The 134,283-nt window shown below is 44.0% G+C and overlaps 4 protein-coding genes across 13 annotated transcripts; 3 read left to right on the top strand and 1 right to left on the bottom strand.

Annotated features, from left to right (window-relative positions):
- Positions 1 to 23,379: 23,379 nt before the first annotated feature.
- LOC308308895 (histidine ammonia-lyase-like) lies at positions 23,380 to 36,523 on the top strand (the record flags this gene model as incomplete). Its single annotated transcript, XM_080754351.1, has 19 exons — positions 23,380 to 23,623; positions 24,256 to 24,287; positions 24,915 to 24,989; positions 25,112 to 25,184; positions 25,417 to 25,483; positions 25,838 to 25,875; positions 26,023 to 26,148; positions 26,310 to 26,449; positions 27,749 to 27,796; positions 28,754 to 28,901; positions 29,571 to 29,666; positions 29,859 to 29,917; positions 31,317 to 31,397; positions 31,579 to 31,644; positions 32,362 to 32,527; positions 34,273 to 34,407; positions 35,636 to 35,744; positions 36,293 to 36,362; positions 36,455 to 36,523. The coding sequence occupies 19 exons, from the start codon at positions 23,380 to 23,382 to the stop codon at positions 36,521 to 36,523; spliced, it is 1,842 nt and encodes a 613-aa protein (XP_080610477.1).
- A 97-nt stretch (positions 36,524 to 36,620) lies between these two features.
- On the bottom strand, positions 36,621 to 43,163 carry nfyba (nuclear transcription factor Y, beta a). 4 transcript variants are annotated; one of them, XM_080754116.1, is made up of 7 exons: positions 43,083 to 43,163; positions 40,959 to 41,052; positions 39,952 to 40,082; positions 38,509 to 38,706; positions 37,805 to 37,883; positions 37,385 to 37,464; positions 36,621 to 37,217 (listed from the first exon to the last, which is right to left on the bottom strand). In XM_080754116.1, exons 2-7 carry the CDS (start codon positions 41,050 to 41,052, stop codon positions 37,182 to 37,184), a joined length of 618 nt encoding a protein of 205 aa, XP_080610242.1. In that variant the 5' UTR covers positions 43,083 to 43,163; the 3' UTR covers positions 36,621 to 37,181. The 4 variants fall into 4 exon arrangements, with proteins under 4 accessions (XP_080610242.1, XP_080610241.1, XP_080610240.1 ...); XM_080754115.1 differs by having other exon boundaries at positions 43,058 to 43,123; XM_080754114.1 differs by having other exon boundaries at positions 42,995 to 43,094.
- Positions 43,164 to 43,711: 548 nt separating this feature from the next.
- Positions 43,712 to 53,805, top strand: LOC308309096 (thioredoxin reductase 1, cytoplasmic-like). 7 transcript variants are annotated; one of them, XM_080754562.1, is made up of 14 exons: positions 43,712 to 43,781; positions 44,503 to 44,629; positions 45,037 to 45,106; positions 45,197 to 45,313; positions 46,434 to 46,576; positions 47,234 to 47,349; positions 47,833 to 48,058; positions 48,467 to 48,506; positions 48,796 to 49,087; positions 49,309 to 49,465; positions 50,118 to 50,225; positions 50,368 to 50,463; positions 51,553 to 51,687; positions 52,861 to 53,805. In XM_080754562.1, exons 2-14 carry the CDS (start codon positions 44,552 to 44,554, stop codon positions 52,924 to 52,926), a joined length of 1,644 nt encoding a protein of 547 aa, XP_080610688.1. In that variant the 5' UTR covers positions 43,712 to 43,781; positions 44,503 to 44,551; the 3' UTR covers positions 52,927 to 53,805. The 7 variants fall into 7 exon arrangements, 5 of the variants coding, with proteins under 5 accessions (XP_080610688.1, XP_080610692.1, XP_080610689.1 ...); XM_080754565.1 differs by lacking the exon at positions 43,712 to 43,781 and having other exon boundaries at positions 43,835 to 44,629; positions 48,796 to 48,884; positions 49,011 to 49,087; positions 49,318 to 49,465; XM_080754564.1 differs by lacking the exon at positions 43,712 to 43,781 and having other exon boundaries at positions 43,836 to 44,629; positions 48,796 to 48,884; positions 49,011 to 49,087.
- A 2,739-nt stretch (positions 53,806 to 56,544) lies between these two features.
- Positions 56,545 to 130,672, top strand: chst11 (carbohydrate (chondroitin 4) sulfotransferase 11; the record flags this gene model as incomplete). Its single annotated transcript, XM_080754568.1, has 4 exons — positions 56,545 to 56,662; positions 108,303 to 108,388; positions 127,925 to 128,154; positions 130,048 to 130,672. 4 exons carry the CDS (start codon positions 56,545 to 56,547, stop codon positions 130,670 to 130,672), a joined length of 1,059 nt encoding a protein of 352 aa, XP_080610694.1.
- Positions 130,673 to 134,283: the final 3,611 nt, after the last annotated feature.

Below are 134,283 nucleotides of genomic sequence, written 5' to 3'. Positions count from 1 at the left end.
CTCTAATGATTTAGCTAGGGCGCCCGAGTCGGCGACCTTCGGGGTCACCACAGCACCCACAAAACTCTGAAAAGTGATGACTCATCACTTTTCATCACTAAAGTCGATTGGGAACTTGATTTGGCCGCTGTGGCGACCCCGAATGTCGCAGACTCGGGCGCCCTAGCTGAATCATTAGAGCATGCCCTGAGCTACATCTGTGCAAAATGTTGCACTTTTAGACTGATTAGCACGAGAAAAAAAAAACCCTAAGGCCTCCGACTAACACGAATACTCACCCATACGTGTATTGTTTTCTGAGGCCATTTCTAGCCCACTGAATGTTTTTTGTGCAAAACAAATGCCTGCAATGGATTCAGCATCATGACAAACCCCTAGTTAGACCCTTCAGATCCTCCTTAAATACCCAGAAAGAAAAAAAAATCTGGGTATTTTCCTCCTGTATAGAAAGTCAATGGGAGCCCAACTTGATTTGGCCGCTGTGGCGACCCCGAAGGTCGCAGACTCGGGCGCCCTAGCTAAATCATTAGAGCAAGCCCTGGGCTACATCTGTGCAAAATTTCGCGCTTTAAGTCAAAATTGCACAAAATTAGCATTTGCTCCCCTTAAATCCCCACACTACTAGTGGTAGCCTGTTTCACATGTGTTGCCTCAAAGATGAATGAACAACGTTTGCCCGGAGTCTAGAGCAGGGGTCTTTAACGTTTGCTCTCAGCTGGATTGGACCCCTTCAGCTGAGAGAGGTTGGAGAGAGAGAGATGAAGCAGGGACCCCCACTTGGACCATACGTAAACTTGACCTTTGGCCGGTTCTTGGTCTGCTCTAAGTTTTCCCTGTACACCAAACCACTTTGCCAAAAATAGCTGATCTACAAGCTCACTGTCGTGTTACTTGGGAGCTTGTAAATCTGCTTGTAGATCTGTTAAATCCTTATCACACAAAGATTTGGTGGCCCCCCCCTGCAGTAACTCTGAGGACCCCCTAAGGGTCCCGGACCCCCTTTTGAAGGCCCTGGTCTAGAGCAGTGGTTCTCAACCTGTGGGTCGGGACCCCCAGGGGGGTCCCCACATTATTTTGGGGGTCCCCTGATGATCAACTTAATGTGAAACATTGTTTTCTCACTCAACAGTGAACAAACCAACATAAAGTTTAAGTGTATAGAGGGTATCTGCACATGTTTCAAGTGACAATTTAAGGACTTTTTAATACATCTAAAATGACAAATTATGCATTGGTCAAATTGTCAAATATTAGAGTCAGAAATTGTGAAAATAGCAGATCTACATGCTCACAACGCCTCGCAACGCCGTGTTATGCAAAATGTAATGCCTCAAATCTTAGTGCTTGTCAGGGTGGAGGGGTCCCCATTAAAATATGAGTAATCAAGTAGTCAAATGTCTTCATTTCCTACAGCTTTGGTTCCAGTATGCTCAGCTCTCACTGATGACCTCACAGGTATAGTGATGGCCACTGACTGACCTTTGGTGACCTTTTGCCACAAGGAAAATGAAGTGCCCATTGCAAAATTTGCCAGTCAGTGGCTATAGTTGTTTATACAACAAATGTCTCATACTGTATGCTCCACCTCATGTTTACATGTGTTCCAGGACTTATGTAAGATCTATATCGTCACTGACGGGAAGGAACCAGCTATCTCTGTCTGTCTGGCTGTACAGGAAGTGATGTCAGTGTGATGTCAGTGAGTCACAGTGATGTGGTACAGAATGACTCATGTATGGGCATAAAAAGGATGTCACGTGACATCACATCCTGTACTGTCACGACAAGCTGTACAGTCAGACAAGCTACGAGATTTCTCAGGGTATAAAAGTCCGGGAGGCTCTCACCATTCCGACATGTCGCCACTCCGAAATTGACTTCTTATTGTCTGGCGACACTCCCATGGGCCTAAGGTTTAGGGTTAGGGTTAGAGATAGGGTTAGTGTCGGAATGGAGACATGTCGGAAAGGAGACATGTCGGAGTGGAGAGATGCACTCTTCATAAGTCCATATATGGTCATTCCCAGAAAAAGAAAAAAAAGATTATGTCCATACATTCAGATTTCTGATGTCATAAATTCCAGGTCGAAAATGACAATGTTAGGGTACCATATATGGCCCATATATGGATATATGGCCCATATATGGAGATCCACAGGCATCAAACCAAGGCCCTAACTCACCAAGGCCCTGCTTGGCATTACTAATTAACGTACGTTTTTTTATGCCCATCTCCATGTATGGGCATAACATATATTGGTTAGATAATCACCTGCGAGCGCCGGCAGGTTAGATAATCACCCACATCACGGTTACTGAGATTGTTATGCCCATACATGGTTTTCTCCAACTAAAATAATACTTGTGTTTTAGATCCACATTTTGTGAAGAAAAGTAAACGTACCCGCTGTATTGTACTCCTGTTTGTGTAAAATAATGTGTTTTAGTTTTGTGCAGGCAATACTTTTTTTCTTTTTTTTTTTTTACTTTTTTGCAAAAGGTGTTAAGTTAACGTGTCACATTTTACACCTTCAGACTTAAATTAACACTAAAACGTAATTTTGAGACTAAACTCACCTCACTTTCACCCCTCTATTATGTTTTCGTCTTTTCATTTCTTTTGGTTTCGAATTGAAGGCTCGTTACAGTAAGTGGCGGTCCCACAGGAAGCAGCCAACTCCTGATTTGTCCTAATCAAATGTCACATTTCCACTTAAATCTTCTGCCACGAGGGATCTATAAAAGAACAGCCAACCTTTCCAGAATAAACTGTTCTAGATTCCTTCCTGCCACACTCAAATCCTCAGTGTTCATTTAACTCCGAGAGGGTGTGATGTAAACAAATGGGTTCATTTGGTTACATTTGTACACTCATAAATGAGGATTTTATTCCGTAGATGTTCCATTTATTGATATAGATTCTTGTTACATCTACTGAATGTTCAGTTCAGTTATTTCCCCCTTCGACTGTGAAATGCTTCACATAATTGCCACAAACGTGTTATACCACAAAAAGTCTTAAATAGTCATTTCAGATCATATACAATCTTCCCCTTTGTGGGACCATCTTGTCCACACCAGGCAGTTTCAACCCTTTTCATCAAGGTCCATTATGTATTGGGCAGAAGACTTTATTAGAAGTTTGCATAGGAAAAGGTACAGTTTCATGACGGTACAGTTCACTGGTACAAGGTCTACTAAAAGGAGATCCTAGATAAGGCTAAGCTTATTTCCACAGGAAACCATTAAAGTATCTCAGATGACAGGCAACGATCAAAATAAAAAAATCGCACCCGTGCGAAGTGAGCGGTGCAAACTAATTCCTGCGCAAATCAGTGTTGATAGGCATGCATGGCAATATTCTTTTTGTTGTGTATGATGTCAGTCTAGAGGTCTGCTCAGACTATATAAGTCTTTATCGTCATTTCTCATCACTTAATTGACCAAGCTACGGATTGTAACTTGTAAGAGTGTCATAGTGTAATGATAAGTGACCTTATTTACCTCCAGAGAGGCCTCCAGAGAGGCGAGAAGAGGCCAGAAGATGAATATTTTAGTTTTTCAAAGTCTGTTCATTTGTATTTTAAACTTGTATTAGCTGCCTATCATTTATAACCTGTAAGATTTTCCACAGTCTGTCTAAAAGTGTGGTTATTTTATCGCTTATAAGTGATATTCATCTAATATAATTTTGAAATTCAAGGTTAGCACCGCTCAATAATTTTTTATGACGTATTTTACGCGGCCTAAACGCGTTATGACGTATTTTACGCGGCCTAAACGCGTTATGACGTATTTTACGCGGCCTAAACGCGTTCTAAATCAGGGTGAACCAATCGGGTGCCTATGTGACTATGACATCATGGACAGATCAACAGAATCGAAGTGTTTCATTGGTCTAGCGGACTCATGTCATCATCATTTGTCATGGTTTTGGTAAAAAAGCGGTCTATAGGAGCGGTTAGCACCGCTCAAAAATAAAAGTTCCAGATTCTCTAATTGAATAGACTTCTTGTAAATGAAGTAATGCGGATGTTTAACATGCAATAATGAAACTCGTGAAGGCGTCAAATGAAACCAAATGTACCCTTGGTTTCATTTTACTGATCTTTAAGGGTCCTTTGGTTACCAACTCTCCATCATTTCGCTGGGGACCACCTGGAATCCCTCCAAGGACCACTGGTTGAAAACCACTGGTCTACCATTAGTGTAGGTTCCTTAGCTATTAGCCATGCAATGACTGTTTAATGCACTTTAGATGGGTACACAGTACACACAGAGCAAGCTGGTGAGCTGTTTGCCTTTTGGATTAAAGTCAGGCCGGCTGGGCAGTGCTGTGACCCTGCGGGAACCAGTGAGTTCACTCCCATTGCCATGACAACGCATATTCACAAACTTCCCTGGAATGGCTTTCAGGCTACTTTTTGATACAACGCTGTTGTTCACTTACATCAGTGGTCCTCAAACTTTGTCATGTCGAGGAGGACCCCCAAATTGACCAGTGGACCTCCATAAGAGAAGGTCTGTATGGCTCTAGCAGTGATTCCCAACCATTTTAATTTCAAGGACACCCAGTTTGACATGCATTAGGCTACGGACCCCATTTAATGGTATTTCTATCTCGTCCATTTGGTTCCATTTGTACACACTCAGAGTTACATACCATAAAGGTCCATTTGGTTCCTAACTATCATTTAGTTGGGGACCCCCTGGAACTCTCAAGGACCCCAACTTACATAGCTCCAAATGTGTATATTGACTGAGCTGAACTGGATCTGGTCCAAGATCTCTCCCCCCCAGTATGAAAAGCAACAGCAGACTCTGTGATTGTCTAACTGCCACTGTGCTCATGGGGACATGATGTAAGTGAGTGAGTCCCCAGTGGCTGTTGATGGGAAATATGGCAAAGAAAATAAGGGGCGATAATATCAGGGGTGTGGAGGTTTTCCTGGGCGTCGCCCTGTAGAGCTGGAACAGTTAGGGCTCATTAAATAAAGCGTTTTAGATGTTTAGCTTCAAAGGCATGCTGACGGTCCTCACTCTGTGCATCAGGGTTCATCTTCAGAAATTAAAGTGGTGATCCTGTGATTTGAAGAAGTTCATTGTGCATGTGTGAGTGCATGTATGTGAATGCTATAGAGTGTGAATGTGCGGGTGTGGGCCATAGAATCAAACTCTTGTGTGTGTGTGTGTGTGTGTGTGTGTGTGTGTGTGTGTGTGTGTGTGTGTGTGTGTGTGTGTGTGTGTGTGTGTGTGTGTGTGTGTGTGTGTGTGTGTGTGTGTGTGTGTGTGTGTGTGTGTGTGTGTGTGCGCGCGCGCGCGCGCGTGTGTGTGTGTGTGTGTACGTGCAACCGTGTGTGAGTGTTTACGTCAGTGGCAGTCTAAGGCTGGGCTGTCTGAGAGGCAGGGGCAAAAAAAAAAAAAACTGCTTGTGGTTGTGGCACCAGCATGAACAAAGTCCTTTTTGCTTTGATGTCTTATACTGTACCACGCGCTGTTTTAGTGTGTTACATTTCTGACTAATATAGTTTAAAATAAAAGGAAAACGTGTATTTATGGTTGAAACCGTTTCAAACCCTTGTTAAGATAAAATTGTTTGAGACACAGAAGAAGTTGCCAGCACTCAAGGAATCTCCTTTTCACATTTTCTGTATTATTTACTGTCTTCGTCAGCCAACAAAGACTAAGGTCAAAACGTGTACGTTTGCTCCTGTCCATTGAGGTAAATAAAACATGTGAAAAGGAGATTCCTTGAGTGCTGGCAACTTCTTCTGTGTCTCATGTTGTTTTGAGCCGTGCACCAAAAAGACTTTATCTTATTAGGAGTGTTGCGGGCTTTCTGCTCTGCTGCAGATATCTTTTTCTACAAAATGAAATAGTTTCAATATATAACTGGGATTTAAAGTATAACTAGGCCTACTACACAGAGAACTATTACATTTAATGATTTATTTCACACATGCACGCGAGTGTGCACGAGCGCGCGCGCGCGCACACACACACACACACACACACACACACACACACACACACACACACACACACACACACACACACACACACACACACACAATGATATCACAGATAATGAGCTGTATATTGAGTAGCTTATATATGGGGACAGCCAGGGTGGTGGAATCAGAGTAGAATTGTTGTGTGTTTGTAAATATCAGTGACCTCATCTGAGTCATACAGGATGTGGCTCTCAATGGATGGCAGCAGAACATCTGAGAGACTCTGCCTTCCACATCCTGGAGCTGCAGGGTCTTGATCAGCTTCTCTTTAAACAATACTGTACATTACGCGTGTTTCCTAAACCCAGGCTTGAGTTAAGACCCGCCTCGTGGAAACGCGAGAAGTTCCAGGAGTGGCTGAAATCCTTGACGGTCACATGGAGGGTGGATAAAGTCAGACCTAGTAAAGGCATGAAGACAATCTTAAAACTTGTACTGAGAAAAGCCTGCATTTGCACAATGCACAGCTATTAAAATAAACTGCTAAAAAAAGAAAAAAGAAAAAAAAGAAACTTACTTTGTACTGTTCTTAAAAAAGGGAAAGTTGCTCAACTAGTGGTCAGTAGCAGTAGAGCAAACCGCGGTCGCGTCTGCTTTTTTCGGCCGTTTTTCGCCGCGGACCGGGCATTCAGACCACCGCGTCCGCCTCGCCTCGCCGAGACCTATCCATAGATGTCTTTCGTGTCCCTCTACGAGCCTCGGTTGGGGAGTTACATGCTAGACTCCTAGCCCAGTGTAAACACTGCAGTGTACTTCCTGAAGAGCTCAGCAGTGTATGATCTGGGCTTTGATTGGCCGGTAGGGAGACACGTGTACAGAATGATGCATATGACGTAATTTTGCCGGGAAAAACAGCCCCGGTCACGGCCACCAGGGCTCAGTAGAACACATAAAGAAAAGGCTTTGGGAGCTGAAATTAACAGAGTGGGGGTTCTAAAATTTTAGCGATTTAATAGTTAGGACAATTTTAAGATATGTTTTATAAAAAAAGTTACATAGTATAACTTTAAGATTATTGAGAGGGGCGTTTCCGCGAGGCGGTTCTTAACTCAATCCTGGTGGGTTTAGGAAACACTCGTACATTACAGGGCCTGTAGTGTGTGAGGGCAGGGAATGTACTTTAATGCACTGGTTTTCAACCTGTGGGTCGGGAGTCCCCAAATTATTTTGGGGGGTCCCCGGATGATTAACTTAATGTGCAACATTGTTTTCTCACTCAACAGTAAACAAACCACTATAAAGTTTAAGTGTATAGAGGGTATCTGCACATTTCTAAAGTGACATTTTAAGGAGTTTTTTAATGGTCTCTAAAATGACAAATTAAACATTGGCCAAATTGTCAGACATTGGCAGACATTGTGAAAATAGCAGATCTACATGCTCACAACGCCTCGCGTTGCGAGGCGTTGTGAGCATGTAGATCTGCTATTTTCTCAATAAAACTGTGTTATACAAAATGTAATGCCTCAAGCTCGTCAGGGTGGAGGGGTCCCCAGTTAATTTTGGGGGTCGCGGCCTGAAAGGGTTGAGAACCACAGCTTTAATGTGGTGGTTTTCAACCTTTTCCATATGAAGGTCCATTATTTATTTGGCGTTTGAGCCACAGACCACTATTTGATGAGATTTAGCCTCTCAGACCCAAAACGTTTTTTTATAATAACTAATTGCGACCGTAGGTTGCAAGTTTACTATGAAAACTAGCACATCTTGTCTCCGCATCTGTCTGTCTGTGTCTGTCATGTATGTCACGCCTGACACTGATATCATGCTCTGATGTCACTGTGATGTCAGGGTACCACATCACGCTCTGGCTTGATGTCCCTTTTATGCCCATATATGGAGATCGCTGATGTCATCACGGTTCACACTTGCAAATTAATTAAGTCCTTGTACGTCTTATGCCCATCTATGGAGATCCCTGTCCCGATGTCATCAATATTAAGCGCATATCTCGGAATGCCCATATTTGGTAATGCCCATATATGGACATGTTCTGACATCACATTGTTGACTATCATGCAGGGGTCTCCATGGGTAACTGGTCCGATATACATCACTGGCCAGATGGCCAAGAATTGGCGCGAGGGCGAGGTCGCATGTCACCCTGAAGCGTCTTACTATTATTTAATAATATATGAATATTATTTCAGATTTTTCAGATTTTGTCCATAATTCCATGCTGGAAGGAGAGATAAGCAGGCAAACTTTGATCAAAATAACAATTCTTATACATTCTCTAATTGTGTGTTTACCAGCTCTTCTTCGGACCACCTGGAACCTCCTCATGGACCACTGGTGGTCCCCGGACCACTAGTTGAGAACCACATTGGTTTCTCAGGACCCCTCCAGACAGGACTGTTGGGGGGTAAGTAACAATTTAAGGACCTTTAAAGACATTTTTAGTACAAAATAAAATAAAAAATAAAAATAAATGAAATACAATTACTGCCATTACTGCATCAATGGTAATCAACAAAATATACTATAAAAACTGGCCAAACATTGGCCAAATTGTCAAATAAGAAGAAGAAAGAGGCAAACTGATCTACAAGCTCACAACGTCTCGCAGTATTTATCTGTGGAACTGAGTCAAACTAAATGTAGTGGCTCAACTCCTACAATTCCAAATGCGTGTCAGGGTAGGGGGTCCCCAGTTCAAATATTATGATTATTTTGGGGGGTGCCTGCTGGCCTACGGGTCTAGGCACATACCACATAGGCTATGATGCCTGCTGGTGTTGCTGGTTCAATTCCCGGTCCGGACAACCTTTGCCACTTGTCACTCACTATCCCCATCTGTCTCCCCATTTCCTGTCAGTCTACTATGCTATCAAATAAAGGCAGAAGAGCCAGAAAACAGAAGGGGGAAAAAAAGCTTTACTCAGCACTGAGGGTTCAAGTTAAACCCTACATAATCAGTTCACTGGAATCCCACAGGGGTTTGAACTTGGCCCCCTCTATTTTCCCATTACACTTAATCTTTTAGTCGAAAATTGCCAATATACAAGCTCACAACATGCCACTTTGCAACATGTGAGCTTGCAGGTCTGCAACTTGTTGGTCTATTAGGGATGCTAGAGTTTGTGGTTCAAGGTTCAAGGTTGTACTTTATTATTACATATTGTGTACAGGTACATAAGAGTAAAACCTATTTTTTTTTAAGCTTCCCTCTGACAATGGGTTAGTGCAATGCAACAGGTAATAACAACAAGAATAAAAATAATCCCATCTCTTCTGGTGATCTACACAGACACCAGGCCTTGTTATACGTTATACCAAGGCCAAGTTGCGTGGACGCGTGGCTGCCACCAATCACGCTAATTCCAGCATCTGGTCAGAGGAATGCTTTGTTGGTTTTAGGGCGTGCGTTGGTCTGATCCTGGAGCTCACCACACATTCTTCCCCTCCATTACCCCCATTTGACTGGATGAAGGACCAGACCAGGACATTGACTCCATGGCAGGGTGGGCTTTGGGAACACGGACAGACAGAGAGGCTGAGTGTACAGTATGTGACCAGTGTTGTTTTTGACAGCAAATTTAGATTTAGTTTCAGTCATAGTCTTTTGAATAAAATGTAATTTAGTTTTAGTCATAATTTAGTCACCTGAAAAGTTTTAGTTTTTGTCTAATTTTAGTCGACTGAATATCATAAGACTTTAGGCGACTAAATCTACAGTTGATTTAGTCGACTAAAATGTATTTTGGCAGGCCTTGATGGCATTGTAATGACTGATTTTACACTTGGTTGTGTGCTGAAAATAGCTTATATACAAGCTAGCTCACAACGCGTCGCAGAGCACGCAACACCTGAGAGCAACCAAACATAAAATTACTCTCTTCTCCACTAGTCCCTCCCTAACGTTTTAGTCTAGCTTTTATTTTGTTGATGAAATTGTCAATATATTTAGTCTTAGTTTTAGTCATCACAGCTTAATTTTTATTTAGTTTTCGTCAGTGAAAAAAACGCAGTCGACAAAGATTTTCGTCATAGTTTTAGTCGACGAAATCAACACTGTATGTGACCATATGGGCGTTGGCAAAAGTATACGGATAGAGTATACAGAAAGGAGGAGGGGGTGGAGGGAAGGAGGGGGACAGGAAAGTGTGTCACACAGATCGGTGCTTCCTTCCTAAGCTACCATATCAAACTGAACGTTGTTGCCTCTCTCGTCATTTCCTCTGTGTGCGTGCGTGCGTGCGTGCGTGCGTGATTGTGTCTGCACATGGGTGTATAGTGTGTGTGAGTACGTGCGCGCTCTCCCATTACATTTGCATTTACACTGGGAGGTGAGAGATCCGCTGGCATCGAGCCTCGCTCTCTCACACGTCTGCCGTTTGGAATTCCTCCCCCGTTAGCTCAGTCACTCCATCCATGCCGGGTGGCGTTCCGGGCGCGCGGGGCGGGGAGGGGGTCTTTCTCTCTTCTCTGCCCGGGGATCGGCGCTCGCTCCCTCCCCTCGCCTCATTAGCTGGCTACAATAAGGCGGGCATGCCTGGAATGTGGGGGTACATTCTTCCTCGCAACCGCCCACCCCCCACCCCGTACCCTCTCTCCCCATCCCCAGCCTCCTCCTCACACATGCTCTGTCAAGTGCCAGACCTGTACCGCATCTCCCCATCCCCTGCAAATCCTGCAGCGTAAAAGGTTCCTAAACAAGTACATGATTTAAGTGTCTTATCATCAAAGATCCACCTCTGTGTTCCACGCCACACACTGTGCCTTTTTTCCACATATTCATCCAGGATGTGGTAACAACTAGATACTGTATGGTTTCCATCATTCAGTGCATAGTTGTTTTTTTCTCCTCTGCAGATCTAATGGAAGTGATTTATTGCGACGACTTATGACTTTTAAGAGGGGAAAGAATCTCTCTAGGTACTGCCTGGCGAAAATGGATTTGGCTCCAGGTCGCTGCCATTATTCAAATCCCTCAGCCTGACGTTTGGGATTCGCTCATGTTTTCTTATCGTTTGAGAGGCCAGCCTAATGGAAATGCTGCTCATTCCTTCGCTTTTAGAGGGCAAACAGGAACAAGGGTGTTACGGGTGATTAATACTAGGTTGCGTGCTGGTGTCTTGCACCGACAATAGCCAAATCTAAAGGGTTGCAACGCTTGTACTGTAGATCTGCTATTTCTGGTGCGTGACACTGCTCGCCATCGTTTATGAATCAGGCACTTGTCTGTTGTAACTGTGTATAAAGTGATAGCAGGGTGGGTCTCCTAACACTGGAGCTCACCCTGCGTAGAACCATCTCACCTCCGCTGCCCTCATCCTTGACAGATCGGTGCAAAACAGGGCCGCCTACATTTTGGCTCAAAGTTTGTGGTACACCCAGGGTCCCATTGGCCAAGCTTTGCAGGACACGCTGTGATTGACCAGCGGGATGCTTGATGAAATTAACTCATAAATAGCACCGCTCACTTCACACTAGGTGTGATTTTTCTAAATAAGCATAAACACGTCAAATGTTGGCATAAATTGGGACACCCTGTTTCGTGTTTCCCCCAGTGTTGTTTTTGACAGCAAATTTTGATTTAGTTTTAGTCATAGTCTTTTGAATAAAATGTAATTTAGTTTTAGTCATAATTTAGTCACCTGAAAAGTTTTAGTTTTAGTCTAATTTTAGTCGACTAAATATCCTAAAATTTTAGTTGTCGGGCAGAAACTTTGTATCTCCAAGTTTCAAATGTGTACATTTGGGCTGGCGCACAAAAGTAGTGAAAACAGCAGATCTACAAGCATGTAGATCGTCTGTTTTCACTTGTTTAAATCATTTTTAAAAATGGTTTTGGACATACAAGGTTTCCACCCGACAATGACGAAATATAACTCATGTAATTGGCCCACTGGCTTGTCAGTTGTCATGATCTGAAATGGCAAATCTTTGAGTAGCAGCAGTGCTATAGAGAGAGATCTCTCTCTATAGCGTGCAATGAGGGCCTCTACAACTCTTTTTCCCGGGCTGAATCAGGGGCCCAGCATGTCCCTGACCTGAATGAATGAACGTCATGTTTGTGTCTTGTGTAGGCTATCCTTTTCCTCAAGTGTTGACCGAGTTGAAGGACCATACCGGTGGTCTGGCATGTTTATCCCATCGCCTCACGGTATGTGGTTGCCACCCCAAATGGTGACCTATAGAGCAGGGGTTTTCAAAGTGGGTGACGGGGTACCCTGGGGTGCCGCGACATCAGTCCAGGGGTGCCGCGAGATCATTTGATAATATTTGGAATTTATTTGGACACTTGAAAAAATATTTAGTATCATTTTAAACTTGAAGTACAAAGTTATTTTCAGTCAGTTCTAACCAAAATGGCTATTATCTCAACGCTTTCCTCGAAACATAATCACCAGTAAGACTCCCTAATCGGGAGATAAGCGACCGTTGGTCGCTTATCTCCATAAATAGAGCAAAAATGTGTTTTTCCAAAATCTTCCTGATGACATGAGTGTAGACATACTGTGTAGTGATTTTCGTGATTTTAGGGCAAAATCTGAATCGGCCTCATGGTGGCGCTAGAGGGCCATGTGAGAAATGAGGGGTGGGGTCTCCTCGCCGCCAAGGCGGACGAATAGGTACCGGCCCCGGCTCTCCCGGTCGCTCCTAGCCCGAGTTACGGCATTTTATGTGAGCTGCAGTGGCAGGGGGTCCTCCACTGGGGGCGCCACCACTTTTGCATCCGTTCTGGAGCACCAGGAGTGGGTGGTCCCCGGGAATGCCCCGTGAGCAGCCCCGTTGGGGTGGTCATTTGGTCATTTTTGCACATTTGGTAATTTTTTACACCTGGGGGTCCCCCAGGGACCTGGGGGTCCCCGAAACTCCGGGGGTCCTTGGAGGTTGTAGTTTGGCAGGCAAGGAGTGTGTGTGCAAAATCTGGCATGGATCGGGGCAACGGTTGCAGAGATATGAGCTGGGCAAAAGTGTGACGTGTGACGTGTGACAGAGGGAGTGACGGAGGGACAGCCGGTGGAGGTTTGGATAGTGTGCAAGTAACTGCGACCTACGGTCGCAACTAAAATATCGTCACTGTCGGGCAGAAACCTCTTATCTCCCAAGTTTCAAATGTGTACGTCTTTGGTAGAGCAAAGCCCTGCTTCATCATACAAGACTGTCGCACAAAACGAGTGAAAACAGCCGATCTACAAATGTGCTTGGAGATCTGCTGTTTTCACTAGTTTAGTACATTTTCTAGATGATAAATACAAAACAAACGGTTTTGGACATACAAGGTTTCCACCCGACAACGACGATATGCTACCAGTAAGACTCCCTAATCGGGAGATAAGCGACCGTTGGTCGCTTATCTCCATAAATAGGCCAAAAAGTAGTTTGTGCAAAATCGTCCTGATGGTGGCGCTAGATGGGACAGATGCGTTGTGATTACATGACTGTAGAGATACTGTGTACTGGTGTGCATGATTTTAGGGCAAAATCTGTAGGAGCAGGGTGACTGTAGAGATACTGTGTAGTGGTTTGTGTGATTTTAGGGCAAATTCTGTAGGAGCAGTGTCCAGACCCAGGTCTGTTTATTTAAGCATGGAGGCTCATCCTTCCTGGACTCCCTGGTGTGAAGGGGTGTGTGTGTGTGTGTGTGTGTGTGTGTGTGTGTGTGTGTGTGTGTGTGTGTGTGTGTGTGTGTGTGTGTGTGTGTGTGTGTGTGTGTGTGTGTGTGAGAGAGAGAGGACAGTGGCAACATTCCTTGCCACTTGGCAGGTCACACATTATGTTTGAGAGAGAGAGAGAGAGTGTGTGTGTGTGTGTGTGTGTGTGACACAGAGAGAGCAGCCCCGTTGGGGTGGTCATTTGGTCATTTTTGCACATTTGGTAATTTTTTACACCTGGGGGTCCCCCAGGGACCTGGGGGTCCCCGAAACTCCGGGGGTCCTTGGAGGTTGTAGTTTGGCAGGCAAGGAGTGTGTGTGCAAAATCTGGCATGGATCGGGGCAACGGTTGCAGAGATATGAGCAGGGCAAAAGTGTGACGTGTGACGTGTGACAGAGGGAGTGACGGAGGGAGTGACGGAGGGACAGCCGGTGGAGGTTTGGATAGTGTGCAAGTAACTGCGACCTACGGTCGCAATAAATATAAGGTGCTGGGAGTGAAAATTATAATGTAGGGGTGCCTCGGATTAAAAAAATATTTATGGGGTGCCCTGAGACAAAAAAGTTTGGGAACCCCTGCTATAGAGCGTTGCTCATGAGGTAGAGTGGCCGCTTGGAAATTGGAGGGTTCCCAGTTCAATCCCCGGCCCCTCATTGCTTTGTGTTGAAGTGTCCTTAAGAAACCGCTCCAGATGAGCAGGTGGTGAATTGCATTGTTGCTGCCGATGGGTGAATGTAATAATGCAATGCACGTTGGTGCTTCCATAGCATACTGTGGTTTCACAGGAGTTTTTGGAGTATACTATTACTGTGGTTCCCAACCTCTTTAGCTCAAGACCCAAAAGAGATATTAGATGCCGGGGACCCTAACTAGTGCAAATAGCAGATCTACAAGCTCACAACATGTGAGCTTGTGGATCAGCTATTTTTACTACTTCTTAACTTTTATTAAATGCATTTATGGAAGTTATTCGATTTTTTTCATTTTATTTATCAAATACATTTGAAACTTTTTGGAAACGTTTTGAATTGATATCTTTTTAAATGTAGGAAACGGTAAAAAGTCCATATTTACTCGCGACCCATAAAAATGGGTCCACAGCGAGCCAAAGATGGGTCCAGACCCACTGTTTGGAAAACAGTGCACTATTACAGTACATTGTGTGCAGTCTTCCATTGAGTTCCATTTTAGCTACATATTTAATTATTTCAAAAACCTTTTATGCTATTGAGTTTTTTGGCCCGTCATTCATTCACTATGATCAATTCAGCAAGATATTTAATTAGTAAAATCTGGGCAAAATGTTAACGTTCCTTAGAGAACTTATTAACCACACAATGACATTAAAGGAGTAGTTCACCCCCAAAATGACTTTTTTCTATTGATTACTCACGCCATGGAGACTTGAGCTCAATCATATTTTTAGGTTTTTTTTGTCGCAATTTACCCCCCATTGATTCCGGATCTCAATTTACCCCCATTGATTATGGATCCGGAATCAATGGGGGTAAATTTATAATCAATTTTTTGTCCAACGAATGCAACAAATACAAAAAGATATAAATGAATCCAAGTCTTCATGGCATGAGAAATCAATAGAAAAAAAGTTATTTTGGAGGTGAACTACTCCTTTAAACTCAATTAATCAGGCATGTTTGGCAGCGTTTGAAGAAAGGGTTAGGGTTTGAAGAAAACGTAAACAGAAATCATCTACACAATTGCCCACATTTCCGTATGATATTTACATATGATATATGGCTGAACAGTGACACGTATTGACACTGGTGTGGTCCTTTAAGATGTGTCTTATTTTGTCTGTTTTAACTTTTATCTTTAGGGATGAGAGGAATTTGACTGGGTGATGGTACTGCCCACAAAAAAACTGCATAGTGTAATGATAATCCTTCAATGTAATTTCACTGTGTGTGTGTGTGTGTGTGTGTGTGTGTGTGTGTGTGTGTGTGTGTGTGTGTGTGTGTGTGTGTGTGTGTGTGTGTGTGTGTGTGTGCGTGCGTGTGTGCGTGTGTGCGTGCGTGCGTGCGTGTGTGCGTGCGTGTGTGTGTGTGGGAGACTTGCCACAGGCAAAGTGATGGGACACAGAGCATTACACACCTTGTTATCATAAGCCCGGTACCAGCTGGAGCTGTATCTTCCAGAGTATGTGTGTGCGTGCATGCATGCATGCCGTGCGTATGTGAGAGAGATGGAGAGACAGAGACAGAGACAGGAGAGAGAGAGAGAGACAGAGAGTGGGTGTGGGATAAGGAAAAGGAGAGGGAGAGAGTTAGAGCAAGAGTGAGCAAGGGAGGGAGGGGTGATTTTGGTGTGAGCAAAATAAAGGTGTCTAGTAACACATCTCACAAAGACTGAAATTCAGTTTCCCTAGGAGAATCCTTGACAGCTGCTGAAAGTTGGGGTCCTATTAAATTAACTATACAGGATAAAGCACACCAAAATAAAAATGCTTTAAGTAGCATGTGAGGGGTCAAACTAGGGTTTTTTCATGATTCTGAATTCATTGCAAGCATTTGTTTTGCACGAAAAACACTCCTTGGGCTAAAAACGGCCCCACAAAACTATGGTTTAGTGATGAGTTATAATTTTTCACAGTTTTGTGGGAGCCGCCTTTACCCCAAGGAATGTTTTTTGTGCAAAACAAATGATTGCAATGGATTCAGAATCATTAAAAAAACCTAGTTTGACCCCTCACGTGCTACTGAAGGCATATTTATTTTGGTGTGTTTTTTCCTGTATAGTAAAGTTAATGGGACCCCAACTTTCAACAGCTGTAATGGATTCTCCTAGGGAAACTGAATTTCAGTCTTTGTGAGATGTGTTACTAGACACCTTTACAAACACATTGGTGAAGAAAGTTTTTGGCAAGGAATTTATTCCAGGACTTTTTAAGATATCCCCTGGTTAAATGGAGATTAAGTTGGCTTAAAAAACATAGAGGTGTGTGATCAATCAACAATCAATGAGAAAATGAGGAGACAAGACAATGTATTGGGTGGTGGTGGTGGTGGTGGTCAAGTTTATGTAACATGATATCATGGACAGAAGTACGGTTTAACACTCTGGGCAGTGGTAAAGTAGTTCTGCCAAGAAGAATGGTCAGACACTAGAGTTATACTGTGTGGCTTCAAGGCCTCTGGGACAAGCTGTACCATAACAATAGCTACTCAGTCCTAGTGAGACATCTAGACTACTACAAGCTATCCACTATCAATGATGTATCATAAGAGCTATATATTAATATAATCAATGAACACATGATCTACTCTATAACGTCACACATAATCAATCATGATGATAATCTCTAATCTACTACAGGTGCTTACCAAAACCTGAAAAAACAGGAGAGATCCGAGCACTTAAAGAAGGGCGAGGGCGTAAAACCTAAGGTACTTTAATCATGTTTACGAAAAGTCTTAAAAGCCAACATGTTTCGACCAACTGTTCTTCATCTGGGCAAGGATACCTTTTACTATGCTTTGACAGTGAGAAGCTTTGTAGCTGCACCCTCCTCTCTGTTCCCAGGGGCGTCACAAGGGGGGGGGGGGGGGGGGGGGGGAATGGGACTGAGTTACTAGGGCCCAAGGTGGAGGGGCCTGGAATTATTTTATATTTTAGCTATTGAAAAATAGCAGATATGCAAGCTCACAGCACGGCACCGAGTCCCTGGAAGGAAATATTTTGAGATGGGGGTCTGTGGCCAAATACATATCATTTTGGGGGTCCTTCACATGAAAAGGTTTGAGCACCACTGACATAGAAACATTGTTTTTTTTTTTTAAGAAAAAAATATTAAATATTCAAAGACACCATTTTTTTTCTTGATATACAAGCTCACAGCGCGGCACTCGCTTGTATATCTGCTATTTTTCAATAGTTAAAGTACCCAGGGCCCAGAATTTGGTGTGACACCCCTGGCGGTCATCACCCCCTATAGATAGGTTGAGCAGGACCAGGGGTCAAAGGTTAAATGTAAGGAGGGAGGTCATGTAGGATAACAGGGATAGAAGTGGAGCGGGTGCGTGTATGTGCATGTGCGTATGTGTGTGCGTGGGCGTGGGCGTGCGCATGCGTGTGTGTTCACTTCCACGGGACATTCTCCAGATGTGAGGCCTGAGAGGAAACTATCAGTCTGAAGAAGCTCAGAGGTATCTGTGACGGCAGAGGTGAAGCTGATGGATGGATAGGCCTCTATCTGTCTCTGATAGGAGACCCACCCCCCCCCCCCCCCCTAACTTATCTATAGGTGCTACTGTGTAGCTACAGCCACAATGTCAACAGGGGATCCATGGCAGATGCATGTGTCCAGTGTCCATCGCCATGTTCCCCCATGAGAGGAGCGCCGTTTCTGGGGCAGCAGCGGCTCAGGGAATCAGAAGGTTTCAAGACTGAACAATGAATCTCTAACTGCTCCCAGTCGCCTTGTTTCCCTCTTCCTTCTGTGAATGGCACTTTCATTTGATGCCTCATCATTCATTTAATAAACCCTATTCTAAATATAATAGGGCAGCAGTGGCTCCGGAGGTATAGGGGGGGCTTTCTGGGAATCTTACGGTTCCCAGTTGGATCCCCACCACCTCTTCCGTGACTGCATGTCGAAGTGTCCTTGATCATTAACCGCTCCCTATGAGCAGGTTCATGTCTTGCATGGTTTTCCTCTGCCGTCAGGGCGTGAATGTGTCTGTGAATGAATATAAAGCGCTTTGGAGAAAGGCGCTCCGTTTACTATGTCTCTCAAGCCCAGGCCTTGAGATTTCACCCACTGACGTCCCAGAGCGTCACCTGAACCTGGGCTTGCCATGTGACACGGTTGATGGACGGGTGGGCGGGTCAGTGGATGGATGAATGGATGAACTGATTGATTGATTGATTGATTGATTGAAGACTTTATTAGAAGTTTGCATAGGAAAAGGTATAGTTTCATGACGGTACAGTTCACTGGTACAAGGTCAACTAAAAGGAGATCCTAGAAAAGCACTTGGCTTATTTCCACAGGAAACCATTGAAATATCTCATATAACATTGAATGACAGATGGATAGAACACAGTACTATGCAGTAGATATAGTCAGGAAAAAGAAATACAAATAAAACAATAAAAATAAAAAAACAGTGCAAAAAAATATAAACAGTAGTTAAATACAAAGAAGGGTCAGGGCTAGCTTAGGTTTGTTTTTACCAGTTGCGAACGGCTGCCGCCTGTAAGTGTTTTCTCAGGGCGGTATTTTAAGGGATGCTAGGGATCCACACTCCTTTAAGGCCTTCGGTAAGGCGTTCCACATTTTGGTGGTATAGCAGATGAATTAATGAACGGATGGATGGCTGGATGATGGATGGAGGGGTAGATGGATGGATGGGTGGGTGGGTGGCTGGTTGAATGGGTGGTATTTATAGCATGTCTTTCTTAAATGTGATGAGCGGATGGGAGGACGAACGGACAGCCCTGCGAGGCGAAGCAGGAGTGTTGGAGGAAAAGGAAAAGGGAGGTGGTTGAGTTGTGTTTGCGCGCGCGTGAGTGTGTATACGTGTGCGAGTGTGGTTGTGTACATGTTTTAGGAATGACTCTCTAAGACATAATCGATGTAGCAGGGAGGTTATGTGAGTGAGTGCAAGTGAGTAAGAGTACATGCGTGCAGGGGTGTCGCACCAAATTCTGGACCCTGGGTTCAAGGATTCACTGCGGGCCCCCCATGAATGTTCTTCATAGGGGGAGGGGATTTAACCCATTGCTCGCAGCGCGGCACCAAGTGCCGCGATGCGAGCTTGTAGATCTGCTATTTTTGAAAAATCGTGAAAATTTGTAAGGTTTTTTGAAAAACCTATGTTTCTATGTCAGAGGTCCTCAAACATTTTCATTTGAATTACCCCCCAAAATGGTATTTATTTGGCCACGGACCCCCATCTCAAAATATTTTGTTCCAGGGACCCCCCCCCCCCCCCAGAAGCAAAATTTGAGTTACAAATGTCCGCTTAAAAAATACATTATATTCAAAGATTTGCACGCATTTTCACGACTTGAAAGTGAAATTGCAGATAATACAAGCTCACAGCGCGGCACTCTGTGCCAAGTGCCGCGCTGTGAGCTTGTATATCTGCTATTTTTCAATAGCTAAAGTATATAAAATAATTCCAGGCCCCTCCACCTTGGGCCCTCGTTAACTCAGTCCCACTCCCCCCCCCCCCTTGTGACGCCCCTGTGCGTGTGCACCCGTGGGTGTCTAAGCCATTGCAGACACAGCGCGGCGCGCTGTTTATTCACAGAGAGGGAGCGGCTCAGGAAACAGCCAGTGGGAGCTTCCCGGGGAAAAGGCGAGGGGGGCGATCCCCTTCGTTTCTATAGGAGGAAATGGGCCGCGTGGGCGTGTGCCTCACGGAGACCGCTTCCAGACTGGGGGCGCCCCCGAAGGTCTGCCCAGGGAGGGAGAGAGAGAGAGAGAGAGAGAGAGAGAGAGAGAGAGAGAGAGAGAGAGAGGGGGGGGAGGTGTCTCCCCTCTAAGATAATTTATATTGACATTCATCATGAGCTAGGAATGATTCAAGTATAGCTTCATCCTTTCAACTGACCACTCTCGAAAAGGCTTGGTGTGTCTCCAGGATGTCTTTTGTCTTGGCTCTGGCATCTTAAGCATAATTCATACTTTTTTTTTTTCTTTTTTTATTCTATAATTTTTATCCCATGATTTTGTAACCCATTTCTCACCCAGTGCAAATGACCTAACCTGTAATCCTGGTTTCTGCTCTCCCTCTGCCGCGCCTGGGGAGACAACGGACTGACCTCATGCTTCCTTCAGTGCATCAGTGCATGAGTAGTCCAAGTTGCTTCTTTTCACCTGACAGGGGGGGTCTTTCCCCGGTCTGGACGTAGCGCGTGGAAGGAACACGTTATTCCAACCAGTTCCTTTCCCCTCCATCAGGCGCCCCCGGCTGGCCAGGGGGAGGCTTTATAGAGACCAGGATTACTGCACGTTTTTGTGAGGGTATCTACCCTAGGGGACACGGGGAGAACATGCAAACTCCACACAGAAAGGCCCTTTCGCCAACCCCACCTAGGGTGTGGCCGCTGATGACCCGGAGGAGAGAGCACGCCCCCCAGCGCCCACAGCTTCCCCCAGAGGGAATCGAACCCTGGACCTTCTAGCTGTGAGGCGAATCGCTACCAACTGCGCCACCGTGCCCCCCTCTATAAATGTCTTCTAACAGTTTACTGGTGCTCCAACTTTTTCATGCCAAGGATCCCCAAAATGTATTTGGGTGCCGACCCCATCTCAAAATATGTTGTTCCAGGGGACCTCCAGAAGTATAAATTTGAGTTATACATTTTCAAAGATTGGCACACATTTTCACGATTAAAATATATAACAGATCGTGCCACGCTGTGAGCTTGTATATCTGCTATTTTTTGAATAGCCAACCCTAAAATCTAAAATGACACGGGTGCTTTCCCAGTTTTAATGTGTTGATGGCGGGATGCTATACATAATACATTGCAGAGTAGCCTAATATCTGTCACGCTGTCTATCGTTCTCTGTCACTCTATCTCAGATCCACTCCGCCTCTGTCTCTTTTAAAATACTGTACATTCTTTACAGTGACCCTTAGAATCATGACCCGGCAGCCAAATGTCTGTGAAACCATCTAGCTCACAAATTATAGGAAGACCTCTAGCACAAGGGTCTTCAACAGGGGGTCCGGGACCCCTAGGGAGTTACTACAGGGGGTCCTCCAAATCTTTGAGTGATAGAAACTTTTTTTCTTCTTTTTTTATATTAACCACTTGAACCCTAGTGTCCATATTCTGAGAACTTTTGCCAAAAATAGCTGATCTACAAGCTCACAACGCCTCGCAGCGCGAGGCGTTGAGAGCTTGTAGATCGGCTATTTTCGGCAGTGAAAGGGTGAAAGGTTCAAGTGACGGTTCAAGTGGTTAAATATCTGAAAATATCCAAAATACAGTACACTGATAATTGTGCTGAAACTATGGAATCTCTGAAAAGGTTGTGGGGGTCCCTGCTTCATCTTTCTCTCAACTAAGGGGTCCTTGGCCTGAAAACGTTGAAGACGATATAGTTTTACATGGTTCAGTAAGCAGCTGTTGGGGAACGTGTCTGTTCAATGTATGTTATCACCCACAGGCACCGTGATATTTATTATGTTTAATTTGGACGGCTCTAATGCAATGGAGGCCTCGCCAGCCCACCTGACCCATCTAGCTGTCTTGCGTTTGAATACACACTAATCAAAAACATTGTGCTGAATAAATTGCACTAATAGTGGCTCTTAATAAAAGGTTGTCAAAATACATTAGAGGTGCCTAAACAGAGCTGAAGATCACCTTAACCAAGGATGGTTAAGGTGACATTGGTTGCTTATCACCGGAATGCTGCCTCCCAGGCCGTTCCTCCAGTATCTCTCTCATCCCATAGAACTTCTGACTCCACCATGGCTGCGGGTTTCTTGTCTGGAATGTCTGTGGAATCCAGAGGTGAAGCTAGATAGACGGATAGGACTCTGTCTGTCTCTGGTAGGAGACAGATCTCCAGTCAGATCGTCCCAAATTGACTGTTGGCCGTTGGGCATCGTTACTGTAAAAATCACACCCGTGTGAACTGAGCGGTGGTTTACCCACCAACCGGTTTACCCCTCCCCCCTTCCCCCCTGTGTGTGTGTGTGTGTGTGTGTGTGCATGTGTGTGTGTGTGTGCCTGGCCTGGCCTGGCCTGAAAACAGCGCCCCTCCCTTAACATGTGTGGCCATAAAAGGTACTACACCACAGGCTTGAGGCTACATACAGACCCACCCACCCACCCACATACAAACAAACAAACATACCTACACACACGGCCACGCTATGGAGACGGTGTGACCACCGCTCAAAAAATCACACTTGTGTGAACTGAGCGGTGGTGTGTGTGTGTGTGTGTGTGTGTGTGTGTGTGTGTGTGTGTGTGTGTGTGTGTGTGTGTGTGTGTGTGTGTGTGCAACAGCGCCCCTCCCTTAACTCATTCTGTGCCAATGACTGCTTATGACGTTTTTTTTCCAATAGCCCTGTGTGCCAATGACGGCTTATGAAGGTTTTTGTGTTTTTTACATAGAAAAAAAAACAAAAACAAAAAAACATTTTTTTTTTTTTCTAAAGATGTCAAAATGACCTGAGATCAGAGAAATGCTTTTCTCTGTTTGTGTGTTCGCTCCCTCGTTTAGCTGATTGAGAAAATGTGTGTTCATGTGTGTCCATTCTAGTGGATGGACACTTTTTTTCATTCAAACAGCTCTATCTCTGGAACCATTTGTCCGATTGCCAAAATTCTTTTTGCCACTGAATCACAACAACTGTGTCTGTTTCTGTGGGGGAAAAAATTATTAAAAAAAAATCTTTTTTTTTCATTGCATAGTAAAGAAAAACATACAAAATCTCGGCACAGCTACCTTGGAGCCATTTTGGCATCTGGCACAGAATGTGGTCAGAAAAGGTTACTGCAGGAGTGCAGGCTACGGACACAGAGACAAACAGACAGACAGACAGACAAACAGACAGTGTGTGTGTGTGTGTGTGTGTGTGTGTGTGTGTGTGTGTGTGTGTGTGTGTGTGTGTTAATGAGTCAGACAGGGCTGTTAATGTTTATTATGCTGCCATGGTTTGGCAACACCTTCTTAAGATTGGTATGCAACTCACAGGCCACATAACCTCTATTTTATCACTATTTCTCCATCCCTTGTCGTCCACTGTCCGAGCCTCCGTCCTCAGTGATGCATCGTGTGTCGGTGTGCGTGCGTGGTGAGTGGCTGCGGGTGCCCTGCAGCAGCCCTGGGGCCTCCGTGCGGTGGCTGGGATCAGAGGCCCTGCGGCGCTACGGCCAGGCCATGAGGCTGGAGGAGGAGGAGGTGCACCAGGAGGTGGGGTTCACGGTGTGGAGGTGCCAGGGAGGAGAGCTCCTTCACCCCGAAGACCTCCTCAAGGACATCCTAGAGGACAATGACTTTGTGCAATTGGGTAAGGATTTCGTTGGCCAACGCAGCCATAGACTCTCACTTTTTTACTGAATGATTTCTCAGTAGGAATGTTCTTGTATTACTATATTATAATCAGAATACACACCTGGTAATATGCATCTGGGTGACTGATAATAAAGTCTAGAGTATCAATTAAGGCAGTGTTTCTCAAACTTTTACATTTCAATGTCTCCCATTCACTCTCTGACAGCATACAAATGTGACAGTGACAGTATACAAATTGTATACTGTTAGTTACAGACTTATGTGTAAATTTCGACCCCTCTAAAGGAACCCACAGAGTCCCTAGAATCCACTTTGAGAAACACTGCATTAAGGGAAACTGGTTATCTGTATGCATCTCATTTGTTGAGCTGCACACATTATTTTAACTCGGGGCTAAATGACACAGGGATTTTACAGTGCTGATGCATTTAATCCAATTGTTTTTCTTGAAGTGATGGAGACAGAGGACACATTTCCACCGGCCAAGGCTTTGTATCCTTCAACTAATGGAGAGTTGCATAGAATGTGTGATATATTTTAATATGTAAGTATATTTTGATGATCAAGTACAACTTTATTCAAGCAATGAGACTCTTCAGATGTCTTCCCTTAACTAATTGCCACCAGGACAGGCTCATATAAAGAACCCAAAGAGGTGGGTACTCCTATTTCAGTTGTACTTTAGTTTTTCCTAATAAAGTAAGAAAGTACATATTGTAGCCATTGTTACAATATGTCAGGGGTGGGCAACTTTGATGATGGCGAGGGACACTATATTTCCACCTTCACTCCAGAAGGCCACATTGCTGCATATTGCTACACCTACTTTGTCATTCTAGTATCTAATACAAAAGAAGCAAAAATAGAAGATCTACAAGCTCAAAACGCACTGTGACGCGTTTTGAGCTTGTAGATCTGCTATTTTTGCTTCTTTTGAATTGAATTCATGAATAATTTTTATATTTTTTATTGGAATCCTGAAACGTACAATTTTATTTCATTTCAAATGCATTTAGTTATACTATTACTAATGTTAACTTTATGAACCTAAATACAAATATGTTGGATATGAAGAAAAGAAAAAAGAAAAAAAAAATCATGTCATGTTTTCATGTTTGGAATTGGAACAGGTGAAATCAATAATATGTCAGTATTCTGATATTAACCTGCGGGCCGCATTAAGTGAAGGTGGGGGCCGCATGTGGCCCCCGGGCCGCCTGTTGCCCATGTATGCAATATGTGCTAGTAAGTAAGTGACAAAAACTCTGTTTCTTCTGTGATGTCAGTACCTTTATCTAGATGGGAACAGTCTGACCACTGCTCAGCTTGTCTTGTTGGGGAAAGGCATGTTCAAGGTTAAGGTAAGGAATAGGCCTACAGTAGCTACAAGTCAGTGTAGCTACTGTCAATCATTAAAAATAGGAGTGACAGTTAGTTGAAGCCACGATGGCTGCAGATGTCCTGACCTGTTTTGACCCCTCAGTTGACTGCCGAGGCTGAAGCTAGAGTTATTCGGGCAAGAAATGTAATTGAGACCATCATAAAAGAAAACAGAGGTATTTATGTGTGTGTGTGTGTGTGTGTGTGTGTGTGTGTGTGTGTGCACGCGCGCATGTGTGTGCTAAAACACTAAAGCACATAAAGTAAAATAATATTACTTTCATTAATCTTTATTATATCTTTATTGAATCAGAATTTTGGCTAATGGTTCATATTTGATCTAAAACAGCTACAAATGTGCATATCATTTTTAATGTAATTTTTCAACACTTTCCCCCCTCGCTGAAGTTGTTTATGGCGTCAACACTGGGTTCGGAAAGTTTGCCAACATACTCGTGCCGAAAGAAAAGCTCACGTAAGTCATGTGGTTGTAAATTAACTTTAGTCTATCACCATGTCGGTGAGAAGAAACCAGTCTGTCATCACCTGTATAAACAATGTCCAAGGTGTTGTGTTAACTTTGTCCCATCAGAGCACGTGTAGATCTGTAAATATATCTGGTCATGCCTTTATACCCCGTCAGTTGTCAAATATTACCTATGAAAGAGGCAAGAATTGTGAAAATAGATCTAACTAAATGTAATGCTTACAATTCCAAGTGCTTATCAGGGTGGGGTGTCTCTAAAATATGATTATTTTGGGGGTCACGGCCTGAAAGGTTTGGGAACCCTTGCAGTTGCCTACAGCTGTCTTCTCCTCTTGTCTGTAGGGAGCTGCAGGCAAATCTGATCAGGTCTCACAGCGCAGGTATATATGATGATTGTTGTTGCCATGTCAATATTTGATAACATTTAACAATTTCTACTAGAGGCTATCTACAACTGCTTCAATGGCCCATTCCATTGTGTGTGTGTGTGTGTGTGTAATGTGTATGTGTCTGCATTGTGTGTTTAGGAGTTGGCGCCCCCTTGAGTGCAAAGAGAACACGCATGCTGTTGGCCCTTAGAATCAATGTCCTGGCTAAAGGGCACAGTGGCGTCTCCATGGAAACCGTTGACGCCATGATGAAGGCTTTCAATGGTAACACATTTCTTTAGAATGAAAATAAATAGAAATAATTAAATAGAAAATAAATACAGTGTGTGTGTGTGTGTGTGTGTGTGTGTGTGTGTGTGTGTGTGTGTGTGTGTGTGTGTGTGTGTGTGTGTGTGTGTGTGTGTGTGTGTGTGTGTGCGTTCTAGCATCCTGTCTGTCCTGGGTGCCAGAGAAGGGCACAGTGGGGGCCAGTGGAGACTTGGCCCCGCTGGCCCATCTCACCCTGGGTCTGATGGGTGAGGGCAGGATGTGGTCGCCGCAGACAGGCTGGGCAGATGCCTCTGCAGTGAGTCCCCTTATCGCTATAGACCAGGGGTGGGCAACTTTGATGATGGCGAGGGCCACTATATTTCCACCTTCACTCCAGAGGGCCACATATTGCTACATCCTACTTTGTCATTCTAGTATCTAATACAAAAGAAGCAAAAATAGAAGATCTACAAGCTCAAAACGCGTCGCACTGCGACGCGTTTTGAGCTTGTAGATCTGCTATTTTTGCTTCTTTTGAATTGAAATCATGAATAATTTTTGATATTTTTTAATTGGAATCCTGAAATGTACAATTTTATTTCATTTCAAATGCATTTAGTTATACTCATGTTAACGTTATGAACCTAAATACAAATATGTTGGATATGAAAAACAAAAACAAAAAACGGTCATGTTTGCATGTTTGGAATTGGAACAGGTGAAATCAATAATATGTCAGTATTCTGATACTGCATTAACCTGCGGGCTGCATTAAGTGAAGGTGGGGGCCGCATGTGGCCCCCGGGCCGCCTGTTGCCCATGTATGCTATAGTATAGACACTGTTAAAGGAGTAGTTCACCCCCAAAATGACCTTTTTTTTCTATTGATTTATACTCACACCATGGAGACTTGAGTTCAATAATATTTCTTTTGTATTTGTCACATTCCTAAGACAAAAATATTATAGTAGATTTACCCCCATTGATTCTGAATGGGGACCCAAATGCATGGCCCTGAAAGAATTAATGGGTGTAAATTTACTTGACCCTTGACCCTAAATGTACCCCCATTGATTCTGACCCAAAAAGGGCCTTAATTGGGTCCCCATCCAAGGCCATGCATTTGGGTCCCCATCCAGAATCAATGGGGGTAAATTTACTATAATCATTTTTTTTTTGTCTTAGGAATGCGACGAATACTAAAGAAATATTATTGAACTCAAGTCTCCATGTCATGACTAATCAATAGAAAAAAATATCATTTTGGGGGTGAACTACTCCTTTAACTGCATCTCCACTGTCATTCCTGAACCTTGAAGTGGGAAAAGGTTTGTTTTGAGCTGGAGTTTTGTCCCCTCAGCCGTTGCGGCATTAAACAGTGGGGAGTGGGGAGGGACCTCCTGTATTGTCGTGTGATACAGTATGTGTTTTGTGCCATAATATGGTTATGTGTTGTTTGAAAAGACTGTGAAGACTGTGAAGACAAATATCCCTTTAGCTTTGGGGACAATTATACAAACGTATAAAATATGGATCAAGTGGTTAAACCCCACTTTGAGAACCACTGATCTAGGAATGGGTCATTGACTGATTGTGTCCAATGTGTGTTTTTCAGGTGCTGGAGGGCCATGGACTTACGCCTCTAGTGCTGAAGCCAAAGGAGGTACCAGGCCAGCCTCATGGGCCACCATGGTTTTGTTCTTCATTCTTTAAGCCAGTAGTTCTCAGACTGTTTCGTGCCAGGCACCCCCCAGAAGCAAAGATTTGAGTAAACTTTAAAAAAGATATATATTCAAAGATTTGCACACATTCTCAAGCCTCTCCAAAAATAGCAGATCTACATGCTCATGGCACGCTATGAGCTTGGATATCTGCTATTTTTGAATAGCCAAAGAAAATATGGTTAAAGTGGTTCAAATGATTATGACGCTGTATAAAGCCACCATTAAAAATCGACTATGACGGTTCCCTGTCACGCTATTTTATGATTTCCTTACCTTTAAAAGTGGTCACGGGGTGTCCATCGTGCACGATTGGCGTGCATGCGGCGTTGCGTGTCCTGTCCGATCAGAAAAAACTGCATGCTCATATTATGTCCAAGCGGCCCAGAGCTACAAGCTATCGATTAGCACAACGCGGTGCAGGAAAAGGAGAGAAATGGGCGCCGTTTTCCTGTGAAATTTAACATGGGGGGCAATGCAGATTCGTTTTTTCCATATCCATTTCCTGGTCAAAACAAGGTGCTCGACTTTTTGAGCAGATCAACACCAGCCTAATGTTGGATTAAATTAAATAAAACTAATATCTCGGGAATTCCAGGCGTTGCAGCGAAAGACTGCCACGGGAATATCGGGTTTGGGCAGCCAATTAAAACCACTGCTTTAAGCCTCCACATTAATGTTCAGCCCCCTGAGACAAAGCCGTAAAATATGGGATGGTTTAATTAGAATTAATACGAGTGGGTGAATCTTGTTTCCTTTCAGAGCTGTCCTTTACCTCTCTCTGTCCCATCCATGGTCAATGCTCAATCCTTGTCTTACCGGCAGCTACAATAGAAATGAATCTACATTACAATGTGCATTGAATTATCATCAGTAGAGTAATAATTATTATTGATTAGGGCGTTGCATTGATCAACGGCACTCAGATGATCACGTCTCTCGGAGCGGAGGCCTTGGAGAGAGCTGTGGGCGTGGCCAGACAAGCTGACATCATTGCTGCCTTGACTGTGGAGGCCCTCAAGGGCACAACTAAGGCGTTCCATAGTGGTACTGCATGCGCACGCACAGCGCACACACACACACACACACACACGCGTGCGTGCGCGCACACGCATGCACACACACCAGGGGCATAGTTCTGCCGATTTAAAATGACTCCAATACGGAACTAAAACTTCCTATGATTGGCTGCTAGTTGCGCCGTTTTCCCCCCCCGGCCGATCGCAAAAAGAATTGCCCTCCATTGGATCCCATTCATTTTCCCCTTTTGTTTTCTAACCTTAATTAACATTTTCATGAATACTGTATGGTTCCTATCGCTAGTTAAAAAATGCCTTTCAATCACCATCATATTAGTTTTGTCGAAATGTGGTCCAATGTATTTTAAAATAAATGATAAAGTTGCGGGGGGGCGTGGCCAACTAAACTGATACCAGCCGGCTGCGTTCTTCTTCGTGTGCTGTATTTCGGGAGGCTCCGACCACATTCTCCCATGTGTATCCCACGTGACCGTTGGCAGCCAATAGCATCTCTGATGCCTTTACAATTCTATGATGGCGACACCCATTCCAAGGGGTAGAAAGGGCCATTTGCGCTGCATAGAAACCAATGGCTTCGCTTCGTCCATATTTTTCTACAGTCTATGACACACACGCACAGTTTCTTCTGTACAAAGTAATGTTTGTTGTACTGTATTTTATTGTTCTGTCCTGCCAGCTATACATGCAGTGAGGCCACACCCAGGTCAGATGGAGGTAGCAAAGAGGATGTGTTCTCTCCTAGATTCTGAAGTTTTCCCCTCCCAAATCTCAGGTACACACACACACGCACGCGCACACACACACACACACACACACACACACACACACACACACACACACACACACACACACCTTTTATCCTATGGGGCATATACATCACGACCCGTTTAGGAATGACTTCATTCGCCGCTCTGCCATTTCCTGCCATTGATTTCCTCCTGCAATGTATTTCCTTTCCTCTCAGAGAGCCATAGATCATGCGAACGTGTCCAGGATGCATACACCCTGCGCTGTATCCCTCAGGTATGAGCGCCAGTGGCGTCAGTTCAGAAAAAGCTAAGGTATGGCAACATGACTGGTGTCTAAGACACCAGTCATGTTGCCATCATGTTGTCCCCCCCGTTTCTATGGTTTCTTGGGCTGGATATGGCAGCCTGGAACGGTTGTTCAAGTGCATTGCACCTGTGCAGCTGACCTGCAGAACCTGGGAATATACCATTTTGTCAAAATGGAGAGAATATGATTATAATACCTTGTCCACTCGCTCACTCAGATCCGCTGATAAACACCTCCTTGATGTCCCTTGGACAAATCTAGTAACCAAGGGAGACCGAGCCTTTGAGGCCATAGCCCCAAAGCTCTGGAACGCCCTCCCCCTGGACTTAAAAACGTCCCCCTCAGAGGCCTCCTTTAAGAGGCATCTAAAAACGCACATGTTCAGACAGGCCTTTGGTCACTTATAGGCATCCCTGTTTTTACTGTTCTTTTGTATTCCTTGTTACTGTGGGTGTTTTAATTTATTGGTGTCTTCTCTGCAACTGTAGTTTATTCTTATTTTTATTTTATTTTGTATCTCTGCAACTGTAGAGCTTACTTTTTTTTATTGATTATTGTGTATCTGTAAAGCACTCTGTGCATTCGTGCTGTGAAGATGTGCTATATAAATAAAGTTCATTCATTCATTCATTCATTAAAGTGACCATTTTGTAACATTTTGCATTTGTAGTTATTTTACCGTAATTAACAACATAATAACCAGCACAGATAGACAAAGACACATTCATGGATTTATATTTAAAAGTAACTTTTATTTTCCCCCCTGGACCCAGGGTATGGCAGCTGCATACCCCTGCCATACCCAATTGACGCCCCTGATGAGCACTTGAGTATGTGTATGCGTTTGTACTCTTGGCACAACTCAAGACCTTTGTTAACAGCCATAAGCTGACAAGCTGTGGATAGCATTTACGTACACTGCTGGTTTTCTCTGCTTTTAGTGATATGATCATGATACTATCTCTGGGACCACAATCTACATTGTAAAATCATATATATTTTTTTAATACATTATTTTAGTGTTTTTACATTTTACATTTAAGAGTGTACAAATGGAACCAAATTTGGTTAGTAACTACTGGACCCATAAGGGTCTGCGAACTAAAATGGACCATTCGGTTCCTGGATTTCAATCCTTTTCCTGGGGACCTCCTGGAATCACCTCAAGGACCCCTCGGGGTCCCCAGATCCCACAACCAGAGGTTTATCACAGCAACTATTAAGAATTGCTGTGGCCTACGTCTAGTGAATTCAAATGTTCAGCTTCTGTTAGTGAAATTAATGAAATGAGGTATGGAGGTTTCCACTGTGCAGCAGAATGTTGTCATCTTTGTATGAACTGTTAAAACGTTTCTCCCTGTCCAAGGTCCACGGAGTGGTGAAAGACACCATAGCCTTCGTCCAGAAGGTGATCTCCACAGAGATGAACAGTGCCACTGACAACCCAGTATCCATCTACTGTTTGTCTCCCTAAAGCTGAAATGGAATGTCAACAAAAATGTCTTGTCTGTGTAATAATATGGTACTGGTAATACAAATGTTCTCCCACAAGGGGGCAATGTTTAGCAAACCACACTCAAAATGACCCAAACTAAAGGTTCCATTATGAATCCTTAACTGGTCTCCAGCTGGTGTTTGCAGAAAGTGGAGAGACAATTTCTGGTGGGAATTTCCATGGCGAGTATCCAGCCAAGGTGATGACATGGAACAAATACTGACTTCTTTATCTCCAGTGGTTGGGTGTTTAGGCAGAGAGGCTAGCCTAAAGTTGGATATCACAATTGCTATTACTGGTATTTCTATTAATATTGTTGGAGCCATATATCCCATTTGTGACATGAATGTGCCTAAAATATACTTTCAAGCTACCATATGACATATTACATTACTAACCTTGACCATTATAAAAGCTCTGGGAAATAATTTCTTTAGTATTATTAAGAATGTTTGTTGAGTGTGGTACACTGGTACATGCCAGGGTCATGTGGGGTCATGTCATCCAGGGACGTGCAGAGAATGTTAGAGAGGCAGGGGCTGAAATGTCTAAAAGGGCCTTTTGGTGAAAATATTGAAAATAGCAGACCTTTAAGCTCACAACGCGTTGAGGTCGGCTATTTTCAGTACTTGATACCACACTAAACTAAGCATAAAAAAGGCAATACTGGAGATGTGACGTACGGCAGGAATTTCGCAGTGAGGGCAATTCTTTCAACATAAGATGAGGCATTCAAGTTCTGGAGAGTTTGGACAGGTATGGCATGGAAAGAGGGCATTTGCATTTCTTTCACCATAGTAAAAACTGCATTCATGGTCTGGAGAGGGCACATTCTTACAGACGTATAAAAGGGCAGGGGCTCAAGCCCGCTTAGATGTTTCTTTTTTTTTGTTGGTATTTGTGTCATTCCCTCCAGGTACTTGACTACCTGGCCATTGGAATCCATGAACTGTCAAGTATCAGCGAGAGGAGGATTGAGAGGCTGGTCAATCCATCCCTCAGTGAGCTCCCTGCCTTCCTGGTCGCAGACGGAGGTCTCAACTCAGGCTTCATGATCGCCCACTGCACTGCTGCTGCCCTAGGTACAGAGACAGTGGAAAGCAACTATAAATACATTTACTCAAGGACTGTAAATGGTAAATGGTGCATTTATATAGCGCTTTTATCCAAAGCGCTTTACAGAGATTGTGCATTACATTCACCCATTCACGCACACATTCATACACCGGTGGCGGAGGAAACCATGCAAGGCAACAACCTACTCACCGGGAGCAATTAGGGGTTCAGAGTCTTGCCCAAGGACCCTTCGACATTAACTCAGGGGGAGCCCGGATTCGAACTGGGAACACTTCGTGCTCTAATAACGGTTTCGCTACCCCTGAGCTATGCCGCCCCACTGTACCCAAGAGGTATTTTTTTACTTTACTGGAGTATTTCCAATACTTTTACTTCTACTCCACAGAGACAAATATTGTACTTTTTAACTCCACTACAATTATTTAAAAACCTTAGTTACTAGTTACTTTGTAGATTTTGATTATTATTTCAAAACATACATAACACAGTTCATTTCGTCCATAAATTAATATATAGACCGTCAATCTGAGAGTGAGCTTGTAGATCTGCCATTTTCAAAAGATTGTTATACATTTGAAACCTTGTGAAATGGGACATTCTGCATAATGACTACTTTCTACTTTTGGTATTTTAATTACATTTTGATACCAATAGTTTTACTCATGTGAATTTTGAATTGCAGACTTTTACTTAACAGTGTATTCTACTTATTACTGTACTGATACTTCTACTTTTTCCACCACTGGCACAGGCACTGGGTACAGAATGGGACTACAAATTGGGCATTTATACTAGCTAATTGCCCTTTTTATTTTAGTACAGATGAACCCAGTGGGTGCATTTGGCCAGGCCTGCCTCACTTGGCTCTGGTTCAGGGGCTACAGTAGGTGCAGTCTGGCTGTTGCTGTGCACAAAGAGCATCTGACTGAGAGAGATGACAACTTGTGTTCATCAACCTCAAAATAGATGCATAGACTGGGCCTCAAAAGCAAGGGCATAAACTCTTTTAAGACTAGTGAAATGGGGTCTTAACATTATTATTTTTTTTTTCAGCATGAAAAGGACCTGTCCTAGCATGAATCTACATATAAATCAATTTATACATGAATCTACATATAAATCAATTTATACACCATTGTGCGATGGAGCACAAACCAGACTGTAAGTCCTGCACCATTATCTGGTGTAGATAACTGGTTCTCAAACTTTTTCATGTCAAAGACCACCAAATCAATATGCATTTGACGGCGGACAACCATCTAAAAGTATTTTGTGCCGCGGACCCTCATATAGGATTTGTTTTTGGGAGCTTTTTGCCTTTATTAGATAGGACAGTAGACTGACAGGAAATGGGGGGAGAGATGGGGAGTGACATGCGGCAAAGGTTGTCTGGACCGGGAATCAAACCGGCGACGACGCGAGGCATCCATGCCTATGTGGCAATGCCTAAGTGGTATGCGCCTGGACCAGTAGGCGCCCCCCATATAAGATTTGTGATGTTGAAATGTTTGTTAAACTCAAACATTTTCAAGATCTTTTGAAAATAGCAAATCTATAAGCACACGCGTTGTGAGAACCACTGGTGTAGATATCCAACAGATTGCAAGAGTGCAAATGCAACCCCTGTGGTGCATTCAGGGGATCTTACCTGGGCCTTTCAGTCCTGTGATGTGAAGAGCCATTTCCATGCAGCACCTTCTAATTATCAATTATCATGTTCTGTAACAGAGGCCTTGTGTCTTCCCTGTAGTGTCTGAGAGCAAGACCCTATGCCACCCTTCCTCGGTTGATTCCCTATCTACCAGTGCAGCGACAGAAGACCATGTGTCTATGGGTGGCTGGGCTGCTAGGAAAGCTCTGAGAGTAGTAGAGCATGTAGAACAAGGTACTGTAATTGCTCTGTACTTGCATGTAAATGATGCATCTATCTATACATTCCAGAAACCTGTGTGTGTGTGTGTGTGTGTGTGTGTGTGTGTGTGTGTGTGTGTGTGTGTGTGTGTGTGTGTGTACCAGGCATAACTTGCCCAAGTTATGCCAATCGACTTGAAATGTCACGGCTGTCGTCAATGACCCAGGGGACGGTTTGTGCCGAGTGAGAATTTGGATGGACCAGTGGTTGTCCAGACTCCAGAACTAAAAATCCACAAATGTCTGTATCTTTGCATCTGGCATTTGTGCCACAGCCCACTGCACCAATATAAGTTGTAGCGGGCACAAAAGAAATGCATTCTTTGTCAAAACATTTCACAGAATGTCTGTACGGGTAGGGGGTTTGTCTTGTCTTCCATTTATGCCTGTGTAGTACTTGGAGACCAGTCTATGACGACATCCGGGGGGCGTCACAAGGGTTAGGAAAGTGGGACTGAGTTACCAGGGCCCAAGGTGGAGGGGCCCTAATAACTTTATCTATTGAAAAATAGCAGATATACAAGCTCACAGCGCGAGCTTGTAGATCTGCTATTTTTGAAAAGTTGTGAAAATGTGTGAAAATCGTTGAATATATGTATTTTTTAAGCGAACATTTCTAACTCAAATTTTGCTTCTGGGGGTCCCTGGAACTTAATATTTTGAGATCGGGGTCCGTGGCCAAATACATATCATCTTGGGGGTCCTTGCACACATTTTCATGATTTTTCAAAAATAGCAGATCTACAAGCTCACAGCAGGGCACTCGGTGCCGCGCTGAGCTTGTATATCTGCTATTTTTCTATAGTTAACATTCATGGGGGGCCCGCAGTGAATCCTTGTACCCAGGGCCCAGAATTTGGTGTGACGCCCCTGACGACATCATTATGGACATAATACATTTACAGATCTTATATATAGGTAGAATAGGGAAACAGACCGGAGATTTGTAGATTTATATTTCTTGAAAACCGCTGATCTGACCAACTCAGCACTGCAGTCCCTCGGCAATATGCCAAGTTTGAAGTCAATCAGTCGGACAGTTCTTGGGATATGCAGGGGTCACACAGAGATTTCATGCATTAGGTAATTACATGCCCAAAATAGGGATGTTGGCGTGAAAACGAATGAGTGAAACTTGGCTCTTGGCTTATTAAGATTGAAAGTGGTTATTGTGTGCAATGTCTCCGACATCTCATCTGCAGTGCTGGCTATTGAGTTACTTGCCTCCTGTCAGGCCTTGGAGTTCCTCCGTCCTCTGAGGACCACCGATCCTCTAGAGAAGGTCTACGACCTGCTGCGTTCCGTGGTCAGGTAAGAGCTGTGCATTGATGGAAAACAAACACTACACTCAATGGAATGTGCAGTAGGTGCAACAAAGCAGTGCCAGGAATTGATGGAATGACAGTGCAGATATCTTAGGACAACCACTGGAACTGGTTTATCTTGATTGGTGCTAGAGTGTTTGTTTACTGCGAGAGAGAGTTATGTTGCCTCTCAAAGATAAATTAACACTACAGGATTAACAGAATGTAGGTGGAACAAAGCAGTGTCAGAAATGTTCATGCTTGGTCAGGAAACTTTTTTTTTTTTACTATGGTCACAGTGCAATCTGAAGGGCTGTCCAAACTGTCTCCGACTTTCCAACGTGCAGCTTTCCAAACTCTAATTTGGGGTAATGCTTTTCAGAAGTTGCGAGTGATGTCTTTTTGTAGTCGAACCGGACCTTTCTTTGGTGGTCGGAGACCGTATGGACAGCCCTTAAAACTGACACTTGATTTGCATTTGCTTGCTAAGCATTTGATTTGTTTAGCAAGTTACTCACAGCTCTAAACAAGTTGTTGACCAACTTCTCTCACCAGCCCTTGGAATAAAGATCGATGCATGAGTCCTGAGATAGAGGCTGCTCACGCTCTCCTCCGAGAGCAAAAGGCAGGTTTCCCTGAAACATTTTAGTAAGGACATTTGGCCTACTCTCTGCTTCAGCAGGCATAATGACTTTGTCTGTCTACTCTCTACTTCAGGTGTGGGAGGCAGTTCAACCATACATGGATGAATACAGCAAAAAGATGTCAACCAAGTACTCCCAATAAAACTGAAACTAAACTCCAAGTTTACCAATCAATGTGTAGTAATTTAAGATTGCCAACTTTGCAAAATGTAAAACAATAAGGTGAAGGGTTTACACATCAATTTTTATTTTTATTCAAAGAATTGTACATACCAATAAAGCACATTATTTTCCTTTCCTTTTCAATTTACAAAAGAGATGCTTGATGTTGTACGACAGTAACAATGTTTCTCCCGATGGTTCCAAATTATGCTTCAAGTTACCACCCTTAATCATGTTCCCCACCCCTTCCCCTAAAAAAAACAGACAAAACCAAACCACATATTGAACAGATCAGAAAAAAACAACAGCAATGAAAACAAAATCTGACCACTAAGTTATGCAATAAGACTAGCCTTAAAATAAAGCCTACGTTTTCCCAGCTGGCTTTGATGTGTTTCTGAAACCATTTGGTACCTTCACAACTACAAACTACACTTTTCTAATGAACAGGTAGTGATTTCACTGTACACGAGGGCTTCTGTAAATCGCTACCTTCCCCACCCGATAACACCCTCCTTGTCCGTTTTGATGACCTACGCCCTGCGGCAGGGCTCAGACCTGGTGGTCTGGACCAGTGGGCTTGTGGTGATAGCGCCATGTGCAGCCGCTGTTGTTCTCGGGGCAAATGAAAGACCTTGTCATGAGAACTGAATCTGCTGAACTCCTGCAGGAATCTGTAGAAAACAAAAGAAAGGAAAATAAATCAGATGTACATTATGTACTGTATAACAAATACAACCATGTTTTCAACTCCATCTTGTTCAGTAAAATCATAATCAAAGGCTGCTGCTCTAATATGGATCAAAGTAGAGAAGTTGTGTCTTGTTCCTGTTGGCCTCACCGATTGATATGAAGTGGTGTAGACCATTACGTTCTGCTGCTGGCCATCTGCTGTAATGATTCCTGCTGGCAATGGATTTGCTAATGAGAGGAAAAGAAAGAGACATGTTAATCTGCAACATTTGGCTGACTCCGCAGATTGCAGAGAGATCAAGAAAAATAACGTGCATTGGGGCAGCATAGAAAATGTTCTTTTAGTCTGGGGAAAACATTGCCCTTGCTGAATTATATCTGCAGGCATTTTACGAAGTGAATGTATATTTCAGTGCCATGAAGAACTTATATTTCTGTGCCATGAAGAACTTATATTTCTTTCCTTTAAAGTATAGTTTAATAGACATAAGACATAAACCAAAACTGGTAAATTGCAGCAGAATATGTTGGTGTATTTCTATATCCAGATAGATTATTTTGTACTCACTGAAGCTGTCATCTGTGAGCTCCTCTCCGAGGCCTTCTCCCACCGACACACCAGGCATTCCCTTCTCCCCCTTCATGGCCTAGAAAACACCAGCAAATACATGTGTATACAGTACATTGTACAGTACATAAACATGGGAGAAGTTACATGGTTATGAGTACTTTAATTAGCCTGGTATTTAGAGATATATGGGCAGTCCTTAATACTGCTGTAATGCCCGAACTTTGTTGCATGCAGGTGTTGCGCACCAAAAAAAATAGACAAGTTCCCAATGTGTCACAGTGCTGAGTATAAGTCTATTGGATATATAAGGCTGATCAATGTATTAACACTGACCAGTTGTTTGCGTCTTGCATGTCTGGGCTATGACCATGCATCACCTAAAATGAACTCACCTCACCATAAAAATACCAATTTAAGTAATTGCTTATGACCCGCCTGGCTATTTTGAGGCAATTTTCCAAAGTTGCAGAAATACTTAGAACTCGACTATTTTGGTAGCATCACTATCAATTAACAAAACCACAATATTTTGGAACTGTGGCTCCAATTTAGACAAATTTCACTTAAGCACCATCACTCACTGAGGTCAAGTATAAAAAAAGAAGGAAACAAAAAAACAGGTCTTAGTCACATCCATTATGTGCCACAGCCCTGCAGTAACTATTTATAGTGCTGTGATGGACACTTGTTTTGCTGCTCACCTCTCTGAACTTCTGCAGGTAGAGTTTGAGCGGCTCCACGTACATGTCGAAGCCCAACGTGGACATGGCAAACAGGATGTCCTCGCCGTTGATGGTCTTTCTCTTCTCTTGGTGACAGCGCTCGCTCGCCTCCGACGTGATGAAGCTGATGAATTCGCTCACGCACTCCTGCACACACTCCTTGGCATCTTTTGCTATCTATATGAGACACACGTGCAAAACATGGGGTGAGATGCGGGTTGTCCAAGAAGCTAATGTACTCAGTTTATAAACTTATAGGCCCTATTTTTATACATAGTTGTACGGTGGAAAAAGTAGACAATCTACAAGCTCATCACATAGCTCATTGCAAGGCATTGTGAACTTGTAGATCAGCTATTTCTTTTAAATGTTCGCCTACATGCCCACCAAGTTTAAAGTGTTTATCATCAACCTCTCGTTCAATCTGAAGGTTTCACAGAAAGTTTGTCGATCTGAAGAAAGTTCAGATGAAAGGTATTTATTTATACTGCCTCAGTCAGAGGTTGAACTCTGAACTTCTGAGTTCTGAACCACAGAGCCTCGCCCACTCAGTAATCTGTATAGCTCAATTAATCTGACTAACACGAGGCTCTGCCTGTTGCTCAAGCCACTGAAGCCGTGTACACTCAGTGTTGGAACCGTGGTGTTTTAATACTGGGAACAGAGGGAGACATTTCTTCCCCCAGCCAGGTTGTGTTTTTTGTGAAATACCATTAGGGTTTTATGGAAGATGCTTCTGAACATATTGCTAATTTGACCCCTTCAAATGCTCTATCTCAAAATAATATCCAAACATATCTACAAGCTTGTAGATAGTCTATTTTAGCTGTGCAACATGCTTCCTTCTATGGAATCCAAATGACTGAAATCAGTCGTGGCGACTGAGAACTTGGGTATTATAGAGGCGTTTGCACCTCCAGGAGGTTGGCTCATGAACGAAGTTCCTTTCCTCAGCCAACCTCTTCAAAACTATGGCTACTTTCGCTGCTGGCAGAATTCTATACTTTGGGCAGAATGCGGAAACAAAACTAGCGTACACATATCGCTCCCTTTTTCTGGACACAAAACGATGGAGCATGCACAAAAACGAATTTCACAGACTGTTTTACACCTGTGATGTGACAATAAAGGAGATTCTGATTATACATCACCTTGAACCAATCACACAAACTTAGCACTGAATGATATCATGTTGTAGTTACTTGCCTACCCTGTCTGAACAAACATTGGATGTAGGTTGGAATTATGTAGTGGGCTTTAAGCTAAATTACACTCCATCACTGGCCAAAAAGAACAGATGATCTTCAGTCTACATCACGTAAACATCATTAGCTTGAAGATAAGTTCTTGTCCCGGAAAGCGACACCATTCTCCAACAGAATATAATCTAGGCATTACACACAATACACATACACAAAATACCTTTCCAGTCTGTGGTACAGCGTTCTTCATGATACGGGCCACATTGGCAATGGGAAGATAAATATCTTGCTCCCTGAAGTTCTCTTTGATTCCACTTTCATCGTGATCATTCAGGCTCTCATCTCCATCATCTGAGACAGACAGATACAGAGACACACACACACACACACACACACACACACACACACACACACACACACACACACACACACACACACACACACACACACACACACACATTAGCTAAAGACATAACTTAGAAAGGAGGAGGACAGAAGTGTGGGTTGTGGACAGTGATGTTAAGTAACTAAGTACTGTACTTAAAAAACTTTAATGTATGTTCTAGCATTGCAGATAAACTTAAAGATAGGATTTAGGCTTCATTCCACAGTGGTAGGAACTTTGCACCGGTATGCACTGCTTTTCATGGCATTGTCCTGGGAGAGTTGGGTTTGCTTCTTTTCAGATTTTTCGTTGTGTTACTTTAAAGTTGTGTGTGTATTGTACAGTATTACAAGCACCTTGTTTATTCATGAAGCATCTGCCTATTACTGCATAATTGTATTCTTTCTGTGATGAATAAAAACAATTGATAGAAGAAAAAGTACAATGTATTCTTACTTTTTCAGTATTTACAATTTTCAGTACTTTTACTTCTACTGCACTACATCTGAGGGAAATACTGTACTTTTAATCCACAATTGTATTACTTTAGTTACTTTGTAGATTTTGATTATCATTACAAACCACAGTAACTAATTCAGCCCTATATATGTTGTCCATTTAAAATTAGCAAAGCTCACAATGCGTCGACGCTTAGTGAGCTTTTTTCAAAAGATTAATACATTTAAAACAACGAGTACTTTTACAAAGTAGCCTATATTTTGATGCAGATACTTTTGTAAATTTTTCTACATTTCAGTATTGATACTTAAAACATGCGAGGCTGCGAGTACTTCTTCCTTCACTGGTTGTGTGTGAGTGTAACATTATCTTGGGAGACTCACCCTCTTGAGATTGGAGTACATAGTGAGCAGGGGCCATGTATTCTCCAGTGATGCCCAGCTGGGAGGCATCAGTTGTAGAGCTGTCCCCATCCATCTGAATTGATTGATTGAAGACTTTATTAGAAGTTTGCAGTAGATATTTTCAGAAATAAAAAACAAAATAACAGTGCAAAACATACAGTATTATACAGTAGATATTTACAATAGAAGGGTCAGGGGGAGGGTTTGTGCTGTGCTAGGTTTGTTTTTACCAGTTACGAGCGGCTGCCGCCTGTAAGTGGTCTTTCAGGGCGATATTAAAGGATGTTAGAGATTTACACTCCTTTAAGGCTTTCAGTAAAGGCCTCTCCATACTTCGACCGAAATGTTCGGTGAGTTGTGTTTTCCGACGTGCAAATTTCCGAACTCTCGTTCGGTCCAATGCTTTTCAGAAGTCCTGAGGGATATAATGTTATGGTAGAAAAGGACCTTTTGACCGAAAACGGCGGTTTCGGTCGAAGTATGGAGGGGCCTTAAGGCGTTCCACATTTTGGTGGTTGCGACCGAAGGTCGCAGTATACCATGAGAAATTCCGTAGCTTGTCTCTGTCTGTCTTTTCAGTCAGTCCTTCCGTCAGTCCGTACACATTTTTACAGTCTATTGGTTCCCTTGTCACTGTGACATCACTCTGACAACATGCTCTGATGTCACTGTGACCTCACGCTCTGGCTTGATGTCTCTTCTATGCCCATATATAGTTGACAATGTGATGTCAGAACATGCCCATATATGGGCATTCACAGATCACACTTGCAAATTAATTACATCCTTGTCCGTTTTATGCTCATATATGGAGAACCCTGTCCCAGTGTCATCAATATTAAGGTCATATCTGGGAATGCCCATATTTGGTAATGCCCATATATGGGCATGTTCTGCCAATGGGTAATTAATTATACATCACTGGCCAGATAGCCAAGAATTGGGCATGTCGCCCTGAGGCGTCTTACTAGTATAGCAGTAGAACGAGTTTAACCCTTTGTTTGAGGTGACGCTGGGTTGAAACTGAAAGTGACCTATGGCTATGGCGCGCCGCGCAATGATGATGTCTTATATATTAGTTTATGTCTTTGAATGTCTCGATGAATTGAATACATATGTCATACCACAGTGGGGGGAAAAGTCCCTAGGGCTTCCTTTAAGCATCATTTGTACTATTTGCAAAATGTGCTGTAAAAGCATTACTGTAATTAATATACAATGATTGATGCAACATTTAGCTCAGTCATTTCTCGAGCCATGTCGGTTAAAACAATGGAAATGTATACGTTTTAATTTAGAGCATTTTCTGTAGGCACAATGGCACATACAGGCCATTCAATGAAATATGCGCGACCTCAATGAACCGGTGAAGAATATTAATCATAAATGATTTGAAGCAGCCGCGTACAGTGGTCAACTGCTGCAATTAACCACATGCATGCTACGCTAACATTTATCTAAACACCGAGCTGCAGGACATACGCTTTCTCTGCGCCAGCCTTTCGCTTATTAATTAAACTTGAATAAAATAAAATAAAATGTTTTATGAAATTAAGGCTCGCACCGCACGGCCGCGGTGTAAACATTATAGCCGTTAGCAGAGTAGCTAAAGAAAGCTCGGTTTAACCTGGCTGCAGCTAACTAACTAGCATGCAGGCTAATATATATATTTTTTTATGTTGTGGCGCAGCAGCAACTTATAACGAACAGTTTAGTTTTACCTGTTGCAATTAAACCGTTTAGTGTGCATTGTGTGTCGCGTGAATAAACATATAAAGTCCGCTGCTGGTCGTCGTAGCCGCGCGTGCGAACAAAAGCCGTTATCGTCGGGCCTGCTGGTTCTTTTGTCGCTGCGAGAAGAAGAACAGAGGACATTGCGGGCCGCCGAAAAACCGCACATTTTCAATATTTTCTAATAGTTCGGCCCCGAGGGATACTTCCTCATCTGCACGCCCTCGTTCACTCACTCACACGGACAGACAACAAATAAAAAAAATCATAGACAAGAGACGCACATTTCCATTCGAGCTACTAACGAGGAATCGGTTAGCAATCATTGGCCGGAGCCAGGCACAGACCTGCAGTGAAGCCCTGGTTGGTTACCTTCTGTCTAACGGCTGTTTGGTTGGACGGAAAATGGCTGCGAAAGAACCAGTCCCAGGCTAGCGCTGCTCAGTGTGCTGGATGGATGGGAAAGTAACTGAGTGCATTTACTCTAGCGCTGCTGTACTTAAGTACCCCTTTGGAGGTATTTGTACTTTACTTTGAGTATTTATAATTTCCAGTACTTTTACTTCTACTCCACTTCTAACTTTTTTTACTCCACTACACTTAAACTTTTGTTTAGTTGCCTTTTGTAGATTTTGATTAATTATTACAAAACATACATTACCTATATATGAAAATGGTCAAGCAAATGGTCAAGAAAATGGTACAAGCTCACAATGCTTGTAGATCTATTTTCAAAATATGTTTATACGTTTTTTGGTGCTTTTTGATGCCAATACTTTTGTACTTTTACTCAAGTAAATTTTGAATTCTGACTTCTACTTGTAATAGAGTATTTTTACATTGCAGTATTGATACTTTTATTTTTATTTTTTTCACCACTGCGCTGCACTGCACCCTCAGGCCGCCAGGGGGCGGGCAGGGTACTCAACCAACTACACGCCCACCAGTGCCGTATTTCCCAAGTATCCAATCCCTGACTTCTGGGTCAGAGTGACAACTGGGTCCTTCTTTCGTGAAGTAAACACAGAACAAAAACACACTTTTATAACAACTATGCGACTAGACAGTAAGGTAGGTATATGTTAGTCAGGGAAGCATGTCCTACAAACTTGTTATTGGAAGTCGCAATTGTTTGATATATGTACGGCGCATTCTTGTTCGTTATCAGCTAAAAGTTTATTAATTACGTGGTGGCGTCAGCAGTAGAGGACTGCTTAAAGGTGCCGTGCAGAGATTAATACAACATTTATATTTATACGTGCTGTTATAATGTGCACGCACTGCGCAGTCAGTCAAAGACACAAAATAGCTACAAAGCTCATGCAAATAGTGCCTTTTCCACAAGGTGTCGCTGTGAAACCATGAGCTTCTTGATTGATCGAATACTTGTCTTTATTAGCAGCAACAGTAGGTATAAATACAATAATGCTAAAAGGATAACACAAAAAGTCATAAGGACTTGTAATTCAGATTTGAGACGTTTAAAGACATACAATAACGTACAAGAAATCATAAACACTAACTGGCATGACTTTAACAATTATTACTACATTTAAAATATCCCCTTTGATATTTTTTGCCTTTTGGAGAGGCAGTAGGCCTACTGTCTGTCAGGGGTTAATCTGTCAAGATAGTTGAATTGTAAACTCTCAATCGAATATTTACACACCAATCTAGACTAGCCCAGGGGTGGAGAGACAAGATACAGTAGGCCAAAGTCCATCTGGTGTTTGTGTGGTTATACGAGTCAGTATTTTGCAGTGGTGTGAAAACGTCTGTCTCTCCTATCAAGTGCGGACTAATAAGACAGGGCTGGTGACCTAGAAGAACCTCACTGACACATGGAGGACCAGACCAAGTTATACGACTACGATCTTCTGGTCATTGGTGGAGGGTCAGGTGGTCTGGCCGTGGCCAAGGTTCGCTCACATTTTTCTGAGTTATAGCATTACTTTGCAATTTAAATGGCAGTATCCCCCTGCTTATTGTTCTGTATCGTACTGTCTACATAACAATAACATATGATACAGAGAAACAAGCAGCTGGGTGACAAGGTTATTGTATTTATACATTCTCAGTTCCCCTCAGCTTGGAGTCAACTTAGAAGCAACTTTAAAGTGTGAGCATGGTGTTCCCCTATGCTGCTCACCCCTATTTCGTTGTGTACATCTGGTCATTGAACTCCGGCAGCAAAAGCAAAGCTCTGATAATTCTCATATAATGGCATCTCATGTGAAAATAAGACGGATTTGGGCAGTTACGATAATTAATCCAATCTAAATATAAAATGTTCATCCCTGTCTCTCTCAACATCTCACTTCCCTAGGAGGCAGCTGGGTTCCAAAAAAGGGTGTTGATCCTTGATATTGCAACGCCGTCCCCTAAATGCGCCAAGGGTGTGTATTTTTTCCATTTTTTTATGTTATGTTTTGTTCTCTCTTATTCCAATGTTCTCCTCAATTCCTTCCTTCTCGTCTCAACTCCAGATGCTGGAGGTTCCTGCGTGATTGAGGGCAGCATCAAGAAGCTGCTTCACCAGGCGTCTCTGCTCGGAAAAGCCGTTCAGGATTCTAAGAAATATGGCTGGAAGGTTGAAGAGAAGGGTGAGAGGAGACAGATAAACATTTCAGATTATACAAATTCATTTTTAAAAAGTATTTATGTCATATTGTTTATGTCCCAAAAACGTTTTTCAAAAGGTTTGAGGCTAAATTACCACTCCTGAATAGAGAGCCTCTCTCATTTTTGAATGGCTCTCAGAGCATTTCAGCTGCAGTACCACCTTTGGCCTGAACTGCGCCACCCCCACCAAAATCCTTTTGAAAAAAAAAATTATTTATAAATTTTTTTTTTGAAAAAAAAATATATATATATATATTTTTTTGTGATGACGTCACACTCGGCATATGACGTCACAATCGGCAGCAAATCTGAACAGCCTGTTTTGAGAACCCGTGGGATACTTTTAACCTTCGCCTTCTCAAAACCAGAGAAAGACACATCGGTCAGAAATGGGACTTTGTGAGGATAGAAGGTGCTAGTGGGACCCCAAAAAAAGCCTTTAAAGGAGTTGTTCAGACCAAAACACATATAGGGTTAAATCTGCCTTTTATCATACCCCTTCATACCTGCTTTAGTCGATTTTTTTCATAGCTGCCCCTGTTGCTAGTTTTCGGATGCCCCTGTTGCTAGATTTCGCGGGCCCTCTCATAACTAACAGAGTAGATAGACTTTATTCTAGTGCGGTTATTTCTTTAGCTTCAACGTTAGTATTTTTTTATTGGATTGTGTTTACACAACGTCCTGAGACCAACCAAACCGCTGTTTTGACCTCACAGGCACCCTACTTGTCAAACAGACAAGAAGATCCTCTGCTCCTCCCCTCCCTTTCTAGGCTCTCCTCTCCCTGCTCTGGTGCAGAGCAGAAGCCGTTTGACAAGTAAGGGTGCCTGTGATGTCAAAACAGCGGTTTGGTTGGTCTCAGGACGTTGTGTAAACACAATCGAATAAAAAAATACTAACTTTGAAGCTAAAGAAATAACCACACTAGAATAAAGACTATCTACTCTGTTAGTTATGAGAAGGCCCGCGAAATCTAGCAACAGGGGCAGCTATGAAAAAAATCAACTAAAGCAGGTATGAAGGGGTATGATAAAAGGCAGATTTAACCCTATATGTGTTTTGGTCTGAACGACTCATTTAAATACACATTTTTCATATCAGTGTCCCATGTCTGGAGCGAGTTGGTGGACAGGTTGCAGGAGCGTGTGAGGTCTCAAAGCTTGGAGCTCTGGAGGGAGTTGAGGGACGTCGGAGTGACCTACCTGAGTGCCCGTGGAGAGATAGTGGCTCCGCACACAGTAGAGGTAGCGCGGACACAACTTCAATACAGTGTTGTTTTTTACAGCAAATTTTGATTTAGTTTTAGTCATAGCCTTTTGAATACAATGTCATTTAGTTGTAGTCATAATTTAGTCACCTGAAAAGTTTTAGTTTTAGTCAAATTTTAGTCTATTTTTAGACTAAATATAAGATTTTAGTCGACTAAATCTACAGTTGATTTAGTCAACTGAAATGTATTTTGGCAGGCCTTGATGGCATCGTAATGACATTTTAACAAGATTTTACACTTGGTTGCGCGCAGAAAATAGATACAACGCGTCGCAGTGCAACGCGTTGTGAGCTTGTAGATCTGCTATTTTCAGCACGCAACACCGGAGAGCAACCAAACATAAAACACTCTTCTTCACTAGTTCCTCCCGAACATTTTAGTCTAGTTTTTATTTTGTCGACGAAATTGTCAACTTTAGTCTTAGTTTTAGTCATCACAGCTTAGTTTTTATTTAGTTTTAATTTAGTTTTGGTCAGTGAGAAAAACGCAGTCAACAAACATTTTTCATCATAGTTTTAGTCGACGAAATCAACACTGCTTCAATATTATATTCATTGGCTGGACGTGCCGTATCTGAGACAATTTGAGAAGGCCATGTTAGCGAGTGTCGATATTCTGTCTGTCCCATCAGGCAACAGACATCAATGGGAGGAAGAGCCGCCACACTGCAGGGACGCTGGTCATTGCCACGGGAGACAAACCTCAATATCTGGGCATACCTGGAGGCAAGGAACATTGTGTCACCAGGTTGTACAATTCTCCCACAATGCACACTTTTCAGAATTGTTGTACCTTGCCAATAACAGCTAGTAAACAGTAATAGGTTTGTCACACACACGCACGCACGCACGCACACACACACACACACACACAGAGAGAGAGACCCCTCTGTGGAACCCCATATGCCGATGCTGGCATCCTCATCTTCCATACACCTGTCATCCTTTCTTCCTCATTAAAGATAGTAAGAATAATGGACTCTCTCCCACTCTCCTTAAATGGCCAAATAAAAAATCTGCCAGAACAGAAGGAAACATATGGTTGCGCAGCTTTTCACCTATTAAATCTCAGCTGTTGCTTTTGTATAATATGGCCCGTGGTGCATGGCACATCCCTTTAAACCTTGGTCTGTCTGCATCGTGTAGTTTTCAATATTCTCAATGGCACTCATAAAGTCACCCTCAGCTCTTTGTCCCCTGTCTTCTCTCTCTCTCTCTCCCTCTGCCCCAGTGATGATTTATTGTCTCTACACCACTCACCGGCTAGAACCCTCGTAGTAGGTGGTACTGCAGAGGGTTTGGAGTGTGCTGGATTCCTGTCTGGCCTCGGTCTAGAGGTCACTGTTCTTCTTGACTCTGGTCCTCTCCCAGGGTTTGATCAGAAGATGGCCCAGAAGATAGAGAACCACATGTTTGTCCATGGGGTCAATTTCAAGTATCACTACTCTCTAAGCAAGGTATACTGAGACAGAGAATTCACATCTATTTGGGGTTTTGGAAGGGTTGGCTGTAATTACTAGGAGTTCATCAGTCAGCATCTAGAATATAGAGGAGCCTGTCTGCAGAGGTGTTATTTTGTCAACCAAGGACGTAAAATTGCCTGCTGTCCTTTGAAAGTACTATAATTTGTTTTCCATTTTGTGCTATCAATCATATGGTAAGAATAGGTGCCATTTCTGTTCAAATGACAAATGTCTCTCATTTCAGAACAAAACTCATTCATTTCATGGAGGGGGAGACTGAACATTTATCGAGATTTATCGTGTGTGTGTGTGTGTGTGTGTGTGTGTGTGTGTGTGTGTGTGTGTGTGTGTGTGTGTGTGTGTGTGTGTGTGTGTGTGTGTGTGTGTGTCTGTGTGTTTCAGGTGGAGCAACTTGAAGCTTGCAGCAAGAGCACAGATTTAGGTATACCATAATATTTGTGGTAATTTTAGCTTCGCATAGTGGTAAAGTAAAGGAGGTTTCAGCTAATATTAGGTCTATCACGAAAGCAAGTGTTCTTATTTCAGGAAGAAACATTTTAGTTTAGTTAACAATGTTATTTTATATATACACAGCAGTAAACCCAACGTTTTTAATTGAATCTGAATTGTCCATCCTCTAATCAAATCCATCAATATTGACTTTGATTTGAATGGAATTGTTTAGTTTCATTTAAGCCCCCCCACCGCCTGCACTGTTGTCAAACTTGCAGGTCTTTCTGACATGACACCAGCGCCTGGGAGACTGAGAGTGAGTCTGGTGTCTACAGAGGGCGAAACCAAACAGGAAGAATTTGATACAGTAGGTGGTTGTTATGAAATGAGACATCTCTCTGCCTGTCCCTCTGTCTCTCTGTTTGTCTGTCTAATTATCTTTCATGCACCAATCTTTCATGTTAATCTGCAGTTGTCTGTGTCTGTTATGCAGGTTTTGCTTGCTGTAGGGAGGGAGTCCTGCACCAGTGACCTTGGCCTTGAATGTGTCGGGGTGAAATGCAGCCAGGAGTATGTGCAGTATAGAGTACCATATTACCTTGTATTGATTTCAGGTGACAGTTTGTGTGATCGTTCTAGTGTCGTTAGACTATCTGTGTCATTTATGGGTATACTTTCCTCTTAGGCTGATTGTGCGCGCGCGTGTGTGTGCGTGTGTGTGTGTGTGTGTGTGTGTGAGTGTGTGTGTGCGTGTGCGTGCGTGCGTGCGTGCGTGTGTGCGTGTGTGTCAGCACTGGCAGGATCCTGGTGAATGAACGGGAGCAGACGAGTGTAGATCACGTGTGCGCTCTCGGCTCGGTGCAGCACGGTCGACCGTCCACCACGGGGCTCTCCATGCATGCCGGGAGACTGTTGGCTCGTAGACTCTATACAGGAGACACCACAGTGGTAGGCTACTTACACCGATTAGCAAGTGGTTGGCATAGCGAATATGACTATATACAGTCAAATCCATTTGGTTACAGTACACTCAGAGTTAATTTAACACGTTTATTTATGCTACGACTAAACCAAGAAGCCCCAAGAGGCAGAGGTTTGCAGTGATTTTAGAACAGCTAGGGGCGTTGTTACTTAGGCATGAGGCGTCCTTGCATTGCTTAATGCTTTTTTAAAACAAAGGGTTGCCATAATATATGACATGACAGTCATAGACATATCCCATATCCCAAATAAAAAAGTAATACCAATATCACTGCAAGAATAATTTCTATAAGAAGGTAGAACTCCGACTGCCTGTACAAACATGGAATGTTTACATTCTGACAGACTCAATCTAGCTGTTGCAAATGTGAAATTAATTATTAATTAGCAACTGCATGTCTTATTTCATGACACAGAAACTCTTTGTAAAACAAAATACACAACAAAATGTAACATTTTGAAACAATTTGTTTTGCTGCACTAATCTGATAATCACAGTAACAGGTGTATGTTTGCAATGGCTTAAAAAAAACACAACTGAGGCAATCATAATCAAGGACAGGAACTATCTGTTTTTTAAAGAGAGGTTTGATCTGTATCTGTTTGCTGTTGATGGCAGTGTGACTACAGTAACGTCCCCACCGTGCTCTTCACTCCATTGGAATACGCTGCTTGTGGTCTGTCGGAGGAGAGAGCCAACCTCACATTTGGGGAGGCCAACATAGAGGTATAGTATACTGTATATACTTTAAATAGACCTACAAATACATACACAGATACTAGCCGCAAGCCAGCAAGCGACTCACTGGACATGAAAGTGCTGTAGAAATTATTTTCTTACGAGAAATATCTAAAAACTGTCTTTGTAGGTATATCACAGTTACTACTGGCCATTGGAATGGACCCTCCCTGGCAGGAATAAAAACTCCTGCTATGTAAAAATTATCTGCCACATCCCTGACAATGTAAGTATGATGATTGTTTTTTTAACAATCCGCAATGTAACAATTGTGTAAATTACTGCTTCTCAACTTTGGGTCTGAAGGAGTTCCAGGAGGTCCATAAATAAGCAATTGCCAGACTACCAAGAATGACTTGCAAAGCGAGTATATTCTGTTGCGTTGATATACGTTGGGGTAATTCTTATGTGACATAAATACCCTTATTTGGACTGGTAATGTGATAATGTTTCTAAGCTAACGTGATAACGTGATGACATTCTGGCTCCTCATTGTCTGGCTGACACTGTTAGAAACATCATCACGTTATCACATTGATTTAGAAACGTCAACATGTTACTGACACAGAGGGGCTTGCCATTTTTGTGCATCCGCATTCTTTGCAAGTAAATCTTAGTTGTTTGTAATGGCATATGATTATATATTCTGTTTCACAAGACTTGTAATAACAGAATTGGCTGAAAATGCTCAAGCTAGTCTTAAGTTTTATTTTCAAGCCACACTGTTTCTGCTGGAGATAAAGTCCCCATTCTAGACTACAGCTTCGTCCGTCACTGATCACATTTCCACACAACAGCTCTAATGTATTATGACATACTTTAATGTTGAGAATGAGTGGTACTCCCCTTTAAGACCATGCGCCTTGGCTCAAGTTCAGCCGTAGGGGCCATAATATTATCTATTATATGTGGCGAACATTCAGTGAAATTAGGCAAACATTCAGCAGAAATTGCTGCAGATCTACTGAGTTTGTAAACGTCTATTTTTGGTGAAAGGTTTTGGTGTAGAAGTAAAAAAGAAAGTGACTAAGTTTAGTCCCCTGGCCCTGGGGGACCCGGTCAACAGAGTACATACTGAACCTTATACATCATGTGAATGTGAGTTTCTTAATTATTTTCAAATATGAAGGAACTCTGCTTTACCTCTGTGGCACCCCTTTATATTATGCAGTGTTTTGGGTTCAACTTCACATGTATGCAAATATCAGCACCTGATTGGTTCATCTGATTGGTCATATCAGTCCTTGGGGTTGTCAATAATCACTTTTTATCACTCCTAAAGTAACAATGTGTGCATGCCATGTCTTCTTGTCAGGAACGTGTGGTTGGTCTCCATGTAATGGGTCCCAGTGCTGGAGATATTGTCCAAGGTTTTGCTGCAGCTATGAAGTGTGGTCTTACCAAACAACAGTTGGACTCGACAGTGGGAATCCATCCTTTGTCAGCCCAGGTAGGTGTGCCAGTTTCCTCTCTGCCTCATGAAAACACCTGGTCTACAAAACAGTCTACCTACCTGTGACCTTTTCATTGTAGGTATTTATCTAACAAAATGTACCCTTATTTCTGAACATACTGTACATATCAATTGACACCTCCATCCCTCCATCCATCTTCAACCGCTTATCCGGAATCGGGTCGCGGGGGTAACAGTTCCAACTGAGACTTCCAGATTTCCTTATCCCGAGCAACTTCCTCCACTCCCTCAGGGAGTATACCGAGGCGTTCCCAAGCCAGTTTGGAGATATAATCCTTCCATCTGGTCTTTGGTCTGCCACGGGGTCTCCTCCCAGTGGGACGTGCATCGAGGACCTTCCTAGGAAGACGCTCAGGGGGCGTCCGTACTAGATGCCCGAACCACCTTAAGCTGACTCCTTTCCAAGTGTAGGAGCAGCGGTTCTACTCCAAGTCTCTCTCGGGTGATTGAACTTCTCACCCTATCTCTAAGGGAGATACCAGCCACCCGTCTGAGGAAACTCATTTTGTCCGCTTGCACCCTCCCTCAGTTATTCCTCTACATTGTGGTGCGTGCATCAAGCTAGGTTTTATTATTTTAAGTACAAAAGAAAGAAACGACGACCACCACAAAGATGTAATTTATAGCAGCAATCCCAATCCAGAAAGGCCAGCGTGTGCTGGTTGTTCTTTCTTTTGTATTGTATGTCAGGGGTACAGCATCCTAACACTTTGAGAGAATTGTGAAAGCGGGTTGAGCACACCTTGTGCTTTGGCTTTAAGGAGCTAAGCTCCAACATCTGGCTCGGGACGCTTAATGAAATTAACTCATAAATAGCACCTCTCACTTCACACTAGGTGTGCTTTTACTTCAACTCTCCTGTCCTAATAGGCCCTTCAAAGACGCTCACTTTCTGGGGTTAATGACAGCAGTGCTGTTCTAAAGACATTCTTACTCCTAATGCCGTGTCCCAATCTCAACAAAAGACACTGGTTCATATAGGTCATTTAATAATCTCTGTGACTGGGTTAATTTTCAGAACTTTATTCAGACTTTATTGAGAGTACAGAGAGTTTATGTGATTTTGTTCATTCTATAGTACTGAATAAACGTGAAAATGGCTTTGGTCTGTAAGTGTAATGGTTCTGGTGTTATATTTATATGGTCCAGGTGTTGACCACATTGACCGTGACACAGCGCACCTCTGAGGCGATGATGGTGAGGGGAAACTGCTGAGGTTAGCCTCCCTGCTATCTATCAGTCATTGTTGTGGAATGTGGAGGGCAGCAATGATTGAAGGACAGCAGTGATAAACTGAAGAGAGCTGGGCAGCAGGATGGCGACCAACCATTCAGTGACGTCTTTGCCTTAAGCCTGACTGACAGGTGGGCGGAGACTGATGCCCTGCTGCTGACACGGTTCCTGTTTGTGAAGCCCATCTCTGTTTGGGCTGCTATAACGCTTTGTTTTCTTTTTCTGCAAAACCTTTAAGGCGCTACTAAATGCGTTTTTACAGCTCTCTCAACTTAAATGAAGGAAGTTAGAATTTGCCAGAGGTGTTTCTATTAAAATGCTCTGTAAGCTTTAGCGTGTCTGAGCTTTAAAGGGCTGCTGAAGTGCGATAAGACTCTGGGATTTGATGCATTTACATGGAGGAACAGCTCAGTTTTACGTGCCATGTTCCCACTGCTGCAGTGCTTGCCTGAGGGACTTAAATGCCTTAATTTCATGTAATGAACAAGATGGAGATTAAAGAATTACCCAAATTAACTGAGTTTATCAGTTGGGCTCTTGCTTTAATTGACACACACTATACTTATTGAGACATTACATTAAAATGACCACCCCCCTACACACACACACACACGCACACTCAGCCTCTCTCTTCTGTTCCTTTTTTATATTCTCAATGTGGTTCAGCCCTACAGGGCAAAGTAAATGTCTTAAAAACCACAGCTGAATATTAATGCTGATCGTTAAGCAAAGAATCTCATACAGATGAGAAGAACAGAGACTGGAGGGAGCAGGCAGGTGTCCTTTATAAGCGTGATATTGACAGCTTTTGCTGCCATCTCAACACTGTTGTCTGCATTTAAATAAAAATGTAGTTCTGTATATATGTAATTTCAATTTGTGTGTGTGTGTGTGTGTGTGTGTGTGTGTGTGTGTGTGTGTGTGTGTGTGTGTGTGTGTGTGTGTGTGTGTGTGTGTGTGTGTGTGTGTGTGTGTGTGTGTGTGTGTGTGTGTGTGTGTGTGTGTGTGTGTGTGTGTGTGTGTGTGTTCATTCAGAGGCCCTACTTGATTCCCTGCTAATGCAGGTAGTGCTCTGTTCAAAGTGCTGTTGGCCTTTGAACAATTGGATGCAAATTCTGCAGATTACCCTTCAGGCCACCTTCTCCTCTTCTTGAGATGCAGGGTGGTGTAGCCTAAGTAAGACTGATATCCCAATTACAAAAAGTGCACAGGACCACGTTTTCTGGCATCAGACTGCAAATGGTATTAGTATTAGATCATAATTTGATCAAGATTTTGCTTTGTATTTGACTTTGTCTAAGCTAGGGCACCTGTGTGAACTTAAGATGCACGGTATACCGTATACTGTATGCATTTCCCTCAATAATGTGTGCTCTCATGATTGCCTTGGATGATATTCAAGCCAAGGCGCAAAGCCAGTCGATCTTATTACAATTTTCTGTTCCGCCACTAGGTGGTGCTATAGCTGTATATGTATTGGGTTCTCTTTACAGTCAATGCATGCAATGAATTGGTGTGTAGAGGAATTCTCAGTGAATTTATCATATTGACATGATAAAACGAATCTGAAGAAATTATTAATATGAATAAACCCACCTCATATTCACGTACACAGTTTTGAGGGCACAAAGGTCAAGTTCCAGGGCAGGAAGGCCATCAATTAAAAACATTTTAGTCCATTGAAAGAACTTGTTGAATTTAAGCGTTAGGGATGATCTAATCTGCGGTGAAATAGATCAATTATGGTATTGATCCATGATCACCCTGCACCAATCAAAGTCACTGGATTGGTTTAAAGATGGGGACTCGGGGGAGTTAAGATTTCAGAATCTCAACAAAAGACACTGGTATCTACATGACAATAAAGAGACACTGGTGTCTACATATTGACCAGAAAGAGACAGAGGAGAAAGTGGTACAGTCAGCTGGGGCATTAATGCCACTGTGGCCTCAGGTCATGCAATTCTTTGAGGCGCACAAGACCAAACTGAGGGGCAACGGCATCCATGGCCTCCATGAAATTCTTGCCCTGACACAGACGGAGTAGAATCTTCTTATTTGTTTGCCATTTTGTCGTGAACATCACTACATTAGTGTGGTGAAGTCGTACTTAACACTTAATTATTTTTAATAGCTTTTAACTCAAGCACAACTTTGACAGAGCAACTTGCACTTGCACAACGTAGTTGAGTAGGTCTATATACTTTGACTCAGGTACTGGGGGTTGGGTTGAATACTTTGTGTCCACCACATCACTGATACTTTGTAACATGTACGGCGGAGTATAACTCATGTGGGCGCGCTCATTCCTCGGCAAAGAGGGGTGCCCTAGCTCTGGTCCATAGCGTTAGAATGAGTTCTCCTTAAGGCTATGTCACCGATCAGTCCTTTCGCCGCTGGAAAGGCTGCGCACCCTCTCGTCTGTAGTAAAAAATAAAACATACAGTTTAGCTACTCATCAAAACAAAGACTGCTTTAGGTAGTTGAAACCCTACTGTCCTTAGTGGGAACACTCTGATCCCCCCACCTCACGTCTAAAATACACTATTTAGCCAGAAAATAAAATACTTCACCGGAAGGCTAAAATCTGGTCAATGGAATTCTCTATTGACAAGACCTGTAGAGGGCGGTGTGGAGGCAGCCAAAACGTACGGTGAAATATTTTCTTTTCTGGCCAACAAGTGTATTTTAGACGTGAGGTGGGGGGCTTCGAGTGCTGCCACTAAGGAAAGTAGGCTTTCAACATCTTAGAACTGTCTTTGTTTTGGTGAGTAGCGAAGTGTATTTTTATTTGTTTTACTACAGACGAGAGGCTGAGCAGCCTGGGCTACCACGGCTTTGAGCGCAAGGGCTCGTTGGTGACATAGGGTTAAAGGAAAACTCCTTCTAACGCTATGGACCATAGCTAGGGTGGCCGCAGGGGCGTCACAAGAGGAGGGGGGGGGGGGGAGAGTGGGGCTGAGTTACTAGGGCCCAAGGTGGAGGGGCCTGTCTTTAGCAGATTTACAAGCTTGTAGATCTGCTATTTTTGAAAAGTCGTGACAATGTGTGCAAATCTTTGAATAGGCTATATGTAGGCTACTTTTTAAAGCGAACATTTGTAACTCAAATTTTGCTTCTGGAGGGGGGCCCTCCCTGGAACTAAATATTTTGAGATGGGGTCCGTGGCCAAATACATCATTTTGGGGGTCCTTCACATGAAAATATTTGAGCACCACTTAGGTTTAAAAAAACAAACAAAAAAAACACGATTTTTCAAAAATAGCAGTTTTTCAATTTCAAAATGTGAGTGAATCCTAGTACCCACCCAGGGCCCAGAATTTGGTGCGACGAGCCGACGACACCCCTGGATGCATGGCCATGCTCCTCCTGCGGGCTGCGGGGCGGTACGGAATGGTACAGTCCGTTAGCGAACGCTTCAGCTCACTGACCAGCGGACAATCAGCAGCGAGGACTGGAGGATCCTGATCATCATCATCACCATCACCATTCACCACCAGTACCAGGATCACCACCACCACGGCACGGGGGGCTCACCACCAGAACAAACCCACCCCGCATTCATTCATTCCCAAAAGAACACCTTTTCTTCCGCCCGACATGAAACAGCCTCTACTGGAACTGATGAGGATGAGCAGAATATGCCGGATGGTTTTCGCCACTTGTTTGGGATCTTTTATTCTGGTCATCTTTTATTTCCAAAGTATGTTCCAACCAGGTAGGACCTCTTTTCTCTGTTATCTCGTTGGATTCGTGTGTGTGCTGCGTGCGTGCGTGATGCGTGTGTGTGTGTGTGTGTGTGTGTGTGTGTGTGTGTGTGTGTTTGACACCCTGCTGGGGCTGATTTGTTCCGCTGTACAATAATTAAACGGCGGAATAATTTATGACCGCGTAATTCAATCTAGTGTCGCGATAATAATGAACGTGTAATTCAATCCGGTGTTGCCAAAACGACGACTCAGCCATAATGATAATATCATAGGTCAAAAATAACACACACCAATAATGCTGGAGTGCAATCCCATGCAACAATCAATTAAAATGCAATTTGTCTTGGGTCTGATTGATCAACAACCCTCCTGGGGGAGACGTGCTTCATGCATGTGGGTGTGATTTATGATTTATTATGTGCCGGGCTGATTCCTCTGACAAGTGGCAGCAGAGCAGAGGAGGGAGCGGTTCTCTACTAGCTGCCTCTGTTCTGTCTGTGGATGCTTTTTGTCTTGTGGAATCCGTGCCAAGCTCCGTGCGCGACGCTCCTCTCCTCCGCTGTACAGCTGAGGCTCTCATGTGCGCGGAAGGAATCCCAAAAGCATCCTCTCGGCTCCTGCATACAAAATACCGACGCTTTCACATTATCGATTTACAACAGGTATACTGTCTGTTTAGGGCGAAACATCATGGCTGAGCTGCATATTCCAACAATGACTGGAAGAAGTGTTGGGATGCTGAGCTCTGCGCGCTCCTATTTGTTCAAATGAAATGATGGAAGGAAGGCTATAATGCTAAATGCTTAAATCAAAGATAGGCCTATAGCTACACATCCATAAATGAAAAACTGGGGATGTAAACTGGGGCTTATTTAGTGTAAAAAGAACTACAGGCCTAATGTTGACAGATGAGAGGAAGTAAGTCTGAGAAACAAAGCAAGTGGCCAACCCTGCTTGCAGCATAGGTTATGTGGGGTTGGTGCTGAAACAAAAGGAAGACAGTCTAACCCACTGAAACCACACCACACAGTAAAATCCTCAAACATGTGCATAAATGGAACCAAATGTACCCGAAAGGGTCCACTTGTTTTACACGTGTGCCCTCTCAGAGAGAGAGAAAGAGTCACAAATGTATAAATAAACTCAGGATTTTACTGCGTATGAAACTTGTTCACCAGACAAGACACTAACATTGAGCAAATCATCGCATTGCATCAGATTCTGAATGTGTCACGGAACAGACATTGCGTGTGTTTGTAGTGGTTATTGCAGCGTTACAGCTGGTGTGAGAGAAGATGACTAAAAAGGTGTGTGAATAGAGATGTTGATATTTCCTGCTGTACTTAAATTGTACAGTGTAGGCATATACTTTTGATTTAAGGTCATTATTAAGGGTGAATAAGACGCCACACTCAACAGTCATGGTGGTTATGAACAACAACAAACGCAAACAGGGTGTCTTTGCGTTTGTTGTTGATAATATGTAGGTCCTCTATCTTATCTGTCTCTGTTTTTGTTTACCATTTCCATATCTGCACTGGGATCTTTAATATCCTGCTCATTTTCCTCTCTATATCTCCCTCCCCTCTAAATAGTTATTTTTGGCGAGCAACACTGTCATACAACAAAGTATAATTTAGGCTTCAGTTTTGAGCTCTGTCTCTTTCTCTATACACTCTCTTTCACTTTCTCTGTTATACACTCTCTCGCGTTCTTTCTCCCAGTCAGCCGATTACTCTCTCCTTCCTGCGTCGCACACCCACACACCACTCCACCAGAGCCCTATTGTATTTTCATCAGATAAATGAGACCAGCCTTCGTTTCCTAGGTTCAGGCATGTTTCGCAGGCCTGGGAACCCTGTCTCGCCTCCCAGTGTAAACTCTCACCTCTCTTCCATGGCTAGTGGGGTCACGACCCCTTGTAAAACAGACAGTGGAGAAGGGGGGGACGGTGGCATCACACTGTGACCCAAGACACACACACACACACACACACACACACACACACACAGGCCCCTAGCAGTGTCGCCAGAAGTCGGAACGCATGGTAGTAAAGCCATCCTTCAAGTGAATGTCCATGATCAGTGGCGTCAGTTCAGCAAAAGCTAAGGTATGGCAACATGCCATACCTTAGCAACAGGCGCAATGAAAAGTAAATTTTATTATTTCCCCATGTAGCCAAGGTATGGCAGCTGCCATAGCTTGCCATACCCAATTGACGCCTCTGTCCATGATGTATCATCATGACAGATATCTAGCCTTCCTTCAAGTGAATGTCCATGATGTATCATGACAGATATCTAGCCATCCTTCAAGTGAATGTCCATGATGTATCATGACAGATATCTCTTTTTTGGCAGGGAACTGTTTTATATTCTTACTCGCCTATTTCCACCCACAAATACATGCATTTCTACACGCACATGCACATACAAACGTGAACTCCTGGTCCAACATCATCATCATCATCATTGGTGCCAATTGGGGGGTTGTCAGTGACGCCGTTATCTCCCTGCCAAATGGTGCCGTTTGTGTCGTTGGATCTGTGTTGCTGACAGCCGGACAGGGGAGCCATGCCCTTTTTACCGCAGTCTTGTCAGTTCCCATTGGGTTTCTGCCTGGGGTGGGTTGGTGGCCAATGGCCATGACCAATCCATTCAGCTTCATCAGTAAGAGCTGGCCTTGTCTTCAGGTCCATTTAGAGCGGTATTAGAGCTGGCCTTTTCTACAGGTCCTTTTAAGAGGGGTATTAGAGCTGGCCTTGTCTACGCGTCCATTTAAAGGGGCATTAGAGCTGTTTACTCTTTTGGAGTCCTATTGTTTGATTTGTGTGTGAGGTGCCCCTGAGATCGTTTGGAGTGTCATCCTTTCATTCTCTCTTTGTGTCTCTTTTCGGCCCCTCTGTCTGTCAGTCTGATAATCTCTGTTTATTTATCTCTGTTTATCTCAATCAGTCTCCCTGTGAGTGTGTTTGTGTTGTGTGTGTGTGTGTGTGTGTGTGTGTGTGTGTGTGTGTGTGTGTGTGTGTGTGTGTGTGTGTGTGTGTGTGTGTGTGTGTGTGTGTGTGTGTGTGTGTGTGTGTGCGCGCGCGCGTGCGTGCGTGTGAGAGAGAGGGGGGGAGAGATGGAGAGTGAGAGTGCAGTATAGTTTAGTGTTTCCCCTTTTATTCTTTGCACCTTGGCCTTAAAGTAATTTACTCACATTTTACATTTCCCACAATGCCCTTGACTCCGAAGTTGCCAACTGCAAATGGTGTCGGACCTTATTAACCACATTTTGAAACCTGAGGATTGTTTTGTTTTTTGTAAGATGGCGGGGTACAACCCGACCAAGGAACTCCAGCATATGGGGATGTACGGAAAACTCTTGCATGGAATCTCTTTGGGAACCTCTAAATTCCTCACCGCCTTTGGTCTGGGGCAGTAATGCCAGTAATGTGACAGACTAAAGGAAAGACTGCCGAGTCCTGAGGTCGATGATCTCATGCAGGATCATGGTAATCGGAGGATAAGTCTACCGACAGCTGCCATTCTGTAAAATTGACTATGTGATTTAAAATTAAGTAATGTTTTGGTGTTTCGTAGAAAATACTTTTAGGTGGTTTGTCCCATATGATTTCCCTGCGCCCCTCTGTTCCACTTTCTATTGGAGAACTGTCCTTTTATGTTACAGCGTTTTTCCACTGAAAGTCTGCCCGATGCAACGGTAGAGACGACCTTTAGAGATGAAACGAGATAGCTTCTTCATGTGTGTGTGTGTGTGTGTGTGTGTGTGTGTGTGTGTGTGTGTGTGTGTGTGTGTGTGTGTGTGTGTGTGTGTGTGTGTGTGTGTGTGTGTGTATGTGTCTGATTGTATACCCCCCCACCCCCCCACCCCTTTCCTGTTTCTATTCATTGTCTCAGCTTGCTCCTCTGCCCTTGTGTGTGTATTGTATGAGAGCGTATCCCGGACTTCCTGTTTGTGTGATCTTTAGCGGGACTGTTGTTTTCCTGCACAGCTTGACTCCTAAATCCTGGATCAAACATCCAGTGCATCGGCTGGCGGGGCCGGGGGGTGGAGGGGCAGAGACTGGAGGTGACCCCACTAGTTGATCTGTAGCGCGGCTTCAGTGAATCCGCATACAGCTTATCCTCTGGTCTTTTATCCATCCCGCCTTGGGTTAAGTAAACGCTCCACATTCCTGGAGCGGCTGTGAATGAGTCAGGGCACACCGAGTCAATCTGCTGCCCCACTGTCTGGACTTGAGGCCAGGCAGAATCCGGGGGTGGCCCACAAGGGCCCCTCATTTTCCTAAATTGGGTTGATTTCCATCTGCTGGCACGTCTGGATTTAATTAGAAAAGGACCCGGTTCCGCTACTGTGTTAGTTGGGCAAGCGGGCGCGCGCATTATGAACACACACACACACACACACACGCATGCACCCAGTCGCACTGTGCGCACATCATTAAGTCTTTAAGAATCAGAGACATTGCTTCAGTTCATGGACTGGTGGAGTTAAAAAGAAAGTGAGAAAGAGAGAGAGAGAGAAGCTGGTTGCTGGTACTGTAACTGTATGTGCTTCTCCATGATAATTCTTCTGGGGCTTGCTGCCTTTGGGGATTTACACACACATGATGTCACACATACACCTACTCACTCACTCACTGACTCAAGTCTTTCAGAATGCATACTGGGGGAATAGAGCATGGGAAAACCAGAGTCAGCGAGTCCCCCACACGCACACACTCATCACAAACAGTACAACAACTGTGTGTCTGATCCAGTGCTGTAAAGTAACTAAGTGCATTTACTCAAGTAATGTACTTAAGTACACTTTTGAGGTATTTGTACTTTCCTTGAGTATTTCCAATTACCAATACTTTTACTTCTACTCCACTACATCTCAGAGGCAAATATTGTACTTTTTACTCCACTACAGTTATTTTAAAACTTTAGTTACTAGTTACTTTCTAGATTTTTATTATCATTACAAAGCATACATTACCCACTCCATTCCTATATACATTTCAGCCAATTGAAAATAGCCGATCTACAAGCTCACAATGCGACGCATTGTGAGCTTGTAGATCTGCTATTTTCAAATATTTTTATACATTAGAAAACTTGTGAAATGAGACATTCTGCATACTGAGTACTTTCTACTTTTGTACTTGAATTACATTTTGATTCCAATACTTATGTACTTTTACTCAAGTACATTTTGATTACTGTACTTGTAACAGAGTATTTCTACATTGCGGTAATTGATACTTTTACTTAAGTAAAACATTTGAGTACTTTTTACACCACTGGTCTGATCACCATCTCCTTGTACAGTATTCCTCAATGCCCGTCTGCTGTTCTGTGTTACTGGGTCTGTCTATTCCTCTCACTGTGGTCAGATTTCTTGTCTGTCTGCTGCTGGCCCGTTAGTCATATGAATCTTGGGAAAACACTATGACTCATGCGATTACTGCAGAAAGGCTTTTGAACCTCAGGGCAGGATTTTCAGGTGTGTGTGTGCGTGTGTGAGTAGGGATGGGACGATATGAAAATTTCATATCACGATTATTGTGACCAAAGAAATCGCGATTTACCATATTATCGCGATAATCAAAATCCATTATCCTGGGGCGGAACATTTGCCAAAAAATAGCAGATCTACAAGATCAAAACGCGTTGCACCACGACGCGTTGTGAGCTTGTAGATCGGCTATTTCTTTGGCAAAGACATTTGATAGATAGTGAAAAAAAGGATATATCAAGTATGTATACCAGTAAGACTCCCTAATCGGGAGATCGCTTATCTCCACAAATATCACAACCTCCACCTCTCACGTCATACGGGTAGCCATAGTTACACCTGGAATGTTGAATCTCCATATATGGAGATAACCTACGCATCACACAAAGTCTGACCTCACCAGCCCATACTTGGGCATGGACGACTTATATCTCCATATACGGAGATGGCCATATATGGAGATACGATGACATCACAGAGTCCACAGCTGATGATGTGGCGTGATGTCATACAATACACAAACAAGCCCTATATAAAGGGGCAATTCTCACCAGGGAAGAGAGCATTGCCTGGAATGTTGAATCTCCATATATGGAGATAACCTACGCATCACACAAAGTCTGACCTCACCAGCCCATACTTGGGCATGGACGACTTATATCTCCATATACGGAGATGGCCATATATGGAGATACGATGACATCACAGAGTCCACAGCTGATGATGTGGCGTGATGTCATAAATAAACAAACAAGCCCTATATACTGAGCTGATGATGTGGCGTGATGTCATACAATAAACAAACAAGCCCTATATACTGATGCGGAGATATGAGCAGGGCAAAGGTGTGACGTGTGACGTGTGACCGACCGACCGACCGACCGACGGACGGACGGACGGCCGGTGGAGGTTTTCATAGTAAACTGCTCCCTGACGGTCGCAATTATACGTACATTTTACCAATTATAGAGGGTTTAAGTGGTAAAGGTGAATTGATCCCAGTGCATGACGGAGGACGATATCACGATAAATTAAATCTCCACGATACGATTATCGTGAGTGTTTTTTATCACGATAAACGATAACATCGCGTATCGTCCCATCCCCATGTGTGAGTATGTCTAAGTGAGTGTGATCGCTAGTTCGCTACCAGCCTATAATGTTAAGTGGCCCCGTTGATGCAGCCTTGAAAGAGCAGGCAGGAAATACGTTGCGCAGTCTGCACAGCACACATGTCGAGACAGACTCACAAAGATCACCCAGACACAAACACACATATACGCATGCACGCACGCACACATGCACATGTCCCCCCCCCCCCCCCCCCCCCCCCCCCCCCCCCCACACACACCTTTTGGGTGAAAGGTGAGTAAGGATGCACTCGTCTTTATTAAACAGATGAAGGGCTGACAGATGTTCAGGGGGGTCCCCCCTCCCCCCTCCCTCCAATAATTACCGCTCCCCGACTCCTTCCTCTGCATCGGAGGTGGCGACATTAATGATGGAAAATGTCAGTCTAAAGTGCCGTTTTCTGCTCGACATCTGCTTGCCTTGGATCGTAAAAAGGCAGTTTGATCTCACTGCTTGATCTTGCATTTGGACTGGATTTCCATTTATATCATCGACCCCCCCCCCCCCCCCCCCCCCGCAACATTTCACTCAAATTCTAATCCTTACTTGTGTTTCGGGCAAATCATTATCAATCTTTATGTCTTTATTTTTTATGGTGGTTACTGGCACTTTGTATATACGTCGCTGTGGATAAGAGCGTCTGCCAGATACCTAAATTGTGACTTCGTGACTACATGTTCACAAAGTTGCATGCCTGTCTGTGTGTGAGTGTGTTTCCGCGCGTGTGTGCGATTAAAAACCTTGTATGGTAATAAAATGAGACCATCTGCAAGATTTCCATTACTCACTGACTGTGACTGAAACATCTGCCGCATCTGTGGTTGTCTGTTGCATTTGTGTCTGTCTGTAGTGTACACTGTAGGTGTGAATGTCTGTCTGTAATACGTCAGTCTACTCTGTAATAAGTCAGCCTGTATAGTATTGTACAGTAAGTGAGAATATGTATAGAATATTTATGACACTGATTTACCATGACACTATGGCACATTAGGAGTCCACTCGTACTAGTTGTTTTCAAATGTTTTATTTGCACACACTCCTTGGATGGCAACTCACAACCTCCAGCCCTCATTTCTCACATGGCCCCCTTCTAGCGCCACCATGAGGCCGATTATTGCAAAACACATTTTTGGACCCTACTCCTACAGATTTTGGCATAAATTCACACAAAGCGGTACACAGTATCTCTAAAGTCATGTCATTAACATGGATCTGCCCCATTTTCCATATTCCCTCCTGATTGGCTACGATTGCCTTCTAAATACAATTTCTAAGATACAATTTCGGGAAAAGTGTTTTCTACCTCACCGTTGAGGCATTCTACCCCAGCCGGGGATACCCCGGTAGGACCTCATCTCGGAGCACAACAGTATGCAGCGCAGGGTGAGGTTCTATATGGGGCTAGTGCGTTTGTGCAGGGACGTGCTGGACCCCTGATTCAGCCCGGGAAAAAGAGTTGGAGAGGCCCTCATTGCGCGCTATAGAGAGAGATCTCTCTCTCTATCATGACAAGTGACAAGCCAGTGGGCCAATTACATGAGTTATATTTCGTCGTTGTCGGTTGGAAACCTTGTATGTCCAAAACCGTTTGTTTTGTAATTAACATTTAAAAACAATTATTAAACTAGTGAAAACAGCCGATCTACAAGTGTGCTTGTAGATCTGCTGTTCTCACTACTTTTGTGCGACGGCCTTTTATGATGAAGCAGGGCTTTGCTTTGCGAAAAAATTTACACATTTGAAACTTGGAGATACGAGGTTTCTGCCCGACAGTGACGATTTACTTTGTTAGCCGCCCAGCCCCCAAAATGGAACGAAGGCCGACATTTTATTTTAAATTTTTTCCTAATGGCCGGCCTGGAATGAACCGGCCGTTCGGGAGTTGTCCCGCTTTTCCCAATGGCCAGCACGTCCCTGCGTGTGTGTGATGAAGTAATGTAGATACTCCGAGTTGGTGACATGCTGATGCATGTATTCTAGATAGACTGAGCAGTTCCCGACATTGGTCATTAAGTGCTACTGCCATTGAATGTCTACAGACACTCGGCAGCCAGTAGAGATGGGAATGTAATCATGCCAGTGCGGCCGATAAATATTGATTTGGCTGTTATGTTTTAGCTCCAAGTACTAAGCTGACTACTAGAGGCACCGCATGTTAACCACATTTGGGCATTATTAACAGCTCGGCCCACAGAGGAGGGAGGAGGAGGGAGGTAGGGGCATTTTTGGGCGGTGACAGAATGGTGGTCCAGTGCAGCACTCCGGCTGACAAACACCAAACCACTCATAATATTTACCTCTGGAGAACAAGGGGCCCGGCGGGGTGTGTGTGTGTGTGTGTGTGTGTGTGTGTGTGTGTGTGTGTGTGTGTGTGTGTGTGTGTGTGTGTGTGTGTGTGTGTGTGTGTGTGTGTGTGTGTGTGTGTGTGTGTGTGTGTGTGTGTGTGCGTGCGTGCGGCCCTGCGCCCATGTGTGTGTGTATGTACACGTGCGAGTACATTTGCACAGGCTTGCATTTGACAATGCTAAATGTATACGTATGACCTGATATATTTAACTCTTTGAGAGCAAGGTGTGGGTGTGTGTGCGCGCGTGCGCGCACACGTGTGTGTGTGTGTGTGTGTGTGTGTGTGTGTGTGTGTGTGTGTGTGTGTGTGTGTGTGTGTGTGTGTGTGTGTGTGTGTGTGTGTGTGTGTGGCTTTCTGATGCTTGAAACAATAGGATAGGTCATGAAGACTGAAGAGTGTGTCTGTGTTTACAATTTTCATTATAAGTAAATTATCATTACAATACAAGTACATAATCATTATTTGTATTTATTTTTTGATACCGTGGCAGTCGCAGCTTGCTCGCTGCCTGTGTTTGCCAACGGATTACCACGTGGGCCACAGAAACAAGATTAAGGCGGGTGTGTATTTGTGCGACAAGTGATTTTATGCTCTGGAGGTGAGTGATTTAGGCTGTGGAGTTTGTTTCGATCGTCTCTCTCTCTCTCTCTCTCTCTCTAGTCTATACCGTTTGGAGTGGACAGCACATTGATTCCGTAATTAGAGGATGGGAGCGGGCATGGTAATGTAGCCCGCCATTTGAAACCCAACCCAACGCAGCAGAGCAAACGCGGAATACAGAGTGAGGAAGGTGTAGAGACCAAGCTGGGAAAGAGAGAGACACAATGGCACAGTGTGTTGACTCGGGTTACCGTGTAGTCCTGCACTGGTGGATGCAGCTTTCCCTGGTGTAAGAGAAGTGAATCATGGCTTTAATTAAGTGCAGGGAGGGCCAAGCCACGTCTCATTAAAGAGTAGCTGGGAGAGGAACACTTACGGCTCCGCTCCACAACCACTGCTACTGGGAGACATTACGCCAGCGACTGGGATAGAATTTCCTCTCCTCTCCTCTCCTCTCCTCTCCTCTCCGTCCAACACACTCCCCCCTTTCTCTTCCCATTCAATGGATGTTTGACTATCATCATCACTCTTCTCTCTCTCTCTTCTGTGAATGCTGCTATATCGTCACTGTCGGGTGGAAACCTTCTATGTCCAAAACCATTTGTTTTGTATCTATCATTTTTTTAAATGATTTAAACTAGTGAAAACACACAACTCCTCGCGGGGGGAGGCGTTGTGTGCTTGTAGATCGGCTGTTTTCACTAATTTCGTGTGACGGCCTTGTATGGTGAAGCAGGGTTTTACTTTGCGAAAAGAAATTACAAATTTGAAACTTGGAGATACAAGGTTTTGGCCCGACAGTGACGATATATGTCATTCTGACTGCCCCGCCACCACTTTGTCTGTCCATCCACACCACTTCACCTTCCTTCCTTCCTTCCTTCCTTCCTTCCTTCCTTCCTTCCTTCCTTCCTTCCTTTAGCGAACACTGCGTAGATCAGAGAAGTCTGCAGTGACCTCGTCTATTGGTTTGACTTTGGCCTCATTGCTGCTTCCAGCATCACAGCGTGGGATTTCGCCGGGTGGTGTGGTGGTGGTGGTGTAGCCTGGCGTCGGTCGACTCGCCACACTAATGTCGCGTTGGCAGATTCAGGTGTCCAGGCTGATGGTGGTCATCCTGCATTACTCCCTTTTAGTTAAATGAACACAGGATTTCGCTGGGTATTTCATTTCTCTTTTGCTTTTGCTCTCCCTCTATGACTCTATCGGGCCGATAGAGTTTCCGCTTCAGTTTGCCAGTGTGGCTGCAGTTGTTGAGTCCGCCGGCACCAGGCCTGCTAGCTCCGTGGCGTGGCATGGCAGTGGTTGGGCAGACAGAAAGCACTGGCCCAGCTGGCCTGAACGTTTTCTCGGCCCGAGACTCAAAGGGCCCCTCTCATGCCACGCCAACAAGGGTTCAGGGCGGACATGTTGGCATAGCAGGGCAAACAACTCTCTACGTCGCTGAGTCAGCAACAAATAGTGGCCATAGACATATGCATGCACGCACATAGCGTGATTCCTAAACCCACCAGGCTTGAGTTAAGACCCGCCTCGCGGAAACGCGAGGACTTCCAGGAGTGGCTGAAATCCCTGCCTGACACATGGAGGGTGGATAAAGTCAGAGGCATGAAGACTTGTACTTGAGAAAAGCCTGCATTTGCACAATGCACAACTATTAATTTCTGACTACAGTGCTCAAAATAAACTGTGCTAAAAAAAACTTGAAACTGACTTAATTGTACTGTGCTTATAATAAAGGGAAAACTTTGTAACTTTGCTAAAGAGAAAAACGTACTGAGAAAGCTATTAATTTGTCACTACTGTGCTCAAAATAAAAACTCTTACTGATTATCAGTTAAATTGTTATGGTTTGGATATGGCTTTGGGCCTATTATGCTGCGTGTATTATTGTAATGGATCAGTAGGTAGTAGGTACTTTGCACTTGAGCGAGCAGCACTAACGTTCATGGGCACTTTCATACTTAAGATTATCGAGAGGAGGCGGGTCTTAACTCAATCCTGGTGGGTTTAGGAATCACGCATGCACATACATGCGCTCACACTGTCTCTCCCCCCCCCCCTCTCTCTCTCTCTCACACACACACACACACACACACACACACACACACACACACACACACACGCAATCCCAAGCCCCTCCCAGCAGTGTGCAACAGAAGACATAGCGTCTATGGTGCGATGTCTGGACGGGTCATGCCAGGACACAGCGTTTGAGCCGGACAGGAGAGTGAGAGTGTTGAGCAGGAAAAGGTGGATGATAATGAAGAGTAAAGCCCTTTGCACACAGGACAGTTGCGTTTTTTTTCGTTTGCTGCATGAATAAAACGCATTGGATTTGGTGTGCAATGCTGTGCGGTATCGGCGCTGCGGATCCCAAAAGGAGTCATAAAAGGAGTGATTTACCGCATGCGACAACACGCACAAATCGAACTGGGTTCGATCAAGAAAAAAAAACGCTCGGCCGCAGCCACTCGTCGCACGGCTAATTCAGATCCGGTGTGCATGAGGTCGTAGAGAATCATTGTTTTCTAAAAAAAGAAAAATTGTCCATTTTATCCGTGCGGATAAACACGCCTGGAAAGATGACATGCATTGTTCTAACCCAAGGCGGAAACCAAATAATGAGAAAGAAGACTAGTAGGGTGGGATATGTGGTAAGAAATGAAAGCCTGCAGAATCTCTGGAGGTCAGCAGGATGAAGGATGGTTTGGGTGGGATACTGAGAAATGGGTTGATGTTGTGTCTTTGTGACAAAGCAGACTGCTGAGCTGTCATGAGTGTTGTTGGACAGATGACCATGGTAATACAGTACCACAGGAGATGATGACACTCCTCTCCTCTCCTCAACTCTCCTCCCTTCCCCTCTCCTCCTTGTTTGGAGACCCAGGTGTTGTTTCCACCAGACAGCCCAGGAGAACCTTAGACGTAATCTGTCTCTATCTGTTGAAGACAGCCCATCTGTCCTCACTCTGTGTGTTTGGGCGTGTGCGCGCACAGGAATGTTTATGTGCCCATGCTGAAAGGAGACGGCTTTGGTTAAAACATCCTTTTGGAAGGGGACTCATATCAGAATCCTAAGGTCTTTTCTCACTTTTCTGTTCAGAATCCTCTAAGTCTAAATCTAAGCTTAATGCCTGGAAAACAGATTTACAGCAGGATCTAACAATGGAACAGTGGGTGCACAGCTTGTAAAGCAACCCAAGTCCAGACGTCTAAAGTGTCTGCAATATAATTGGCTAATGAGAGTGTGTCTTACACCAAACAAAACTTTTCACGGAATTCACTGATACTTTTCCGGCTTCATGCAACAGATGTGGTGAAGACGAAGGCTCACTGTTCCATTGTTTGTGGTCATGTCCAAGAGTGGAGTAATTCTGGATCTAGGTTAGGCAGGAGATACAAAAGATTTTGTTGATCAATTTAGAGTTGGTCTTTCTTAACCAGATGGGAATAAAATAAAGCGTGATTAAAAGACGCCTCAGGGCGACAAGCGACCTTGCCCCACGCCACAGTGATGTGGACATCAAGGATGTGGACATCAGGGATCTCCATATATGGGCATAAAAGGGATTGTTCCCCTGACATCACAGGGTTTAACATATCTCCATATATGGACATAAAAGGGATTTGTTCCCCCTGGCATCACAGGGATCTCTATAGCAGGGCATCATTAATATTGATGACATCAGGGAACTCCATATATGGGCATAAAAGGGATTCTGTTAGTTTGACATCACAGTGCCAGAGTGTGATGTCAGAGCGGCAAACCCATTCTTGTAGAGTGGCTCTCACACAGTGACATCAGAGCATGATGACATCATGATGACACATTTTTACGGTCTATGGGTTTGCCCATAGACCGTATACACACGTCTACACACGGAAAAGCTCTGACGTTTCTCATGGTCAACTGCGACCTTCGGTCGCAAATATACTTTATATATATCTGTCTTTTACAAGCTTAGAGAGTGATACTGTAGATCTAACCTGCTAAAAGTTGGACAAAGCCAAGGATTGCATAGTGGTTTAGAGAACTATCTTTCTGTTTACCTCTGGAAAAATATCACATATATTCTTAGAGACAAACAAGACATGTTTCAAAACGGGTGGAGTGGAGACATTTTGTGCCATTTGTCAAGAATAATGATCTGTCACACTTATGTGGAGGAACCTGGAGTGGAGTAGTGCATTTGTTGTTGTTATTGTTCCAATTATTACTGTCGTTGTCTTTAATATCATGGTGTCATTTGGTGCATGTCAGTACGTGTATTGAGCTCAATTCCCTGATGCTAGTGTGTGTGTGTGTGTGTGTGTGTGTGTGTGTGTGTGTGTGTGTGTGTGTGTGTGTGTGTGTGTGTGTGTGTGTGTGTGTGTGTGTGTGTGCGTGTGTGTGTCTTCTGTGTGCGAGTAAGTGTTTGTTTTCGTTACGCATTCATGATGTGCATGGAAGGTGATCTGTCCGTCAGTCTGCGTGGTTTACTCTGGACTTCATGAATTACTCGGAGTGGTGATTATTACGAGATATTCATGAAGTACGTCTTGTTACCTGCAGACAGAAAGTGAGCGTGGTGCTCGGAGGCAGGGATAGAAGAGCCAGGTAGCCCAAGAGAAACCCAGAACAAACGGACGATGGAGGAGGGAGACGCTATTCACGCTAACGACATGCAGGAGGGGTTTAAAAGACAAAACAAAGCCTTCACACCTGCCTCCTGCAGCCAGCATGCTGTGCAGGTAGGGGGGAGGGGGGGGGACGTTGCCATGGAGACAGCTAGGGAGGACAGTGGGGGAGAGAGAGAGCGATGTTGTGGTTGGCTGAGGTCCATCCGGCATGGCAAAGCTTGGCGTGTGACTTCTTGTGTTTCTTGAGTTTCGGGCTGCGCGATTGGCTGGAAGTGCTCGCTGATGGTGTGCTCGGCGCACCCTGGCCAGATGCATCTTTCTCTCCTCTGTCGCCCCGGCTCGTGTAGGGCTGACTAGCGATGAGGGAGGAGAACACATGGCCTCCATTCCGGTGCCACCAGGCATGGATTTCCCACAAATCCACTTGCAGAGTCATGGCCCACGGACGTCCATAGATCTGACTGGGAGACAACGGAGGCATTTTAAAATGGCCCTGCCCTGTCTCCGCACTCTCTCTGCTTCTTTCAGGGTGTGTGGATGGCATGCCTTCAGTTTAACTCACTCGCTCACAGTCACACACACACACACACACACACACACACACACACACACACACACACACACTGACAGGGCCATAATTTCCTCTGCTGTCTATTTTAAGAGGGCTCGGAGTCTTCGAAGAGAAGCAGGAAAAAAAACACACTATAATTTAGTGGTGCATAACTGCAGTACTGTGAGAGCAGCCAGCATTATAGGTATCTGAGTTCACTTTAGAGAGAGAGGGCCAGCCAATCCAACACCAAACACAGATGGACGGACTGTGATGACGATGACAACACGGAACCAAGTGACTCAGTGCTTCTTTCCTCCATTTGTGTCCCACTTTTAGGGCATAAATGCTACGTTCCTGAGGCCCGGTGCACAATTGAGGCCCATGCGTTTCCTGTAATCCATTGTGAAAAACACTGTCCACAAGCTGTCTATTATAGCCACGGTTGCTCAGTTGGAAGTAGACATATTTGTCATGAGGTTTGGCTGTCACCACTTAGAGGGGACAGCACTGCTGCCCTGTTCTCTGTTTAGGAGTGCATGTATACAAACCAACACATACTGTATACAGTATACATTACATACATGCAGTGTGGTGTAAAGTAACTAAGTACATTTACTTAAGTAATGTACTTAAGTACAATTTTGAGGTATTTTTAATTTACTTGAGTACTTCCAATTTCCAATATTCGTACTTCTACTCCACTAGATCTCGGATCCAAATATTTTGCTTTTAATCCACTACAATTACTTTATTTACTAGTTACTTTGCAGATGTCAATTAGCCTATAAAAGGACTACATTTCGATGCCAACACTTTCATACTTTTACTCAAGTACATTCAAGTTCAGTTCAAAAGATATGACAATATCTTTTGAATCTTGCATCTAGACTGGCGTTGGCAGTAAGGCAGTCTGGGCTGGGTGTCCAGCATCTGTCTTCAGAGTTCATTCCAGCTGTGCTGTGCTTGGGTGTGGACAGGAAACACAGGATGAAACAATGTCCTGGCCTCCATGGCCTAGCCATCGGCGCAGGTCATCGGCCCTGACTTTTGTCTCCTTAATCTTTTGACTGTTTAAAAGAGGTTAAATGGCGAAACGAAGGTGTTGCACTTCAAGATTTGGCAGCTGTTGAGTTAAAGTTGCGTGACCTCATCTTCCCCGGACTTCTTGGGCCGGGTGGTGGCTAATTGATTAGTGGATGGCGGCACATCCGACCTTGGAAGACATTTCACTATGAGATTGTGCTCGCTTTGAACTCCTCAATTGACTCTTCGATTTTTATTTTACATTCTCTAACTGAGTACCACTTAGAGTAAACACAATGGTGGTGGATGCCGTGAGAGGGGACATATGAGGGCAGAATGCAAAGCACTTTGGCAGAGGAAGAGAAAGCTAAAGAAAGAAGGAAACTCCTTGATCTGATCTGGAAGCATAAAAAGTGGTTGATTACCCCCAAATGTAAACAGAGATGAAAAGTAGTGGCAGTCTGAGCTCAGTGCCGAGGAAGGACAGTCCTTTCAACAAACTAATGAGGAAGAAAATATACTATACTGTATATATAAAGAATTGCAATTATCATATGTTCACACACGAACGCACGTGCACACGCACGTGCACACGCACGCACACACACACACACACACACACACACACACACACACACACTACATCCCTGGATGTACGTATGTATCTCCATTCCTCTCTCTCCACACATCACACAGCCATGGCCCCTCATTATAGAGCTGAATATCACATGCACACTACATACGTGTGTTAATTTTGCTTCAAGCCATGCCAGGGAAGAAGTTGAGGAGAAGCTTGGTAACTGGAGCTAGGCTGAGGTCTGACGGGCACACAACCCCCCTGCCCCTGCTGATGGAGGCTTTTATAATTACAGCCCACGGACTCGCTGGCGTGTTCACACTTCAAAGCAGCACATCCATGGTTGAGGAGGAGAGTGGCCGCAACATTATCCCAGACTTATCATTGCCTCCAATCAATCTGTCGTCATTTTGACTTCTTCTTTCCGTGCCTAACCTGCATTTATGGCAGAACCCAGAGAGAGAGAGAGAGAGAGAGACCGCTCATAAATACACAGAGCGATCAGGGAATGGCTCGTGAATTCACTCTCATCATCAGTGGTGTCAGTTCAGAAAAGCGTGCAAGACACCAGTCATGTTGCCATACCTTAGCAACAGGCATGATACGTTTATTTTAAGAAGTACATTTCTATTTTCCCCCCCATTTCTACGGTTTCTTGGGCTGGATATGGCAGCCTGGAACGGTTGTTCAAGTGCAGCTAAACTTGGCATGTTAGCAAACGTGCCACAATTAACAATAATGAATTGCAGCAGGTCAGCTGCACAGGTGCAATTCATTATTGTTGAATGAATTCAACCGGGAATCTCGTGATTCCCAAGCGAGCACCTCTACCTTCTGTGCTACTGCCACCCAATGTATAGCTTCACTTATTGTCCATCGTACCACGCTGCGCGACATCGCGAACATGGCCATTCTACAACCGACAGTTAATAGCCGATCTACAAGCTTGTGAGCTTGCACAGCTATTTTCGATCAGCTTTTCTTTTAAATCGCCATGCAGTGCTGTGTTAGATAAATGTCGATGGTTATTCTCAGTCAGCTGCTGCTTCAATCCAATTCTGCTCTGGGATAAGTGTTACTGGCAGGCCAGTGTCGCAATCAATTCAATTTCTCTACACGTCCAAATTGCCCACCTCCCCAGATGTGCGACCGATTCATTGTAATGCTCCGACACACATATGTACACATGCACGCACGCACGCACGCACGCACACACACACACACACACACACACACACACACACACACACACACACACACACGTACACCCTGTGTGTGTCTATTTTATACTTCAGCAGCTTCAAATACAATCACCATAAAGCACAGATTGAGCTGAGTCAGGATGTTAATTCATCTCACACTTCTTTCATGTAGTGTATGTGTGTGCGTGTGCGTGTGCGTGCGTGCCTGTGCGCGCGCGTGTGTAGCTGGCTGCGGCCAATTAAGTCTATAAGCATCTCCGTCTACAGTATTAGTCAGTGGCATTACTAGAGCTGTTCAGGTTTGCATTACGACTTTTTGATGGTACTATTTATGTATGTGCAAGCATACAGAAATAAGTCTGCATCTAATCAGGCTTATTGAGCCTGTGCTGGATCAAGACACAGGAGTGAGCAAGGGTCCATATGGGTCCTCTCTCAGTTGAAGGACAACTTTGTTTTTTTACAACAACGGTTCATATTTTAGATAGTCATTAGAGAAAAGAAAAGATGAGTGTTAAAACGTTTTCATTTACCTCTTTCTAGCGTTTTAGTGATTTTAATGATTTTGATTTGCATGCATGCCCCCAGGTTGGGTCTTCTGCCAAAGATTCACTGCAATCTTTCATGGGCAGATGTGACTTATGGGGGCTGGTGTAAATAGTAAATTGCTGGCTTATTGTGTCTAAAAATACATATTACATAAACTTTAAATGAGCACATAGAATTGTACTACTGATGCTGTAGTAACTACAATGTTTGATATAAACTCTGCAAACTACAGTGTCGTTTTTGCAGAGTCTGGTCAGCTCAGCTTCAAGCTTAGGCCAGAGAACAACGACTGCGAACAGTAGGGATTGTCTTCCCTACTGTTCTGGCTGTCTCTGCCTGTTTATCATTCTCACTCCCGCTGCAACCAAGCTTAGATATCTCTCTCTCTCTCTCTCTCTCTCTCTCTCTGTGTGTGTGTGTGTGTGTGTGTGTGTGTGTGTGTGTGTGTGTGTGTGTGTGTGTGTGTGTGTGTGTGTGGTGCGTGCGTGCGTGCGTGCGTGCGTGCGTGCGTGCGTGTTTGTGTGAGTGTGTCTCTCTCTCTCTCACACACACACACGCACACACGCGCATACCCACACAGACATCACACTCTTTTCCTGAGTCTTCTTGCGTTTTCTCTCCATTTCTGGGTTTCTCATTCCCTTCTTGCTCTCTCTCTCTCTCTCCATAGCTCCTCCACTACTCTTCAGGCTCTCTCTATATTTAGCCCCCGAGGCCAAACTGTGGCTCCAGACTACAGAGGGGGTTGATCCCCTGGCCTCATCCCCAGCTTATACTGTAGGAACTCTCTGGGACTCAGCTTTCGCCACAAACCCTTAAATTGCGCGGACCGCACCCCAGGGAGAGCAGACCTGCCTTAGAGGCGCATGAAAGATAAACTGCGTTGGAAGAAAACGGCTGTAAAACTGCGAGAAAGAACGCGGAGAGAAAAACATACATTCGGGAGAACAAGTGAGCTGAAGGAAAACATTCAGACTCATTAGCTGTGAGTAGGGATGGGACGATATGAACATTTCATATCACGATTATTGTGACTAAAGATATCGCGATTTACCATATTATCGCCATAATCAAAATATCCCCAACATCCATTATCCTGCATGGGGCAGAACATTTGCGACGCGTTGTGAGCTTGTAGATCGGCTATTTTTTGGCAAAGACATTTGATAGAGAGTGAAAAAAAGACTGCATCAAGTACGTATATTATATGTAAGCCATTTACCATGAGAGGGAGTGGGTTGTTGGCTGATTTACCACTGTTTCAGTGTTGTGGCACGAGGAGAAGCCGAGTGCCAAACAACCTCGAAGTGGTAAATCAGCCGACAACCCACAACCCTCGAATGGTAAATTGCTTTTCCTTCCACTTCTACCATATAAATGAAAGAAAACAGAGTTGTAACATGGAAATGTTACAACTGCAACACAACAGTGGGCTGGGTCCATGAGCCAACTCAACTGACTGATTTACCACTGGTTTAAGCCAATCAGAATCCAGTATCTGAACATGTGACCACAAAAAGTGGTAGAAGTTCCTTTTACCAATTATAGAGGGTTTAAGTGGTACCGGATATGCAGCTCGGGCAAATAAAAGATGAATTGATCCCAGTGCATGACGGAGGACGATATCACGATAAATTAAATCTCCATTCTCCACAATACGATTATCATGAGTGTTTTTTAATCGCGATAAACGATAATATCGCTTATCGTCCCATCCCTAGCTGTGAGCAGAGATCTCATTTCCAGGCTGAATGGAGGGCATGAGAGAGAAAGAGTTGTGTGAAATCCGACATAATATATGGTGACAACGTGTACACAAAGAGAGAAAGAAAAATAGTTTGAAAGATATTTGAGAGGAACGCTATATAGGAGGAAGCAGCACTGCAGCGCTCAGCGAGAGGAGTGGAAATCCTCACTTCAAAGTAAACTCCGGCCTCCAGTGGTGTGTTCTAGACTTTTTTTGAGGGCATACTTTAATCTATGATCCGCGGCTATTCGGGCAGACGCCAGTGCATAATGCCTATCAAATACGCTACTTTGAAAGGTTCACGAGGGCAGACGCTGTTCATATTTTTATTTCCGACAGCAGACGCCGTATACGTGCGTTACAGGTAGAACACAGTACTGCCGGCCTCCATCTGAACACCTGACATTAGAGTGACATTGGGCTTTTGGCAGGAGAGGGAAAACATCTCCATTTTACAGCTTCGTAGTGCAAACACACGCACGCACGCACGCACACACACGCACACGCACACACGCACACTGCTGTCAGAAGTGTAGAATGTCATCACTTATTTTACACCCCTTTGTTCTTTTCTAGTGCCTCCAGCATTCCTTTCGCCCTTCCACTTTCTTTAGCTCTCTCCCCCCCCCCACCACCACGTCCTCGTTGAAAGACTGTACCACTGTACCGCATGAGGTGACGTAGTTCGAGGCGTTGTGTCAACAGCCCCGTTAACACGGCTGTGACGTTTGCTCTTGTAGCACGCAAAGGCTTCCACAAAGAGCGCTTGGTAAGCAGAAAGCACCCCCTTAGACACACGCACGCACGCACGCACGCACGCACGCATGCACACACGCACGCACGCACGCACACACACACACACACACACACACACACACACACACTGTACAAAGTAAAATAAACACGTGTATACTGTATATGTTCATGTACGCTTCACATGGCAGTACTTCCACTACAGGTTGTCCACACGGTAGGGATGGGACGATAAGCGATATTATCGTTTATCGCAATACAAAACGCTCACAAAAATCGTATCGTGGAGATTTAATATATCGTGATATCGTCCTCCGTCATGCACTGGGATCAATTCATCTTTTATTGGCCGAGCTGCATATCCGGTACCACTTAAACCCTCTATAATTGGTAAAAGGTAATACACGTGCTTGATACAGTCTTTTTTTCCACTCTCTATCGTGTAGATCGGCTATTTTTTGGCAAATGTTCCGCCCCAGGATAATGGATTTTTATTATCGCGATATCGTAAATCGCGATTTCTTTTGTCACAATAATCGTGATATGAAATGTTTCTATCGTCCCATCCCTACCACATAGGCTTATGCAATGGCCCGCCATGTGATCCCTGTTATTTCACAGCCTGATGAGATTTCTTCCCATATTGTACTGCTCTCCATTAACATTCTCTGCTGACACCCGATCGTTTGTCTCTCAAGCAGCTACTTTAATCTGCAGCCGGTTATCTTTAGCGGTCCTTGACTCCTTGTTATACGCAGGATGCTGGACGTGGAAGATCTCGACATCCGTTGATGTTGTTGCTTTTTTTCCACCCCCTTTTTTCTCCCCAAGGTGGACTTTTAATGCCAATCGATTCCTAGCCACACACATGTCTGTGTGTTACTTGTCACTGCTGTTGTATCTTACTGACTTTACCTGCTGAGCCCCTACCGGGAGGACATAACGCGTCCGTCCGTCCGTCCGTCCGTCCGTCCGTCCGTCCGTCCGTCCGTCCGTCCGTCCGTCCGTCCGTCCGTCCTGCTCCTCCGCCCTCCCCGCCCGGCTTCCCTCCGTCAAAACACATAGTCAGGGAAATTTAGCAGAATACCTGTCAAAGCTGGGAATACATTTGTTACCAAACGATTTCTTCACAGATGTGTTCGTAAAGGTGTCTACTAACATATTTAACAAAGATTGAAATTTAACATCCCTAGGAGAATCTTTGTCAGCTAGGGTAATTCTGGGTCTCATTCACTTACTATACACTATACTATAAGGGAAAAAATGACTCCCAAAAAAATTATGCTTTAAGTGGGATGTGAGGGGTCTAACTAGGTGTTTTTAATTATTCTGAATCCATTGCAAGCATTTGTTTTACACAAAAAAACATTAATTGGGCCAAAAACAGCCCCAAAGAACGATGGTTTAGTGATGAGTCATCACTAAACATCACTGGACCCCATACAGTTGTATGGGGTCCATTTCTGGCCCAAGGAATGTTTTTCGTGCAAAACGAATGCTTGCAATAGATTCAGAATAATTAAAAACACCTAGTTAGACCCCTCACATGCTACTTAAAGCATATTTTTGGGAGTAATTTTTTCCCTCATAGTATAGTGTATAGTAAGTGAATGAGACCCAGAATTACCCTAGCTTTTTTTTTTTTTTTTTTTGTGAAGAAATCGTTTGGCAAGGAATTTATTCCCAGGGTTTTATTAAAATTCCCTGACTAACAGGCCCAATTGTGTTTGTATACATAGACGGAGATGCTCGTCAAAGCCGGATGCACCGCGGTGCATTCGGGCCCCTAGACCAGTGGATCTCAACCTGTGGTTCGGGACTCCCAGGGGGATCCTCAAATTATTTTGGGGGGTCCCCAGATGATTAACTTAATGTGAGACATTGTTTTCTCACTCAACAGTAAACAAACCAACATAACATTTACGTCTTATTAAAAAATACAATGCCTTAGATTAGATGGCGTCTTTTGTAACAGTGAAGGCAGGTTTCCATCAAGCCGACGTCGTTACCACAGGCATTTGTGTTGGGAACACTTGTTGTGGCAAAGCAAAGGAGAAAGTGTTTCGCATATGGTAGCAAAATCCTTTTTTTATTTTGGCTGCTGACTCTGATTGACAATCCTGAGCGGAGCGTGGAGCGAGCGCGGAGCGAGAAATGCAAAAATCAAGGTGAGCGAGAGCGGCGGGGAGCGGAGCGGCGCGGTGGCCGACCAGAGTGACGAGCGAGTGGGACGAGAGCCCTCTGGAGCGCGGAGCGGCTTTCGTTCCCGCTCCACTCCACTCCGCTCACATGCTCTGCCCTGACCCTAACCTCCGTGGGGTGAGTCGCTAACCCTCCCAGCGCTCCATGTGTCGAAATGATGGTCGTTCGAAAGAGCGAGATTTTACCGTGGAGGCATTGGTGGCAGATGGCCTCACTGAATTATGATAAGCCCCCAGAGCACCACGGGGGGTCTCCACGGGGGGCTTGTAGACATAATATAATGGCATACCATTGTGTGTGTGTGTGTGTGTGTGTGTGTGTGTGTGTGTGTGTGTGTGTGTGTGTGTGCGTGTGTGTGCGTGTGCGCGAGCTTAGACGGCCCCCTGTCTCCAAGCGCTTATCTGCGATTACCAGCAATCTGTTACGGTGGGCGTGTCCAAGTCAAAACGCCCCTCTGCACTAACCAGCGTGATTATTTAATTAGGCAATCAATGGCTCTAATGAGCCCCATTAAGACTGAATGGGAGAGTGATAGAGCAGGAGGTCAGGGGGGCTAAAGCCAAACAATGCTGCTCCTTTGCGGGCCAGCAGACTCCAGTGGTGGGAAAAGTATTCACGTATTTAAACTTAAGTAAAAGTATCAATACTGCAATGCAGAAACACTCTGTTACAAGTAAAGTGCCCTTCAAACGAGGCGCGGTTGCCGTGGGGGCTGCCGCTAAGACCAGCGGTGGCCGCGCCGCGGTGAGACACAAACACACTCGCTCTGGGAGTAAACGCAGCGTGGTATTTCACAAAGATGAACACAGTCCATCTCTCACCGCCCGCGTGCGCATGCACAAACGAGCACGCTCGCGGGGATTTTCACGGGACTGCGCCCGCTCGCCTCGCCGCCTCTAAACTTCGTTGCGCGGCCGAAATAGCCGCCCGCCTCTCATTGAAAATGAATTACTGGGAGGCGGTGACCGCGTATCGTCTGGAACCCACTTTAGTCCGAAATTTATTTGAGTAAGAACAAAAGCATTGGTATCAAAATGTACTTACCAAAGTACCAAAAGTAGAAAGTACTCATTGTGCAGAATGTCCCATTTAACAAGTTTTCAAATGTATAAAATGTATACAAAATATATTTTAAATAGCAGATCTATGAGCTCACAATGCATTGCAACCCAATCCATTGTAAATCAGCTATTTTCAAGTGGGTAATGTATGTTTTGCGACAATAATCAAAATCTACAAAGTAACTAAAGTTTTCAAATAATTGTAGTGGAGTAAAAGTATAATATTTGCCTCTGAGATGTAGTGGAGAAGAATTAAAATACAGAAAATTGGAAATACTCCAGTAAAGTAAAACAAAAATTGTACTTAAAGGGGAAGACCACCCATTTTCAATATTGAAATATGTCAATAATATACCTTAGAGGAGTTGTGTGGAAATAGAAAAAAAGTCCCCCCCCCCCCCCTTCTGTGTTGCCTAGAACTGGAGGATTGATTTTGGGGTTTGTATTGTAAAGTGCAATGTGTGATGTCATCAAGTTGTACTTTACAATACAAACCCCAAAATCAATCCTCCAGTTCTAGGCAACACAGAAGGGGGGGAACTTTTTTTTCTATTTCCACACAACTCCTCTAAGGTATGTTAATGACACAGTTCAATATTGAAAATGGGTGGTCTTCCCCTTTAAGTACTGTACTTGAGTAAATGTACTTTACACCACTGCCAGACTCCGTACAGAAAGACAGGGCAGCCTCGGGGTGTGTGTTGGCAGTCAGCCTATTAGCAGCGCAAAGGAAAACCTTCAATATGTCAGCATGTAAGACAAATTGTCTGGTCACACATTTAGAAGACAAACGCAAGCTGATATTGAGCAAAAAGCAATGGGCCCATTAGAAGAATGCCGATATTTATGATAAAACTCCTTACAGAAGTTTTGGAAACACAACTTTGTTCGATTACTTCTCCCCTTCAGTAATACCAATATTGGTGTTGTATTTGATGTAATTTCTATCGTTCATTACTCACCTTTACAACGAGGTATAACTTGTAAGGATCGTGCAATCATGGTATGAGCAACCCTGCTAAACGTGTAGGTAGCACCCTACACCAGGGGTCTTCAACAGGGGGTCCGGGACCACTAGGGGGTCCTCAGAGTTACTACAGGGGGTCCGCCAAATCTTTGTGTGATCATGTTTGATCACTTGAACCCAGCATCCCTAGTCTTAGTGGAACATTAGCCAAAAAATAGCCGATCTACAAGCTCACAACGCCCCGCGCTGCGAGGCGTTGTGAGCTTGCAGATCGCCTATTTTTTGGCATAGAGGTTTGGTGCAGAGGGAAAAGAAGAGCAGACTAGTAGGCATTGACAGTTCAAGCGGTTAAATAATATGACAATACACATTAATCCAACCTACCCAGATGATAGTGCTGTCAAGTCCAAACTGTATAAGAAATAATCCATGTACATTTTTAATCTGCAACACAATTTTATATGATATGTAGTGGGGGTCCCTGCTTCATCTCTCTCTCAAATAAGGGGTCCTTGGCCTGAAAACGTTGAAGACCCCTGCCCTACACATTTGGTGTTCCGTTACGAGAGTACAAGAAGAGTACACTAGACTACTCGAGCATTTTAATATGGATTGGGGAAACAAAACAAAGCGACGCCGCTTCTTCTGCTTGTGGTTTCCGCCTAGAACGGATCAACGGCCCGTTGTAAACGAACACCAGGGAACGCCTGGCAAAGCGAGGTTAGTGGCTGGTAGAGCGGCCGGATGGGAACCGTGAGGTTTCCAGTTCGATCCCGGGCTCCCCCAGAGTTTGTGTCGAAGTGTCCTTGAGCAAGACTCTGAACCCTCCCGATGAGCGGGTTGGTGCCTAGCATGGTTTCCTCCGCCATCGGTGTATGAATGTGTGTGTGAATGGGTGAATGTAATGCATCTATGTAAAGCACTTTGGATAAAAAGCGCTATATACATTACAGTACATGCACCATTTATCATTTACCCTGCAGAAGCAAGTGAAGGAAGGGTGAGGAACCGGTCTTCTTGGGGTGTTGTCCTCCTTTGACTTCACCAGTCTCACAGAACTTGGCCCTATAGGTTTGGAAATGGTGCCATGGCTGACACCAAATAATCCTAGCTGTCCAGGCACATACCACATAGGCTCTGAGGTCTGACAGTCGTGGGTTCGGGTCCCGATCTCGGCGGCCTTTGCTGTGTGTCACTCCCTGTCTCTCTCACCCCGTTTCCTGTCTATATCTCCACTGTATACTGTCGACAAAGGCAGAAAATCCCCAACATGCTGCCACTCTGCCAGCAGGTGCTGGTCGCTCAATACAAACAGAAGCATATCGGGGGGTTTAGGCAAATTTTTCTCATTCCATGATTGCACGATCCTTATAAGTTATACCTCATTGTAAAGGTGACTAATCAACAATAAGAATTATACAAAATACAATCCCAATTGGTATTACTGAAGGTGAGAACCAAAGTTACGTTTCTAAACCTTTTGTGAGGAGTTTATATTACCAGATACTTTTTGTGTTTTTGTGTTTCATATTCCGTCAATTATCCGTTGTGAAAAAAATAAAAAATAAAAAGTTAATGATATACAATTGTAATTATATCTGGAGAGCAGCGCTACGGAGCTCTGCTTCTTTGTTGAGGTTTAGCAGACGAGGGAGAGTTGTTGCCGTTATTGCCTTGAGGACCCGCAGGCACAGTGTGGACGGCTCAGTCATCAAGATGCCTGTTGTTTGCCACCAGAACAGAAAGAGCCAATTAAATCAGCTAAACTGCTGAAACTCACAAACCTCAGCATCTGTTACACCTACGCTTCAAAATCTCTCTCTCTCTCTCTCTCTCTCTCTCTCTCTCCTCTCTCTCTCTCTCTCTCTCTCTCTCTCCCTCTCTCTCTCTCTCAGTCCCACATTCTCCCACCTCACCCTTTCTCTGACTTTCTCTCAGTGGTGGAAAAAGTACTCAAATGTTTTACCTGCGTAAAAGTACCGATACTGCAATGTAGAAATACTCTTTCAAGTAAAAGTCCGGAATTCAAAATGTACTTGAGTAAAAGTACGAAAGTATTGGCATCAAAATGTACTTAATGTACCAAAGTACAAAATGATCGTCTATTTTCAAATAGCCAAGGTATAAAAGAGGGCTAAAGTGGTTTATGTATGTTTTGTTAATATTATAATGTATATCTGTAAAGTAACTAGTAACTAAAGTTTTCAAACAAATGTAGTGGAGTAAAAGTACAATATTTCGATCCGACATGTTGAGTAGAAGTAAAAGTATTGTAAATTGGAAATATTCAAGTGAAGTGCAAATAACTCGAAATTGTACTTAAGTAGAGTACTTAAGTAAATGTACTTAGTTACTTTACATCACTGCATGCTTTCTCTTTTATCTTTCACTTTTTCTTTTGCTGCGTCTCCCTTTCACTGTGCCCTCCCCGCCCCGCGTATCCCTATGTGTTCAGCTGTCCATACAGCACACAGACCTATCTTCAGTAGACTCCGTTTCTGTCCCCGCTGTGGGAACTGGGAAGAGGCTTTGAGCGGCTCCCAGCTGACTACAGCACAGCCTTCAGATAGGACTTTAATCATCCTGCTCCGTGCATGGGGACCTGGCTTAAGTGTGTGTGTGTGTGTGTGTGTGTGTGTGCATGCGTGTGTGTGTGCGTGCGTGCATGCATGCGTGCGTGTGTGTGTGTGCATGCAGATGTGGTTGTTTCTGCGCATGTGTTTGTGCCCCGTACAAGTTCGGTATTAAAAATGACTCTAGTAAAAGTGCATCAAAATATTACTCATTATGCCCATTTCACAGGTTTTCAAATGTATAAAATCCTTTGAAAATAGCTCACAAATAACGTGTTGTGAGCTGTCAAATGTCAAATGGCTGAACTGTATATACTGTAGGACTGAAGTGGTTAATGTAAGTTTTGTAAGAATAATCAAAATTTACAAAGTAACTCAAGCTTTCAAATAATTCTAGTGGAGTACAAGTACGATATGTGCCTCTTGTAAGTACTGAAAATTGGAAATTCTCAAGTAAAGTAAAAAAAGATTGTTAAGTACAGTACTTTAATAAATGTACTGTACTAAATAGTTACTTTACACCACTGCCTGTGCGTAGAAGCTCCTCTTTAAGTGTGTGTGTGTGTGTGTGTGTGTGTGTGTGTGTGTGTGTGTGTGTGTGTGTGTATGTGTGTGTGTCTGTGTGTGTGTGTGTGTGTGTGTGTGTGTGTGTGTGTGTGTGTGTGTGTGTGTGGTGTATTACTCTTAGAAAAGCTCCTGGATGTCTTACAGAAGTGTGCAGCTTTGACTTAATCCCTCCCAGACCTCCAGCATCTCACATCAGAAGCAGCGAAAACCCCCCGAGACTTAATCCGCGCCGACGCAAAATTAAGACCATTATTAAAACGGAACTCAGCCTGAACCAGAATAACATCACATCACAAGCAGAGGCAAATGAGGCGAACGTGCACGTCGTCGTCGCCGCCACCGCAGCGGGGCGGGGCGGGGTGTTAAGTCCAGAGTCTGGACTGGAGAGGCAGACAAGCCAAGCGTGGTCGTATCTGGTCGGACAGACTTGATCTCAGCACTGTTTTAATCTCACCTCCAGACAGCATTGGAACGAAGACAGAGAGAGAGAGAGAGAGGGGTGGTGGTGGTGGGGGAGGATAGGGAGAGAGAGAGAGAGAGGCAGGGACGTGCTGGCCATTGGGAAAAGCGGGACAACTCCCGAATGGCCGGTTCATTCCCGGCCGGTCCAGGCCGGCCATTAGGAAAAAATTTAAAATAAAATGTCAGCCTTCGTTCCATGTTGGGGGCTGGGCGGCCAACAAAGTAAATAGTCACTGTTGGGCAGAAACCTCGTATATCCAAGTTTCAAATTTGTAAACTTCATCATACAAGGCTGTCGAACAAAAGTAGTGAAAACAGCAGATCTACAAGCACACAACGCCTCGTGGTGCGAGGCGTTGTGTGCTTGTAGATCGGCTGTTTTCTCTAGTTTAAACATTTTTAAAATGATAAATACAAAACAAACGGTTTTGGACATACAAGGTTTCCACCCGACAACGACGAAATATAACTCATGTAATTGGCCCACTGGCTTGTCACTTGTCATGATCTGAAATGGCAAAGTAGCAGCAGCGCTATAGAGAGATCTCTCTCTATAGCGCGCAATGAGGGCCTCTCAAACTCTTTTTTCCGGGCTGAAGCAGGGGCCCAGCATGTCCCTGGAGAGAGGGGTGGTGGTGGTGGGGGAGGATAGGGTCATGGAATGACCTTCAGTCCAGACTCAAATTGGCTGTGTTAATTCCTTTGAGAAGTTTTAAGAGAATCACTCTAGACAGATCTACAAACACTTGCACTTGTTCAGACCTGTAATAATTGCTCTGTAGATCTCTTCCTTTTTGGGTACATTGTGCACACCGTGCGTGTATTGCTACCTGAGAAATGTAAACTAGTTTTTTATTTAGTGTACATTTTGTATTTTTGGAGTTGTTCTTAGGTAGCCGTTTGTGTATCATGGATGTTCTATTTTTCGAGGGCTTGGAGCAAAAAGGGCGTAAGTGACATTCTCAAATATCTTACAGTACAGCTTTCCATTGATTGTAATTATTTAATTGAAAACTATATGTTTAAGCAATCTATACTTTAATGCAGATTAGGCTTCAATGAATATATTTTAAAATACATTTTTTAATCTTTTTTTAATTACCGTAAAGTATTACAATCAATGGAAAGCTGTCCTGTAAAATATTTGAGAATGTCACTTACCCCCTTTTTACGCCAAGCCCTCGTTTTGTTGTTGATGTCTTGTATGTAAAGCAAGGATCGTGTAATTATTTATTTCTGCCTCTTGGCCAGGTCACACTCATAAAAGAGATTATGTCTCAATGTGTTTTTATCTGATTAAATAAAGGTTAAATAAATAAAAAAATAGGGAGAGAGAGAGAGAGAGAGAGAGAGGGGGAGAAAGGATATTAGGCCAAATTAAAAGCCATAGAAGGGTAATACTGTCTGATTTATACGTGGTTGGGGACCGCCGCATTGCTCGCCGATAGTAGCTGATTTACAAGCTCACAATGCGTCCGGTGGACAGCTAGGTTTAAATCCCCCTTCAACGGGGAGTCATTTGAGGGTGCAGTGAGTTGTTATTACACATGTCCCCCCCGACCTCATCTTGACCTCCATGTGATCCGAGGGTGAACTGAGACGCGTGTCACTTCAACTTCCACTTCAAACCGCCTTATTAATCCCACTAGGGGCAATTAGTTCAGAGTAGCGTTACAGAGAAACAGTGGAAGGTGCATGCATGCATTAGGGCTGTCGCGATTATGACATTTCACATGGCAATTAATTGTCACTCAAATAATTGCGATTAACGATTTAATAGTGTTTTTGTCGTTGACAATTACATTTCTGTTTGGCTTTTAGGCTTCGAAGTTGCACACGGCAGATATGATACATAACCTAAATATACAAAGAAATTACTGACATAAAAGAACATTGATAGTGGAAATAGCCGACCTACAAGCTCACAACGTGTTGCGTCAAAGCTTGTAGATCTGCTATTTCCAAAAAAAATTACTTAAAAAAAAACATATGAACATTTTCAACATAGAAACGATTATGACGATTATGAAAAATAATCACGATTATGTCAAATAATCGTGATTATGTCAAATAATCGCGATTATGTCAAATAATTGCAATTAGATGATTATTTAATAATTGTGACAGCCCTAACATGCATCGCAGAAACCACAAATATACCACCAGCAAAATACTGCCAAGGAGCTAAATGTGGAATAAAATTATGAAAACCTAAAAACTAAAAACATAATAAATAAAATAAGTCATATTGCCAAGGGGATACCGGTAACTTACAATTGTGTGTGTGTGTGTGTGTGTGTGTGTGTGTGTGTGTGTGTGTGTGTGTGTGTGTGTGTGTGTGTGTATGTGTGTGTGTGTGTGTGTGTGTGTGCATTCTGTGTTGCCTGGAGCACAGAAAAAGCCTTGCCCTCGTACAATAGATATATTTTCCACAACAGGCAGCAGAATTCAGACTGTTGGAGCCGTTCTGCGGTTCCATTTTTACACTCTGAGCTGAAGCTAAACTAACACATCAGGTTTCTGCTGTGTTGTCAGAGTGAGAGTACAGCTATTGTTTCCCCTGCGCAGCAGGAAGGTCATTGACAAAACCATCAAACAACCCTGCAATCATCCAGCCAGGAAGACCTCACACACACACACGCACGCACGCGCGCACACACACACACGCATATACGTGCACGCACACAAGCAGAACGCCACCTTGCACACTCCATCTATTGCACACTCCAAGGACACTCCAGGTGTTTGTCTAGTGAATGGAGTGTTTGTTTTTTGGGTGATGGTCGTGTGCGTGCGCGTGCGCGCGCGTGTAAGTGTACGTGTGTGTGCGCGCGCGTGTGTGTGTTGAGGACATAGTTATTCAATTACTTGGACGGTAATGTTCAGTGTGTGAGAGAGCACAGCATGGGAGAAGTAAGTGTGCGAGACGTTGTGAGCTTGTGGATCGGCTATTTTCGGCAAAAAGCTTTGGTGTAGAGGGGAAAAAGAGCAGACTAAGTACTGAGTGAAAGGTCAAGTTTATTAAGTGTTGATGGTTCAAGTGGTTAAATATCTGAAAACACAAATTGACATGAATCCAAAACACGCTGATTATCGCGCTGTCAAACCATGAAACTGCTTCGTCCTTGAAGACCCCAGATTTAAAGAGTTAAATAACACTCAGGATTTGGGTGTGTATGACCTCTCTCACCCCCATCCTTTAATGACCCACTGAAACCATTTAGCAGAAACATCAGGAAGGAATGTCTCCACCCTGTTTTGTCTGTGAGCTCACGCCTTGAACCCGACTGCACGCAATAACGTGTGCCGTTCTGTTGAAGAATGCTACGTAGTGTGGTCGGAGATTTGTATTATTAGATATGATCCACCAGGCACGTGCACACATAGACATCGAGCCCCTGCCCTTTTATCTGTCTGTAGAAAGTGCCCTTTCCAGACAGTTTTTACAATGGTGAAAGAAATGCAAATGCCCTCTTTCCATGCCATACCTGAAGGCAGCATTCAAGAGAATTGCCTTGTCCAAACTCTCCTGAACTTAACGCAGCATCTTATGTTGAAAGAACAGACCTCTCTGTGTAGAAATCCATGCTGTTACGTCACATCTTCAGTATTGACTTGATTATGCTTAGTTCAGTGTGGTATCAAGCACCGAAAATAGCTGACCTCCAAGTAGCTTGGAGGTCTGCTATTTTCAATATTTTCAGCCCCTGCCTCTCTAACATTCTTAGCACGTCCCTGTGAGCCACGCATCCCCCCTCCCTCTCTCTTTCTCTCATAGTCTTTCTCCCCGGCTCCCAGGTTTTCCAGGCACTCGCAGCACATTCAGAACTCCCATAGCATGCAAGGCTGATAAGGGGCTCTGCACATCTCTACCTCCCGGCTGTGTTTCTTAGCTCTGCTACACTCAGGCCCACGCCTGGTGATCACAACAACTGGCCCTCATATCTCTCTCTCTCTCTCTCTCTCTCTCTCTCTCTCTCTCTCTCTCTCTCTCTCTCTCTCTATCTCTCTCTCTCTCTCTCCCTCTCCCTCTCATCTCTCTCTCTTCCCTCCTTCCTGGGTCCATAACGGTGGGATGAACATTCGCACCTGCGGGCTGCGCTGCAGAGTCTCTCTGCTTATGTTCGGCATGGATTGAAAAGTCTTCCAGAAAACTTCACAAACTATTTCTTAACTTTTTCAGAGACAAATATTGTACTTTTACTCCACCACGATTATTTGAATACTTTAGTAACTAGTTACTTTGTAGATTTGGATTATTATTACAAAACATACATTAACCACTTCACCTCTCTTTAAACGTAACTAGTTGTGAGCTTGTAGATCGGCTATTTTCAAAAGATTCTTCTATATTTCAGACATAATTATTACTTGTGAAACGGGGCATACTGCATAATGTATAATTTTTAGGTACTTTATGTTTGATGCCAATACTTTTGTACTTTTACCGGACTTTTTGTGTTTTCTACATTGAAGTATTGTTACTTTTACTTAAGTAAAACATCTGAGTACTTTTTCCACCACTGCATTTGGAGACAGTGCTCTAGTTAGTCTACCTAAACCAGTAGTGACTTCGTAATGGGGTCTTCTCCAGATTTCCTTCGGATTTTCAATGTATGCGTATAATGAAGTGTGTGGTTAACATAGTCGAAGAGCTTCCTGACATAAATTACACCCGTTAATATCTCAACTATTATGCGTGAAACTGTTACGTGCGGTTTTAATTTTGTGTGAAGTTTGAAGAGTGAAAAAAGTGAGTTGATTTTTGGAGATTATCTTGTTGAACTAAATGCGTGAATTTGATAAGCTTTTGTTTGGTGCAGAGACAAAACCTGATGCAAACCTTCCAATGGGAATCTTTGTTTTAGTAAAGCATGGTGGGAGCTGGTAGTCACTTCTGGGTTGGCTGACATGAAAACTGTAGCATTCCTACTAAAGAGTTTGTTCTCTCTTCCCTGAGACCTGGAGGTTTGTCGGTTTAGCCTATCCCTATATGCTGCTTTTCTAGGAATCTAAACTTGTCTTAGATGGTTTTGCATTTAAGTGAGTAAGAGAGTCGGCTAAATGCCCAAAATATGAAATATAAATATATTAGCCTAGGCCTCTGTTCTGCTTCTGTTATTCCCTCATGCCATGGGCCCGAAGCTTGAGGGTTTCTTTCCCAAACGATTCTAAAAATACAATCTAGGACAATTACTGTTGAGTGCGTTTATTATGGCGCCAGAATAACTTTCACCAAAAGATGGGTGTTTCAGCTGATCTTAAATACTGAAATATATAGCTATTTCTGGTGACCAGGTCTTTGCTGAAGTCAAACAAGTTCATATCCTGCTATTTTATTTGGTATGCTGGCGAAGTGCTTATGCAAAACTGATTTAGAAACTGGACAATGATGGATGTGTCTGTGCTGCTACAGCCATTTAAAATATTATCTTTATTAACTTCAACACAACTTCAACAAGCATAAAAGTCTTTTGAATCTACCTAGGCAGGCAGGATCACTCGAGGCATGGATAATCTACAAACTATAGACATTTTCATACTTTAACTTTATTTCAAGTTGCAGTGTTTGTGAAGTCTAGACATGGTCTATTATGATTTTTGAACAGTTGTAGATGCCACTATTCATCATTGGTGTAAAGTACGGCTACATGTACTCAAGTTCTGTACTGAGGTAAAAGCTTTAGGTATTTTTACTTTACTGGAATATTTCCAGTTTTCAGTACTTTTACTTCTATTCCACTAAATCTCAGAGGCAAATATTGTACTTTTACTCCACTACAATTATTTGAACAATGTAGTTACTAGTTACTTTTTAGATTTAGATCTGTATTACAAAACATGCATTAACCACTTAAGCCATGTATCAATTTCGGGCATTTGAAAATAGCTGAACTACAAGCTCACAATGCGACACACTTTTACTTGTAACAGAGTATTTCTATATTGCTGTATTGATACTTTAACTAAAGTAAAAAATATGAATCCACTTTTACTTAGAGGGCACTCCACCACTTTTCAACCTATCTTCATATAATAGGTCCTCACTAATGTTCATGATAAAATATCACAATTTTTTTCTACTCAGTTTGGGTGTCATAGGAGAGCTGTGGGTGGGTCAAATCCTACTACCGGTGACATCATCAATGGGAAATGCAAGCTAATAGAAACGGCAGGCTTTCTATTCCTGAAAAAGTTGCAATGTTAAAGTGGAAGCCATTGTTCTCGTGATAATAAAAATCTAAATATTTTTTTTCAAAAATATTATTTAATTTTTCTTTGTCAAACGATGATGTCACCGGTAGTAGGATTTGACAGCTCTCCTATGAGACCCAGACTGAATAGAAAAAAATTGTGCTATTTTATTATGAACATTAGTGAGGACCTATTATATGAAGACAGGTTGAAAAGTGGTGAACTACTCCTTTAAGTAAAACAGACTTTTTTTTCCCGCCCAGTCCAGAGATCATTCTGTCATCCTTTGTGTTTCTCGAGGGCATGTCTTTCCGCTGCTGTCCCTGTCAGTCAGTCTATCCTACTTATCAAGCTGTCTGTCTCTTTTGGAGAGACGTACGCGGTAGCAGCGGTGATATTCAGACGACAGCTTGAGCAGTCAGCTGTCAGGCCCTGGGGTTACGGGGAATCTCTCTGCCTGCCTCATCCCAGCAAGTCTTTGTTCTTACGTTGGCTCACCTTACGTTGGCCATTTACACTCCTTCTTTGAACACAGTGGTACATGACTTGAAGCGTGCATGTATGTGCGTCTGTGTTTGGCCTCATTTTTTTTTTCATTGACAAAATGCTGTACATCAGGGGTCTTCAACGTTTTCAGGCCAAGGACCCCTTAGTCGAGAGAGAGAGATGAAGCAGGGATGCCACAACCCATAGATACCATATAGTTTCATCGTTTGACAGCACAATCATCAGTGTATTTTGGGTTCATGTAAATTTGTTTCCAGATATTTAACCACTTGAACCGTCAATACTTAATAAACTTGACATTTCACTCTGTACTCTTTTTCCCCCCACTCTGTACTCTTTTCTCTAACCCAAACCCCTTTGCCGAAAATATTTTTGGCTAAAGTTCTCAGAATATGGACACTAGGGTTCAAGTGGTTAAAGGAGAAAAAAGGTTTCTATTACTCAAAGATTTGGAGGTCCCCTTGTAGTGACTCTGACCCGGACCCCCTGTTGAAACCCTTGTTGTACATAATCTGTCAAAAGGCGAAAACACAAAAAGAGCTTGAGAGCTTATTTACGTTGTGGCCTTTTGAGTGCAAACCGGTATGAACTGATAGTGCCATGTGTTGAGGACTGGGGAGAATGGTGGGTGTGCCGTGTCCAGGTATTTGACAGAATGTGTTTCTATATGTGTGTGTGAGTGTGAGTATGTGTGTGTGTGTGTGTGTGTGTGTGTGTGTGTGTGTGTGTGTGTGTGTGTGTCTTAGTACCTACGTGTGACTCCCATGGGGTGTGAGTGTGTGCGGGGAGGTTCAGTGAGTTCCTTCCACGCCGCCTGTATCCAGGCAGAGGAGGGGCACGCCTCTCACCAGCCTTCTTCCCCTTCCCCATCGCTCCCTCTTTCCTGCCAATGTTGTTTTTGACAGCACATTTTGATTTAGTTTTAGTCATAGTCTTTTGAATAAAATTTCATTTCATTTTTAGTCATATTTTAGTCACCTGAAAAGCATTAGTTTTAGTCTAATTTTAGTCAACTAAATATCATACGTTTTTGGACGACTAAATCTACAGTTGATTTTGTCAACTAAAATGTATTTTGGCAGGCCTTGATGGCATCGTAATGACTGATTTTACACTTGGTTGCGTGCTGAAAATAGCAGATCTGCAAGCTCACAAGGCGTCGCAGACGCAACACCTGAGAGCGACCAAACATAAAATGACTCTCTTCTCCGCTAGTCCCTCCCTAACATTTTAGTCTAGTTTTTATTTAGTTGACGAAATTGTCAATATATTTAGTCTTAGTTTTAGTCATCACAGCTTAGTTTTTATTTTGTTTTTATTTCGTTTTTGTCAGTGAAAAAAACGCAGTCGACAAACATTTTTCGTCATAGTTTTAGTCGACAAAATCAACACTGTTTCCTTCTCTCCATTTCTCCCCATTTCTCTCTCTCTCTCTCTCTCTCTCTCTCTGTCTGTCTGTCCTCATGACTCTCCCTGAGGGGCTGTGTGTGTCCCGTCTGTGTGCTGCTGCATGCATGGTCTCGTGGTTTGTAAAAAAGTCTTCCCCGGTCATACTCGTCAGACCAACTCTTGTGACTGGGTCTCTGACACGCATGGCCACCTCCGGCTGAACCGCCTCACGCTTGACCGCATATGACTGGGAGGCTGACTCCTCGCGGTGGGAATTGTGTGTGTGTGTGTGTGTGTGTGTGTGTGTGTGTGTGTGTGTGTGTGTGTGTGTGTGTGTGTGTGTGTGTGTGTGTGCACGCATGACTGTGCGTGTGCGTGCAGGGGTATCGCACCAAATCCTGGGCCCTGGGTACAAGGATTCACTGCGGGCCCCCCATGAATGTTCTTCATAGGAGGAGGGGGTTTAACCCATTTAGACTGGGAACGCATTATTAGGCATTATTTTGTGCTTTAACTATTGAAAAATAGAAGATATACAAGCTCACAGCGCGGCACTCACGCGAGCTTGTATATCTGCTATTTTTTTTTTATTGTGAAAAAGTCTTCTATTCTTCTATATTTCAAATCCTTCTAAGGTTTTTTGAAAAACCTATCTTTCTATGTCAGTGGTGCTCAAACCTTTTCATGTGAAGGACCCCCAAAATGATATGTATTTGAATACTGACCCCCAACTCAAAATATTTACGTGTAGTTCCAGGGACCCCCCAGAAGCTTAAAAAAATATATATTCAAAGATTTGCACACATTTTCACGACTTTTCAAAAATAGCAGATCTACAAGCTTGCAGCGCGGCACTCGGTGCCGCACTGTGAGCTTGTATATCTGCTATTTTTCAATAGCTAAAGTATGAAATAATTCCAGGCCCCTCCACCTTGGGCCCTGGTAACTCAGTCCCACCTTCTCCCCCCTTGTGACACCCCTGTGTGCGTGTGCGCTGTTCCCAGTGGAAGGGTTTGTAGCAACTCATAATGTAATAAGGGCTCATAATGTAATAAGAAAAATGTAATAACAACTCATAATGTAATAATCAGCTCATAATGTAATAAAAAAACGAGCGCATAACGCAATAATGGATTTTTCAATAATGTAATAATGTAATAATGTGTTACATTAAGAACCTCCACATAGGAGGCTCATAATGTAATAAAACGTCATAATGTAATAATGTATTTTTATTACATTATGAGCTGATTATTACATTATGAGCTTTTATTACATTTTAATTATTACATTATGCGCTTGTTTTTATTACATTATGAGCTGATTATTACATTATGAGTTTTTATTACATTTTTTATTACATTATAAGCCCTTATTACATTATGTGTTGCTACACACCCTGCCAACGTTGTTGATGAAGAATGGAGCAACTATCTGCTAAACATGCAGCAAATGAACACATATGGGGATCATTTAGCTGTACAAAGAGCATCCACAATGTTCAACATACAGTTCGTGATTGTATCGACACTGGGTGTTGATGCAACATCGATAATATCCCCATGTGGTCAGTATGACAGTCTGCCATTGCTAGTTCTGGGCCACTTTGCCGAAGGTCATGGGGATCATTATGTAAGCCTTGATGGACCAGTCACACACTTGATTCAAAGAGTCCAGGAAGCAGAGGAGAGCGCACCACTTCAATCTGTCCCTCACTCTGGCCCTAAGTCTAGCCCTCACTCTGGCCCTGACTCGTTCCCTCACTCTGGCTGGCCCTAAATCTGGCCCTCACTCGAAGTGGTGCGCTCTTTGAATCAAGTGTGTGACTGGTACATCAAGGCTTACATAATGGTCCCCATGACCTTCAGCAGGGGTCTAAGAGGCACTTGCCCGTCGGGCAAGTACAGGTCATGTTCTACTTGCCCAAAGGTCACGTACACTTGCCCAAAAAGTAAATTGTCCATTATAAAATGATAGGTAAGATTTTAATTACCAATCAATTTAACTCAATAACAATTTGTAATCATACCTCAATACCTCCAAATCCAAATACCGGTACCTAGGTAGTTATGATTGCTATGGTTTCACACTTTGTCATTTTATATATTTCTTTAGGGCCACGTTCAGGTGTTTAGACAGATATCTTGTGTTGTTTACAGACGGTCGTGTCCCCTCTCAAATGAGCAATTGCCCAGTCGGGCAACCTGAAAGCGAATTTCAGCTGCCCCAAAGTTTTATTTACCTGCCGGGGGCAGGTGGGCAAGCCTTGGTGTCAATGCCTGTTCGGCAAAGTGGCCCAGAACTAGCAATGGCAGACTGTCGTCATACTGACCACATGGGGATATTATCGATGTTGCATCAACACCCAGTGTCGATACAATCACGAACTGTATGTTGAACATTGTGGATGCTCTTTGTACAGCTAAATGATCCCCATATGTATTCATTTGCTGCGTGTTTAGCAGATAGTTGCTTCATTCTTCATCAACAAAGTTGGCAGGGTGTGTAGCAACTCATAATGTAATAAGGGCTTATAATGTAATAAAAACATGTAATAAAAACTCATAATGTAATAATCAGCTCATAATGTAATAAAAAAACAAGCGCATAATGTAATAATTAAAATGTAATAAAAGCTCATAATGTAATAATCAGCTCATAATGTAATAAAAATGCATTATTACATTATGAAGTTTTATTACATTATGAGCCTCCTATGTGGAGGTTCTTAATGTAACACTCCTATGTGGAGGTTCTTAATGTAACACATTATTACATTATTACATTATTGAAAAATCCATTATTACGTTATGCGCTCGTTTTTTTATTACATTATGAGCTGATTATTACATTATGAGTTTTTATTACATTTTTCTTATTACATTATGAGCCCTTATTACATTATGAGCCGTTATTACATTATGAGTTGCTACAGGGTTGTACTGTAAACAGCAATTGCATGTTCACTTCCTGTCATGCATCAAGCCTTCAGTTCCATTAGGTCTCTCTCTGTACGCTGCCCCAGTCCTACACCCTGCACCACCACCACCACCACCACCACCACCACCACCATTATCGCTTTGCAAACTTCACTGTCTGGTAGCTATGTGTCCGTGTGAGACGGTGGGTGGAGGGGCCTTGTCTGTGTGATTGTTTCCACTATCTACTGTATGTATGACTTGTCCATTGCTACGAGTTTCCATGCTGACGTGCCATTTGGAAACTGACCATAAGTGAGGGAGGGCCTCTGTGCGTGTGTGTGCGTGTGTGTGTGTGTGTGTGTGTGTGTGTGTGTGTGTGTGCGCGTGTGCGTGTGCGTGTGCGTGTGTGTATGTGTGTGTGTGCATGCGTGTGATTGGTACATGAAACATGACCCGCAAAGAGTTAAATGACCATCTTTGGTCATTTAACCCGTACTTCAGGGCTGGATGGGGGAACGATGCCATTTCACTGAGGAGACTGTTGAGTCAGGCATGACTCAGGGGTCCTCCTGGCTATGCTGCAGAGTCTTGGGCTTTCAAAGTGGGGTCCGGGATTGAGGGGGTTTCCCAGGGGGTCCCCAACAAAACGAGGAACGGTTTATAACTCTCATGCCCTATTTCAACTTTAGAAAATTACCGATCTACATTGTGCCGTGGTCTATTTTTGAAACATATTGACAAGTATTCTCTTAATTATGCTATTACCTGCACTAGTCTACAATACTTCACCATCTGTTGCGCTATGAGGAAATAAACCCATAAAATGTAACATGTACATTCCATAATGCAATCAGTATGTGTGGTTCAAAGAGTTATATAGTGGGTCAGGGTTACACCTATGGATGCTCCTATAATGTTATATTGCAAGGGTCTTCAACAGGGGGTCTGGGACCCCTAGGGGTCCTCAGAGTTACTACAGGGGGACCTTCAAATCTTCCAATCCTTTTTATAGTAACTACTTGAACCCTAGTGTCCATGGTCTGAGAACTGTAGCCGAAAATAGCAGATCTACAAGCTCACAACGCCTCGCGCTGCAAGGCGTTGTGAGCTTGTAGATCGGCTATTTTTGGCAAAGAGGTTTGGTGTAGGGGGGAAAAAGAGCAGACTAACTACAGAGTGAAAGGTCAAGTTTATCAAGTATTGACGGTTCAAGTGGTTAAATATCTCAAAACACAAATTTACATGAATCCAAAATACACTTATGATCGTGCTGTCAAACGATGAAACTATATGGAATCTATGAAAAGGTTGTGTGGGTCCCTGCTTCATCTCTCTCTCAACTAAGGGGTCCTTGGCCTGAAAACGTTGAAGACCCCTGTGATATTGGGTTTACTATGTGTGCTCCTGTACAGATATAGAGAATAGCTGCTCCTAGTCCTAAGAGTGACAGTGGGAGGACCCGAGACCACTGCAGCTTCATAAATCAGCTGTGGCTGACCATAACATTGTCAATATTAACAGAGTAGACCACTGAGAGAAAGAGGGAGAGAGAGAGAGAGAGAGAGAGAGAAGAGAGATTGGAAAGTAAAATAGATGTTAAAAATAGAGTGAAATGTTCTTTTTTTCTTCCTTTTTCTTGGAATCCTGTAATAGAGAGTGAGAGAGAGAGAAGATAGATCTGTGAAGGCCTATATCCTTAAGCCCAGCCGCGGTGTGTCAAGAGAAAAGGAGCGAGAGATAGAATGATAAGAGGAAGAAGAGAGCGAGAAGAAGAGGGAAAGCAAGTAGTAGAAGATATTCTCTCCAGAGGACTGTAAGGCAGCTCTAGGGAGAGCATCTTTATCTCCACTTCTCTGGCTTGAGGCGGAGCTGACCAGACTCAGTAAACCACAGCATCAGTTAGTAGGCTAAACGCCACACAGTGCTATCCTCACTAAGAGTTTCTGTCTGGAGTGTAAAAATACATTTCTAAAACGGCTAGTTCCATTCTTCCATTCATTCTGATTGGCTGGTTTCCTCTTAATTACTGTGGTATATGAGACTATAATCCACACCTTGAATCAGTTTATATCAAACCCAGGTGCGTTATTTCTTTCCACAGTGTTCCGCAGTGCACCAATTATCTGCACCTGTGGTGTTGGCAAAAAAGCTGGGATCTACTTTCTTGTAGCTGGGAACTACTTTCTTGCAGACCTTGTTGTGAATTATTAGTGAAATAACAGTTTTAATTGGTACATGTCTAATTGTCTATGATTTTTCATGTTGCCATATTGTAACCGTTTTTAGAAAAGCAATAAGCCATGCGAGGCATGTGGTTACCTGTATTTTGTAACGGCACCACCACGCCTCTCAGCCGTTATAAAATACCAGGTAACCCCGTGCCTCTTGTGGCTTATTGCTTCAATCTACGTTAAATTAACACTGATTTACACTGCGAGCCCACACTGTACACACACCGTTAAAACCGTGGGTGACCCATTTATAGATGACAATGAATCCAGCATCAGTCTGGTTAGATAATTTGGACTAATTTCGGATTCTAGATCATAGTAATTCTGCCCATGATATGAATTGCCACTGAAGCACATTTCCACGCCTGTTGCTCTATATCTCTCTGCTTATGTGAGTAGCCGACATTTTTATTTGCTCTGAAATGTTATCGTATGGGATTTATTTTTTATTTTTTATTATCTTCTGCTGTATTTCTTTTTCTTTTTTTAATCTCTCCCATATCGCTTTGCTGCTGCACAGACCCAATTTCCCCCCTCGGGAATCAATAAACTTTATCTAGTCTCATTCTCACGGGCCTCAGTTGGAACCCAGCGCATACTTTATTATGTCCTCCACTGTTTTATGGTCCTATACTATCTTCTTCATGCTTGTGTGGTAAGCAGGCCTGATCACCAAGCCCCAAAAACCGCAGTAGAACAAGGAAGCTGCCGACTTCCTCATTTAAAACTCTATACTTCTCGTGGGTCTACCATTTGAAACCCTATAGTGCGCCTGCTCGGTGCTCAAGTCTTCCGTATTTGAGCAAAGTAAACGATTGTTGCTTTGTGTCTATGAGCCGCCTGGCGCCGTTTCACCGTAGCAATGCCCCCGTCTCGCATTCTGTTCCTATTCCTCGCCGCCAAAGCCCCTTTTATCTAACTTTCCATTTCTCTATCTCCCTCACTCCCGCTCTCTCTCTCTCTCTCTCTCTCTCTCTCTCTCTCTCTCTCTCTCTCTCTCTCTCTCTCTCTCTCTCTCTCTCTCGCACCCCCAGCTGTCTATCAGAGTTGACAGGACATGCAGGCTGTCATTGCTTGGCAACTAACTCCATGTTAGCTGTCATCATTAAAGGTACTCTCCTTGCTGAACAGGGCCAAGCAGACAATCACAACTTAACTGGGGCTGGAGCTTGATTGGGCGCACGTACACACGCACACACACGCAAACACGCGCACGCACGCACACACGCGCACGCACGCACACACACACACACACACACACACACACACACACGCGCGCACAGAGCATGGAAATCACAATGTTTGATAATTGTAGCAACTTACTTGGAGCCAATTAATTGTATCTGCATCATTCTCTGCGTGAATTCTATTATTCATTTAAATCCCACTTAGGCTTCTGTGTGCCCCAGATGTACTGTACAGATTTGATACAGCGTGTGTGTGTGTGTGTGTGTGTGTGTGTGTGTTTGCGTACATGTACTGTACGTGTGCGTGTGTGCACGTGTTAGTTTGTGCGCTTTTCCGCAGGAAGCGTAGGCTATTTCTTACCCTTACTGTGTGAATTTGAGATTTTCAGCGGCTTTAATCCCCCAGCATCCCATAATCCGTTTTTCCGATAGATGGCTTCAGATGCAGATGTTGTGCGTGATTACAGGGCCCATATACAGTATACAAGGCGAGGAAGGGCATTACAGGCAGATGTACAGAAAACACAGCGTATAATCAGATGCACAGAAAATATAGTACACTGCCACGCCTACTGTTACAGTGCTGCTAGCTTTACATTACATCTGTGGGTGAAAAAGAAATATGGGCTGCCATTTTATTCTGGGGCTCTTTGATGTTTGTACGTCACCGTGCGATTTCTCATGTGTATTTCCCAGGGACACTTTGGCAGGAGGCCGCACCAATGTTGTTTTTGACAGCAAATCTTGATTTAGTTTCAGTCTTAGTCTTTTGAAATAAAATGTAATTTAGTTTTAGTCATAATTTAGTCACCTGAAAAGTTTTAGTTTTAGTCTAATTTTAGTCGACTAAATATTATAAGATTATTGGTGACTAAATCTACAGTTGATTTAGTCAACTGAAATGTATTTTGGCAGGCCTTGATGGCATCATAATGACTCGGAATGATTTTACACTTGGTTGCGTGCTGAAAATAGCAGATCTACAAGCTCACAACGCGTCGCAGCTATCGGCTATTTTCAGCACGCAACACCTGAGAGCAACCAAGCATAAAATGACTCTCTTCTCCACTAGTCCATTTTAGTCTAGTTTTTATTTTGTTGATGAAATTGTCAATATATTTAGTCTTGGTTTTAGTCATCACAGCTTAGTTTTTATTTGGTTTTTATTTGGTTTTCGTCAGTGAAAAAAACTCAGTCGACAAACATTTTTCGTCATAGTTTTAGTCGACGAAATCAACACTGCAGTAGCTTTACATTACATCTGTGGGTGAAAAAGAAATATGGTGATAACTGAGCAGCCATTTTATTCTGGGGCTGTTTGATGATGTGTGTACCTACGTCACGTGCGATTTCTCATGTGTATTTCCCAGGGACACTTTGGCAGGAGGCCGCACGTCTTGGCGAGGGCTGGAGGGCGAGGGCTGGAGGTTGGGGGGGGGGGGGGGGGTGGGGGGGGTAGGGGGGGGGGCAGGGAGCGCTTTCAGAGGGGACGTTGTGATGACGTTATGATGACTTTGTCCTTTTTGGCTTCAAAGCCAAAAGAGACATTTCATTAGATGGTTTAACTCAATATTAAAGACGGCACCGTCTGTGACCTTCGCGCGAATAAATGAAAACACTCGCTTAATGTGGAGTTTGTGCCTCGGAGACGAGGCTAGGTGAGCATAAAGCTTAACCTCCGAGCTCTCTGAGAATCTTTTAGTCGATGACACAGAGATATGCGAGATGTATCGTTATTATGCTGGAAGGAGACCAGCGTCTCTCCTCCTACCTTTACAAGGAGTAATAGACCCAAGTGTTGGGAGCACAAACTGTTTGCTTATGGGAGTTGATGATGATAATGAGTCGATGGGGGGTTGCCTGCCAGCACCACCACAGCACTAAAGGCTAATATAGAATATTATGTTGTTGCAGGCCGAACACAACTGATTTTGAAATTGTACGTTTAGTTGAAAATCTGGTCCTGTGTTTAGTGATAGTGATAACTGATTTTATTATGACAAAGCATAAGACTGACCCCCAGTGTGTGTGTGTGTGTGTGTGTGTGTGTGTGTGTGTGTGTGTGTGTGTGTGTGTGTGTGTGTGTGTGTGTGTGTGTGTGTGTGTGTGTGTGTGTGTGTGTGTGTGTGTGTGTGTGTGTGTGTGTGTGTGTGTGTGTGTGTGTGTGTGTGTGTGTGTGTGTACATGAAGCTAGATAGCATTTTTAGGTTTTAGAAGTTTTTTTTACTGATTAGATGCGTGGTCTACCTATATTATTGTTTTTCTAGATTGATATTCCTATGCATTTGTTATATTGTTGTTAATGTACTGACATATTATCTTGCTTATTATAGTGATGTGTATTAGAGTTCTCAAATTCTGCCCGAACCCGACCATACCCAAACCCGACATTTAGGGTAGGGTAGGGCCTAAAATGTATGCTAATTAGTCAGGCCGGTTAGGGCCTCGGGCTCAATTTATTATTTTATTACTATTACTATATGATAGACCCGATCATAACCGACCCGACCCGCCGTTTTCGGGCCGGGTAGGGCCTAAAATGTATGTCAACTAGTAGGGCCTGGTAGGGCCTCGGGCCTGCCCAGTTAGTGCTTAGTAATTTTCAGGCCTGTTGAGAACTCTAATGTGTACTACCTGCTTATTGTAAGTCGCTATGGATTAAAAGCGTCTGCTAAATGCCTAAACTGTAAACTGTAGAACACTGTGCCCTCTTCACACATTCTGGGTACACACTGCAGGCTGACTGGGGCACTTGATATTTTCATATTTTCACTGGCACTGGAAGCTCTCAGTACATTAAAGATCCAGAGAGAGAGAGAGAGAGAGAGAGAGAGAGAGAGAGAGAGAGAGAGAGAGAGCAACGGAAAGGCAGGAGAAGATGAAGGCCTTAAACGCCGTAGCGTCGGCCCCTGTAGTGTGTAAATAAACAAACTTCAACAAGCGTAATCTGTGATTAGGGATATAACGCTTCAGTTTGAGATAACAAAGAAGCCCTTGATGGCAGCAGCACAGGCGCCGTGGAAGAAGAGACTGCTGAGACTGCTGAGTCTCACCGTTTTTTATTTCTCAAGTATATTCTCTAAAAAGACCTGTTATAGGTCTGCCTGCGTTGAGCTATAGCATCAATAATGCACGAGGCCGCGGAGAATCTGTGAATTGGGATCGATGTGAAGATGTCAGCGCGGCGAAGCCGACTGTCTGCGGATAAGAGTAACGCGAACAGCTTGCAATCCACAAGATTTCTCTACTATACACGGGTTGCAGGCTCAGGGCCAGGGGTGTCACAAGGGGGGGGAAAAGTGGGACTGAGTTACTAGGGTGTAACTCCAGAGCTCACAGCGCAGCACTCGGTGCTTTAGTGGTTAATTCCAAAAGTCTACACACAAAGTCCATAGAGTTAGCTCTCTTTTGACTGGCATAGATGTCCTGCATGGAGCCCAGTGTGAGCCCAGTGTGGGCCGGCCCGTGCGTGTGTGTGTGCGCTTGTGCGTGTGCGTGTGCGTATGTGTGTGTGTGTGTGTGGATATACGTGTGCACGTGCGCCAGCGTCAGCCCAGTACCTGTCAGCACTGAGGAAATGAAGACAGCTTTGTTTTCCCACGAACCACGTCTCGCTCCCTTAATCCCACACGGAGGCCGGGGTAAACCCGGCCAACCAGAGCAGGTGACAGGACAGATGCAGGTGCTCGTTTCCATAGCAACTGGTCCGTTCCCATCAGTCAGAGAGCCAGGTGTTCCTGGGGGGGGCCCCTGGGCCCCTGTTGAGGTCCCCCCCCCCCCCATACTGCAACACACTGAGCTACTATGTGACACGCTTTGGTCTCTGCTGGTTTCCCTTGCTGCACAATCCTCAGCGTTCATTAAACCCATTGAGACCTGCAGGCCTATTCTATACCAGTAAGACTCCCTAATGGGGAGTCAGGTTGCATACACAAACTTTAGAAGGCAATGGTAGCCAATCAGGAGGGAATATGGGAAATGGGACAGATCCCTGTTGATGACATGACTTTAGAGATACTGTGTACCGCTTTGCGTGATTTTAGAGCAAAATCTGTAGGAGCAGTGTCCAAAAATGTGTTTTGAGAAAATCGGCCTGATGGTGGCACTAGATGGGACAGATGCATGTTGCTGACATGACATGTAGAGATACTGTGTACCGTTTAGGGCAAAATCTGTAGAAGCAGTGTCCATACAAATGCCTTCTAAATCAGTGGTTCTCAAACTGTTTTCGTGCCAGGGACCCCCGCCCCGAGATGATATGTATTCCACTGCGGACCCCTCCATCTGAAAATGTTTTGTGCCCTAGGGAACCCCAGATTTAAGCTGTGTGTGCACGTGCGTGTGTGCGTGTGTGCGTGCGGGGGGGGAGCCATTTACCGTTAGAAGGCAGGGGTTGCTTTGCTCCACTTACTACCCGTCTCCCTTTCTTTTGACCTCCCTTTGCTCTGAGGCTGCGATTGTATCCCAGTGATGGAGGGAGAAGTGAGAGAAGGATAGAGAGAGAGAGAGAGAGAGAGAGAGAGAGAGAGAGAGAGAGAGAGAGTGAGGGGGGGGGGGGGGGGTGAATGGAAGGCTTGAAGTGCCAGAGTTCTCACCCAGCACAGAGAGGGGCTTTCAACAAGATTTATTTGGGCATGGGCGGACATGAGCACCCGAGCCTTCTAGTGTTAGTAGATACGGTACAACTCAAGTCCGATTTATTAGTCATAGCACACTTGAATGCCCAAAATAGCCAAATCTGCAAGCTCACGACGCAACCGTGACGCGCCGTGCGGAACCGAGCTATTTTCAGCCCTGCGACACCCGTGTAGGAGAACATGTAAAATCGTCGTTGTCGGGTGGAAACCTTGTATCTCCAAGTTTCAAATGTGTACGTTCTTTCGCAAAGTAAAGCCCTGCTTCATCAGACAAGGCCGTCGCACAAAAGTAGTGAAAACAGCAGATCTACAAGCACACAACGACTCGCGGTGCGAGGCCTTGTGTGCTTGTAGATCGGCTGTTCTCACTAGTTGAAATCATTTTTAAACGGATAAATGCAAAACGAACGGTTTTGGACATACAAGGTTTTCACCCGACAACGACGAAATGACGCTTTGCCGTGGCTTCCTGACCCACTAGTGTCACTGGGAGCAGGAGGGGGAGAGTAGCCACGCAGCACCGCACAGCGCCGCACAGCGCCGCACGGCGCCGCACCGCACAGCACCGCACAGCGCCGCACAGCGCCGCACAGCACCGCACCGTAACACATAGCACCGCACACCGCACAGCATAGCACAGCATAGCACCGCACAGCACAGTACAGCACCGCACAGCACAGCACAGCACAGCACCGCACAGCACAGCACAGCACAGCACAGCACAGCACAGCACAGCACCGCACATCACCGCACAGCACAGCACAGCACAGCACAGCAGGACTCCACCAGGAATGAATCCTCATTATAGCCCCAGCTTCTCACTGCACACAGCAATCAGTACTCACCACCACTCTGCTGAATCAGCCCAGCAGCGCGTGCGTGCGTGCGTGTGTCAATGTGTGTGCAGTAAAAAGACTCAAGCCTTTGTTATGGCATTTTTGCAGAATTAAAGGGAGTATGAATGTGTATGTGCACCTGTGTGTGTGTGTGTGTGTGTGTGTGTGTGTGTGTGTGTGTGTGTGTGTGTGTGTGTGTGTGTGTGTGTGTGTGTGTGTGTGTGTGTGTGTGTGTGTGTGTGTTTGCGTGCGTGCGTGCATGCGTACGTGCGTGTGTAGCCTACAGTGCTTAAGAGTGCAACAAGACTCAAACTCTCATTATTGTATTATTGCGGAAAGGAAGACAGAGAGAGAGACTGAGAGAGTTGTAATTGCCTGTTTATATCGAGAGCGATAGGTAGGAGCAATGAACTGCATTATTGAGGACCGGCTCTCTCAACTGGGTTATCCATCATGCTGTTTGGCTCTGTGTGTGCGTGCGTGCGTGCGTGCGTGCGTGCGTGCGTGTGTGCGTGCGTGCGTGTGTGGGCCTGCATGTCGTCGTTGTCGGGTGAAAACCTTGTATGTCCAAAACCGTTAGTTTTGCATTTATCGTTTTAGAAATGATTTAAACTAGTGAAAACAGCCGATCGACAAGCACTTGTAGATAGCTTGTAGATCAGCTGTTTTCACTACTTTTGTGCGACGGCCTTGTATGTTGAAGCAGGGCTTTACTTGCGAATTGACACATTTGAAACTTGGAGATATGAGGTTTCCACCCATGTGCAGTATAGCCTATCTCTTCCCCACACTCTCCTTCCACTCTGCGTTTGAAGGTCACTCCTGTTGTGGCTCGTTACTCTAACAAGCACTCAGCTCATTCCCCTGGGCTGTGTCATTGGCTTCGTCTTTAGCCAGGGAAAGGAAGTGCAGCTCAGATACAGGGAAGTGGCTAACGCTTCGTCTCTCTCTTTTTTTAATGACAATTTTTTTGTTGTTGTTGTGCCAATTGTCCCGCAGTTGGTCTTTAGGAAGACCACATGATCACGTGTCTCCTACCTCAGGGGTTTTCAAAGTGGGTGACGGGGCACCCTGGGGTGCGGTGAAGCCATTCCCAGGGGTGCCGCGAGATAATTTGATAATATTTGGAATTCATCAACATCACTACATCAATATCACTTCACTATGCTTAGTAAAACAGACCTGATTTGCACTGTACTTGAGTTCTTTTTCTATCTACGACAACTCTCTTCACCAAAAATAGCAGATCTACAAGCTCACACGTTGTGACGCGTTGTGACGCGTTGTGACGCGTTGTGACGCGTTGTGAGCTTGTATATCGGCTATTTTTGGTGAACCTTCCCCCCAGAATAGGCATGCAGGGGTTCAAGTGGTTAAACAAGTACAACGTTATTTTCAGTTAGTTCTGATGGAAACAGACATTTCTCCAATAAGATTCTAAAGATAAACAGTGTAACTCAGGAGTGCCGTGGATGAAAAGGTTATTTACAGTTATTTACTGAGTCAAGAAAGTTTGAAAACCCCTGTCCGACCTACACTATGCTATTCCTCCTATAGTTCCACACCCCACTGACTAACCTGTTGGCGTCACTAATGCGGTCACTGATTGCTCTCTCTGCCTGCCTTCCAAGCCACAAATGTTGGAACTCCTGGCCAAGCTGGGTGCACTGCAGAGGATTCAAACCTCATTTTGACATTTTTTATTAGATTTTTTTTTTTTTTAGTCATTTTTTATCTGAAAAGTACAGTTGACAATGTACAGTTGATTTTGGTCTTGATGGCGTCGTAATGGCTGATTTTCACTTGCACACTTTTACACTGCATGCTGAAAATACTGTAGCTTGTCTTTTTAGTTCTACTGGACCTCTACCATCCCTCCATAACATTTTAGTATAGTTTTTATTGGTTGAAAAGGTTGTCAATATATGTACCGTAGTCTTGGTTTGAGTCATTATAGCTTAGTTTTTACAAGTTTTTCGTCATTGATAGAAGGTATTCGACAAAGAGAAGGTATTTCGTCATAGTTTTAGTCGATACACTTAACGCTGTCTCTGTCTCTAGACTTAAATTTCCCCAAAGAAGAACAAAACAAACAACAGCTTGTGGGAAGAGGGAATTGAACCCTTATGTATTGGGGGGTAATAATGAAAAGAATAAAGCCTGGTAAAATCCTCAGTGCACCTTGTTTACTTCTTCCACATGTTCTTCTTATCCGAACTGTTGTACTTTCCCCCAGCGCTCTGCTGGTTCCACAGTAATTGTTGTGTGTGTTGGCGTTGGGTTCATTGCGCTGGCTGCCTCAGCCAAGCCTCCGCTGTACGTGTCACTCGCTGAAAATAACAGATTTTCAAGCAAACAAGGTGACACATTGGTGCGACAACAAGTACACACTTGGCTTTAGATTGATGCTTGGTGTTATTTTGTTTTTGACAGGTTCAGGTACTTGGTTGTGTGTCTGTGTGCCTATTGTATACTTTGCCGTACGACGGCAAAGTATAGTATAGTTACAATTTCGACTTCCCAAAATAGCGGCCCCAGGTTGAAAGTGTATTATTTATTGTTCCCATCAGCTTAGCAGGAGCTACTCTTCCTGGGGTCCACACAAAAAGAACATGAAAACATAATGTACTATCAATCATTTAATATTATTACATGACGGTATAAGAAAACTAAGAGAAATGATATGGTCTGGGTAACTCATTACATAGTGTCATAACAACGTATAGGTTCCGAACGGAACCATGTTTATTTAATACCGGAGGACAAGGTCCCCCATTGGGATATCAGCGTACAATTTCAGCTTTATTTATTACAATACTGCACTATTGCAATATTATTATATTATATTACTATACTCACTCAGTCTACGCAGTCCAAAACAGGGTAGCTAAAAAGTGTGAGAACCACTGTCCTATAGATGAAATACACCCTCCTTGGATGGCATATCACAACCTCCACCCCTCATTTCTCACATGGCCCTCTTCTAGCGCCCCCATGAGGCCGATCTTTGCACATTTTTGGACACGGGTCCTACAGATTTTGCCCCAAAATCACGCAAAGCGGTACACAGTATCTCTAAAGTCATGTCATCAACATGGATCTGTCCCATTTCCCATATTCCCTCCTGATTGGCCACGATTGCCTTCTGAAGTTTGTGTATGCGACCTGACGGTTGCTTACCTCCCGATTAGGGAGTCTTACTGGTTTTGTACAGCACAGAGCAACAATATATGCAGCTCTATGTTGGATCAATTTGACCAAAATCCTCGATTTAACAACTTGCTCTCTTGTGTTTTCTTCTAGTCATGCGGAGGAACCCGTTTGTGGTGGACGGGTGCTGTCGGAAGGGCTCCCGCAACGCCCTGCAGGAACTCTACAACCCCACACAGGTAGGAAGCACAGTGGGTCCGGGACCCCTAGGGGGTCCTCAGAGTTACTACAGGGGGTCCTACGAATCTTTGAGTGATAGAAAGTTTTTTTCTCTTTTTTTATATTATTAACCTCTTGAACCCTATTGTCCATATTCTGAGAACTTTAGCCGAAAATAGCAGATCTACAAGCTCACAACGCCTCGCGCTGGCGAGGCGTTGTGAGCTTGTAGATCTGCTATTTTTTATTATATTCATTTTTTTCATTTTCACCAAAAATTAGAACACAGTTATTGAAAAAACACGGCCTGCTCACGTATTAGGATGGTATTATGAGTCACCAGAAAAAATAATAGGTGTTTTTATTGAATCTGTCATGGTTAAAATGGAGTTTGAAGTTACAATGGGTGTGTATGGGGAGAGGCCCTGGAGGAGGATGGCCTGGTAACATTTACATCAAATATCTAAATACTGAATGAAGCAAATTAAAAACTGTTCAGGGTGTTCCCAAAAGCCTGATTAGACGATAAAATGACCAAAAGTTATTTTGAAAGTGGAATATCCCTTTAAGTACAGTACCGAGTAAAATGTACTTAGTCACTTTCCACCGCTGCCTTTCATTTCTCTCTTCTTTCCGTCTCCATCTCCCTTCCTCTCCCCGCCCGCTCTCACAATCGCTGTCTCTCTCTCGTCGCATCTGTTTGTCTCTCTGTCTCTCCCTTAACCTTTTCCCCTTCACCACATTCTCTCCATCTCCCTGCAGAGTCTGACTCAGCGGAGGCATTCTCTGGCCTCGACCTCAGCTGCCGTTTTTAGATTTCGCACTCCTCTTAGCCATAAAGATGTGTACGCGAGTGTGTACTTGCGCGGGCGTGCACATTATTTGCACGCCTCTTTTTATGTGTAGCCTTTCACAGCCCCCCAGTGTCCTCCCTCCAGGGGCGTCACACGGGGGGGGGGGGGGGGGGGACTGAGTTACTAGGGCCCAAGGTGGAGGGGCCTGTCTTTAGCTATTGAAAAATAGCAGATCTACAAGCTCTTTTCACAGCACAGCACAGCACTTTTCACTAAAAAAAAGTCGTGAAAATGTGTGCAAATCTTTGAATATATGTACTTTTTAAGTGGTCCCTGGAACTAAATATTTTGAGATGGGGGTCCGTGGCCAAATACATATCATTTTGGGGGTCTTTGACATGAAAATATTTGAGCACCACACTGACATAGAAACTTTGAAATATTCAGACTCCGCACAACAAATTTTCACGATTTTTCACGATTTTTAGCAGATCTACAAGCTCGCAGCGCGGCACCGAGCTTGTATATCTGCTATTTTTCAATAGTTAAAGCACAAAATGTGAGTGAATCCTTACCCAGGGCCCAGAGTTTGGTGCGACGACACCCCTGCCTCCCTCCATGCCCTTCCTAAACATAGGACAGAGACCACCCTGGCTCTGTTGACCGTGACATGTGTCAGTCCACCACGCCTGCGTGTCAGGGTTGATGGATGAGCCTCTCCCGCGGGTCACCAAGCGCCAAAGTTCCTCCCAAAACACACACACACACACACACACACACACACACACACACACACACACACACACACACACACACACACACACACACACACACACACACACATAACGCATGATGCCCCCATTTCCAGATGGACCCCATTAGCATCAACAGCTTGCCTTCCATGTCCGGGTCGGCCCTCTGGAGCATTTTTTAGAGCAGGGGTCTTCAACGTTTTCAGGCCGAGGACCCCTTAGTCGAGAGAGAGAGAGAGAGAGATGAAGCAGGGACCCCCACACAACCCATAGATACCATGTAGTTTCATCGTTTTACGGCACAATCATCAGTGTATTTTGGATTCATGTCAATGTGTGTTTTCAGATATTTAACCACTTGAACCGTCAATACATAATAAACTTGACCTTTCACTCTGTACTTGGTCTGCTCTTTTTTCCCCCCTACACCAAAGTTCCCCCCTACGATCTACAAGCTTGTAGATCGGTTATTTTTGGCCAAAGTTCTCAGAAAATAGATGCTATAGGTTTCAAGTTGTTAATATAAAAAAAGGAGAAAAAAAAGTTTCTATCCCACATCCCTGTTGAAGACCCTTGTTTTAGAGCCCTCGTGGGCGATAAGATCTGCCTTCCGCACGGGGAAGACTGGACAATAAACGGACACCGTGGACTGGACAGGTCCTTGGCCTTGGTCCACACCGCCCGGGAAAGAACGTGGAAAATGTGTGATTCGCCAGGGGCAGCACTTCTTTGCTCCTTTCTGCACAGATTGCATTGCACGTCCACTTTTTTTCTCTGCTCCGTCAGTTCCCCCCCTCTACTTGCCAATTTTTTGAAGATGAAACAACGACGCGGTCGCCCCGTATTTTGGCCGACTGTCATAGATATTTGTGTGGATGCTGTTGATGCAAACCATCTCCTTCCCCGTAGGCATGGCGGTAGTTGTCTCTCTCTCTCTCTCTCTCTCTCTCTCTCTGACCTGTGACGCTGGCTGGTGCAGTAACTCAGCACAGCAAAGAGACAAGAGGGAACCTAGAGGTGGGACGTTCGCAAACAAATCGAGTCTTTTGAACGGCTCTTTGAAATGCCGTTCCTTTTTTTGAGGAAGGGGAGCTAATTCTTTACTTGCAGAGCAGGCCCATTTCTACATTGCAGTGTTGATACTTTTACTTAAAAAAATGTAAACGTATCAACACTGCAATTGTAGAAATACTCGGCAACAAGTAGAAGTTCGGAATTAGAATGTACTTGAGTAAAAGTACAAGTGTATTCCATGGTATCAACATTTACCTAAAGTACAAATAGTAGAAAGTGCTCTTTATGCAGAATGTCCCATTTAACAAGTTTTCCAATGAATAAGATGTAGAAAAGTCATTTGAAAATAGCAGATCTACAAGCTCACAATGCGTCGCGTTACGACGCATTGTGAGCTTATAGATCGGCTATTTTCGAATTGCCGAAATGTATATAGGGTTGAATTGATTTGTAATTATAATCAAAATCTACAAAGTAACTATAGTAGCCTAACTAAAATGAGCCAGTCTTTTGAACGGCTCTTTGAAAGGAACGGATCCCAGAGATCCAGCTCACTTCAGAGAGACGTAAATCCCATCTCTAGAGGGAACGCTGTTGGAGGTGATGCTATCGCGGTGATGGATGGCACGGCCTCGCCTCCGCCTCCACGTCTGTTGTTGCCTCATGACGCTCTTCCTTCTCCATCCATCACTCCTGCGTCTGCCCGTCTCTTTTCTCTCACGGCCAATCTTGCCCTTTCTCTCCCCTGTGTTGTAACCTCTGGCCGTCCTCTCCTATTTCCCCTCTGATGCCTTTTCATTTGGGACTCCGTCTCTCTGTCTGACGGCTGATTTAAAACTTTAAAGCAGGGGTCTTCAACCGGGGGTCCGGGACCCCTAGGGGGTCCTCAGAGTTACTACAGGGGATCCTCCAAATCTTTGAGTGATAGAAACTTTTTTCTTTAGCAAAAAATAGCAGATCTACAAGCTCACAACGCCTCGCAGCATAGATCGTCTATTTTCGGTAAAGAAGTTTGGTGTAGAGGGGAAAAAGAGCAGACTAAGTACAGAGTGAAAGATCAAGTTTATAACGTATTGACGGTTCAAGTGGTTAAATATCTGAAAACACAAATGGACATGAATCCAAAATACACTGATGATTATGCTGTCAAACGATGAAACTCTATGGAATCTATGAACAGGTTGTGGGGGTCCCTGCTTCGTCTCTCTCTCAAATAAGGGGTCCTTGGCCTGAAAACGTTGAAGAACCCTGCTTTAAAGTTTTGCCAGCGCCGCTCACCGAAAATAGCTGAACTACAAGCTAACACATACACATGCATGCGGGCACACCTGCAAGCACGCACACACGCACGCACACACGCACGCACGCACACACAAGAGGCATTGCCGGTCCTGGTCTTCAATTCACGCATCACACTCACACACACAATATCTCTGTCGGAGTCTCTCTCTCTTTCGTCCCCCTGTGAGTAAGTGAATGAGTGAATGAAGTGAGTTTCCCCCCCGAGTGGAGATTTATAAGTGTCCCTGGACACGGCTAAGATTACACTAGTCGTACGATCATAGATCATTTTTCCGCTGGGGATTTTTCCACACATTTTTGACTCATGTGAAGTCCCATTGATATCATTTCTGTATGCTGACAGGGGGCTACTGTAAGCCAGTGCAAACTTCAGGCACAGGGTGCCTCGGGTTAGTGGTCGGGTGCGAGGGAGTGTGTGTGCGACGTGTGCGACGTGTGCGACGTGTGCGTGTGCGTGTGTGTGTGTGTGTGTGTGTGTGTGTGTGTGTGTGTGTGTGTGTGTGTGTGTGTGTGTGTGTGTGTGTGTGTGTCTTGCGTGCGCGCGTACAGTATGCTCTTGTGTAAGTGTTTTGACAGGGGTCCGGTCGGTTACATCATCTGCACGAGGTGTGTGTGTGTGTGTGTGTGTGTGTGTGTGTGTGTGTGTGTGTGTATGTGTGTGTGTGTGTGTGTGTGTGTGTGTGTGTGTGTGTGTGTGTGTGTGTGTGTGTGTGTGTGTGTGTGTGTGTGTGTGTGTGTGTGGACCAACAAGGTCTATTTGAGTCCAGGAATTCCATCCAGAGATTCTCTGTGGTTTTCTCTCAGGGGTTTACACTGCATTACTGTATGGCTGAACCCCGTGCCCTGTGGTGCCTGTCTAACCCCTCATATCCTCACTGTCGGGCAGAAACCTCGTATCTCCAAGTTTCAAAGTTGGACATTTTTCTGCAAAGTAAAGCCCTGCTTCCATCATACAAGGCCGTCGCACAAAAGTACTGAAAACAGCAGATCTACGAGCACACAACGCCTTGACATATGAGGTTTTCCACCCGACAGCGACGATATTATTCCTCACAATCAGATGGGCCAAGTGCAACAAATATAATGGAGAATTTTGGTAACATGTGGGGCGGGGAATACCCTCTACTAGCGCAGTGGTTCTCAAACTTTTCAGGCCGTGAGCCGGAAAATGTGAATGTAGGAGTTGTTGCATTCAATTTAGTTTGACTCGGTACTACAGATAAATATTGTGAAAATAGCAGATCTGATCTACGACGCTTCGCATTGCGAGGCATTGTGAGCTTGTAGATCATCTCTTTTCACATTTTTAGCCTCTCTCTGAATTATTTGACGATTTGGCCAATATTTGACCAGTTTTTATAGTATAGTTTGTTTATTGCTTTTGATATAGCGATGGTTTCAACTGTTTTCATATCAAGGACCAGCACATCAACATGTCTATGACCGTGGACCCCTATTGTAAATCTTGTGCCTGAGGGGTTGGGACCCCCATACAATATTTTTTGTTAAAATAGCAGATTTACACGATGCAACGCGTTGCTATTGTAGATTGTCTATTTTTAAATAGCTGATGTGTATAGGGTTAAAAACAGATCTCAATGCTATATTAGCTCATTTAGCTGGGGACCCCCTGGAGCCCTAACCCATGGACCGCAGTGGGGTCCCCGGGGCCCCACTTTGAGAACCACTGCTCTAGCGTTATTATCTTGTCTTGTAAATTATAACCGGGAACAGATTCACTCCATTCACTTCTCCAAGAAGTACAATAAACGTGCAGGAAATGTGGTTCAGATTATGGGTCAGAAATTATACTCATACATACAGGCAGAGGAAACGTGTCTCCCAATGTTTAGTGACGGGCTAATCTCCACTCCCTGTGGGAATGCTTTCTCCTGCTGGTTGAATGCGGGCGAAGAGGGAAACATAATACGTTCATTACCAGCAGTTAAATGCTGATTCGGAGTCCTGGGAGGGTAGGACCGTCCAGCGATGATGGATTCTTTCTGCGTCTGTCCACAGGGGCGTCACAAGGGGTAGGAAAGTGGGACTGAGTTACCAGGGCCCAAGGTGGAGGGGCCCTATAGTAACTTTAGCTATTGAAAAATAGCAGATATACAAGCTCACAGCGCGGCACCGAGTGCCGCGCTGCGAGCTTCTGCTATTCTGCTATTTTTGAAAAGTCGTAAAAGTGTGCGCAAATCTTTGAATATGTATTTTTAAAGCGAACATTTGTAACTCAAATTTTGCTTCCGGGGAGGGGTCCCTGGAACTAAATATTTTGAGATGGGGGGTCTAGCCGTGGCCAAATACATATCATCTTGGGGGTCCTTCACATGAAAACGTTTGAGCACCACTGACATAGAAACATACGTTTCTTGCACACATTTTCACGATTTTTCAAAAATAGCAGATCTACAAGCTCGCAGCGCGGCACTCGGTGCCGCGCTGTGAGCTTGTATATCTGCTATTTTTCAATAGTTAACATTCATGGGGGGCCCGCAGTGAATCCTTGTACCAAGGGCCCAGAATTTGGTGTGACACCCCTGTCTGTCCAACTTGCTGTGGGGAGTGAATGGTGGCGATGGATATCACCTGGGGATTGTTGTGGTGTGTGTGTGTGTGTGTGTGTGTGTGTGTGTGTGTGTGTGTGTGTGTGTGTGTGTGTGTGTGTGTGTGTGTGTGTGTGTGTGTGTGTGTGTGTGTGTATTTCATTGTGTCATGCTGAGCCTTATTTCACCCCCTATCATCAGTAACACTCCCTAATCAGGAGATAAGTGACCCTCATGTCGCATACACAAACTTTAGAAGGCAGTCGTAGCCAATCCGAAGGCAATATGGGAAATGGGACAGATCCATGTTGATGACATGACTTTAGAGATACTGTGTACCGCTTTGTGTGATTTTAGGCCAAAATGTGTAGGAGCAGTGTCCAAAAATGTGGCCTCATGGTAGCGCTAGAAGAGGCCCATGTGAGAAATGAGTGTGGAGGTTGTGATTTGCCATCCAAGGAGTGTGTGTGCAAAGTTTGGCATTGATAGGTTCAACGGTGGCGGAGATATGAGTAGGGCAAAAGTGTGATGTGACGTGGCTGACTGACAGCCGGTGGAGCTTTCCATATAGTAACTGCAACCTGGCGGTCGCAACAAAACAAAAGAAACAAAATTGTTCAGGGATACCGGTAGATAAAAAACTGTCTAGAATCTTTGGACAGCTCCAATCCCACAACCCCTTTCATTCAGAATGTGCGTGTGTGCGTATGTCTATATTCTTCTCACGGTCTCTGTTGTGTAGGGTGAGGTTATGTGGGTATAGAGCAGAAAAAACTTAAGAACTTGACAAAAATAAATTCCAAACCTTTCACTTCCAGCCAGGAGTCTGTCTCTGTATTATACAGCTGTCAGAGGTCATAGACATCCCTCCGTCTTTTATTTTTTAGACTTATTGGAAGTTCTTAGGTTGTAGAAATTCAGGTAAAATATATTTTGAAGGAAATCTTTCAAAATAAAGAGTGTGCATCTTGTTGAAATGACTTACAGACAATCTGATTCTGAACAAAGAGTTAGCCATCAAAGTCATGTGACCTAAGACCTATTGAAGTTCTTAGGTTGAAACAGTCATGAAAAATACATTTTGAAGGAAAAAGGGTGTGCATCTTGTAGAAAGACATCCCTCCGTCTTTTCTTTTTTAGACTTATTGGAAGTTCTTAGGTTGCAGAAATTCAGGTAAAATATATTTTGAAGGAAATCTTTCAAAATAAAGAGTGTGCATCTTGTTGAAATGACTGACAATCTGAACAAAGATTTAGCTATCAAAGTCATGTGACCGAAGACCTATTGAAGTTCTTATAATTCTTATAATTAATATCTGCAAAGTAACTAGTAACTAAATTTTTCAAATAATTGTAGTGGAGTAAAAGTAAATATTTGCATCTGAGATGTAGTGGAGTAGAAGTAAAAGTATTAAAAATCGGACATACTCAAGTAAAGTACAAATAGGCATACTTCAAAAGTGTACTAAAGTACAGTACTTAAGTAAATGTACTTAGTTACTCCACACCCCTGCATATCTACCTATTTTGGTTAAAGTAAAATATACAGGCCATGACAGTGAAAAGAGGAGAATATACTGTATGTGTGATAGAAGACAGACACACAGACGGTTCTGAGCGAAAGTGGGTGCAGATTATCATTATCCTGTCTGTGCTGCTGCTATAATTATATCCTCTTTTTCGTCTTTGAGATACCATCACACACACACACGCACGAGTGCGTGCACATACGCACTCGCTCACTCACTCGCTCACTCACTCTCACACACACGCACGCACGCACGCACGCACGCACGCACGCACGCACACACACACACACACACACAGGCACACTGGCACACAGACAGACACAGGTCTTCACACGTCTAGCTCAGGCACAGACACTCGAGCACACTGTTCTTCACACATATAGTTGTTACAATTACACACACACACACACACACACACACACACACACACACACACACACACACACACACACACACTCGACACCGTTTCTTGTCTAGCACTCGGTACTGGTGTATCCGTAGTGCGGTGTCGCATTGGCATTTGCAACCAGAACAGACCAGGCAGGTATCAATGGAAAGTTCCCGCCCTGACGAAGACCTTAACCGGTCGAAACACGTCGGCTGTTTTATAGGATAAAATGTGTTTTAACTTTAACTCCTCTCCTCCACATTTTTTTTTAATGCTCAGATCGCTTCTTTCTTTTTTAACAGTGTTTATTCCCGCTCACACTCTTTCTTTCTTTATCTCCTTTGAGCACCCGGTTGGCCTCTGTTTTTCTCCGGAAAAACACTGTGCTTGACTTTGTTGTGTTGTGTGTGTTTATGATAGATGTTTGTCCGTGCGTGGCATGCCGGTGTCTCTCTGCTGCCCCAGTGGGCTCTGGTTTCAGGTCTACCGTTACAGTGGCACAGGGGACAGATGAGGTTGCAGTGGTGTTCCATGTCTCACTGCATCTTATCTAAAGAGGGTTCATTGACCTCCATTTGTTTTTGTTGTTTGTTTGCCGTGCGTGCGCTTGTGTGCACGAATGTGTTTGCGTGGCTCCTTATCAGCCAGAGAGTGTTGAGAGCATGCATTTGTGTGTGTGTGTGTGTGTGTGTGTGTGTGTGTGTGTGTGTGTGTGTGTGTGTGTGTGTGTGTGTGTGTGTGTGTGTGTGTGTGTTTGCGCGTGTGCGCACTCGTGCGCGTGTACATCGATGTCACAGCCTGTTCTCCTGCATTCGTCTTGTCTGTCTGCTTGTCTGTACCAATGTCGGCTGGTGTGTGTGTGTGTGTGTGTGTGTGTGTGTGTGTGTTTGTGTGTGTGTGTGTGTGTGTGTGTGTGTGTGTGTGTGTGTGTGTGTGTGTGTGTGTGTGTGTGTGTGTGTGTGTGTACCTCCTACAGTAGCTGTGCCTGCAGCGTGTATGTGTGTACTATGTGTGTGCATTTTATTCAAGACATATTTTGGGCTCATTTCATGCTATATTCAGATGTTGACAGACACGAAACCAAGACGTGCGAGGCGAGACAGTGGGCGGATTGGAACACGCGGATGGGGTCCATGTGGTCTGAGCCGTACCACTAGGCACGTCTCGAGTGTTTTTCTGCACATGTTGTCGTGTATGTGTTTGTGCGTCTGCAGTCCTACTGTGCTCCTGTCGCACGTGCGCCTGCCTTGAGCGTCAGTGTGTGTACAGTACCGGTAGGTGCAGTTTGTGTGCCCCCTTGCTGGCCAGGCAGAGCCCAGTGGAAACGTCCTAACACCCCCCCCCCCCCCGGCTCTCTCGGGAACAGACACTGCATCCACTCAGCAGCAGCTAGGGATGGGACGATACTAGAACGGGTACACATTATTGTGTATCATTATTTTATGCTTTAACTATTGAAAAATAGCAGATATACAAGCTCACAGCGCGGCACCGAGTGCCGCGCTGCGAGCTTGTAGATCTGCTATTTTTGAAAAATCGTGAAAATTAGAATGTTGACCCGATTCTATAAGTGTCTTTTGAATCCTAAGATTTTTTGAAAAACGTTATGTTCCTATGTCAGCAATCTGGCCAGCCATCGTCAAAGAAAAGGTCCTTTTCACTTTCACTGGAGCTCAGTTAGTCTGCTCTTGAGAGACTACTATGTCAGTGGTTCTCAAACCTTTTCATGTGAAGGACCCCCAAAATGATATGCATTTGGCCACGGACCCCCATCTCAAAATATTTAGTTCCAGGGACCCCCCAGAAGCAAAATTTGAGTTTCAAACGTTTTTTTTTTTTTTTTTGGCAAAGACATTTGATAGAGAGTGAAAAAAAGACTGTGTGAAGTATGCATATTATAAGTACCTTTTAGAATTATAGAGTGTTTAAGTGGTACCGGATATACAGCTTGGCAAATAAAAGGTGAATTGATCCCAGTGCATGACGGAGGACGAATAAAGTAAATCTCCACGATACGATTATCGCGAGTGTTTTTTATCACGATAAACGATAACATGGCTTATCGTCCCCTCCCTAGCAGCAGCTCTTCACTGCAGTGTCCTCTTACATACTGTGCATCAGTAAGATACCGTAATCACGACACAAACCACCGTCTGCTTCAAAAAGCGTTTCCCGCTTTGAACCGCAACGAGATCCGTCTCCGGTCTAGGGGTGGGCGATATGGAAACATTCTATATCATGATATTTTTCCAAGCGGTATCACAACACACAATCTTATCACGATTCTTTTTCATGTTGGTTTTTATGGTTATTTTTCAAGTTACTTAACAGTACAACCACCTACAATAACAAAAACTAAAAGAAAAAGACCCTTTTGGGAGGTCTAAATTGACCCTTACAAGTATGCAACTCTGACAGTATACATTTCATTTTAACACTGTCAGAGTTAAGGGAGACCTTGACAATTTAAGGTTTGAGAACTACTGATTTAGACCAAATTACCAAATTTAAATGAATTCTGCAATGAATCTCTGTATTAACAATTCAACAGGATTTTTTTACAAGGCTACCTCATTGCATCACGATACATACGATATCTCGGAAAAGGCATATCGTGGAGACATTGTATCGTCTCAGCGATATTTATCGCCATATCGCCCCCACCCCTACTCCGGTCTCTCTCCGCGTTGCCGCTTGCACAGGTGTTCAGTTTGCCTGAGGAGCAAAAAGTCTCCTTCTGCTGTTTTTTCCCCCCTTTTTCCTCGTAGAGATGACAGCATGGCGGGTTCCAGAGGCTTGGCCTGCCAGGCCTTCTGGGGGAAGGAAGGATGATTTTGCCTCATAAAGCGCGGATATTGTGGAGGGTTTTAATAGTGTGTGCTACGCAGCCGCGCCTTGTTGGCTTTTACAGAGAGAGACGCAGGTGAGGTGCAGCGCATTATGTGGTTGAGAGTCAGGTGTGTGTGTGTGTGTGTGTGTGTCTGTGTGTGTGTGTGTGTGTGTGTGTGTGTGTGTGTGTGTGTGTGTGTGTGTGTGTGTGTGTGTTTGGTACAGTACTAGCAGCACACTGGCAGCATTATGCCTGGCTGTCCTGTGAATGCCAGTCTCTGTGAGCATAGAGGACCAGCAAGGGTCACACAGAGACAGACTGCCCTTAGTACCCTGCATACAGTGAGTGAGTGAATGTGTGTGTGTGTGTGTGTGTGTGTGTGTGTGTGTGTGTGTGTGTGTGTGTGTGTGTGTGTGTGTGTGTGTGTGTGTGTGTGTGTGTGTGCGTGTGTGTGTGTGACACAGAGACAGAGAGAGAGAGAGCAATGCTTTGATGATTGTCATCGATTCTTACTGAAGTGACTTCATCGCTGTCTACTGCAAATAGACAAAGGCACTAATTTATTCCAACAAATTATGTTTTGTTCCCGGAAAATGTGATAGCTTAAATCAGTGTTTCTCAAATGGGGGTACGTGTACCCTTAGGGGTACGTGGAGGTACTGCAGGGGGTACTCCAGAAATTGCCCCCAAAAAATAAGATTTGAAGTATAAATCATGCTAATATTGTTCATAGATAAGTAATTGACTATAATTGAATTAGATGGGGAAAAACTTGTACTGTAATGTGTTAATGATGACACATGGAGAAACTTGATTAGAGTTTCTAACCCAAATTACATGGTACCAGGCAACTGTGAAGTGTTTTAAAGCTGTTTGAATGTATTGAAATTCTTGATCTGAAAACCGTTTGAGACTCTTTCACTCCATTTCTTATTTGTGATTTTATTCTTGAAATGGGACATTCATAGCATCATACAGTTTTAGAGCAAAATGCTGTTGCCGGGTAAAAGGGGTACTTGGATTCAGAAATCAGGGAAAGGGGTTACTCAAGCCAAAAAAGATTGAGAAACACTGGCTTAAATGAACACCTTTTTTCAACATCCTCACTACTGCTCACTATATGACGATACTGGTGTTGTGTTTTTTTTATTTGATACCAATACCAAGTCTTGAATTTCAATACTTTACACTTACATTCCCATACTATTCCTTAAAACACACGCAGACATACTGAGACTTGACTTCGCACATTTATAGTGATCTTCATGTTATCCTAGTTACTTTATAGCGCATCCAACTTTCTTGGCACTCTATTTATTTGATCGCTTACCCTGTTGTTTTCTGTTTTCATGCTGCTCATTAGGATCTTGCACCTTCCACAAGTTACGCCAGATAAGAGCATCTCCTAAACGACTCAATTGTAACTTGTAAACTGCCTGAACAGCAATTCAACTCTTCTACTTAGGTGGATGTGTTTATTGAGTCCCTGCTAATAGCCTGGTTTATGTGCAAACAGTCTCTCCAAGGCCTATATATACATACAGTACAGTATATACACACTGTACTGTACAGGGGCTCCCGGCATCCATTTGTCAATGCCCACTGTGTAAGGAGTAGCTCCACAGAACATATCGATATTTTCATTTCTTAAAATGGGCACCCTGTTTTGGAAGTCAGCTCAGGAGGGACCATATGCTACAGTACCTGCCAAATCATGGGCTGCATTTATCAAAATGGACAAGGTTCCACTACACAATCCCTGAAAGGAAATATATACAATTTTCTTTTAGTATTCCAGACCAAGTGTCACAGAAAACCCACTTGTTTTGGCAGCAGGCATACATTCTTCCACACTGGCAACGTTGGCTTTGGAGTTGGTTGAGTGCACAGAACGTGCTTGATTTTGGCCAGAACTTTGTGACCCTATGAGAGGAGTGGTTACATATCTGTGCTAAACCTACACTACGGTAAGCCTTAAGGCTCTGAGGTCCTGTATGGTCAAACCTCTGGTTATTTAACTCTGAGAGTCAGATGGAACCAAATGGTCCTGTAACGGTCCGCCATTTGTACACTCTCCAGGGTCCAATTGGTTATCTTTAAATGATTTTACTGGGGGGACCCCCTGGAACTCACTCAGGAACCCCTGGGGGTTCCCCTGACCCCACTTTGAGATCCTGTTATCTACTGTAGCGTATCCGCTGAGGTTGAAAACCGAAAGAAACACAAACAACACGACCCCCGCGGAGAGAAGAGTCTGTTCGACAAGACAATGACATACTGTAAGAGTGGTTGCTGCAGATACAGTAACACTGACCGACCAACAAGCTTTGCGTGCGTCACGCTCAGACCGAAAATAATCAGTCTGACACTCTTGCTGTTGCAGAGGAGCATGAGAATAATCCGCTGTAAAAAAGCAGATGATACAACATGATCTGGCAAGGTTCAGAGGATTAAAAGAATGCATCAAAGCCTTCCACTGTACCAACTGGTGCAGCGCTTCTAAAGGGATCAAAGGCGACCAAAGAATCGGCAGAAAAACAGCTTTTATGGTCCAACAAGAAGCTGTCACATGTGTCGTAGGAAATCCCTGAACCCAATCAACCAAGGACAAAGGCTCTTCACAAAGATTGCTCTTTCCCTTCTCCAATTCTTAACCTAGACTTTATTATTGTATCTTTTGCCTTGTCCTTATCCTGGCTTTTTTTTTTTTTGGGGGGGGGGGGGGGGCTGGTGGGTTTGTTTCCCGTCCCCTCGTTGAACAAATAAATAAAGCTTTTGATTTGCAAGTCAGCGTTGTGTTCTCGCCGTCTCGCCGGGGTCCTGGGGTGTTTATTGCCGCCAGTGTTTGCAACCATCAGCACAACAGTGAGAGGCCTATTCATTTACATGGCCGCGTGCCAGAAGAGGTCGAGGATTCGCAGATCATATTTCACAACCGTAACAAACCTCAGTGAGAATAATACAGCTGGGGCGTTCAACCTGGCATCCCTATTTTGGGCATGCCATTATTCATGGGTTTCAAAGGTAGTCCTACACTGGCCATGTTGAGGACCAACACGGGTGTTTCAATTTGTCTGATTGGCATAGAATTAATGTTCTACGTATAATATTAAAAAGAATAATAATAATATGTACATTGAAACTATACAAACTATAGGATGCCAGCCAGGTCAACAAATGACGGCACGCACGCAAACTTTGTTAACACTCTTTTGGGGTATTTTTGTCTCTAAACATTTGCTCATACGTGAACTTTGTCCGCTGCATCCTAACCAGGGCAGGAATTTCAGGGAGGCCATGGCCTTCGTTGCCCCTCAGTTTGGCCTTGTGCCCCTCAAACCAATGGCATTACCTGAGGCCACAGTGGCCTTAATGCCCCAGCTGTATCACTTTCTACTCTGTCTCTTTCTTGTCAATATGTAGACACCGATGTCTTTTGTTGAGATTTGTTGAGATTCTGAAGGAGTCCCCATCTTTAAACCAATCCAGTTAATTGATGGATGCAGAGTTGAGCATGGATCAGATTGTAAATACCATAATTTATCTATTTCACTGCAGATTGTGTTATCATCCCTAACCCTTAAATTCAACAAATACTTACAATGGACTAAAATCGTGTTTTATTTGATGTCCTTCCTGCTCTGGCATTTGGCCTTTGTGCCCTCAAAAAATGGACAGCACTAACGGCCAAGTGGCCTTGCTCCTAAAATGACAAAATTACAGGCCTGATCCTAACTATTGGGAGCAGTGGTCGCTATTAATACATCGCTTTGGGGTGCAGTAGGGATTAGGCGTCTTGCTCAGGGACGCCTCGACATAGAACCGGGGGACTTTCTCATTCAGCCTCTCCACCCGTTCAGCTACGGCCGCCCGTATTAACGACCAGGCAGTCGCAATAAGCTGCAAACAAAAGAGGCCCTGAGGTTCATTCACTACTAGTCAAGGAGAGAGATCAAAAGGAACGGGCCATATTCTGCGAAGCCATGCTGGGTTTTTATGAGCTCATGCTTCTCGAATGCTGAGCTGTTTGTGGTGAGGGCTATTTACGGGGGCAGCGAGCTGGTAATGTGCAGCGGAACAGACCGCTAATGGTATCTGCTGCCCCGTGGGAACGGCTCCACACGACCAGGGGTCACTGACCTCCATCACCACGTCCGCCTAAGCTGAGGGGAGGGCACATCGATATCTCCCCCCTCATCTCATCTCGACTTCAGTCTCCTCTCTCTCTCTCTCTCTCTCACTCACTCTCTCTCTCCGGCGTGTCCCTTTCATCAGTAGCCACATCAGAGCCTGAGTTGAGAAATTTTCAGAGAACAGATTAAAGTGACAAAGTAATCCCGTGGAAAGGAGTGAGATAAGGGGAGAGATGAATCAAGGCAGAGGGAGAGATAACAACCCACCACCACCACCAACAGGGGCGTCACAAGCTGGGGAAAGTGGGACTGAGTTACTAGGGCCCAAGGTGGAGAGGCCTTATTTTATACTTAAGCTATTGAAAAATAGCAGATATACAAGCTCACAGCGCGGCACCGAGTGCCAAGTCGTGAAAATGTGTGCAAATCATTGAATATATGTATTTTTTTAAGCGAACATTTGTAACTCGAACCTTGCTTGTGGGGGGTCCCTGGAACTAAATATTTTTAGATGGGGGTCTGAGGCCAAATACATATCATTTTGTGGGTCCTTCACATGAAAATGTTTGAGCACCACTGACATTGAAACATAGTTTAAAAAAAAAAAAACCTTAGAAGGATTAGAAATATTGAAAGACTTGCACAAACTGCAGAAATGCAGATCTACAAGCTCGCAGCGCGGCAATCGGTGCCGCGTTGTGAGCTTGTATATCTGCTATTTTTCAATAGTTAACGTACCCAGGGCCCAGAATTTGGTGCGACACCCCTGACCACCAAGCTCATGTCCCTCTGCTCTGTTACCTCTGTTGTAGAGCAAAGCGCTGCACAGCAGATGCGATACCTCAGATGAATGATTGGCTCTGTGTTCTCTCATGCCTTTAGATCAGGGGGTCTTCAACAGGGGGTCCGGGACCCCTAGGGGGTCCTCAGAGTTACTACAGGGGGGCCGCCAAATCTTTGTGTGATAGGATCATGTTTTTTTACATTAATCACTTGAACCCTAGCAGCATCCCTATTCTTAGTGGAACATTACATTAGCCAAAAAATAGCAGATTTTTTTGGCACAGAGGTTTGGTGTAGAGGGAAAAGAAGAGCAGACTAGTAGGTATTGACAGCTCAAGTGGTTGAATATATTAATCCAACAGATGATAGTGCTGTCAAACAAGTCTGAGCTGTGTAAGGAAATCCATGAACATTTAAAATCTGCAACACAATGTTTTACGTTATGTAGTGTGGGGGTCCCTGCTTCGCCACTCTCTGCTAAGGGGTCCTTGGCCTGAAAACGTTGAAGACCCCTGCTTTAGATGGCGTTGTGGAGGAGGAGTGGCAACGGGACAAAGGGACAGGGCAGGGAAGAGCTTCTCTCATAGAAGTTGCTCGTCGTTCTTCATCGATTGCAGACTCTGCATGATCTCTCAGAATGAAAGGGGTGTGTTTGGCATGATGTGACGCGAGAAAGCGGGAAAGGCGAAGACGGTGGTTGGAGAGCCAAGGGAAAAGACAGCAGCGAGCAGGAGACGGCATAGCAACTGTTCTCTCACCGTCTAATGAGTGAACAGGGGTACAGTACATTCTGTAAAGTGCTTGTCTGCTGTACTGTGCACTTTGCTGTCCCTGTCTCTGCATGACAGGGACACCACACAGGTGTCCATAATGTCGGTGCACCAGTGATGATATCACCAAGACATGTTCCTGTACAGCTACTGAACCTAATGATAGGTCTACATCTTCTGCTTCTGTACAAATGGAGACAGATGATTTGAGGGCCCTGGACTTAAATTTCAATGTACCGGGTTCATGTTTGATATACAGTATTTTACAACATACAGTAGGACTAATTGAATTTTGTTATTCTGCTCTCTCTGTCTGGATGGTATATTTATGGTTGAAGTTATGAATATGCCCTCTAGTATGGATTTTGACCATACTTTTTTTCTTTTTCTTGCTTTGGAAGTCAGTTGAAGTCAGTTTTATTTTCACTCTCTGCAGCTTGATTTGCATTTCTTTCTCAGAGGCAGCCGTTATTTGAAAAAAGGGTTTTGCATTTGCTTTCTATTATTGCAGTTTCGCACAGTAAATGTTCTTAAAATACCTCTGTACTATACTCTGTCATAGTAATAGATTTAAGAGTAGTATTGTAGCTGCTATGCGGTGGTCATACCAGTTATTTACCCCTCCAGAAGCAGTTGTATTGACATTTTAAGAAGAAGGGATATACTCTATGGTGGGGACCATGGTATACAGTGCAGTGTATACCGTATTACCTTCATTGTTTCAAATTATTCCATGTTATACATTTTATTCCATACCGTCCAGCCCTACCTTGACTGATTAATTATGATTTAAGCAGAGGGCAAACTGACAGAGCTGTGACCCGTGACCTGTTCTCCCGGCAGAACACACAGTGGAGCTTATAGAAAGCAACAGGCCGTGACACTTAACTCTCACAGGTGCAATTATGAAAGGTCTTTGATTTTTCAGTTGCCCCCATTAATCGCTCCCTTCCCATGACCTTTTCAGACATGGATATTTGCCCCTTTGACGCACGTACAGAGCTAATCACAAAAGCACTTTTTGTGCCTTGTGCTAAGCTAAATTGGCATAAAATGTGTCTTATTTATTGCAATTCTTCACAGCCAGCTGTGTACCGGTACATCAAAAAAAGAGATGCAAACCACTTTAGTGAAGCTGTCTACACGTGTAGACCTCACGGAGGTGGTCGCCCCATTTAAATTATTTCAGCAATTCATGTCCACGTGTCCCTCTCGCTCTCATTCTGCAGGCTTTGGCTGAATGGCCACCCTTGTTGAATGTGTGAGAGAGTTTCAAAGATGCAGGGCACGGGACGATCAATTTAGAACACCCCACAGGGGACTCTAGACCCATAGGAAAAATAATCAGCAAGCGTATGAAAACATTCCTGCTCTTTAGATACACGGCCCGCTCGCCTCAACTACACAGCACCAGTGGTGGTTACTTAAGTAAATTTATCAATACTGCAACATAGAAATACTCTGTAACAAGTGAAAGTAGAGAATTCAAAATTTGTTTGAGTAAAAGTGAAAGGTTTTGGCATCAAAATTGACTTAAAGTACCTGTGGACATTCTGCATGATGTGTACTTTCGACTTTAGGTACTTTAAGTACATTTTGACCCATTGAGAGCTTGTAGATCGGCTATTTTCAAATCGCCACAATGTATATAGGGTTGAAGTGGTTAATGTATATTTTGTAATGATGAATCTACAAAGTAACTACCGTATTTTGCGGACTATAAGGCGCACTTAAAAGCCTTTAATTTTCTCAAAAAACTACAGTGCGCCTTATAGTCCAGTGCGCCTTATATATGGATCATTCATTGACATTGACATTCCCTTTAGCACAGCTCTATCTGTTGGATGCATAACGCAACAGTAGCGTCTATTATGTGCGCCTTATAGTCCGGAAAATACTGTAGTAACTAAAGTTTTTAAAATAATTGTAGTGGAGTAAAAGTACAGTATTTAGCTCTTTTTAGAAAAGAAAAGTATACTGAAAAGAACATCTCAAGTTAATAGTTGTACTTAAGTCGATTACTTGAGTAAATATACTGTGTTACTTTATACCACTGCACAGTACAATCCTCAGTGTACATTTTACACGTTTGTAACCACGGCTGCATCTGTACGAGTTTAATGAAGCACTTGAACCCCAGCATCCATATTCTGGGTTAGAAGTTCACAACGTGTTCTTGCATATTCATCCATACTAGGGCTGGGCTGGCATATACGGTACCAGTAAGACTCCCTAATTGGGAGATAAGCGACCGTCAGGTTGAAGTGGTTCCACCTATGCTTTCCACCGCTTTCCTCCTCGGTGGAAAGCATAGGTGGAAAGTCTCTGCGCTGTCATTTCCTCAGAGGAGGAACATTTTGTGGAAGTTTTTTTTTTTTTTTTTCAAAAATCATACATACAAGACAATATAAAACAGACAGTGAAAGACAGAAAATGCTTCTCACTGGTCTTGAACCACCGACCTTTGGTTCTCTAGTTGAAGATTATTTACCCAAAATGTAATTGAAAAAAACATTTTGTGAAAACACCAACAGTATCGTCACAATATATCGAGGTAGCCTGCTTGTAAAATAATATATATTTTTTGTCTGTATCAACCAGCTCAGCCAGAGCCAGCAATACAGTAGACCGATCACATACTGAGTATGTGATCGGTCTCTCTCTCTCTCTCTCTCTCTCTCTCTCCCGCTCTTTCTCTCTTCATGTCTCTAGTCGGAGTTCTCGGGCCCGGCCGTCCTCCACCAGACGAGGAGGGACCAGGTGGCGGAGACTTGCCGCGCCCACAGCGTGTCCAACCGCAAGCGGCGGGTCCTGACGCCCGGCGACCTCAAGCACCTGGTGGTGGACGAGGACCACGAGCTCATCTACTGCTACGTGCCCAAGGTGGCCTGCACCAACTGGAAGAGGGTCATGATGGTGCTCGCGGGCCGTGGCAAATACAGGTCCATATTTGATTTTTTTTTTATATATATATTTTTGGATTTACCAGACTGTAAACCACAAACTAGTCATTTTTAATCTGTTAAATTGTTAATGCAATCCCCCCTCATTTTGTTTCATTTTATCTGCTCTCTTTGTCTGCTGAATATTGCTTGTACGGACTTAGACTGTTGAAACTGTTGGAGATATACTGTTTTTCCACTTTCCTTAAGTATTATGTCTTATAATTCCTAATATATATGATTTAAGTAAAACAATCTTCTAACTTCTAGTTTGTGGTTTACAGTCTGGTAAATCAAAAAAATATCTTTATCCAAAATGTTAAAATACGGACTTAGACTGTTATTCGTCTCAGGTACTCTACACCATGGGTCTTCAACGTTTTCAGGCCAAGGACCCCTTGGTTAAGAGAGAGATGGAGCAGGGGACCCCCACAACCTTTTCGTTGATTCCATATATAGTTTCATCGTTTGACAGCACAATCATCGGTGTATTTTGGATACATGTCAATTAATGTTCAGATATTTAACCACTTGAACCGTCAATACTTAATAAACTTCACCTTCACTCTGTACTTAGTCCGCTCTTTTTCCCCTCTGCACCAAACCTCTTTGCCGAAAAAAACGCCTCGCAGAGAGCTTGTAGATCGGCTATTTTCGGCTAAAGTTCTCAGAATATGGACGCTAGAGTTCAAGTGGTTATTATAAAAGAGGAGAAAAAAAGTTTCTATCACTCAAAGATTTGGAGAACCCCCTGTAGTAACTCTGAGGACCCCCTAGGGGTCCTGGACCCCCTGTTGAAGACCCCTGATCTACACAGTAAAATCCTCGTTGTTAATTCACAGGTCCATCTGGTCCCATTTGTACCCGTACAGTCTTCTAAGTTAAATAACCAGAAGATGTTTTACTGTGTTATTACATTAACTGATATCCACTGCAGCGGAGGCAGAGGCAGGAGTATATCAACGGGTACACTTGTTGACTGTGAAAATAATCCAGCCGTGGCTGGCGGGGTAAAATATGGAAATATATACGGAAGGTATATCAAAATATTCCGTTCTCCTCGCTGCTCGCACATTTCAATAACAAATGTGCTTTAACGGGAGTGAGCAGTGTTTTGAATGCATTAACGCGCTCTGGCATCGTCTCGAATCTTCCCAGTGATGTCTAAAAATACAGCAGTATAGCCGTTGGTTCGCGTCGTTATCGACGCTGATAATGGATGTTTACAGCCGGATCCTCTACAATCCATGGCAATCCTGGCGTGGTAATAGAGATAAGGTACCGGTAGACCTTCATTAAACACTTGGGTTCAAGTGGTTAAACCCTCTATACCAGGGGTCTTCAACGTTTTCAGGCCAGGGACCCCTTGGCAGCGCGAGGCGATCTGCTATTTTTGGCTGAAGTTCTCCGAATATGGACACTGGGGTTCAAATGGTTAACATAAAAAAGGAGATTTTTTTTCCCTATCACATAAAGATTTGGAGGACCCCCTGTAGTAACACTGAGGACCCTCTAGGGGTCCCGGACCCCCTGTTGAAGACCCCTGCTCTATACATAGTAAACTAATACTTTAGCACTGTACTTTGGTCCACTCCTTTTTCCCATCTACACAAAATAACGACAACGCGGTTATTATTATCATTACAGCTGACTCTTTTTGAGCACATTGTGTTCCATTCTCTGTCATGTTCTGCTTTTAAGTGGATTCAGTACAAACCTGGAAGAAGGAAATGTATCTGATTATGCAAAATGCATACCGATTTAGCAACAGGTTATACATTGTAAAATCCCTTCATTGTTGAGTGCAATTCCTCCGTTCTTTTGAAAAGTCGTCCCGTGTTAACGATCACATGCCGACCACCACTCACTGTCCCCCTCCCCTGTGCTCCACAGTGACCCAATGGAGATCCCGTCCAACGAGGCCCACATCCCGTCCAACCTGAAGACGCTCAACCAGTACAGCATCGCCGAAATCAACCACCGCCTGAAGAACTACCTCAAGTTCCTGTTTGTCCGCGACCCCTTCGAGAGGCTGGTCTCCGCCTACCGCAACAAGTTCACGCTCAAGTACAACTCGTCCTTCCACAAGCGCTTCGGCACGCGCATCGTCCGCCGCTACCGCAAGAACGCCACGCAGGACGCCCTGGTCAGCGGCGCCGATGTCAAGTTCCGCGAGTTCGCCGAGTACCTGGTGGACCCGGCCACGCAGCGCGACGGCCCGCTCAACGAGCACTGGCAGACGGTCTACCAGCTGTGCCACCCGTGCCACATCCACTACGACCTGGTGGGCAAGTACGAGACGCTGGAGGAGGACGCCAACTTCGTCCTGCGCCTGATCGGCGTCGGGGACACGCTGCGCTTCCCCAGCTACGCCAAGTCCACCCGCACCACGGACACCATGACGGCCCAGTTCTTCACCAACATCAGCGCCCAGCAGCAGACCCAGCTCTACCAGCTCTACAAGCTGGACTTCCTCATGTTCAACTACTCCTCGCCCAGCTACCTGCGGCAGGACTAACGGAGGCCCGGGAACAGGGCCAGGAGGACTCCGGGCATGGGCCGCCTTTTGTTTGCGAAAGCGACATGGAAGAGAGAGAGAGGAGAATTGTTTCCGGAAGTAAACTTGATCTGAAAAAAAAAGAAGAAAAAAAAACACAAAAACTTGTCGTCGTTCCTTTGCAGGGGTGGGGTCGGAGTTGGACACGTGACCAAAAGGGTGAAGGACGGAAGGAAAGATGTGTGATGGAAGTCGTATTTGGGGTGTCGGGGGTGATGGAAGGAGAGCACTGATTGGATCTGTAGATAGCGAGTGGGAGTGACGGTATCTATTAGCATGTGGGGAACGGAGGTATTGTTGGTGCAGAGGCTCCGGGAGGGACAGACACGCGGCGGGATTCTCAAAGAGAGTCCAGGGTGTTCCCTCCATATTTAATTGAACTGCTGAAAAACTAGGCTGCTTCAGATTCCGCAAAGCAAACAGCGGCCTCGCACGTGCCCTGACCCCAAAGCATCGTGGGAGCTGAGCTTATCTCCCCCTGCCCCGGATCAATAGAGTACATTCCGTCAAATTGTAAAACACATTTATGTACTTCACCATGCAGCACCGGGGTGCGTGTTTCAACGGCGCCTGTCGCCCTCGCTTGCATTGGATTCACGCATTTTAGAGGTAAGCTGGGTCATTGCCGCCGCAAGGGTACCTAGTTGGCCATTGACTTGACTCAAATGACCTCTACAAACTGTAAGCGATGGCGGTGTGGCCTTAAGCCAGCAGTTTAAAAGAAGCAACTTCCATGTTGCAGGCCTTCGTCGGCGCATTGTTGGCACAGGGACTGAAAGAAGGAGGTACTTCTTGTCTTGCGCCCAGAGGACTGTGTCATTTAGGATACTTCCACCGCAGCAGTGACACATGGAGGCCCCCGATTCTTCACCTGTGACCCCCCCCACCCCCACCCCCCACCCCAAGCACCCTTAATGCGTTAGGCCGCAGGAAGCGGTCGGAAAAGGTACAGGATGTGCCCGTGATTTGAATGGGCACATCCACTGAATTAACATGGGCAGGAAATGAAAAGACGGCCTGTGTTTGGTTGTGAAAGGGTTAAAGGGACAGGATCTCATAACCCCGCCCAGCCTCCCCCCCCAAACATGGGACTTAGTGGACACACCTGGGGCCACGCCCATGAATCCCCGGCTCAGACGACCAAACATGTCTTTTAGTAAATTAAGATTTTTATTTTCATGCTTTTTTGTTTTTCACTTTTATTGTCTTATGAAACATTGCTGCGAGCAGCAATAACAAAATATTATTTAATTTGCATTGTTGAGTCAAACAATGGGCTGATGAGCATTGTAGTAGGTTTTAAAATGTTCTTTTTTTTTTGTTGTTGTTTTGTTTGTTTATCATGTCAACCTTTTGTTCTCGGCTTACACACTATCAACGCTATCATCTTCACTTCTCTTCATTTGTGAAGGGCGTACAAGACATCTCAGTATGTGGCTTTTGTCTCTCTGTGCGAGCTCTGGGATTTATCCTAGTTATTTCCCAATGCCTTTTGTTAACAGTTTGGTGCCAAAATGACTGTGAAACCACGCAGATATCTACAGAGTTTATGCTCAACCCACATCTTTGCTGTTCAGCATATATCCATGGGAATAGTGCCTGCTCTCTGCTACAACATGGGAAAAGGCTAGCCGAGTGTATACTGTGTCACTAGTATCAAGGGTATCAACACACTACTTCCCACGCCACAAGTGGCAGGATAATGTCACCAGTGGCAGCAACGTCGGAGCTAATAACTGCATTCAGCGTGACACTGCACATGGGATTTCACACGGCTCCATGTGAATTGCTAGGGCGTGTTAGTGAGGACACTTTTCAACACCAGCCCTAACTCATTGTAAAAACTGGGAGAGAGTCGTCATTTTAAAAACAAGTCCTTTGTACTTTCTCAACAATTCCGACTACAAAGTCGTCAAAGGAGGCTTTTTTATTGGGAAAGGAGTGGCTCTTTATGGCGCTCGACTCTTGAGGAGGAAGCAGTGACAGCAGAATTGGAATAATAGCTTGTTTATGTATTCATATACCCCCTCTCCCACCCTGCCTGTCAGGAGAAGTTCAGCGAGGTTCTGTTTTAACAGACACGCGAGTGACAGCTTTCAGCCTTTGAAGCACTAGAGTGTGCGTGTACTATATTTATGTGTGTGCACTGTGCATACACATGCGTGCAGGTCTGTGTACTGTAGTAGTGTGCGCGGAGAATCATAATGAGAACCGTGTTTGTGTCCCGCATATACACATCTGGGTCTAATAGAGGGAGCAGGCTACTGACTTGGCCTCCGTCCCAAGCCCCAGTCGTCCTCCTCCTCCAAAAGAAAGACAGAAACAATGAGCACATTCTTAAAGTGCCGCCACCTCCCGAGTTAAATGCATAATAAGCGCTCGCTCACGATTGCGCACGAGCACGCGAACATGACACACTGAGAGCAGCACCTGAACCCGTGCCAATGTTGATGCCACGCAGCATCGTCGCTGACTCAGCGGTCGTGGGGTGAGGCACACGTAAGCAGGGACACCTCTTTCATTTCACACGGCTGATTAAGCCCAAGCGTAAACTGCTCGTTTAAGCCTCTCAAAATGGATGACGGGCACTGTACACAAATTGTCTCTCGACAAGCAAACAAACTATTACGGAGGCCTTTTTTCTTCCTTTTACGGTTCACCGGTGCCCTCTCCTCACTCTCTCCATAAGTGTCTCCCTGCAGGAAAGGGGCACGCTACAAAATCTTGAGTGTTAATTTAACTGTACCCTCGTAGAGTTAAATTAACACCCAGGACGTTACGGTGCAGGCTTCTTTAAACAAACAGAGCTGGTAAAAGCCCACGGCCCAGCTGTTTGTCCCAGCTGTGGAAAGACTGACCGTGTTTCAACACACTTTTGTCCCTATTCTTAACTTCCACTGTCCGCAGACAATATCAATAAATCCAGTTCTTCTGGAATGCCCAGTTGTCTTATGCTGTAAAAGTATTTATATACAAGTGGAGTGAACGGGTATATTTATGTTGTTTTTTTCCAACGACGTCTATTATTGGACAGAATTACATATTTACACTTTGGCTTACAGGAAGTCATCTGGGCGGACAAACACATTCTCTTTACCGTCTTTTGAGAGCAGGAATTGCTCATTATGACGTTTGTTTTTATACAGTAGCATTGTATTCTTAAGCCTCAATGTGAAGATCAACACTTTACTTTACATTATACAGTGTTAGAATGCATGGTTGTCGGAGCGAGAGCTATCTATTTTCTCACTTAAAGGACAACAAGGGTTCATATTTTAGATTGTAATTAGAGAAATGAAAAGATGAGTGTTAAAATGTTTTCATTTACTGCTTTTTGTTGTTTAAGCGATTTTAATATTTTGATTTCAGTGGGTGGGGGCTTGCATACAAGTGGCTAAATATGTCTTTTTAGACACAATAAGCAGGCAATCTCTTTGTTACTATTTACACCAGCCCCCCATAAGTCACATCTGCCCATGAAACCTGGGGGCATGCATGCAAATCAAAATCGTTAAAATCACTACAATGATTGAAAGCAGTAAATGAAAACATTTTAACACTCATCTAGTCAT

The sequence above is a fragment of the Nannobrachium achirus genome, assembly GCF_963921795.1.
Source record: "Nannobrachium achirus genome assembly, chromosome: 23".
Taxonomy (NCBI): Eukaryota; Metazoa; Chordata; class Actinopteri; order Myctophiformes; family Myctophidae; genus Nannobrachium; species Nannobrachium achirus.
The sequence above is the reverse complement of the archived record's forward strand: the minus strand, read 5'-3'. Positions and strand labels throughout refer to the sequence as shown.

What these genes read in the sequence shown, in the direction of transcription:
- nfyba (XM_080754114.1), bottom strand. Translation starts at nt 43,036, where the DNA reads ATGATTGCTAACCGATTCCTCGTTAGTAGCTCGAATGGAAAT. An exon ending in ACCTGCAGAAGTTCAGAGAG is followed by an intron (nt 37,884 to 38,508) that starts GTGAGCAGCAAA and finishes GGTGTTTTCTAG; the next exon opens with GCCATGAAGGGGGAGAAGGG. An exon ending in GCTCACAGATGACAGCTTCA is followed by an intron (nt 37,465 to 37,804) that starts GTGAGTACAAAA and finishes TCCTCTCATTAG; the next exon opens with CAAATCCATTGCCAGCAGGA.
- LOC308309096 (XM_080754562.1), top strand. Translation starts at nt 44,552, where the DNA reads ATGGAGGACCAGACCAAGTTATACGACTACGATCTTCTGGTCATTGGT. An exon ending in CAGCAAGAGCACAGATTTAG is followed by an intron (nt 48,507 to 48,795) that starts GTATACCATAAT and finishes TCAAACTTGCAG; the next exon opens with GTCTTTCTGACATGACACCA. An exon ending in TTGGGGAGGCCAACATAGAG is followed by an intron (nt 50,226 to 50,367) that starts GTATAGTATACT and finishes CTGTCTTTGTAG; the next exon opens with GTATATCACAGTTACTACTG.